This window comes from Phyllobates terribilis, unplaced genomic scaffold, assembly GCF_046119375.1.
Source record: "Phyllobates terribilis strain yellow unplaced genomic scaffold, ASM4611937v1 Scaffold_13__5_contigs__length_258822181, whole genome shotgun sequence".
Taxonomy (NCBI): Eukaryota; Metazoa; Chordata; class Amphibia; order Anura; family Dendrobatidae; genus Phyllobates; species Phyllobates terribilis.
In genome coordinates this window covers 257,792,044-257,936,222 of record NW_027362773.1, presented here as the reverse complement: position 1 = coordinate 257,936,222, position 144,179 = coordinate 257,792,044, and positions in this window count along the sequence as shown.

The following is a 144,179-nucleotide window of genomic DNA, read 5'->3' as shown; positions in this document are numbered from 1 at the left end:
CTCAACGGGCGAATCGCTCTGGAACTGAAATTGGAACGCTCGCTGACATTTCCCCTATCTGAAAGTCTGATAAACGCCCGAAAAATGACAGTCCAAAAAAAAATAATTTTTCAACTTTTTTCAATTTTACCCCCGTGGAATATATATTCTACCCACACACATTTGGAACTCTCCTGGGGTACCCTCACACATATTATTCCCTCATTTAGTGGAAATTTTCACAAAAAAGTGAAATTTTCAAAAATTCAGAAAATTGACTGAAAACGACTAAATATCTAGGACACAACGGGCGAATCGCTCTGGAACTGAAATCGGAATGCTCACTGACATTTCCCCTATCTGAAAGTCTGATAAACGCCCGAAAAATGACAGACCAAAAAAAAAAAATTTTTCAACTTTTTTCAATTTTACCCCCGTGGGATATATATTCTACCCACACACATTTTCAACTCTCCCGGTGTACCCTCACACATAATATTCCCTCATTTAGTGGATATTTTCACAAAAAAGTGAAATTTTCAAAAATTCTGAAAATTGACTGAAAACGACTAAATATCCAGGACTCATCGGGCAAATCGCTCTGGAACTGAAATCGGTACGCTCACTGACATTTCCCCTATCTGAAAGTCTGATAAACGCCGGAAAAATGACTAAGTCCAAAAAAAAAATGTTTTCAACTTTTTTCAATTTTACCCCTGTGGGATATATATTCTACGCACACACATTTGGAACTCTCCTGGGGTACCCTCACACATATTATTCCCTCATTTAGTGGATATTTTCACAAAAAAGTGAAATTTTCAAAAATTCAGAAAATTGACTGAAAACGACTAAATATCAAGGACTCAACGGGCGAATCGCTCTGGAACTGAAATCGGAACGCTCACTGACATTTCCCCTATCTGAAAGTCTGATAAACGTCGGAAAAATGACAGTCCAAAAAAAAAAAATTTTTCAACTTTTTTTAATTTTACCCCCGTGGGATATATATTCTACCCACACACATTTGGAACTCTCCTGGGGTACCCTCACACATATTATTCCCTCATTTAGTGGATATTTTCACAAAAAAGTGAAATTTTCAAAAATTCTGAAAATTGTCTGAAAACGACTAAATATCCAGGACTCATCGGGCAAATCGCTCTGGAACTGAAATCGGAACGCTCACTGACATTTCCCCTATCTGAAAGTCTGATAAACCTCGGAAAAATGACAGTCCAAAAAAAAAAAAATTTTCAACTTTTTTTAATTTTACCCCCGTGTGATATATATTCTACCCACACACATTTGGAACTCTCCTGGGGTACCCTCACACATATTATTCCCTCATTTAGTGGATATTTTCACAAAAAAGTGAAATTTTCAAAAATTCAGAAAATTGTTAAAAACGACTAACTATCAAGGACTCAACGGGCGAATCGCTCTGGAACTGAAATTGGAACGCTCACTGACATTTCCCCTATCTGAAAGTCTGATAAACGCCCGAAAAATGACTAAGTCCAAAAAAAAATAAGTTTTCAACTTTTTTCAATTGTACCCCCGTGGAATATATATTCTACCCACACACATTTGGAACTCTCCTGGGGTACCCTCACACATATTATTCCCTCATTTAGTGGAAATTTTCACAAAAAAGTGAAATTTTCAAAAATTCTGAAAATTGACTGAAAACGACTAAATATCAAGGACTCAACGGGCGAATAACTCTGGAACTGAAATTGGAACGCTCACTGACATTTCCCCTATCTGAAAGTCTGATAAACGCCCGAAAAATGACTAAGTCCAAAAAAAAATAAGTTTTCAACTTTTTTCAATTTTACCCCCGTGGGATATATATTCTACCCACACACATTTGGAACTCTCCTGGGGTACCCTCACACATATTATTCCCTCATTTAGTGGATATTTTCACAAAAAAGTAAAATTTTCAAAAATTCAGAAAATTGACTGAAAACGACTAAATATCTAGGACACAACGGGCGAATCGCTCTGGAACTGAAATCGGAACGCTCACTGACATTTCCCCTATCTGAAAGTCTGATAAACGCCCGAAAAATGACAGACCAAAAAAAAAAAATTTTTCAACTTTTTTCAATTTTACCCCCGTGGGATATATATTCTACCCACACACATTTTCAACTCTCCCGGTGTACCCTCACACATAATATTCCCTCATTTAGTGGATATTTTCACAAAAAAGTGAAATTTTCAAAAATTCTGAAAATTGACTGAAAACGACTAAATATCCAGGACTCATCGGGCAAATCGCTCTGGAACTGAAATCGGTACGCTCACTGACATTTCCCCTATCTGAAAGTCTGATAAACGCCGGAAAAATGACTAAGTCCAAAAAAAAAATGTTTTCAACTTTTTTCAATTTTACCCCTGTGGGATATATATTCTACGCACACACATTTGGAACTCTCCTGGGGTACCCTCACACATATTATTCCCTCATTTAGTGGATATTTTCACAAAAAAGTGAAATTTTCAAAAATTCAGAAAATTGACTGAAAACGACTAAATATCAAGGACTCAACGGGCGAATCGCTCTGGAACTGAAATCGGAACGCTCACTGACATTTCCCCTATCTGAAAGTCTGATAAACGCCCGAAAAATGACTAAGTCCAAAAAAAAATAAGTTTTCAACTTTTTTCAATTTTACCCCCGTGGGATATATATTCTACCCACACACATTTGGAACTCTACTGGGGTACCCTCACACATATTATTCCCTCATTTAGTGGATATTTTCACAAAAAAGTAAAATTTTCAAAAATTCAGAAAATTGACTGAAAACGACTAAATATCTAGGACACAACGGGCGAATCGCTCTGGAACTGAAATCGGAACGCTCACTGACATTTCCCCTATCTGAAAGTCTGATAAACGCCCGAAAAATGACAGACCAAAAAAAAAAAATTTTTCAACTTTTTTCAATTTTACCCCCGTGGGATATATATTCTACCCACACACATTTTCAACTCTCCCGGTGTACCCTCACACATAATATTCCCTCATTTAGTGGATATTTTCACAAAAAAGTGAAATTTTCAAAAATTCTGAAAATTGACTGAAAACGACTAAATATCCAGGACTCATCGGGCAAATCGCTCTGGAACTGAAATCGGTACGCTCACTGACATTTCCCCTATCTGAAAGTCTGATAAACGCCGGAAAAATGACTAAGTCCAAAAAAAAAATGTTTTCAACTTTTTTCAATTTTACCCCTGTGGGATATATATTCTACGCACACACATTTGGAACTCTCCTGGGGTACCCTCACACATATTATTCCCTCATTTAGTGGATATTTTCACAAAAAAGTGAAATTTTCAAAAATTCAGAAAATTGACTGAAAACGACTAAATATCAAGGACTCAACGGGCGAATCGCTCTGGAACTGAAATCGGAACGCTCACTGACATTTCCCCTATCTGAAAGTCTGATAAACGTCGGAAAAATGACAGTCCAAAAAAAAAAAATTTTTCAACTTTTTTTAATTTTACCCCCGTGGGATATATATTCTACCCACACACATTTGGAACTCTCCTGGGGTACCCTCACACATATTATTCCCTCATTTAGTGGATATTTTCACAAAAAAGTGAAATTTTCAAAAATTCTGAAAATTGTCTGAAAACGACTAAATATCCAGGACTCATCGGGCAAATCGCTCTGGAACTGAAATCGGAACGCTCACTGACATTTCCCCTATCTGAAAGTCTGATAAACGTCGGAAAAATGACTAAGTCCAAAAAAAAAAAAGTTTTCAACTTTTTTCAATTTTACCCCCGTGGGATATATATTCTACCCACACACATTTGGAACTCTCCTGGGGTACCCTCACACATATTATTCCCTCATTTAGTGGATATTTTCACAAAAAAGTGAAATTTTCAAAAATTCAGAAAATTGACTAAAAACGACTAACTATCAAGGACTCAACGGGCGAATCGCTCTGGAACTGAAATTGGAACGCTCACTGACATTTCCCCTATCTGAAAGTCTGATAAACGCCCGAAAAATGACTAAGTCCAAAAAAAAATAAGTTTTCAACTTTTTTCAATTGTACCCCCGTGGAATATGTATTCTACCCACACACATTTGGAACTCTCCTGGGGTACCCTCACACATATTATTCCCTCATTTAGTGGAAATTTTCACAAAAAAGTGAAATTTTCAAAAATTCTGAAAATTGACTGAAAACGACTAAATATCAAGGACTCAACGGGCGAATAACTCTGGAACTGAAATTGGAACGCTCACTGACATTTCCCCTATCTGAAAGTCTGATAAACGCCCGAAAAATGACAGTCCAAAAAAAAATAATTTTTCAACTTTTTTCAATTTTACCCCCGTGGAATATATATTCTACCCACACACATTTGGAACTCTCCTGGGGTACCCTCACACATATTATTCCCTCATTTAGTGGAAATTTTCACAAAAAAGTGAAATTTTCAAAAATTCAGAAAATTGACTGAAAACGACTAAATATCTAGGACACAACGGGCGAATCGCTCTGGAACTGAAATCGGAACGCTCACTGACATTTCCCCTATCTTAAAGTCTGATAAACCTTGGAAAAATGACAGTCCAAAAAAAAAAAATTTTTCAACTTTTTTTAATTTTACCCCCGTGGGATATATATTCTACCCACACACATTTGGAACTCTCCTGGGGTACCCTCACACATATTATTCCCTCATTTAGTGGATATTTTCACAAAAAAGTGAAATTTTCAAAAATTCAGAAAATTGTCTGAAAACGACTAAATATCCAGGACTCATCGGGCAAATCGCTCTGGAACTGAAATCGGAACGCTCACTGACATTTCCCCTATCTGAAAGTCTGATAAACGTCGGAAAAATGACAGTCCAAAAAAAAATAAGTTTTCAACTTTTTTCAATTTTACCCCCGTGGGATAGATATTCTACCCACACACATTTGGAACTCTCCTGGGGTACCCTCACACATATTATTCCCTCATTTTAGTGGATATTTTCACAAAAAAGTGAAATTTTCAAAAATTCAGAAAATTGGCTGAAAACGACTAAATATCAAGGACTCATCGGGCGAATCGCTCTGGAACTGAAATCGGAACGCTCACTGACATTTCCCCTATCTGAAAGTCTTATAAACGCAGGAAAAATGACTAAGCCCAAAAAAAAAAATTTTTTCAACTTTTTTCAATTTTACCCCTGTGGGATAGATATTCTACCCACACACATTTGGAACTCTCCTGGGGTACCCTCACACATATTATTCTCTCATTTAGTGGATATTTTCACAAAAAAGTTAATTTTTCAAAAATTCAGAAAATTGGCTGAAAACGACTAAATATCAAGGACTCATCGGGCGAATCGCTCTGGAACTGAAATCGTAACGCTCACTGACATTTTTCCTATCTGAAAGTCCGATAAACGCCGAAAAAATGACTAAGTCCAAAAAAAATTTTTTTTCAACTTTTTGCAATTTTACCCCTCTGGGATATATTTTCTATCCACACACATTTGGAACTCTCCTGGGGTACCCTCACACATATTATTCCCTCATTTAGTGGATATTTTCACAGAAAAGTGAAATTTTCAGAAAATTGGCTGAAAACGACTAAATATCAAGGACTCATCGGGCGAATCGCTCTGGAACTGAAATCGGAATGCTCACTGACATTTCCCCTATCTGAAAGTCCGATGAACGCCCGAAAAATGACTAAGTCCAAAAAACAATTTTTTCAACTTTTTGCAATTTTACCCCTGTGGGATATATTTTCTACTCACACACATTTGGAACTCTCCTAGAGTACCCTCACACATATTATTCCCTCATTTAGTGGATATTTTCACAAAAAAGTGACATTTTCAAAAATTCAGAAAATTGGCTGAAAACGACTATATATCAAGGACTCATCGGGAGAATCGCTCTGGAACTGAAATCGGAACGCTCACTGACATTTCCCCTATCTGAAAGTCTTATAAATGCCGGAATTATGACTAAGTCCAAAAAAAAAATTTTTTTCAACTTTTTTCAATTTTACCCCCGTAGGATAGATATTCTACCCACACACATTTGGAACTCTCCTGGGGTACCCTCACACATATTATTCCCTCATTTAGTAGATATTTTAATAAAAAAGTGAAATTTTCAAAAATTCAGAAAATTGGCTGAAAACGACTAAATATCAAGGACTCATCGGGCGAATCGCTCTGGAACTGAAATCGGAACGCTCACTGACATTTCCCCTATCTGAAAGTCTGATAAACGCCGGAAAAATGACTAAGTCCAAAAAAAAAATGTTTTCAACTTTTTTCAATTTTACCCCCGTGGGATAGATATTCTACCCACACACATTTGGAACTCTCCTGGGGTACCCTCACACATATTATTCCCTTATTTAGTGGATATTTTCACAAAAAAGTGACATTTTCAAAAATTCAGAAAATTGGCTGAAAACGACTATATATCAAGGACTCATCGGGAGAATCGCTCTGGAACTGAAATCGGAACGCTCACTGACATTTCCCCTATCTGAAAGTCTGATAAACGCCGGAAAAATGATTAAGTCCAAAAAAAATTTTTTTTCAACTTTTTGCAATTTTACCCCTCTGGGATATATTTTCTATCCACACACATTTGGAACTCTCCTGGGGTACCCTCACACATATTATTCCCTCATTTTGTGGATATTTTCACAGAAAAGTGAAATTTTCAGAAAATTGGCTGAAAACGACTAAATATCAAGGAGTCATCGGGCGAATCGCTCTGGGACTGAAATCGGAATGCTCACTGACATTTCCCCTATCTGAAAGTCCGATAAACGCCCGAAAAATGACTAAGTCCAAAAAACAATTTTTTCAACTTTTTGCAATTTTACCCCCGTGGGATATATTTTCTACTCACACACATTTGGAACTGTCCTAGGGTACCCTCACACATATTGTTTCCTCATTTAGTGGATATTTTCACAAAAAAGTGACATTTTCAAAACTTCAGAAAATTGGCTGAAAACGACTAAATATCAAGGACTCATCGTTCGAAGCGCTCTGGTACTGAAATCGGAACACTCACTGACATTTTCCTTATCTGAAAGTCTGATGAACGCCGGAAAAATGACTAAGTCCAAGAAAAATAAATGTACAACTTTTTTCAATTTTACCCCCCTGGGATATATATTGTACCCACACACATTTGGAACTCTCATGGGGTACCCTCACACATATTATTCCCTCATTTAGTAGATATTTTAATAAAAAAGTGAAATTTTCAAAAATTAAGAAAATTGGCTGAAAACGACTAAATATCAAGGACTCAAAGGGCGAAACGCTCTGGAACTGAAATCGGAACGCTCACTGACATTTCCCCTATCTGAAAGTGTTATAAATGCCGGAAAAATGACTAAGTCCAAAAAAAAAAATGTTTTCAACTTTTTTCAATTTTACCCCCGTGGGATAGATATTCTACCCACACACATTTGGAACTCTCCTGGGGAACCCTCACACATATTATTCCCTCATTTTAGTGGATATTTTCACAAAAAAGTGAAATTTTCAAAAATTCAGAAAATTGGCTGAAAACGACTAAATATCAAGGACTCATCGGGCGAATCGCTCTGGAACTGAAATCGGAATGCTCACTGACATTTCCCCTATCTGAAAGTCTTATAAACGCCGGAAAAATGACTAAGCCCAAAAAAAAAATTTTTTTCAACTTTTTTCAATTTTACCCCTGTGGGATAGATATTCTACCCACACACATTTGGAACTCTCCTGGGGTACCCTCACACATATTATTCTCTCATTTAGTGGATATTTTCACAGAAAAGTGAAATTTTCAGAAAATTGGCTGAAAACGACTAAATATCAAGGACTCATCGGGCGAATGGCTCTGGAACTGAAATCGGAACACTCACTGACATTTCCCCTATCTGAAAGTCTGATAAACGCCGAAAAAATGACTAAGTCCAAAAAAAAAAATGTTTAAACTTTTTTCAATTTTACCCCCGTGGGATATATATTCTACCCACACACATTTGGAACTCTCCTGGGGTACCTTCCAACATATTATTCCCTCATTTAGTGGATATTTTCACAAAAAAGTGAAAAATTCAGAAAATTGGCTGAAAACGACTAAATATCAAGGACTCATCGGGCGAATCGCTCTGGAACTGAAATCGGAATTCTCACTGACATTTCCCCTATCTGAAAGCCCGATAAATGCCCGAAAAATGACTAAGTCCAAAAAAAAAGATTTTTCAACTTTTTGTTATTTTACCCCCGTGGGATATATTTTCTACCCACACACATTTGGAACTCTCCTAGGGTACCCTCACACATATTGTTTCCTCATTTAGTGGATATTTTCACAAAAAAGTGAAATTTTCAAAAATTCAGAAAATTGGCTGTAAACGACTAAATATCAAGGACACAATGGGCGATTCGCTCTGGAACTGAAATCGGCATGCTCACTGACATTTCCCCTATCTGAAAGTCTGATAAACGCACGAAAAATGACTAAGTCCAAAAAAAAAAATGATTCAACTTTTTTCAATTTTACCCCCGTGGGATATATATTCTATCGACACACATTTTGAACTCTCCTAGGGTACCCTCACACATATTGTTTCCTCATTTAGTGGATATTTTCACAAAAAAGTGAAATTTTCAAAACTTCAGAAAATTGGCTGAAAACGACTAAATATCAAGGACTCATCGGGTGAATCGCTCTGGAACTGAAATCGGAATGCTCACTGACATTTCCCCTATCTGAAAGTCTGATAAACGCCCGAAATATGACTAAGTCCAAAAAAAATTTTTTTTTCTCCTTTTTTCAATTTTACCCCCGTGGGATATATATTCTACCCACACACATTTGGAACTCTCCTGGGGTACCCTCACACATATTATTCCCTCATTTAGTAGATATTTTCACAAAAAGTGAAATTTTCAAAAATTCAGAAAATTGGCTGAAAACGTCTAAATATCAAGGACTCATCGGGCGAATGGCTCTGGAACTGAAATCGGAACACTCACTGACATTTCCCCTATCTGAAAGTCTGATAAACGCCGAAAAAATGACTAAGTCCAAAAAAAAAAATGTTTAAACTTTTTTCAATTTTACCCCCGTGGGATATATATTCTACCCACACACATTTGGAACTCTCCTGGGGTACCTTCCAACATATTATTCCCTCATTTAGTGGATATTTTCACAAAAAAGTGAAAAATTCAGAAAATTGGCTGAAAACGACTAAATATCAAGGACTCATCGGGCGAATCGCTCTGGAACTGAAATCGGAATTCTCACTGACATTTCCCCTATCTGAAAGCCCGATAAATGCCCGAAAAATGACTAAGTCCAAAAAAAAAGATTTTTCAACTTTTTGTTATTTTACCCCCGTGGGATATATTTTCTACCCACACACATTTGGAACTCTCCTAGGGTACCCTCACACATATTGTTTCCTCATTTAGTGGATATTTTCACAAAAAAGTGAAATTTTCAAAAATTCAGAAAATTGGCTGTAAACGACTAAATATCAAGGACACAATGGGCGATTCGCTCTGGAACTGAAATCGGCATGCTCACTGACATTTCCCCTATCTGAAAGTCTGATAAACGCACGAAAAATGACTAAGTCCAAAAAAAAAAATGATTCAACTTTTTTCAATTTTACCCCCGTGGGATATATATTCTATCCACACACATTTTGAACTCTCCTAGGGTACCCTCACACATATTGTTTCCTCATTTAGTGGATATTTTCACAAAAAAGTGAAATTTTCAAAACTTCAGAAAATTGGCTGAAAACGACTAAATATCAAGGACTCATCGGGTGAATCGCTCTGGAACTGAAATCGGAATGCTCACTGACATTTCCCCTATCTGAAAGTCTGATAAACGCCCGAAATATGACTAAGTCCAAAAAAAATTTTTTTTTCTCCTTTTTTCAATTTTACCCCCGTGGGATATATATTCTACCCACACACATTTGGAACTCTCCTGGGGTACCCTCACACATATTATTCCCTCATTTAGTGGATATTTTCGCAAAAAGTGAAATTTTCAAAAATTCAAAAAATTGGCTGAAAACGACTAAATATCAAGGACTCATCGGGCGAATCACTCTGGAATTGAAATCGGAACGCTCACTGACATTTCCCCTATCTGAAAGTCTAATAAACGCAGGAAAAATGAATAAGTCCAAAAAAAATAATTTTTAAACTTTTTTCAATTTAACCACCGTGGGATAGATATTCTACCCACACACATTTGGAACTCTCCTGGGGTACCCTAACACATATTATTCCCTCATTTAGTGGATATTTTCACAAAAAAGTGAAATTTTCAAAAATTCAGAAAATTGGCAGAAAACGACTAAATATCAAGGACTCATTGGGCGAATCGCTCTGGAACTGAAATCGGAACGCTCACTGACATTTCCACTACCTGCAAGTCCGATAAACGCCCGAAAAATGACAGTCCAAAAAAAAATTTTTTAAACTTTTTGCAATTTTACCCCGTGGGATATATTTTCTACCCACACACATTTGGAACTCTCCTGGGGCACCCTCACACATATTATTCCCTCATTTAGTAGATATTTTCACAAAAAAGTGAAATTTTCAAAAATTCAGAAAATTGGCTGAAAATGACTAAATATCAAGGACAAAATGGGCGATTCGCTCTGGAACTGAAATCGGAACACTCACTGACATTTCCCCTATCTGAAAGTCTGATAAACGCCGGAAAAATGAATAAGTCCAAAAAAAATAATTTTTCAACTTTTTGCAATTTTACCCCCGTGGGATATATTTTCTACCAACACACATTTGGAACTCTCCTGGGGTACCCTCACACATATTGTTTCCTCATTTAGTGGATATTTTCACAAAAAAATGAAATTTTCAAAAATTCTGAAAATTGGCTGAAAACGACTAAATATCAAGGACTCATCGGGCGAATCACTCTGGAACTGAAATCGGAACGCTCATTGACATTTCCCCTATCTGAAAGTCTGATAAACGCCGGAAAATAACTAAGTCCAAAAAAAAAAAAATTTTCAACTTTTTTCAATTTTACCCCCGTGGGATATATTTTCTACCCACACACATTTGGAACTCTCCTAGGGTACCCTCACACATATCATTTCCTCATTTAGTGGATATTTTCACAAAAAAGTGAAATTTTCAAAACTTCAGAAAATTGGCTGAAAACGACTAAATATCAAGGACTCATCGGGTGAATCGCTCTGGAACTGAAATCGGAATGCTCACTGCCATTTCCCCTATCTGAAAGTCAGATAAACGCCCAAAAAATGACTTAAGTTCAAAAAAAATTTTTTTTTCTACTTTTTTCAATTTTACCACCGTGGGATAGATATTCAACCCACACACATTTGGAACTCTCCTAGGGTACCCTCACACATATTATTCCCTCATGTCGTGGATATTTTCACAAAAAAGTGAAATTTTCAAAACTTCAGAAAATTGGCTGAAAACGACTAAATATCAAGGACTCATCGGGCGAATCGCTCTGGAACTGAAATCGAAATGCTCACTTACATTTCCCCTATCTGAAAGTCTGATAAACGCCGGAAAAATTACTAAGCCCAAGAAAAATAATTTTACAACTTTTTTCAATTTTACCCCCTTGGAATATATATTCTACCCACACACATTTGGAACTCAACTGGGGTACCCTCACACATATTATTCCCTCATTTAGTAGATATTTTCACAAAAAAGTGAAATTTTTAAAAATTCAGAAAATTGGCTGAAAACGACTAAATATCAAGGACTCATCGGGCCAATGGCTCTGGAACTGAAATCGGAACACTCACTGACATTTCCCCTATCTGAAAGTCTGATAAACGCCGAAAAAATGACTAAGTCCAAAAAAAAAAATGTTTCAGCTTTTTTCAATTTTAGCCCCGTGGGATATATATTCTACCCACACACATTTGGAACTCTCCTGGGGTACCCTCACACATATTATTCCCTCATTTAGTGGATATTTTCACAAAAAAAGTGAAAAATTCTGAAAATTGGCTGAAAACGACTAAATATCAAAGACTCATCGGGCGAATCGCTCTGGAACTGAAATCGGAACGCTCACTGACATTTCCCCTATGTGAAAGTCCGATAAACGCCTGAAAAATGACAGTTCAAAAAAAAAAATTTTTCAACTTTTTGCAATTTTACCCCCGTGGGATATATTTTCTACCCACACACATTTGGACCTCTCCTTGGGTACCCTCACACATATTGTTCCCTCATTTAGTGGATATTTTCACAAAAAGTGAAATTTTCAAAAATTCAGAAAATTGCCAGAAAACGACTAAATATCAAAGATTCATCGGGCGAATCGCTCTGGAACTGAAATCGGAATGCTCACTGACATTTCCCCTATGTGAAAGTCCGATAAACTCCCGAAAAATGACTAAGTTCAAAAAAAAAAATTTTTCAACTTTTTTCAATTTTACCCCCGTGGGATATATATTCTTCCCACACACATTTAGAACTCCAGTGGGGTACCCTCACACATATTATTCCCTCATTTAGTAGATATTTTCACAAAAAAGTGAAATTTTCAAAAATTCAGAAAATTGGCTGAAAACGACTAAATAGCAAGGACTTATCGGGCGAATCGCTCTGTAACTGAAATCGGAACGCTCACTGACATTTTCCCTATCTGAAAGACTGATAAACGCCGTAAAAATGAATAAGTCCAAAAAAAATTATTTTTCAACTTTTTTCAATTTTACCCCCGTGGGATATATATTCTACCCACACACATTTGGAACTCTCCTGGGGTACACTCACACATATTGTTCGCTCATTTACTGGATAATTTCACAAAAAAGTGAAATTTTCAAAAATTCAGAAAATTGGCTGAAAACGACTAAATATCAAGGACTCATCAGGCGAATCACTCTGGAACTGAAATCGGAACTACTCACTGACATTTTCCCTATCTGAAAGACTGATAAATGCCGTAAAAATGAATAAGACCAAAAAAAAAAATTTTTCAACTTTTTTCAATTTTACCCCCGCGGGATATATTTTCTACCCACATACATTTGGAACTCTCCTACGGTACCCTCACACATATTGTTTCCTCATTTAGTGGATATTTTCATAAAAAAAGTGAAATTTTCAAAAATTCAGAAAATTGGCTGAAAACGACTAAATATCAAGGACTCATCAGGCGAATCGCTCTGGAACTGAAATCGGAACGCTCACTGACATTTCCCCTATCTGAAAGTCTGATAAACGCCGGAAAAATGACTAAGTCCAAAAAAAAATTTTTTTCAACTTTTTGCAATTTTACCCCTCTGGGATATATTTTCTATCCACACACATTTGGAACTCTCCTGGGGTACCCTCACACATATTATTCCCTCATTTAGTGGATATTTTCACAGAAAAGTGAAATTTTCAGAAAATTGGCTGAAAACGACTAAATATCAAGGACTCATCGGGCGAATCGCTCTGGAACTGAAATCGGAATGCTCACTGACATTTCCCCTATCTGAAAGTCTGATAAACGCCGGAAAAATTACTAAGTCCAAGAAAAATCATTTTATAACTTTTTTCAATTTTACCCCCGTGGGATATATATTCTACCCACACACATTTGGAACTCTCCTGGGGTACCCTCACACATATTATTCCCTCATTTAGTAGATATTTTCACAAAAAGTGAAATTTTCAAAAATTCAGAAAATTGGCTGAAAACGTCTAAATATCAAGGACTCATCGGGCGAATGGCTCTGGAACTGAAATCGGAACACTCACTGACATTTCCCCTATCTGAAAGTCTGATAAACGCCGAAAAAATGACTAAGTCCAAAAAAAAAAATGTTTAAACTTTTTTCAATTTTACCCCCGTGGGATATATATTCTACCCACACACATTTGGAACTCTCCTGGGGTACCTTCCAACATATTATTCCCTCATTTAGTGGATATTTTCACAAAAAAGTGAAAAATTCAGAAAATTGGCTGAAAACGACTAAATATCAAGGACTCATCGGGTGAATCGCTCTGGAACTGAAATCGGAATTCTCACTGACATTTCCCCTATCTGAAAGCCCGATAAATGCCCGAAAAATGACTAAGTCCAAAAAAAAAGATTTTTCAACTTTTTGTTATTTTACCCCCGTGGGATATATTTTCTACCCACACACATTTGGAACTCTCCTAGGGTACCCTCACACATATTGTTTCCTCATTTAGTGGATATTTTCACAAAAAAGTGAAATTTTCAAAACTTCAGAAAATTGGCTGAAAACGACTAAATATCAAGGACTCATCGGGTGAATCGCTCTGGAACTGAAATCGGAATGCTCACTGACATTTCCCCTATCTGAAAGTCTGATAAACGCGCGAAATATGACTAAGTCCAAAAAAAATTTTTTTTTCTCCTTTTTTCAATTTTACCACCGTGGTAGAGATATTCTACCCACACACATTTGGAACTCTCCTGGGGTACCCTCACACATATTATTCCCTCATTTAGTGGATATTTTCACAAAAAAGTGAAATTTTCAAAAATTCAGAAAATTGGCTGAAAACGACTAAATATCAAGGACTCATCGAGCGAATGACTCTGGAACTGAAATCGGAACGCTCATTGACATTTCCCCTATCTGAAAGTCTGATAAATGCCGGAAAAATGACTAATTCCAAAAAAAAAGTTTTTCAACTTTTTTCAATTTTACCCCCGTGGGATATATATTCTACCCACACACATTTGGAACTCTCCTGGGGTACCCTCACACATATTATTCCCTCATTTAGTGGATATTTTCGCAAAAAGTGAAATTTTCAAAAATTCAAAAAATTGGCTGAAAACGACTAAATATCAAGGACTCATCGGGCGAATCACTCTGGAATTGAAATCGGAACGCTCACTGACATTTCCCCTCTCTGAAAGTCTAATAAACGCAGGAAAAATGAATAAGTACGCCCAAAAAATTTTTAAACTTTTTTCAATTTTACCCCCGTGGGATATATCTTCAACCCACACACATTTGGAACTCTCCTGGGGTACCCTCACACATATTATTCCCTCATTTAGTGGATATTTTCACAAAAAAGTGAAATGTTCCAAAATTCAGAAAATTGACAGAAAACGATGAAATAACAAGGACTCGTTGGGCGAATCGCTCTGGAACTAAAATCGGAATGCTCACTGACATTTCCCCTCTCTGAAAGTCTGGTAAACACCGGAAAAATGACTAAGTCCAAAATAATTTTTTTTTCAACTTTTTTCAATTTTACCCCCGTAGGATATATATTCTACCCACACACATTTGGAACTCTCCTGGGGTACCCTCACTTATATTATTCCCTCATTTACAGGATATTTTCACAAAAAAGTGAAAATTTAAAAAATTCGGAAAATTGCTGAAAACGACTAAATATCAAGGACTCATCGGGCGAATCGCTCTGGAACTGAAACCGGAACGCTCACTGACATTTCCCCTTTCTGAAAGTCTGATAAACGCCGGAAAAATGACTAAGTCCCAAAAAAATAATTTTTCAACTTTTTTCAATTTTACACCCGTGGGATATATATTCTACCCACACACATTTGGATCACTCCTGGGGTACCCTCAAACATATTATTCCCTCATTTAGTGGATATTTTCACAAAAAAGTCACATTTTCAAAAATTCAGAAAATTGGCTGAAAACAACGAAATATCAAGGACTCAATGGGCGATTGGCTCTGGAACTGAAATCGGAACGCTCACTGAAATTTCCCCTCTCTGAAAGTCTGATAAACGCACGAAAAATTACTAAGTCCAAAAAAAAAAATTTTTCAACTTTTTTCAATTTTACCCCCGTGGGATATATATTTTACCCACACACATTTGGAACTCTACTGGGGTACCCTCACACATATTATTCCCTCATTTAGTGGATATTTTCACAAAAAAGTGAAATTTTAAAAAATTCAGAAAATTGGCTGAAAACATTTAAATATCAAGGACTCATTGGGCGAATCGCACTGGAACTGAAGTCGGAACGCTCACTGACATTTTCGCTCTCTGAAAGTCTGATAAATGCCGGAAAAATGACTAAGTCAAAAAAAATAAATTTTTAAACTTTTTTCAATTTTACCCACGTGGGATATATATTCTACCCACACACATTTGGAACTCTCCTGGGGTACCCTCACTTATATTATTCCCTCATTTAGTGGATATTTTCAGAAAAAAGTGACATTTTCCAAAAAATTCAGAAAATTGACAGAAAACGATGAAATAACAAGGACTCATTGGGCGAATCGCTCTGGAACTGAAATCGGAATGCTCACTGAAATTTCCTCTCTCTGAAAGTCTGATAAACGCCGGAAAAATGACTAAGTCCAAAAAAAAAAATTTTTCAACTTTTTTCAATTTTACCCCCGTGGGATATATATTCTACCCACACACATTTGGAACTTTCCTGGGGTACCCTCACTTATATTATTCTCTCATTTACTGGATATTTTCACAAAAAAAGTGAAATTTTCAAAATTTTAGAAAATTGGTTGAAAACAACTAAATATCAAGGACTCATTGGGCGAATCGCTCTGGAACTGAAATCGGAACACTCACTGACATTTTCCCTCTCTGAAAGTCTGATAAACGCCGGAAAAATGACTAAGTTCAAAAAAAAATTTTTTTCCACTTTTTTAAATTTTACCCCCGTGGGATATATATTCAACCCAAACACATTTGGAACTCTCCTGGGGTACCCTCACACATATTATTCCCTCATTTAGTGGATATTTTCACAAAAAAGTGAAATTTTAAAAAATTCAGAAAATTGGCTGAAAACGATGTAATATCAAGGACTCATTGGGCGAATCGCTCTGGAACTGAAATCGGAACGCTCACTGACATTTCCCCTCTCTGAAAGTCTGATAAACGCCGGAAAAATGACTAAGACCAAAAAAAAATTTTTTTCAACTTTTTTCAATTTTACCCCCGTGGGATATATATTTTACTCACACACATTTGGAACTCTCCTGTTGTACCGTCACTTATATTATTCCCTCATTTAGTGAATATTTTCACAAAAAAGTGAAATTTTCAAAAATTCAGAAAATTGGCTGAAAACGACGAAACATCAAGGACTCAACTGGGCGATTCGCTCTTGAACTGAAATCGGAACGCTCACTGAAATTTCCCCTCTCTGAAAGTCTGATAAATGCCGCAAAAATGACTAGTCCAAAAGAAAAATTTTTTCCACTTTTTTCAATTTTACCCCCGTGGGATATATATTCAACCCACACACATTTGGAACTCTCCTGGGGTACCCTCACACATATTATTCCCTTATTTAGTGGATATTTTTACAAAAAAAGTGAAATTTTCAAAAATTCAGAAAATTGGCTGAAAACAAATAAACATCAAGGACTCATGGAGCGAATCACTCTGAAACTGAAATTGGAACGCTCACTGACATTTCCCCTCTTTGAAAGTCTGATAAAAGGCAGAAAAATGACTAAGTCCAGAAAAAAAAAATTTTCAACTTTTTTCAATTTTACCCCCGTGGGATATATATTCTACCCACACACATTTGGAACTCTCCGGGGGAACCCTCACACATATTATTCTCTCATTTAGTGTATATTTTCACAAAAAAGTGAAATTTTCAAAAATTCAGAAAATTGGCTGAAAACTAATAAATATCAAGGACTCATGGGGCGAATCGCTCTGAAACTGAAATCGGAATGCTCACTGACATTTCCCCTCTCTGAAAGTCTGATAAATAGTGTTGAGCGGACATGCTCGACACTGCTCGGTACTCGCCCGAGCATCACGCTACTCGAGATGTTCGGCGAGCACCGAGCATTTCCGGGTTACTCGGACGGGAGCTCGAGTCTCCGCCCTGCATGTTTGGCGCTCTTTACAGAGCCAATGAACATGCAGGGATTGCCAGCCAGTCACTGTAATGCCGCAGCCATGTTGTTTGTGGGCATTACAGTGATTGGCTGGCCGCACAGCATCACCTCGAGTATTTAAAACCGGGCGCCGCCATCTTGGACACAGTCGCTCTGGATCAGACAGTGTAGGGATAACGCTGCTGATTTAGGGAGAGATTTATCCTGCAAAATAGTTAGTGTAGGGTCTGTAAAGGCTGCCAGATCAAACAAACAGTCCTTCTCAGGACTAATATCCATCCCAGGTATATCAGGCAGGCAGGCAGGCAGGCTGTATAGGAGACGCAGTGGTTATACCAGCAAACGCTGCATTACAGTCCTGTGTGCTGCTCCTGTTGCTGAAATTGCTGGACTTAGCTCCAGGTCCCGGGGGACAGGAAAAATCCTTTTTTTTTATCTAAATCCTCTTTTTTTTTTCCTCCTTCACAATGTACAAATACCCATCTTATTAACCTTTTGGTTCCCCACCCCCCCCAAAAAAAAAGTGTGCCTCTGATTTTTCAGACACAAATATATCTGTTGAATATAGTCTGGTGTAGGCCAGAGAAATAGAAGTGTGGTTTTGCAGTTCTATGGGCCATTTGTATCTAAAAAAAAACAGTTTGAGTGTGTCATTCACTGTTCAGCCGCAAATATATATATTTAAAAAAGTCTGGTATACACCAGTAAATTATTACTGTGGTTTTGATGTTCCACGGTAAAACATCTCTATTATCCTGTTTTTGGCATTTTTTGCTGTATAAAAATAATAATAGTGTCTCCCTGATTTTTCAGACACAAATATATCTGTTGAAAATAGTCTGGTGTAGGTCAGAGAGACAGAAGTGTGCTTTTACTGTTCCACGGTAAAAAATCTCTATTATCCTGCTTTTTTGCATTTTTTGCTGTAAAAAAAATAAATAATAGTGTCTCCCTGATTTTTCAGACACAAATATATCTGTTGAAAATAGTCTGGTGTAGGCCCGAGAAATACAAGTGTGGCTTTGCAGTGTCACGGTTCAAACCTCTGTATTATCCAATTTTGGGCCATTTGTATCTAAAAAAAACAGTTTGAGTGTGTCGCTCACTGTTCAGCCGCAAATATATATATATTCTAAAAAGTCTGGTATACACCAGTAAATTATAACTGTGGTTTAGATGTTCCACGGTAAAACATCTCTATTATCCTGCTTTTGCCATTTTTTGCCGTAAAAAATAAATAGTGTCTCCTGATTGTTCAGACACAAATATATCTGTTGAAAATAGTCTGGTGTAGGCCCGAGAAATGCAAGTGTGGCTTTGCAGTTTCACGGTTCAAACCTCTGTATTATCCACTTTTGGGCCATTTGTATCTAAAAAAAACAGTTTGAGTGTGTCGCTCACTGTTCAGCCGCAAATATATATATATTTTAAAAAGCCTGGTATACACCACTAAATTATAACCGTGGTTTTGCTGTTCCACAGTAAAAAATCTCTATTATCCTGCTTTTGGCATTTTTTGCCGTAAAAAATAAATAGTGTCTCCTGATTGTTCAGACACAAATATATCTGTTGAAAATAGTCTGGTGTAGGCCCGAGAAATACAAGTGTGGCTTTGAAGTTTCACGGTTCAAACCTCTGTATTATCCACTTTTGGGCCATTTGTATCTAAAAAAAACAGTTTGAGTGTGTCGCTCACTGTTCAGTCGCAAATATATATATATTCAAAAAAGTCTGGTATACACCAGTAAATTATAACTGTGGTTTTGCTGTTCCACGGTAAAACATCTCTATTATCCTGCTTTTGGCATTTTTTGCCGTAAAAAATAAATAGTGTCTCCTGATTGTTCACACACAAATATATCTGTTGAAAATAGTCTGGTGTAGACCCGAGAAATACAAGTGTGGCTTTGCAGTTTCATGGTTCAAACCTCTGTATTATCCACTTTTGGGCCATTTGTATCTAAAAAAAACAGTTTGAGTGTGTCGCTCACTGTTGAGCCGCAAATATATATATATATATATTCAAAAAGTCTGGTATACACCAGTAAATTATAACTGTGGTTTTGCTGTTCAACGGTAAAACATCTCTATTATCCTGCTTTTGGCATTTTTTGCCGTAAAAAATAAATAGTGTCTCCTGATTGTTCAGACACAAATATATCTGTTGAAAATAGTCTGGTGTAGGCCCGAGAAATACAAGTGTGGCTTTGCAGTTTCACAGTTCAAACCTCTGTATTATCCACTTTTGGGCCATTTGTATCTAAAAAAAACAGTTTGAGTGTGTCGCTCACTGTTCAGCCGCAAATATATATATATTTTAAAAAGCCTGGTATACACCAGTAAATTATAACAGTGGTTTTGCTGTTCCACAGTAAAAAATCTCTATTATCCTGCTTTTGGCATTTTTTGCCGTAAAAAATAAATAGTTTCTCCTGATTGTTCAGACACAAATATATCTGTTGAAAATAGTCTGGTGTAGGCCCGAGAAATACAAGTGTGGCTTTGCAGTTTCACGGTTCAAACCTCTGTATTATCCACTTTTGGGCCATTTGTATCTAAAAAAAACAGTTTGAGTGTGTCGCTCACTGTTCAGCCGCAAATATCTCTATTTTAAAAAGTGTGGTATACCCCAGTAAACAATAACTGTGGTTTTGCCATCCCACGGTAAAAAATCTCTATTATTCAGGTTTTGGTAGTTTTTTCCGTAAAGAAAAACAGTAGTGTCTCCTGACTGTTGTGACACAAAAATATATCTGTTGAAAATAGTCTTGTGTAGGCCCAACATCCCAGTGTGGTTTCGTAGTTCCACGGGTCAAATCGCTGTACTATCCAGTTTTGGGCCTTTGGTATCTAAAAAAAAGCAGTTTGAGTGTGTCGCTCACTGTTCTGCCGCAAATATCTCTATTTAAAAAAGTGTGGTATACCCCAGTAAACAATAACTGTGGTTTTCCTCTTCCACGGTTCTAATCTACTCTTTATTACCCTTTTTCCATTGATAGTGCAAGTGTAAGCTATTTTACTTCATTTACAATGGGCAAGGCGCGTGGCAAGGGACGTGGAAGTGGACGTTCTGGTGATGGTTCGTGCAGAGGACGGGGCCGTGGCCAAGGTGAAAATGTGCCACAACCAACAGCCACATCTTCTCGCTCCCACTTCTTGACCGAATTACTAGGGAAGCACAGAACAACACCAGTATTGAGAACTGATCAGTGTGAACAGGTTATTAATTGGATAACAGACAATACTTCCAGTTACCTGGGCACCACCACCTCCGGTCTGTCTTCCACATGGTCAACTCTTAGTAGCCGTGAGTCTCGACCGCATACTCCTCCTCACCCTGATGCTCCTTCCTCCCACCATGCCGAGTGTCGTCAGACAGCAAGTGATCCCACACTTGGACACTCTGAAGAGCTGTTCACTGGTCCATTTCCATATTTGGGCCCCTCGCCTGATACACTTGAAGTGGTGGAAGAGGAGATCCCATGTTGCGATGCCCAAATATTTGAACAGCCACGGCCACAGGAAGTCGACGTTGGCAATCTGTCACAAGAGGTGGACGATGACGAGACACAATTGCCAGGAAGTGAGGAGGAGGATCGTGGTGCGCAAGTGGAAGAGGAGGAGGTGGTGGATGATCTAGTAACTGACCCAACGTGTAAGGAGGACATGCAGAGTGAGGCCAGCAGCACACAGGGGGAGGGAGGCAGAGTACCACAACAGGCAGGAAGAAGCAGTGTGGTGGCCGCAGACAGAAGGCAGGCAACCGTTCCCCGTAACACCAACACGAGGGACGTTGCCAGTACAAGCGGTAGGTCTTCCAGAGTCTGGAATTTTTTTAAAGACTCTGCTGATAACCCCAAAAACGCCATATGTTCCACCTGCCATGCCAGCATCAGCAGGGGTGACAAAATTACCAGCCTGACCACCACCAGCATAATCAGGCAAATGGCAGCAAAGCACCCGACTTTGTGGGGCGAAACCCAGGGTCCACAACCAGTGTCAGCGGGTGTCACCACTGCTTCTTCCACTGTTGTGCATGCAATAGAACCCCCTGTTGTGTGTGCAAGGCAATCCCCTGTCCATACTGCATGTAAAAATGCCCCCTCCTCTCAGTCTTCACTTGTTATGGCAGTTTCTCAAGAAACAGCATCAACGTCCATGTCCACGTCCCACCGCAGCGTTCAATTGTCCATATCCCAGACCTTTGAACGAAAGCGGAAATTCTCAGCTAACGCCCCACAGGACACAGTCCTAAATTCGCACATTTCACGACTGCTTGCATTGGAAATGCTGCCTTTTAGGCTGGTGGAGACAGAATCCTTCCGCAATCTTATGGCGGTGGCCGTCCCTCGGTACTCGGTCCCCAGCCGACACTATGTTGCCCGGTGTGCCATCCCCGCACTACACAAGCACGTGTCCCAAAGCATCTGCCGTGCCCTCAAGAACGCAGTTACTGGGAGAGTCCACCTGACAACGGACACGTGGACAAGTGCTTGTGGCCAGGGACGGTACATCTCTCTGACGGCACACTGGGTAAACATAGTGGAAGCCGGGACCCAGTCGGACCTTGGGACGGAACACATCCTCCCCACACCGATTATTGCGGGCCCTATGTCAGTCAGAGTTGCCCCAACAGTGTACAGCTCCTGCGAATCCTCCTCCTCCTCCTCATGTTCAGCCTCCATCTCAGATATCACCACATCAGTTACAAGCTGGAAGCATTGCAGTACTGCCTCTGCCAAGCGGCAACAGGCTGTGCTGAAACTCATAAGCTTAGGTGATAAACCTCACACTGCTTGTGAGTTGTGGACAGCTGTGAAAGAGCAGGCAGATCTGTGGCTGAAACCGCTGAACCTACATCCCGGCATGGTCGTGTGTGACAATGGCCGTAACCTGGTGGCGGCTCTGAGGCGAGGTGAGATCACACACGTACCATGCCTGGCTCATGTGCTTAACCTCGTGGTTCAGCGGTTTCTTAAATCGTACCCCGAGTTGCCAGATCTGCTCGTGAAAGTACACCGCCTGTCAGCTCATTTTCGCAAGTCGGCTACAGCTTCCGCCGCCCTTGCTGTGTTGCAGCAGCGTTTGCAGCTTCCGGCACACCGACTGGTGTGTGATGTCCCCACACGTTGGAACTCTACCCTCCACATGTTGCAAAGGATTTGTGAGCAGAAGAGAGCAGTTGTGGAGTACCACCTGCAACAAGGGCGTCGATATTCAGGTCAGACTCCACACATAAGACCTCAGGAGTGGACCTGGATGTCTGACATATGTACCATCCTGACAAACTTTGAGGAGGCCACCAAGATGGTGAGTGGCGATGATGCCATCATTAGTGTCAGCATCCCACATGTCTGTCTTTTGCAACGCTCTCTGCAGAGAATTAAAGAGGAGGCATTGCAGCCAGAGTATGATGAGATGGATCAAGAAGCCGTAGCGGGCGATTACACACAGCCCAGCCTCATCTCATCCCAACGTGCATTGGGGGACAAGGAGGGAGAGGAGGAGGAGGAGGAGGAGGAAGAACAGTAGCTGCTATCATGCGTTGTAGACGGTAGTACCTGTACAAGTGTCATACCGTCGGTTCAGCGTGGGTGGCCTGAGGACAGGGGGGAGGAGGAAGAGGAGGAGGAGGAGGAGAGCATGGTCAGTCGTCATCTTGGTGAGGACACGGAAATCTTGCCCGTTACCAGTCTGGCACGCATGGCTGACTTTATGTTACGCTGCCTTAACCGTGACCCTCGCGTTGTCAAAATGTTGGGTGACAGTCATTACTGGTTGGTGACACTTGTAGACCTCCTCTACAAGGAGAACTTTCACTCTATCATTCCTGAGGTGGAGAGGTCTACAAAAATGGTGCAATACCAGGAGGCCCTTGCTGCAGAACTCTTAAAAAAATTCCCATCTGAACACGCTAGCGGCAGAGGTCACAGTTCGTTGCACAACCAAGGTGTACAGGCGAGAGAGATGCAACTCCAATCCAGCAGAGGCAGGGGAACACTGTCAACGTTCTGGGACAGTTTTCTGACACTCGCCCAGCTTACAGGCCCTGAGGCGCGGGGTACTCTCATAAGGAGTGGAAAGTTTCAAAAGATGGTGAGGGAGTACCTTGCCGATCGTACCAGCGTCCTCCGTGATTCCTCTGTGCCTTTTAATTATTGGGTATCCAAGTTGGACACTTGGAATGAACTCGCTCTGTACGCCTTGGAGGTCCTGGCCTGCCCTGCCGCTAGCGTGTTATCGGAGCGTGTTTTTAGTGCCGCTGGGGGAATTATAACTGATAAGCGCACTCGCCTGTCAACTGACAATGCTGACAAGCTGACCCTTATCAAAATGAACAAGGGCTGGATTGGGCCAGACTTCTCATCACCACCAAATGACAGCAGAGTAACATAAAGTCAAATCCACTGTGTTATTTCGGGAGGTGTATTCACATGCACCGCTTCACACCCACACATGGGTATACGCTTCCTCATTTTGGCTGTTTAATCTTCTTCTCCTTATCCTCAGCCTCCACCATCACTATACCACCAGGGTGCCAGCATTGCAAGTTCCTCCGTCCTAATTTTTGGCAGCTTTTGCTGGGAAAGCATAAGCAAATACCATGGGACACCCACTCCCCAATATTAGGACTTATGTTTGTAATATGCTGTACTGCATGGCTCTTGTAAGGGGCATTGCAAGTTGCTCCGCCCTAATTTTTGGCAGCTTTTGCTGGGAAAGCAAAAGCAAATACTATGGGAGACCCACTCCCCAATAATGGGACTTATGTTTGTAATATGCTGTACTGCATGTCTCTTGTAAGGGGCATTGCAAGTTGCTCCGTCCTAATTTTTGGCAGCTTTTGCTTGCAAGGCATAAGCAAATACTATGGGACACCCACTCCCCAATAATGGGACTTATGTTTGTAATATGCTGTACTGCATGGCTCTTGTAAGGGGCATTGCAAGTTCCTCCGTCCTAATTTTTGGCAGCTTTTGCTGGGAAAGCACAAGCAAATACTATGGGAGACCCACTCTCCAATAATGGGACTTATGTTTGTAATATGCTGCACTGCATGGCTCTTGTAAGGGGCATTGCAAATTGCTCCGTCCTAATTTTTGGCAGCTTTTGCTTGCAAGGCATAAGCAAATACTATGGGAGACCCACTCCCCAATAATGGGACTTATGTTTGTAATATGCTGTACTGCATGTGACGCGCCCCCTGGGCCATGTGTACATGTGTGTGGGATACCCGGTGCCGGGTCTCTGGGGTCTGTAGTCTCCGTGGCGGTGACCCGGTCCCGTGGCTCAGGCTGGTCAAACCAGTGGCAGTCTTTCTTAGGTTTTGAGGTTAATTGTCCGACTGCGCCACCCGTGGATTGCGGTCAGGGAGTACCACTGCTGCGAGGCAGACCGCTGAGGCTGGTGTTGTGTGCGCAGCATAGAATGGGATAACTCCCCTTGGGAGGAGTATAGCCACAGGGCAGTGAGTGTGGATGATGGGGGTGATGGTGCACGAGCGCAGCAGGAACGACTCAGAGTCTTTGCAGTGCAGTTCAGGGTCTTTACTGATGATTATAAGGTAGACCCTCCCGGGAGTACTGGCTAGCATAAGAGGCCTGGTCAGTCTGTGAGCAAGCAGGAGTTCCCCTGGCCAGGTGGAGTTGTAGGCCTCCCCGTCTGTCTGCACTCTTCCTGGCTACCTTGCTGTAAGCGGGTAGAAGTAGCCCACGTCCCTGAGTGTACCGTGTAGTGCTCACCCGTATGGCTGGTGACTTGGGGCCTTCTGTTAGCCTCCGCTCCACGACGGCGGTGCTGGTCCCTTGCTTGTGACTGAGCCTCCAGGCTTCTATGGCCAGAGGACCTGAAATCCCCTGCCGGCTGGTTTCTGCTGCTGGATATATAAGTCCTCATAGCTTCGGACTCCTGTGTCCGGTTCCTATTGTCTTCTGCCAGGGCGAGCTCTGCTCAGCTTCCAGCCCCTTGTCTTTAGCTCCCAGCTCCTACAGAGCTCCTTGCTGTTACTTTCCTTGCTCTCACTCTGACTCTGACTGTTCTCTGACTCACTCAACCCCGCCCCATATCCAGTTTATAAGGGCAGAATTCTCCCCTCGCAGGACTGGGGCAGGAGGATGTTGCATGTTTAAGGGATCCTGACCAGGAAACCTCCCACTTGCTCTCCGACGTAATATCTCTATTACTGTGTTGACCAGACCCCTGGGGTGCCACACATGGCTCTTGTAAGGGGCATTGCAATTCCTCATAATTTTTGGAAAGCCTTCCATTCACTGCTTAGGCCAACAGTGCACGGGAGACCCAGTTGCTATAAATCGAAAAAAAGGTTAAGTTAATGCCCTCTGACCTCCATGTCATTTCCAAGGGGCATTGGAGTGGCTCGAAATTTTTGTTAGGCATTGCACTCACTGTATGCCCTATAACTGTGTAGCCAAACCGCTCCTTTTGGTACAGAAACATATCCTACAAGACATATCTGGTTGACTGGCCTGATATTGATGTGAATGGTCCCTGTTCCTCCTGCTCTTTCTCCTTTGCCACCACCTCATCCATCATTTATCACCTGAAGCTTTGTTTTAACGGGAGTCATAGAACTGGGATAGTAGCAGGAAAACATCCAGCATTCCTCGGAGGAGGTAGGATATGCGCCAAAACGAGGACCACCTCAGGCCTAGCCGCTACTACAAACATGCGCTTGCATTCTAAGAAAACAAAGCAGATGCTAACTTCTATCATCATCATCCATTGCTCCTCACCTAGGCACTCTCAACTCCCCTGATGGAGAAGCCAGGGCCCACCGGAGGAGTCTGATTCTCTGGTGGGCTCGTCCAATGCTGCCCTAAAGTAGGCCAGGCTAAGAAAAGTGTGGGGGAAGGTGACAGGAGAAATCAGGGTGGCTGGGGACAGAGTATGGATACCTTGCTGCCAAAGCGGCCATGAGGTAGTCACCAGCTTCGGCCTCCTCCAAACTAAAAGACCCCATTTCAAGTGAAAGCTAGCAGTATGGTATTGCAGCCTGCGGGTGGGTGGGTGGTTGGCTGCATATTTTCACTTGCATTGCAAGGAATGGGGGAGGTACAATTGAACACTGTCCTGGGACAAGAACTTGCACGGGAATAGTTGCAAGTCTGCATCTTCTGATGCGGCAAGGATCACTTCTGATGGGCACACTTTTAGACAGTGACCTGGGGATCCGAGATGCTTCCAGGGGTCTTCCCATGCTGATCCCTTGTCTTTTCAGCACTGCATGCATGTGTCACACAGCACATGGCCAGATAAGGTTGTAAAATGTTAAAATGACATTTCCCGGTGAACGCATTTGTCACGGTTGAAAGCAATACAAAAGTGCAAAAACGCATGAAAAATGCTACTTGTGAACATAGCCCAAGGTGTGGAGGAGTATTTTTGTTTTTGGTTATTTATTTTACCTTATACACAAGTTTTTACCCTGGAAAGGAAATTCCTTAACATATTTCACAGGAAAACCGTTTCAGTTTCGTTTTTGAACGTTTCATTGTGAGCCCACAAAAGTGGCTTAATACCTCTGACCACGTTGTTGACAGCAGTGACCTGGGGGTCAGAAATGCTTCCAGGGGCGATCCCCATGCTGCCCCCATGTCTTTTGAGCACTGTCACTATCGTTTTGAGCACTTTTTAGGCTTTCTACAGACTGCCGGGGGTGCTACCGCAAAAATGCTCGGGTCTCTCATAGACTAACATTGGGCTCGTTGCTCGGGTCGAGCACCCGAGTATCACGGTAAGCTCGGCCAGAGCTTCGAGCACCCGAGCATTTCAGTGATCGCTCAACACTATCAGTCGTCATCTTGGTGAGGACACGGAAGTCTTGCCCGTTACCAGTCTGGCACCCATGGCTGACTTTGTGTTACGCTGCCTTAACCGTGACCCTTGCATTGTCAAAATGTTGGGTGACAGTCATTACTGGTTGATGACACTTTTAGACCCCCTCTACAAGGAGAACTTTCACTCTCTTATTCCTGAGTTGGAGAGGTCTACAAAAATGGGGCAGTACCAGAAGGCCCTTGCTGCATAACTATTAAAAAATTCCCATCTGAACACGGTAGCGGCAGAGGTCACAGTTCGCTGCCCAACTAAGGCATACAGGCGAGAGAGACGCAACTCCAATCCAGCAGAGGCAGGGGAACACTGTCAATGTTCTAGGACAGTTTTCTGAGACCTGCCCAGCTTACAGGCCCTGAGGCGCAGGGTACTCTCACAAGGAGTGGAAAGTTTCAAAAGATGGTGAGGGAGTACCAGCGTCCTCCGTGATTCCTCTGTGCCTTTTAATTATTGGGTATCCAAGCTGGACACTTGGAATGAACTCACTCTGTATTCCTTGGAGGTCCTGGCCTGCCCTGCCGCTAGCGTGTTATCAGAGCGTGTTTTTAGTGCCGCTGGGGGAATTATAACTGATAAGCCTGTCAACTGACAATGCTGACAAGCTGACCCTTATCAAAATGAACAAGGGCTGGATTGGGCCAGACTTCTCATCACCACCAAATGACAGCAGAGTAACATAAAGTCAAATCCACTGTGTTATTTCGGGAGGTGTATTCCCATGCATCGCTTCACACCCACACATGGGTATACGCTTCCTCATTTCGGCTGTTTTTTGCTCTTCTCCTTATCCTCAGCCTCCACGACCACAATACCACCAGGGTGACCATGGTCCATGTTGCCAGCATTGCAAGTTCCTCTGTCCTAATTTTTGGCAGCTTTTGCTTGGAAGGCATAGGCAAAGACTATGGGAGACCCACTCCCCAATAATGGGAATAATGTTTTTAATATGCTGTACTGCATGGCTCTTGTAAGGGGCATTAAAATCGTCTTGTTAAGCTACTGTGACCTCCACGTCTCTTCCAAGGGTCGTTAATATTGTCTTTTTATTCCACTGCGACCTCCACCACTCTTCCAAGGGGCATTAAAAGCGTCTTGTTAAGCTACTGTGACCTCCATGTTTCTTCCACAGGGCGGTGATATTGTCTTTTTATTCCACTGTAACCTCCACCACTCTTCCAAGGGGCATTGATATTGTCTTTTTATTCCACTGCGACCTCCACCACTCTTCCAAGGTGCTTTAAAACCGTCTTGTTAAGCTACTGCGACCTCCACATCTCTTCCAAGGGGCATTAAAACTGTCTTGTTAAACCACTCTGAACTCCACGTCTCTTCTAAGGGGCATTAAAACCGTCTTGTTAAACCACTCTGAACTCCAGAGCTCTTCCAAGGGGCATTGACATGTTGTTTTTAATTACCTCTAACCTCCACGACTCTTGCAACGGGCATTACATTTCCTCCTAATTTTTGTCAGCTTTTGCTTTTCAATGCATAGGCGAACACTAAGGGAGACCCACTCCCCAAATAATGGGTAGAAGGTTTTTAATACGCTGTAATCCACGTCTGTTTCAAGGGGCATTGCAGTGCCTAATAATTTTTGGAAAGCCTTCCATTCCCTGCTTAGGCCAACAGTGTACAGGAGACCCAGTTGCTATAAATGGAAAAAACGGTTTAGTTAAGGCACTCTGACCTACATGTCACTTCCAAGGGGCATTGGAGTGCCTCGAAATTTTTGGTAGGCATTGCATTCACTGTATGCCTTATAACTGTGTAGCTGAACCGCTCCTTTTGGTACAGAAACAAATCCTACAAGACATGTGTGGTTGGCTGGCCTGATATTGATGTGAATGGTCCCTGTTTCTCCTGCTCTTTCTCCTTTGCCACCATCTCATCCATCATTAATCACCTGAAGCTTTGTTTTAATGGGAGTCATGGAATTGGGATAGTAGCAGGAAAACATCCAGCAATCCTCGAAGGAGGTAGAATATGCGCCAAAACGCTGACCACCTCAGGCCTAGCTGCTACTACATACATGCGCTTGCATTCCAAGGAACAGAAAGCTAAGGAGGTGGATGGCCTCATGATCATGAATAATTTACTCGTTGTGTAGGAGGCCGACCACTGCTGCTGTCTACCTTCTGAACTTTGTGTTGAAGCCTGATTGACCCAGGACCTGCAATCCTCTATGTCTGGTGGACGTGTTGCATCCCAGTGTCCAACTGTGTCCCGGCTTCCACAATATTAACCCAGTGTGAAGGCGTCAGTGAGATGGACCATTCCTGGCCACATTCACTTGTCCACGTGTTTGTGGTTAGGCTGTCCTTCCCACTAAATGCACTGGGGAGGGCACAGGTAATGTTTTGGTATGAGCGCTTGTGTATAAGGCGCACCGGGACAAATAGGGGCGGCTGGGGACCGTTTATGGACACCCGGCCACCCCCACGTGGCTGGGGACTGTGTGTGGGCACCCGGCCGCGGGGCGGCTGGGGACTGAGTATGGACACAGGGCCGCCCCCTGGCGGCTGGGGACCAAGCGTGGACACCCGGCCGCCGGGCGGCTGGGGACTGAGTATGAATACCAGGCTACCGACGCAGCCATGACGTGGTGGCCAGATTCCACCTCCACATGCCTAAAAGGCCCAATTTCAAGTGCAAGCAAGCTAGCAGTATGGTATTGCAGCCTGGGGGTGGGTGGGTGGCAGGCTGCATACTTGCGCTTGTATTGCAAGTTATGGGGGAGGTACAATTGAACACTGCCCTGGGACAAGGACTTGCACGGGGATAATTGCAAGTCTGCATCTTCTGATGCGGCAAGGATCACTTCTGATGGGCACACTTTTAGGCAGTGACCTGGGTGTCAGAGATGCTTCCAGGGGTCTTCCCCATGCTGTTCCCATGTCTTTTTAGCACTGTATGCATGTGTCACACAGCACATGGCCAGATAAGGTTGTAAAATGTTAAAATGACATTGCCCGGTGAATGCATTTGTCACGGTTGAAAGCAATACAAACGTGCAAAAACGCATAAAAAATGCTACTTGTGAACATAGCCCAAGGTGTGGAGGAGTATTTTTGTTTTTGGTTATTTATTTTACCTTATACACAAGTCTTTACCCTGGAAAGGATGTTCCTTAACCCCTTTCCGACCTGGTCAGTAATAGTACGCACCAGGTCGGGAAGGCCGGATCAGTGGGGGCTACGGCGGTGAGCACGCACTGAAGCGAGCACATGTCAGCTGATTATTGGAATCGCAATCCACCCGTGGCTGTTAACATGTTAAATCTCTGACAGTGGCATTTAACTCGCGCTTCCGGGAGTCTTAAGCCCCGCAAATCAGTGACCCCGTCACGTGATCGCGGGTCACCAATGGGTGGGCATGACAACTCAGGGTCTGCAGCAGACGCCTGTGGTTGTAATGTCTCAATTGCTATGAGCGCCACCTAGTGGTCAGCGCTCATAGCAAGTGAGCATTTCTCCTGCATACAAGCGATCTGCTCATCGCTTGTATGCAGTAGAAGCAATCAGACAACTGCTGCTTCTAGTCTCCTCTGGAGACTATAGAAGCAAGCAGAAAGTGTAAAAAAAAAGTTTTTAAAAAAATAAAAAAAATAAAAAATATATAAAAGTTTAAGTCACCCCCCTTTCGCCCCATTCAAAATATAATATATATATATATAAAAAAAAAAAACACATACACATATTTGGTATCACCGAGTTCAGAATCGCCCGATCTATCAATATATAAGAAGAATTAATACGATTAGTAAACGGCGTAACGAGAAAAAAAATTTAAACGCCAGAATTAAGGTTTTTTTTGTCGCTACAACTTTGCAATAAAATGCAACAACGGGTGATCAAAACATCGGATCTACCCCAAAATAGTATCAATAAAAACGTCAGCCCGGCATGCAAAAAATAAGCCCTGACCTGGCCCCAGATCCCAAAAAATAGAGAAGCTAAGGGTCTCGGAAAATGGCGTAATTTTTTTGGTTTTTTTTTAGCAAGCTTTGGATTTTTTTTTCACCACTTAAATAAAAAAGAACCTATACATTTTTGGTGTCTATGAACTCGTAACGACCTGGAAAATAATGATGGCAGGTCAGTTTTAGCAATCTGTGAACGTGGTAAAAAAAGGACCCAAAAAACAACTGTGGAATTGCATTTTTTTTGCAGTTTCACTGCACTTGGAATTTTTTTCCCATTTTCCAGCACACGATATGGTAAAACCAGCGATTGTGTTTAAAAGTACAACTCGTCCCACAAAAAATAAGCCCTCACATGGCCATATTGAACGAAAATTAAAAAAGTTCTGGCTCTGGGAAGAAGGGGAGCAAACAAGGAAAACACAAAAACAGAAAGACCCATGGTCGTTAAGAGGTTAACATATTTCACAGGAAAGCACTTTCACTTTCGTTTTTGAACGTTTTATTGTGAGCCTGTAAAAGTGGCTTAATACCTCTGACCACGTTGTTGACAGCAGTGACCTGGGGGTCAGAAATGCTTCCAGGGGCGATCCCCATGCTGTCCCCATGTCATTTGAGCACTGTCACTATCGTTTTGGGCACTTTTTAGGCTTTCTACAGACTGCCGGGGGAGCCGCCGCAAAAATGTTCGGGTCTCCCATAGACTAACATTGGGCTCGTTGCTCGGGTCGAGGACCCGAGTATCACAGTGAGCTCGGCCCAAGCTTCGAGCACCCGAGCATTTTAGTGCTCGCTCAACACTACTGATAAACGCCAGAAAAATGACTAAGTCCAAAAAAAAAATTATTTAAACTTTTTTCAATTTTACCCCCATGGGATATATATTCTACCCACACACATTTGGAACTCTCCTGGGGTACCCTCACACATATTATTCCCTCATTTAGAGGACAGTTTCACAAAAAAGTGAAATTTTCAAAAATTCAGAAAACTGGCTGAAAACGACTAAATATCAAGGACTCATCGGGCTAACCGCTCCGGAACTGAAATCGGAACAATCACTGACATTTTCCATCTCTGAAAGTCTGATAAACGCCGGAAAAATGAGTAAGTCCAAAAAAAAAATTTTTTTCCACTTTTTTCAATTTTACCCCCCGTAGTATATATTTTCAACCCACACACATTTGGAACTCTCTTGGGGTACCCTCACACATATTATTCCCTCATTTAGTGGACATTTTCACAAAATTGAAATTTTCAAAAATTCAGAAAACTGGCTGAAAACGACTAAATATCAAGGACTCATTGGGCGATTCACTTTGAAACTGTAATGGAACGCTCACTGACATTTCCCCTCTCTGAAAGTCTGATAAACGCCGGAAAAATTAGTAAGTCCAAATGAAAAATATTTTAAACTTTTTTCAATTTTACCCCCATGGGATATATATTCTACCCACACACATTTGGAACTCTCCTGGGGTACCCTCACACATATTATTCCGTTATTTAGTGGATATTTTCACAAAAAAGTGAAATTTTCAAAAATTCAGAAAATTGGCTGAAAACTAATAAATATCAATGACTCATGGGCCGAATCGCTCTGAAACTGAAATCGGAATGCTCACTGACATTTTCCATCTCTGAAAGTCTGATAAACGGAAGAAAAATGAGTAAGTCCAAAAGAAAAATTTTTTTCCACTTTTTTCAATTTTACCCCCGTGGGATATATATTCTACCCACACACATTTGGAACTCTCCTGGGGTACACTCACACATATTATTCCCTCATTTAGAGGATATTTTCACAAAAAAGTGAAATTTTCAAAAATTCAGAAAATTGGCTGAAAACTAATATATAACAAGGACTCATCGGGAAAATCGCTCTGGAACTAAAATCGGAACGCTCACTGACATTTCCCCTCTCTGAAAGTCTGATAAACGCTGGAAAAAAGACTAAGTCCAAAAAAAAATTGGTTCAACTTTTTTCAATTTTTCCCCCGTGGGATATATATTCTACCCACACACATTTGGAACTCTCCTAGGGTACCCTCACACATATTAGTCCCTCATTTAGTGGATATTTTCCCAAAAAAGTGAAATTTTCAAAACTTCTGAAAATTGTCTGAAAACGACTAAATATCAAGGACTCTTCAGGCGAATCGCTCTGGAACTGAAATCGGAATGCTCACTGACATTTCCCCTATCTGAAAGTCTGATAAACGCCGGAAAAATGACTAAGTCAAAAAAAATGTTTTCAACTTTTTGCAATTTTACCCCCGTGGGATATAAATTCTACCCACACACATTTGGAACTCTCCTGGGGTACCCTCACACATATTATTCCCTCATTTAGTGGATATTTTCACAAAAAAGTGAAATTTTCAAAAATTCTGAAAATTGGCTGAAAACGACTAAATATCAAGGACTCATCGGTCGAATCACTCTGGAACTGAAATCGGAATGCTCACTGACATTTCCCCTATCTGAAAGTCTGATAAACGCCGGAAAAATGACGAAGTCCAAAAAAAAAAATGTTTTTAACTTTTTGCAATTTTACCCCCGTGGGATATTTTTTCTACCCACACACATTTGGAACTCTCCTATGGTACCCTCACACATATTATTCCCTCATTTAGTGGATATTTTCACAAAAAAGTGAAATTTTCAAAAGTTCAAAAAATAGGCTGAAAACGACTAAATATCAAGGACTCATCGGGAAAATCGCTCTGGAACTGAAAACAGAATGCTCACTGACATTTCCCCTATCTGAAAGTCTGATAAACGCCGGAAAAATGACTAAGTCCAAAAAAAAATTTTTTTTCAACTTTTTGCAATTTTACCCCCGTGGGATATATTTTCTACCCACACACATTTGGAACTCTCCTAGGGTACCCTCACACATATTATTTCCTCATTTAGTGGATATTTTCACAATAAAGTGAAATGTTCAAAACTTCAGAAAATTGGCTGAAAACGACTAAATATCAAGGACTCATCGGGCGAATCGCTCTGGAACTGAAATGGGAACGCTTACTGACATTTCCCCTATCTGAAAGTCTGAAAAACACCGCAAAAATGACGAAGTCCAAAAAAAAAAAATTTTCAACTTTTTGCAATTTTACCCCCGTGGGATACATATTCTACCCACACACATTTGGAACTCTCCTGGGGTACCCTCACACATATTATTCCCTCATTTAGTGGATAGTTTCCCAAAAAAGTGACATTTTCAAAACTTCAGAAAATTGGCTGAAAACGACTAAATATCAAGGACTCATCGGGCGAATCGCTCTGGAACTGAAATGGGAACGCTTACTGACATTTCCCCTATCTGAAAGTCTGATAAACGCCGGAAAAATGACTAAGTCCAAAAAAAAAATGTTTTCAACTTTTTGCAATTTTACCCCCGTGGGATACATATTCTACCCACACACATTTGGAACTCTCCTAGGGTACCCTCTCACATATTATTTCCTCATTTAGTGGATATTTTCACAAAAAAGTGAAATGTTCAAAACTTCAGAAAATTGGCTGAAAACGACTAAATATCACGGACTCTTCGGGCGAATCTCTCTGGAACTGAAATCGGAACGCTCACTGACATTTCCCCTATCTGAAAGTCTGAAAAACACCGCAAAAATGACGAAGTCCAAAAAAAAAAATTTTTCAGCTTTTTGCAATTTTACCCCCGTGGGATATATATTCTACCCACACACATTTGGAACTCTCCTGGGGTACCCTCACACATATTATTCCCTCAATTTGTGGATATTTTCACAAAAAAGTGAAATTTTCAAAAATTCTGAAAATTGGTTGAAAACGACTAAATATCAAGGACTCATCGTGCGAATCGCTATGGAACTGAAATCGGAATGCTCACTGACATTTCCCCTATCTGAAAGTCTGATAAACGCCGGAAAAATGACTAAGTCCAAAAAAAAAATTTTTTCAACTTTTTGCAATTTTACCCCCGTGGGATATATATTATACCCACACACATTTGGAATTCTCCTGGGGTACCCTCACACATATTATTCCCTTATTTAGTGGATATTTTCCCAAAAAAGTGAAATTTTCAAAACTTCAGAAAATTGGCTGAAAACGACTAAATATCAATGACTCTTTGGGCGAATCACTCTGGAACTGAAATCAGAACGCTCACTGACATTTCCCCTATCTGAAAGTCTGATAAACGCCGGAAAAATGACTAAGTCCAAAAAAAAAATTTTTTTCAACTTTTTGCAATTTTACCCCCGTGGGATATATTTTCTACCCACACACCTTTGGAACTCTCCTAGGGTACCCTCTCACATATTATTTCCTCAATTAGTGGATATTTTCACAAAAAAGTGAAATTTTCAAAGCTTCAGCAAATTGGCTGAAAACGACTAAATATCAAGGACTCATCGGGCGAATCGCTCTGGAACTGAAATCGGAAAGCTCACTGACATTTCCCCTATCTGAAAGTCTGATAAACGCCGGAAAAATGACTAAGTCCAAAAAAAATTTTTTTTCAACTTTTTGCAATTTTACCCCCGTGGGATATATTTTCTACCCACACACATTTGGAACTCTCCTGGGGTACCCTCACACATATTATTTCCTCAATTAGTGGATATTTTCACAAAAAAGTGAGATTTTCAAAAATTCAGAAAATTGTCTGAAAACTAAATATCAAGGACTCATCAGGAAAATCGTTCTGGAACTGAAATCGGATTGCTCACTGACATTTCCCCTATCTGAAAGTCTGATAAACGCCGCAAAAATGACTAAGTCCAAATAAAAAAATTTTTCAACTTTTTGCAATTTTACCCCCGTGGGATATATTTTCTACCCACTCACATTTTGAACTCTCCTAGGGTACCCTCACACATATTATTTCCTCATTTAGTGGATATTTTCACAATAAAGTGAAATGTTCAAAACTTCAGAAAATTGGCTGAAAACGACTAAATATCACGGACTCTTCGGGCGAATCTCTCTGGAACTGAAATCGGAACGCTCACTGACATTTCCCCTATCTGAAAGTCTGAAAAACACCGCAAAAATGACGAAGTCCAAAAAAAAAAATTTTTCAGCTTTTTGCAATTTTACCCCCGTGGGATATATATTCTACCCACACACATTTGGAACTCTCCTGGGGTACCCTCACACATATTATTCCCTCAATTAGTGGATATTTTCACAAAAAAGTGAAATTTTCAAAAATTCTGAAAATTGGCTGAAAACGACTAAATATCAAGGACTCATCGTGCGAATCGCTATGGAACTGAAATCGGAATGCTCACTGACATTTCCCCTATCTGAAAGTCTGATAAACGCCGGAAAAATGACTAAGTCCAAAAAAAATTTTTTTTCAACTTTTTGCAATTTTACCACCTTGGGATATATTTTATACCTACACACATTTGGAACTCTCCTAGGGTACCCTCACACATATTATTTCCTCATTTAGTGGATATTTTCACAAAAAAGTGACATTTTCAAAACTTCAGAAAATTGGCTGAAAACGACTAAATATCAAGGACTCATCGGGCGAATCGCTCTGGAACTGAAATCGGAACGCTCACTGACATTTCCCCTATCTGAAAGTCTGATAAACGCCGGAAAAATGACTAAGTCCAAAAAAAATTTTTTTTCAACTTTTTGCAATTTTACCCCCGTGGGATATATTTTCTACCCACACACATTTGGAACTCTCCTGGGGTACCCTCACACATATTATTTCCTCAATTAGTGGATATTTTCACAAAAAAGTGAAATTTTCAAAACTTCAGAAAATTGGCTGAAAACGACTAAATATCAAGGACTCATCGGGCGAATCGCTCTGGAACTGAAATGGGAACGCTTACTGACATTTCCCCTATCTGAAAGTCTGAAAAACACCGCAAAAATGACGAAGTCCAAAAAAAAAAATTTTTCAACTTTTTGCAATTTTACCCCCGTGGGATACATATTCTACCCACACACATTTGGAACTCTCCTGGGGTACCCTCACACATATTATTCCCTCATTTAGTGGATATTTTCCCAAAAAAGTGACATTTTCAAAACTTCAGAAAATTGGCTGAAAACGACTAAATATCAAGGACTCATCGGGCGAATCGCTATGGAACTGAAATCGGAAAGCTCACTGACATTTCCCCTATCTGAAAGTCTGATAAACGCCGGAAAAATGACTAAGTCCAAAAAAATTTTTTTTAAAACTTTTTGCAATTTTACCACCTTGGGATACATCTTCTACCCACAAACATTTGGAACTCTCCTAGGGTACCCTCACACATATTATTTCCTCATTTAGTGGATATTTTCACAAAAAAGTGACATTTTCAAAAATTCAGAAAATTGTCTGAAAACTAAATATCAAGGACTCATCAGGAAAATCGCTCTGGAACTGAAATCGGAACGCTCACTGACATTTCCCCTATCTGAAAGTCTGATAAACGCCGGAAAAATGACTAAGTCCAAAAAAAAAATGTTTTCAACTTTTTGCAATTTTACCCCCGTGGGATATATATTCTACCCACACACATTTGGAACTCTCCTAGGGTACCCTCTCACATATTATTTCCTCATTTAGTGGATATTTTCACAAAAAAGTGAAATGTTCAAAACTTCAGAAAATTGGCTGAAAACGACTAAATATCACGGACTCTTCGGGCGAATCTCTCTGGAACTGAAATCGGAACGCTCACTGACATTTCCCCTATCTGAAAGTCTGAAAAACACCGCAAAAATGACGAAATCCAAAAAAAAAAATTTTTCAGCTTTTTGCAATTTTACCCCCGTGGGATATATATTCTACCCACACACATTTGGAACTCTCCTGGGGTACCCTCACACATATTATTCCCTCAATTTGTGGATATTTTCACAAAAAAGTGAAATTTTCAAAAATTCTGAAAATTGGTTGAAAACGACTAAATATCAAGGACTCATCGTGCGAATCGCTATGGAACTGAAATCGAAATCCTCACTGACATTTCCCCTATCTGAAAGTCTGATAAACGCCGGAAAAATGACTAAGTCCAAAAAAAATTTTTTTTAAACTTTTTGCAATTTTACCACCTTGGGATATATTTTATACCCACACACATTTGGAACTCTCCTAGGGTACCCTCACACATATTATTTCCTCATTTAGTGGATATTTTCCCAAAAAAGTGACATTTTCAAAAATTCAGAAAATTGTCTGAAAACTAAATATCAAGGACTCATCAGGAAAATCGCTCTGGAACTGAAATCGGAACGCTCACTGACATTTCCCCTATCTGAAAGTCTGATAAACGCCGGAAAAATGACTAAGTCCAAAAAAAAATTTTTTTCAACTTTTTGCAATTTTACCCCCGTGGGATATATTTTCTACCCACACACATTTGGAACTCTCCTGGGGTACCCTCACACATATTATTCCCTCATTTAGTGGATATTTTCCCCAAAAAGTGACATTTTCAAAACTTCAGAAAATTGGCTGAAAACGACTGAAGATCAAGGACTCATCGGGCGAATCGCTCTGGAACTGAAATCGGAACGCTCACTGACATTTCCCCTATCTGAAAGTCTGATAAACGCCGCAAAAATGACTAAGTCCAAAAAAAAAAATTTTTCAACTTTTTGCAATTTTACCCCCGTGGGATATATTTTCTACCCACACACATTTTGAACTCTCCTAGGGTACCCTCACACATATTATTTCCTCATTTAGTGGATATTTTCACAATAAAGTGAAATGTTCAAAACTTCAGAAAATTGGCTGAAAACGACTAAATATCACGGACTCTTCGGGCGAATCTCTCTGGAACTGAAATCGGAACGCTCACTGACATTTCCCCTATCTGAAAGTCTGAAAAACACCGCAAAAATGACGAAGTCCAAAAAAAAAAATTTTTCAGCTTTTTGCAATTTTACCCCCGTGGGATATATATTCTACCCACACACTTTTGGAATTCTCCTGGGGTACCCTCACACATATTATTCCCTCAATTAGTGGATATTTTCACAATAAAGTGAAATGTTCAAAACTTCAGAAAATTGGCTGAAAACGACTAAATATCAAGGACTCATCGTGCGAATCTCTCTGGAACTGAAATCGGAATGCTCACTGACATTTCCCCTATCTGAAAGTCTGATAAACGCCGCAAAAATGACTAAGTCCAAAAAAAAAATTTTTTCAACTTTTTGCAATTTTACCCCCGTGGGATATATATTATACCCACACACATTTGGAATTCTCCTGGGGTAGCCTCACACATATTATTCCCTTATTTAGTGGATATTTTCCCAAAAAAGTGAAATTTTCAAAACTACAGAAAATTGGCTGAAAACGACTAAATATCAATGACTCTTCGGGCGAATCACTCTGGAACTGAAATCAGAACGCTCACTGACATTTCCCCTATCTGAAAGTCTGATGAACGCCGGAAAAATGACTAAGTCCAAAAAAAATTTTTTTTCAACTTTTTGCAATTTTACCCTCGTGGGATATATTTTCTACCGACACACATTTGGAACTCTCCTGGGGTACCCTCACACATATTATTTCCTCAATTAGTGGATATTTTCACAAAAAAGTGAAATTTTCAAAACTTCAGAAAATTGGCTGAAAACGACTAAATATCAAGGACTCATCGGGCGAATCGCTCTGGAACTGAAATGGGAACGCTTACTGACATTTCCCCTATCTGAAAGTCTGAAAAACACCGCAAAAATGACGAAGTCCAAAAAAAAAAATTTTTCAACTTTTTGCAATTTTACCCCCGTGGGATACATATTCTACCCACACACATTTGGAACTCTCCTGGGGTACCCTCACACATATTATTCCCTCATTTAGTGGATATTTTCCCAAAAAAGTGACATTTTCAAAACTTCAGAAAATTGGCTGAAAACGACTAAATATCAAGGACTCATCGGGCGAATCGCTATGGAACTGAAATCGGAAAGCTCACTGACATTTCCCCTATCTGAAAGTCTGATAAACGCCGGAAAAATGACTAAGTCCAAAAAAAATTTTTTTAAAACTTTTTGCAATTTTACCACCTTGGGATACATCTTCTACCCACAAACATTTGGAACTCTCCTAGGGTACCCTCACACATATTATTTCCTCATTTAGTGGATATTTTCACAAAAAAGTGACATTTTCAAAAATTCAGAAAATTGTCTGAAAACTAAATATCAAGGACTCATCAGGAAAATCGCTCTGGTACTGAAATCGGAACGCTCACTGACATTTCCCCTATCTGAAAGTCTGATAAACGCCGGAAAAATGACTAAGTCCAAAAAAAAAATGTTTTCAACTTTTTGCAATTTTACCCCCGTGGGATATATATTCTACCCAAACACATTTGGAACTCTCCTAGGGTACCCTCTCACATATTATTTCCTCATTTAGTGGATATTTTCACAAAAAAGTGAAATGTTCAAAACTTCAGAAAATTGGCTGAAAACGACTAAATATCACGGACTCATCGTGCGAATCGCTATGGAACTGAAATCGGAATGCTCACTGACATTTCCCCTATCTGAAAGTCTGATAAACGCCGGAAAAATGACTAAGTCCAAAAAAAATTTTTTTTCAACTTTTTGCAATTTTACCACCTTGGGATATATTTTATACCGACACACATTTGGAACTCTCTTAGGGTACCCTCACACATATTATTTCCTCATTTAGTGGATATTTTCACAAAAAAGTGACATTTTCAAAAATTCAGAAAATTGTCTGAAAACGACTAAATATCAAGGACTCATCGGGAAAATCATTCTGGAACTGAAATCGGATTGCTCACTGACATTTCCCCTATCTGAAAGTCTGATAAACGCCGGAAAAATGACTAAGTCCAAAAAAAAATCTTTTTCAACTTTTTGCAATTTTACCCCCGTGGGATATATTTTCTACCCACACACATTTGGAACTCTCCTAGGGTACCCTCACACATATTATTTCCTCATTTAGTGGATATTTTCACAAAAAAGTGACATTTTCAAAACTTCAGAAAATTGGCTGAAAACGACTAAATATCAAGGACTCATCGGGCGAAAGGCTCTGGAACTGAAATCGGAATGCTCACTGACATTTCCCCTATCTGAAAGTCTGATAAACGCCGGAAAAATGACAGTCCAAAAAAAATTTTTTTAAAACTTTTTGCAATTTTACCACCTTGGGATATATTTTATACCCACACACATTTGGAACTCTCCTAGGGTACCCTCACACATATTATTTCCTCATTTAGTGGATATTTTCACAGAAAAGTGACATTTTCAAAAATCCTGAAAATTGTCTGAAAACGACTAAATATCAAGGACTCATCGGGAAAATCATTCTGGAACTGAAATCGGAATGCTCACTGACATTTCCCCTATCTGAAAAAAATTTTTTAAAACTTTTTGCAATTTTACCACCTTGGGATATATTTTCTACCCACTCACATTTGGAACTCTCCTAGGGTACCATCACACATGTTATTTCCTCATTTAGTGGATATTTTCACAAAAAAGTGACATTTTCAAAACTTCAGAAAATTGTCTGAAAACGACTAAATATCAATGACTCATCGGGCGAATCGCTCTGAAACTGAAATCGGAACGCTCACTGACATTCCCTGTATCTGAAAGTCTGATAAACGCTGGAAAAATGACTAAGTCCAAAAAAAAAATTTTTTTCAACTTTTTGCAATTTTACCACCGTGGGATATATTTTCTACCCACACACATTTGGAACTCTCCTAGGGTACCCTCACACATATTATTTCCTCATTTAGTGGATATTTTCACAAAAAAGTGAAATGTTCAAAACTTCAGAAAATTGGCTGAAAACGACTAAATATCACGGACTCTTCGGGCGAATCTCTCTGGAACTGAAATCGGAACGCTCACTGACATTTCCCCTATCTGAAAGTCTGAAAAACACCGCAAAAATGACGAAGTCCAAAAAAAAAATTTTTCAGCTTTTTGCAATTTTACCCCCGTGGGATATATATTCTACCCACACACATTTGGAACTCTCCTGGGGTACCCTCACACATATTATTCCCTCAATTTGTGGATATTTTCACAAAAAAGTGAAATTTTCAAAAATTCTGAAAATTGGCTGAAAACGACTAAATAACAAGGACTCATCGTGCGAATCGCTATGGAACTGAAATCGGAATGCTCACTGACATTTCCCCTATCTGAAAGTCTGATAAACGCCGGAAAAATGACTAAGTCCGAAAAAAAATTTTTTCAACTTTTTGCAATTTTACCACCTTGGGATATATTTTATACCCACACACATTTGGAACTCTCTTAGGGTACCCTCACACATATTATTTCCTCATTTAGTGGATATTTTCACAAAAAAGTGACATTTTCAAAAATTCAGAAAATTGTCTGAAAACGACTAAATATCAAGGACTCATCGGGAAAATCATTCTGGAACTGAAATCGGATTGCTCACTGACATTTCCCCTATCTGAAAGTCTGATAAACGCCGGAAAAATGACTAAGTCCAAAAAAAAATGTTTTTCAACTTTTTGCAATTTTACCCCCGTGGGATATATTTTCTACCCACACACATTTGGAACTCTCCTAGGGTACCCTCACACATATTATTTCCTCATTTAGTGGATATTTTCACAAAAAAGTGACATTTTCAAAACTTCAGAAAATTGGCTGAAAACGACTAAATATCAAGGACTCATCGGGCGAAAGGCTCTGGAACTGAAATCGGAATGCTCACTGACATTTCCCCTATCTGAAAGTCTGATAAACACCGCAAAAATGACGAAGTCCCAAAAAAAATTTTTTTCAACTTTTTGCAATTTTACCCCCGTGGGATATATTTTCTACCCACACACATTTGGAACTCTCCTGGGGTACCCTCACACATATTATTCCCTCATTTAGTGGATATTTTCCCCAAAAAGTGACATTTTCAAAACTTCAGAAAATTGGCTGAAAACGACTAAATATCAAGGACTCATCGGGCGAATCGCTCTGGAACTGAAATCGGAATGCTCACTGACATTTCCCTCTATCTGAAAGTCTGATAAACGCCGGAAAAATGACAGTCCAAAAAAATTTTTTTTAAAACTTTTTGCAATTTTACCACCTTGGGATATATTTTATACCCACACACATTTGGAACTCTCCTAGGGTACCCTCACACATATTATTTCCTCATTTAGTGGATATTTTCACAGAAAAGTGACATTTTCAAAAATCCTGAAAATTGTCTGAAAACGACTAAATATCAAGGACTCATCGGGAAAATCATTCTGGAACTGAAATCGGAATGCTCACTGACATTTCCCCTATCTGAAAAAATTTTTTTAAAACTTTTTGCAATTTTACCACCTTGGGATATATTTTCTACCCACTCACATTTGGAACTCTCCTAGGGTACCCTCACACATGTTATTTCCTCATTTAGTGGATATTTTCACAAAAAAGTGACATTTTCAAAACTTCAGAAAATTGTCTGAAAGCGACTAAATATCAATGACTCATCGGGCGAATCGCTCTGAAACTGAAATCGGAACGCTCACTGACATTCCCTGTATCTGAAAGTCTGATAAACGCTGGAAAAATGACTAAGTCCAAAAAAAAAATTTTTTTCAACTTTTTGCAATTTTACCACCGTGGGATATATTTTCTACCCACACACATTTGGAACTCTCCTAGGGTACCCTCACACATATTATTTCCTCATTTAGTGGATATTTTCACAAAAAAGTGAAATGTTCAAAACTTCAGAAAATTGGCTGAAAACGACTAAATATCACGGACTCTTCGGGCGAATCTCTCTGGAACTGAAATCGGAACGCTCATTGACATTTCCCCTATTTGAAAGTCTGAAAAACAGCGCAAAAATGACGAAGTCCAAAAAAAAAAATTTTTCAACTTTTTGCAATTTTACCCCCGTGGGATATATATTCTACCCACACACATTTGGAATTCTCCTAGGGTACCCTCACACATATTATTTCCTCATTTAGTGGATATTTTCACAAAAAAGTGAAATTTTGAAAACTTCAGAAAATTGGCTGAAAACGACTAAATTTCAAGGACTCATCGGGCGAATCGCTCTGAAACTGAAATCGGAACGCTCACTGACATTTCCCTATCTGAAAGTCTGAGAAACGCCGGAAAAATGACTAAGTCCAAAAAAAAATTTTTTTTCAACTTTTTGCAATTTTACCCCCGTGGGATATATTTCTACCCACACACATTTGGAACTCTCCTAGGGTACCCTCACACATTTTATTTCCTCATTTAGTGGATATTTTCACAAAAAAGTGAAATTTTGAAAACTTCACAAAATTGGCTGAAAACGACTAAATATCAAGGACTCATCGGGCGAATCGCTCTGAAACTGAAATCGGAACGCTCACTGACATTTCCCCTATCTGAAAGTCTGATAAACGCCGGAAAAATGACTAAGTCTAAAAAAAATTTTTTTTCAACTTTTTGCAATTTTACTCTCGTGAGATATATTTTCTACCCACACACATTTGGAATTCTCCTAGGGTACCCTCACACATATTATTTCCTCATTTAGTGGATATTTTCACAAAAAAGTGACATTTTCAAAAATTCTGAAAATTGTCTGAAAACGACTAAATATCAAGGACTCATCGGGCAACTCGCTCTGAAACTGAAATCGGAACGCTCACTGACATTTCCCCTACCTGAAAGTCTGATAAACTCCGGAAAAATTACTAAGTCCAAAAAAAATTTTTTTTTTAACTTTTTGCAATTTTACCACCTTGGGATATATCTTCTACCCACACACATTTGGAACTCTCCTAGGGTACCCTCACACATATTATTTCCTCATTTAGTGGATATTTTCACAAAAAAGTGAAATGTTCAAAACTTCAGAAAATTGGCTGAAAACGACTAAATATCACGGACTCTTCGGGCGAATCTCTCTGGAACTGAAATCGGAACGCTCATTGACATTTCCCCTATTTGAAAGTCTGAAAAACAGCGCAAAAATGACGAAGTCCAAAAAAAAAAATTTTTCAACTTTTTGCAATTTTACCCCCGTGGGATATATATTCTACCCACACACATTTGGAATTCTCCTAGGGTACCCTCACACATTTTATTTCCTCATTTAGTGGATATTTTCACAAAAAAGTGACATTTTCAAAAATTCTGAAAATTGTCTGAAAACGACTAAATATCAAGGACTCATCGGGCAAATCGCTCTGGAACTGAAATCGGAAAGCTCACTGACATTTCCCCTATCTGAAAGTCTGATAAACGCCGGAAAAATGACTAAGTCCAAAAAAAAAAATTTTTCAACTTTTTGCAATTTTACCCCCGTGGGATATATATTCTACCCACACACATTTGGAACTCTCCTGGGGTACCCTCACATATATTATTTCCTCATTTAGTGGATATTTTCACAAAAAAGTGAAATTTTCAAAAGTTCAGAAAATTGGCCGAAAACGACTAAATATCAAGGACTCATCGGGAAAATCGTTCTGGAACTGAAATCGGAATGCTCACTGACATTTCCCCTATCTGAAAGTCTGATAAACGCAGGAAAAATGACTAAGTCGAAAAAAAAAAAGTTTTCAACTTTTTGCAATTTTACCCTCGTGTGATATATATTCTACCCACACACATTTGGAACTCTCCTAGGGTACCCTCACACATATTATTTCCTCATTTAGTGGATATTTTCACAAAAAAGTGACATTTTCAAAAATTCAGAAAATTGTCTGAAAATGACTAAATATCAAGGACTCATCAGGAAAATCGTTCTGGAACTGAAATCGGAATGCTCACTGACATTTCCCCTATCTGAAAGTCTGATAAACGCCGGAAAAATGACTAAGTCCAAAAAAAAATCTTTTTCAACTTTTTGCAATTTTACCCCCGTGGGATATATTTTCTACCCACACACATTTGGAACTCTCCTAGGGTACCCTCACACATATTATTTCCTCATTTAGTGGATATTTTCACAAAAAAGTGACATTTTCAAAACTTCAGAAAATTGGCTGAAAACGACTAAATATCAAGGACTCATCGGGCGAAAGGCTCTGGAACTGAAATCGGAATGCTCACTGACATTTCCCCTATCTGAAAGTCTGATAAACACCGCAAAAATGACGAAGTCCCAAAAAAAATTTTTTTCAACTTTTTGCAATTTTACCCCCGTGGGATATATTTTATACCCACACACATTTGGAACTCTCCTAGGGTACCCTCACACATATTATTTCCTCATTTAGTGGATATTTTCACAGAAAAGTGACATTTTCAAAAATCCTGAAAATTGTCTGAAAACGACTAAATATCAAGGACTCATCGGGCAACTCGCTCTGAAACTGAAATCGGAACGCTCACTGACATTTCCCCTACCTGAAAGTCTGATAAACTCCGGAAAAATTACTAAGTCCAAAAAAAATTTTTTTTTTAACTTTTTGCAATTTTACCACCTTGGGATATATCTTCTACCCACACACATTTGGAACTCTCCTAGGGTACCCTCACACATATTATTTCCTCATTTAGTGGATATTTTCACAAAAAAGTGAAATGTTCAAAACTTCAGAAAATTGGCTGAAAACGACTAAATATCACGGACTCTTCGGGCGAATCTCTCTGGAACTGAAATCGGAACGCTCATTGACATTTCCCCTATTTGAAAGTCTGAAAAACAGCGCAAAAATGACGAAGTCCAAAAAAAAAAATTTTTCAACTTTTTGCAATTTTACCCCCGTGGGATATATATTCTACCCACACACATTTGGAATTCTCCTAGGGTACCCTCACACATATTATTTCCTCATTTAGTGGATATTTTCACAAAAAAGTGAAATTTTGAAAACTTCAGAAAATTGGCTGAAAACGACTAAATTTCAAGGACTCATCGGGCGAATCGCTCTGAAACTGAAATCGGAACGCTCACTGACATTTCCCTATCTGAAAGTCTGAGAAACGCCGGAAAAATGACTAAGTCCAAAAAAAAATTTTTTTTCAACTTTTTGCAATTTTACCACCGTGAGATATATTTTCTACCACACACATTTGGAATTCTCCTAGGGTACCCTCACACATATTATTTCCTCATTTAGTGGATATTTTCACAAAAAAGTGAAATTTTCAAAACTTCAGAAAATTGGCTGAAAACAACTAAATATCAAGGACTCATCGTGCGAATCTCTCTGGAACTGAAATCGGAATGCTCACTGACATTTCCCCTATCTGAAAGTCTGAAAAACACCGCAAAAATGACGAAGTCCAAAAAAAAAAATTTTTCAGCTTTTTGCAATTTTACCCCCGTGGGATATATATTCTACCCACACACTTTTGGAATTCTCCTGGGGTACCCTCACACATATTATTCCCTCAATTAGTGGATATTTTCACAATAAAGTGAAATGTTCAAAACTTCAGAAAATTGGCTGAAAACGACTAAATATCAAGGACTCATCGTGCGAATCTCTCTGGAACTGAAATCGGAATGCTCACTGACATTTCCCCTATCTGAAAGTCTGATAAACGCCGCAAAAATGACTAAGTCCAAAAAAAAAATTTTTTCAACTTTTTGCAATTTTACCCCCGTGGGATATATATTATACCCACACACATTTGGAATTCTCCTGGGGTAGCCTTACACATATTATTCCCTTATTTAGTGGATATTTTCCCAAAAAAGTGAAATTTTCAAAACTACAGAAAATTGGCTGAAAACGACTAAATATCAATGACTCTTCGGGCGAATCACTCTGGAACTGAAATCAGAACGCTCACTGACATTTCCCCTATCTGAAAGTCTGATGAACGCCGGAAAAATGACTAAGTCCAAAAAAAATTTTTTTTCAACTTTTTGCAATTTTACCCTCGTGGGATATATTTTCTACCGACACACATTTGGAACTCTCCTGGGGTACCCTCACACATATTATTTCCTCAATTAGTGGATATTTTCACAAAAAAGTGAAATTTTCAAAACTTCAGAAAATTGGCTGAAAACGACTAAATATCAAGGACTCATCGGGCGAATCGCTCTGGAACTGAAATGGGAACGCTTACTGACATTTCCCCTATCTGAAAGTCTGAAAAACACCGCAAAAATGACGAAGTCCAAAAAAAAAAATTTTTCAACTTTTTGCAATTTTACCCCCGTGGGATACATATTCTACCCACACACATTTGGAACTCTCCTGGGGTACCCTCACACATATTATTCCCTCATTTAGTGGATATTTTCCCAAAAAAGTGACATTTTCAAAACTTCAGAAAATTGGCTGAAAACGACTAAATATCAAGGACTCATCGGGCGAATCGCTATGGAACTGAAATCGGAAAGCTCACTGACATTTCCCCTATCTGAAAGTCTGATAAACGCCGGAAAAATGACTAAGTCCAAAAAAAATTTTTTTAAAACTTTTTGCAATTTTACCACCTTGGGATACATCTTCTACCCACAAACATTTGGAACTCTCCTAGGGTACCCTCACACATATTATTTCCTCATTTAGTGGATATTTTCACAAAAAAGTGACATTTTCAAAAATTCAGAAAATTGTCTGAAAACTAAATATCAAGGACTCATCAGGAAAATCGCTCTGGTACTGAAATCGGAACGCTCACTGACATTTCCCCTATCTGAAAGTCTGATAAACGCCGGAAAAATGACTAAGTCCAAAAAAAAAATGTTTTCAACTTTTTGCAATTTTACCCCCGTGGGATATATATTCTACCCAAACACATTTGGAACTCTCCTAGGGTACCCTCACACATATTATTTCCTCATTTAGTGGATATTTTCACAAAAAAGTGACATTTTCAAAAATTCAGAAAATTGTCTGAAAACGACTAAATATCAAGGACTCATCGGGAAAATCATTCTGGAACTGAAATCGGATTGCTCACTGACATTTCCCCTATCTGAAAGTCTGATAAACGCCGGAAAAATGACTAAGTCCAAAAAAAAATCTTTTTCAACTTTTTGCAATTTTACCCCCGTGGGATATATTTTCTACCCACACACATTTGGAACTCTCCTAGGGTACCCTCACACATATTATTTCCTCATTTAGTGGATATTTTCACAAAAAAGTGACATTTTCAAAACTTCAGAAAATTGGCTGAAAACGACTAAATATCAAGGACTCATCGGGCGAAAGGCTCTGGAACTGAAATCGGAATGCTCACTGACATTTCCCCTATCTGAAAGTCTGATAAACACCGCAAAAATGACGAAGTCCCAAAAAAAAATTTTTTTCAACTTTTTGCAATTTTACCCCCGTGGGATATATTTTCTACCCACACACATTTGGAACTCTCCTGGGGTACCCTCACACATATTATTCCCTCATTTAGTGGATATTTTCCCCAAAAAGTGACATTTTCAAAACTTCAGAAAATTGGCTGAAAACGACTAAATATCAAGGACTCATCGGGCGAATCGCTCTGGAACTGAAATCGGAATGCTCACTGACATTTCCCTCTATCTGAAAGTCTGATAAACGCCGGAAAAATGACAGTCCAAAAAAAATTTTTTTAAAACTTTTTGCAATTTTACCACCTTGGGATATATTTTATACCCACACACATTTGGAACTCTCCTAGGGTACCCTCACACATATTATTTCCTCATTTAGTTGATATTTTCACAGAAAAGTGACATTTTCAAAAATCCTGAAAATTGTCTGAAAACGACTAAATATCAAGGACTCATCGGGAAAATCATTCTGGAACTGAAATCGCAATGCTCACTGACATTTCCCCTATCTGAAAAAAATTTTTTAAAACTTTTTGCAATTTTACCACCTTGGGATATATTTTCTACCCACTCACATTTGGAACTCTCCTAGGGTACCATCACACATGTTATTTCCTCATTTAGTGGATATTTTCACAAAAAAGTGACATTTTCAAAACTTCAGAAAATTGTCTGAAAACGACTAAATATCAATGACTCATCGGGCGAATCGCTCTGAAACTGAAATCGGAACGCTCACTGACATTCCCTGTATCTGAAAGTCTGATAAACGCTGGAAAAATGACTAAGTCCAAAAAAAAAATTTTTTTCAACTTTTTGCAATTTTACCACCGTGGGATATATTTTCTACCCACACACATTTGGAACTCTCCTAGGGTACCCTCACACATATTATTTCCTCATTTAGTGGATATTTTCACAAAAAAGTGAAATGTTCAAAACTTCAGAAAATTGGCTGAAAACGACTAAATATCACGGACTCTTCAGGCGAATCTCTCTGGAACTGAAATCGGAACGCTCACTGACATTTCCCCTATCTGAAAGTCTGAAAAACACCGCAAAAATGACGAAGTCCAAAAAAAAAATTTTTCAGCTTTTTGCAATTTTACCCCCGTGGGATATATATTCTACCCACACACATTTGGAACTCTCCTGGGGTACCCTCACACATATTATTCCCTCAATTTGTGGATATTTTCACAAAAAAGTGAAATGTTCAAAACTTCAGAAAATTGGCTGAAAACGACTAAATATCACGGACTCTTCGGGCGAATCTCTCTGGAACTGAAATCGGAACGCTCATTGACATTTCCCCTATTTGAAAGTCTGAAAAACAGCGCAAAAATGACGAAGTCCAAAAAAAAAAATTTTTCAACTTTTTGCAATTTTACCCCCGTGGGATATATATTCTACCCACACACATTTGGAATTCTCCTAGGGTACCCTCACACATATTATTTCCTCATTTAGTGGATATTTTCACAAAAAAGTGAAATTTTGAAAACTTCAGAAAATTGGCTGAAAACGACTAAATTTCAAGGACTCATCGGGCGAATCGCTCTGAAACTGAAATCGGAACGCTCACTGACATTTCCCTATCTGAAAGTCTGAGAAACGCCGGAAAAATGACTAAGTCCAAAAAAAAATTTTTTTTCAACTTTTTGCAATTTTACCCCCGTGGGATATATTTCTACCCACACACATTTGGAACTCTCCTAGGGTACCCTCACACATTTTATTTCCTCATTTAGTGGATATTTTCACAAAAAAGTGAAATTTTGAAAACTTCAGAAAATTGGCTGAAAACGACTAAATATCAAGGACTCATCGGGCGAATCGCTCTGAAACTGAAATCGGAACGCTCACTGACATTTCCCCTATCTGAAAGTCTGATAAACGCCGGAAAAATGACTAAGTCTAAAAAAAATTTTTTTTCAACTTTTTGCAATTTTACTCTCGTGAGATATATTTTCTACCCACACACATTTAGAATTCTCCTAGGGTACCCTCACACATATTATTTCCTCATTTAGTGGATATTTTCACAAAAAAGTGACATTTTCAAAAATTCTGAAAATTGTCTGAAAACGACTAAATATCAAGGACTCATCGGGCAACTCGCTCTGAAACTGAAATCGGAACGCTCACTGACATTTCCCCTACCTGAAAGTCTGATAAACTCCGGAAAAATTACTAAGTCCAAAAAAAATTTTTTTTTTAACTTTTTGCAATTTTACCACCTTGGGATATATCTTCTACCCACACACATTTGGAACTCTCCTAGGGTACCCTCACACATATTATTTCCTCATTTAGTGGATATTTTCACAAAAAAGTGAAATGTTCAAAACTTCAGAAAATTGGCTGAAAACGACTAAATATCACGGACTCTTCGGGCGAATCTCTCTGGAACTGAAATCGGAACGCTCATTGACATTTCCCCTATTTGAAAGTCTGAAAAACAGCGCAAAAATGACGAAGTCCAAAAAAAAAAATTTTTCAACTTTTTGCAATTTTACCCCCGTGGGATATATATTCTACCCACACACATTTGGAATTCTCCTAGGGTACCCTCACACATTTTATTTCCTCATTTAGTGGATATTTTCACAAAAAAGTGACATTTTCAAAAATTCTGAAAATTGTCTGAAAACGACTAAATATCAAGGACTCATCAGGCAAATCGCTCTGGAACTGAAATCGGAAAGCTCACTGACATTTCCCCTATCTGAAAGTCTGATAAACGCCGGAAAAATGACTAAGTCCAAAAAAAAAAATTTTTCAACTTTTTGCAATTTTACCCCCGTGGGATATATATTCTACCCACACACATTTGGAACTCTCCTGGGGTACCCTCACATATATTATTTCCTCATTTAGTGGATATTTTCACAAAAAAGTGAAATTTTCAAAAGTTCAGAAAATTGGCCGAAAACGACTAAATATCAAGGACTCATCGGGAAAATCGTTCTGGAACTGAAATCGGAATGCTCACTGACATTTCCCCTATCTGAAAGTCTGATAAATGCAGGAAAAATGACTAAGTCGAAAAAAAAAAAGTTTTCAACTTTTTGCAATTTTACCCTCGTGTGATATATATTCTACCCACACACATTTGGAACTCTCCTAGGGTACCCTCACACATATTATTTCCTCATTTAGTGGATATTTTCACAAAAAAGTGACATTTTCAAAAATTCAGAAAATTGTCTGAAAATGACTAAATATCAAGGACTCATCAGGAAAATCGTTCTGGAACTGAAATCGGAATGCTCACTGACATTTCCCCTATCTGAAAGTCTGATAAACGCCGGAAAAATGACTAAGTCCAAAAAAAAATCTTTTTCAACTTTTTGCAATTTTACCCCCGTGGGATATATTTTCTACCCACACACATTTGGAACTCTCCTAGGGTACCCTCACACATATTATTTCCTCATTTAGTGGATATTTTCACAAAAAAGTGACATTTTCAAAACTTCAGAAAATTGGCTGAAAACGACTAAATATCAAGGACTCATCGGGCGAATCGCTCTGGAACTGAAATCGGAATGCTCACTGACATTTCCCTCTATCTGAAAGTCTGATAAACGCCGGAAAAATGACAGTCCAAAAAAAATTTTTTTAAAACTTTTTGCAATTTTACCACCTTGGGATATATTTTATACCCACACACATTTGGAACTCTCCTAGGGTACCCTCACACATATTATTTCCTCATTTAGTGGATATTTTCACAGAAAAGTGACATTTTCAAAAATCCTGAAAATTGTCTGAAAACGACTAAATATCAAGGACTCATCGGGAAAATCATTCTGGAACTGAAATCGGAATGCTCACTGACATTTCCCCTATCTGAAAAATTTTTTTTAAAACTTTTTGCAATTTTACCACCTTGGGATATATTTTCTACCCACTCACATTTGGAACTCTCCTAGGTTACCCTCACACATGTTATTTCCTCATTTAGTGGATATTTTCACAAAAAAGTGACATTTTCAAAACTTCAGAAAATTGTCTGAAAACGACTAAATATCAATGACTCATCGGGCGAATCGCTCTGAAACTGAAATCGGAACGCTCACTGACATTCCCTGTATCTGAAAGTCTGATAAACGCTGGAAAAATGACTAAGTCCAAAAAAAAAATTTTTTTCAACTTTTTGCAATTTTACCACCGTGGGATATATTTTCTACCCACACACATTTGGAACTCTCCTAGGGTACCCTCACACATATTATTTCCTAATTTAGTGGATATTTTCACAAAAAAGTGAAATGTTCAAAACTTCAGAAAATTGGCTGAAAACGACTAAATATCACGGACTCTTCGGGCGAATCTCTCTGGAACTGAAATCGGAACGCTCATTGACATTTCCCCTATTTGAAAGTCTGAAAAACAGCGCAAAAATGACGAAGTCCAAAAAAAAAAATTTTTCAACTTTTTGCAATTTTACCCCCGTGGGATATATATTCTACCCACACACATTTGGAATTCTCCTAGGGTACCCTCACACATTTTATTTCCTCATTTAGTGGATATTTTCACAAAAAAGTGACATTTTCAAAAATTCTGAAAATTGTCTGAAAACGACTAAATATCAAGGACTCATCGGGCAAATCGCTCTGGAACTGAAATCGGAAAGCTCACTGACATTTCCCCTATCTGAAAGTCTGATAAACGCCGGAAAAATGACTAAGTCCAAAAAAAAAAATTTTTCAACTTTTTGCAATTTTACCCCCGTGGGATATATATTCTACCCACACACATTTGGAACTCTCCTGGGGTACCCTCACATATATTATTTCCTCATTTAGTGGATATTTTCACAAAAAAGTGAAATTTTCAAAAGTTCAGAAAATTGGCCGAAAACGACTAAATATCAAGGACTCATCGGGAAAATCGTTCTGGAACTGAAATCGGAATGCTCACTGACATTTCCCCTATCTGAAAGTCTGATAAACGCAGGAAAAATGACTAAGTCGAAAAAAAAAAAGTTTTCAACTTTTTGCAATTTTACCCTCGTGTGATATATATTCTACCCACACACATTTGGAACTCTCCTAGGGTACCCTCACACATATTATTTCCTCATTTAGTGGATATTTTCACAAAAAAGTGACATTTTCAAAAATTCAGAAAATTGTCTGAAAATGACTAAATATCAAGGACTCATCAGGAAAATCGTTCTGGAACTGAAATCGGAATGCTCACTGACATTTCCCCTATCTGAAAGTCTGATAAACGCCGGAAAAATGACTAAGTCCAAAAAAATTTTTTTTAAAACTTTTTGCAATTTTACCACCTTGGGATATATCTTCTACCCACACACATTTGGAACTCTCCTAGGGTACCCTCACACATATTATTTCCTCATTTAGTGGATATTTTCACAAAAAAGTGAAATGTTCAAAACTTCAGAAATTTGGCTGAAAACGACTAAATATCACGGACTCTTCGGGCGAATCTCTCTGGAACTGAAATCGGAACGCTCATTGACATTTCCCCTATCTGAAAGTCTGAAAAACACCGCAAAAATGACGAAGTCCAAAAAAAAAAATTTTTCAACTTTTTGCAATTTTACCCCCGTGGGATACATATTCTACCCACACACATTTGGAACTCTCTTGGGGTACCCTCACACATATTATTCCCTCATTTAGTGGATATTTTCCCAAAAAAGTGACATTTTCAAAACTTCAGAAAATTGGCTGAAAACGACTAAATATCAAGGACTCATCGGGCTAATCGCTATGGAACTGAAATCGGAATGCTCACTGACATTTCCCCTATCTGAAAGTCTGATAAACGCAGGAAAAATGACTAAGTCGAAAAAAAAAATGTTTTCAACTTTTTGCAATTTTACCCTCGTGGGATATATATTCTACCCACACACATTTGGAACTCTCCTAGGGTACCCTCACACATATTATTTCCTCATTTAGTGGATATTTTCACAAAAAAGTGACATTTTCAAAAATTCAAAAAATTGTCTGAAAATGACTAAATATCAAGGACTCATCAGGAAAATCGTTCTGGAACTGAAATCGGAATGCTCACTGACATTTCCCCTATCTGAAAGTCTGATAAACGCCGGAAAAATGACTAAGTCCAAAAAAAATTTTTTATCAACTTTTTGCAATTTTACCCCCGTGGGATATATTTTCTACCCACACACATTTGAAACTCTCCTAGGGTACCCTCTCACATATTATTTCCTCATTTAGTGGATATTTTCACAAAAAAGTAAAATTTTCAAAACTTCAGAAAATTGGCTGAAAACGACTAAATATCAAGGACTCATCGGGCGAATCGCTCTGGAACTGAAATCAGAAAGCTCACTGACATTTCCCCTATCTGAAAGTCTGATAAACGCCGGAAAAATGACTAAGTCCAAAAAAAAAAATTTTTCAACTTTTTGCAATTTTACCCCCGTGGGATATATTTTCTACCCACACACATTTGGAACTCTCCTGGGGTACCCTCACACATTATTTCCTCATTTAGTGGATATTTTCACAAAAAAGTGACATTTTCAAAACTTCAGAAAATTGGCTGAAAACGACTAAATATCAAGGACTCATCGGGCGAATCGCTCTGAAACTGAAATCGGTACGCTCACTGACATTTCCCCTATCTGAAAGTCTGATAAACGCCGGAAAAATGACTAAATGCAAAAAAAAAATTTTTTTTCAACTTTTTGCAATTTCCCCCGTGGGATAGATTTTCTACCCACACACATTTGGAACTCGCCTGGCGTACCCTCACACATATTATTCCCTCATTTAGTGGATATTTTCCCAAAAAAGTGAAATTTTCAAAACTTCAGAAAATTGGCTGAAAACAACTAAATATCAAGGACTCATCGGGCGAATCGCTCTGAAACTGATATCGGAACACTCAGTGACATTTCCCCTCTCTGAAAGTCTGATAAACGCCAGAAAAATGACTAAGTCCAAAAAAAAATTTTTTTTCAACTTTTTGCAATTTTACCCCCGTGGGATATATTTTCTACCCACACACATTTGGAACTCTCCTAGGGTGCCCTCACACATTTTATTTCCTCATTTAGTGGATATTTTCACAAAAAAGTGAAATTTTGAAAACTTCAGAAAATTGGCTGAAAACGACTAAATATCAAGGACTCATCGGGCGAATCGCTCTGAAACTGAAATCGGAACGCTCACTGACATTTCCCCTATCTGAAAGTCTGATAAACGCCGGAAAAATGACTAAGTCCAAAAAAAAATTTTTTTTCAACTTTTTGCAATTTTACCCCCGTGAGATATATTTTCTACCCACACACATTTGGAATTCTCCTAGGGTACCCTCACACATATTATTTCTTCATTTAGTGGATATTTTCACAAAAAAGTGACATTTTCAAAAATTCAGAAAATTGTCTGAAAACGACTAAATATCAAGGACTCATCGGGCAAATCGCTCTGGAACTGAAATCGGAATGCTCACTGACATTTCCCCTATCTGAAAGTCTGATAAACGCCGGAAAAATGACTAAGCCAAAAAAAAAATTCTTTTTCAACTTTTTGCAATTTTACCCCCGTGGGATATATTTTCTACTCACACACATTTGGAACTCTCCTAGGGTACCCTCACACATATTATTTCCTCATTTAGTGGATATTTTCACAAAAAAGTGACATTTTCAAAAATTCAGAAAATTGTCTGAAAACGACTAAATATCAAGGACTCATCGGACGAATCGCTCTGGAACTGAAATCGGAATGCTCACTGACATTTCCCCTATCTGAAAGTCTGATAAACACCGCAAAAATGACGAAGTCCAAAAAAAATTTTTTTTCAACTTTTTGTAATTTTACCCCCGTGGGATACATATTCTATCCACACACATTTGGAACTCTCCTGGGGTACCCTCACACATATTATTTCCTCAATTAGTGGATATTTTCACAAAAAGGTGAAATTTTCAAAAATTCTGAAAATTGGCTGAAAACGACTAAATATCAAGGACTCATCGGGCGAATCGCTTTGGAACTGAAACCGGAATGCTAACTGACATTTCCCCTATCTGAAAGTCTGATAAACGCCGGAAAAATGACAGTCCAAAAAAAATTTTTTTAAAACTTTTTGCAATTTTACCACCTTGGGATATATTTTATACCCACACACATTTGGAACTCTCCTAGGGTACCCTCACACATATTATTTCCTCATTTAGTGGATATTTTCACAGAAAAGTGACATTTTCAAAAATTCAGAAAATTGTCTGAAAACGACTAAATATCAAGGACTCATCGGGAAAATCGTTCTGGAACTGAAATCGGAATGCTCACTGACATTTCCCCTTTCTGAAAGTCTTATAAACGCCGGAAAAATAACTAAGTCCAAAAAAAAAATTTTTTAAACTTTTTGCAATTTTACCCCCGTGGGATATATTTCCTACCAACGCACATTTGGAACTCTCCTAGGGTACCCTCACACATATTATTCCCTCATTTAGTGGATATTTTCCCAAAAAAGTGAAATTTTCAAAACTTCAGAAAATTGGCTGAAAACGACTAAATATCAAGGACTCATCGGGCGAATCGCTCTGAAACTGAAATCGGAACGCTCACTGACATTTCCTCTATCTGAAAGTCTGATAAACGCTGGAAAAATGACTAAGTCCAAAAAAAAAATTTTTTTCAACTTTTTGCAATTTTACCCCCGTGGGATATATTTTCTACCCACACACATTTGGAACTCTCCTAGGGTGCCCTCACACATTTTATTTCCTCATTTAGTGGATATTTTCACAAAAAAGTGAAATTTTGAAAACTTCAGAAAATTGGCTGAAAACGACTAAATATCAAGGACTCATCGGGCGAATCGCTCTGAAACTGAAATCGGAACGCTCACTGACATTTCCCCTATCTGAAAGTCTGATAAACGCCGGAAAAATGACTAAGTCCAAAAAAAAATTTTTTTTCAACTTTTTGCAATTTTACCCCCGTGAGATTTATTTTCTACCCACACACATTTGGAATTCTCCTAGGGTACCCTCACACATATTATTTCTTCATTTAGTGGATATTTTCACAAAAAAGTGACATTTTCAAAAATTCAGAAAATTGTCTGAAAACAACTAAATATCAAGGACTCATCGGGCAAATCGCTCTGGAACTGAAATCGGAATTCTCACTGACATTTCCCCTATCTGAAAGTCTGATAAACGCCGGAAAAATGACTAAGCCCCCAAAAAAAATTTTTTTTTCAACTTTTTGCAATTTTACCCCCGTGGGATATATATTCCACCCACACACATTTGGAACTCTCCTAGGGTACCCTCACACATATTATTCCCTCATTTAGTGGATATTTTCCCAAAAAAGTGAAATTTTCAAATCTTCAGAAAATTGGCTGAAAACAACTAAATATCAAGGACTCATCAGGCGAATCGCTCTGAAACCGATATCGGAACGCTCACTGACATTTCCCCTCTCTGAAAGTCTGATAAACGCCGGAAAAATGACTAAGTCCAAAAAAAAATTTTTTTTCAACTTTTTGCAATTTTACCCCCGTGAGATATATTTTCTACCCACACACATTTGGAACTCTCCTAGGGTACCCTCACACATTATTTCCTCATTTAGTGGATATTTTCACAATAAAGTGACATTTTCAAAAATTCTGAAAATTGTCTGAAAACGACTAAATATCAAGGACTCATCGGGCAAATCGCTCTGGAACTGATATCGGAACGCTCACTGACATTTCCCCTCTCTGAAAGTCTGATAAACGCCTGAAAAATGACTAAGTCCCAAAAAAAATTTTTTTTCAACTTTTTGCAATTTTACCCCCGTGGGATATATTTTCTACCCACACACATTTGGTACTCTCCTAGGGTATCCTCACACATATTATTCCCTCATTTAGTGAATATTTTCCCAAAAAATGGAAATTTTCAAAACTTCAGAAAATTGGCTGAAAACAAATAAATATCAAGGACTCATCGGGCAAATCGCTCTGGAACTGAAATCGGAATGCTCACTGACATTTCCCCTATCTGAAAGTCTGATAAACGCTGGAAAAATTACTAAGTCCAAAAAAAAATTTTTTTTCAGCTTTTTGAAATTTTACCCCCGTGGGATATATTTTCTACCCACACACATTTGGAACTCTCCTAGGGTACCCTCACACATATTATTTCCTCATTTAGTGGATATTTTCACAAAAAAGTGAAATTTTGAAAACTTCAGAAAATTGTTTGAAAACGACTAAATATCAAGGACTCATCGGGCAAATCGCTCTGGAACTGAAATCGGAATGCTCACTGACATTTCCCCTATCTGAAAGCCTGATAAACGCCGGAAAAATTACTAAGTCCAAAAAAAAAATTTTTTTCAACTTTTTGCAATTTTACCCCCGTGGGATATATATTCCACCCACACACATTTGGAACTCTCCTTGGGTACCCTCACACATTATTTCCTCATTTAGTGGATATTTTCACAATAAAGTGACATTTTCAAAAATTCTGAAAATTGTCTGAAAACGACTAAATATCAAGGACTCATCGGGCAAATCGCTCTGGAACTGAAATCGGAATGCTCACTGACATTTCCCCTATCTGAAAGTCTGATAAACGCCGGAAAAATGACTAAGTCCAAAAAAAAAATTGTTTTCAACTTTTTGCAATTTTACCCCCGTGGTATATACTTTCCACCCACACACATTTGGAACTCTCCTAGGGTACCCTCACACATATTATTTCCTCATTTAGTGGATATTTTCACAAAAAAGTGAAATTTTGAAAACTTCAGAAAATTGGCTGAAAACGTCTAAATATCAAGGACTAGTGTTGAGCCACCCCCGTAGTGTTCGAGTTCGGTTCGGTTCGTCGAACACCCGTGTGTTCGCCGAACTGTTCGTCGAACTGTTCGTCGAACACCTTCGAACACCGTTAAAACCAATGGCAGGCAAACAAAAACACATAGAAACACATAGAAAACACCTTCAAAGGTGTCCAAAAGCTGACAAACTGCTCAGAAGACATAACTAACACATGGAAAAGTGACAAGTACATATAGTCATGCGAAAATAAAAGAGGTGGAGGAGTAAAAGGAGGGGGAGACACAGATATAGGCATGTCATGCCCTTCTAAAATCCAAAAAGTGAGAAGCCGACACGGCCAGTCCGCTCCTGCCCGTGCCACCTCCGTGTCGCCGGGTTTGTGCTAGAGCCGCGGTGAACCCTGACGGTCAGCCCCCCTCTCCCAATACTGGTGCCTGTCCGCTGGTGGGTCGAGCGAGCCCCCCTGTGGTGGAGGCAGCTCTAAGCTTTTTAATTTAAATTGTCTCTCTAATTTGAATGAATACACTTTAAATCCATTTACAAGGATCTATTGGAGGGCAAGTCTCATGCCAGCAGCCGCGTAATTCCAGCTCCAGTAGCGTCCACTAAAGCTGCTGCAGTTAAAAAGCTTTTATAAGGATCGAGCTCGGCTGTCCACCGCAAGGCATCCTACTGCCAGTCCCAGCCCCTATGCCTTGGGGTGCCTCCTGATGCTCTTCACTAAGTATCCCATGGTCCCGAATCATTTCCTTTGAAAAAATTAAGTGTCTAAACTACAGGTGGTGTAGCTTGCTTAACAGCCGGGATAATCCGCTGACTAGCAGACACTGCTACTAGGCACAAAGTATTTCCTGGGCTAGATGCAGTTAAAAATTTGTGATTAGATACTCTCGTTGGATGCTGAGAAAGCATTCCATAGAGTCTCCTGGCACGCCATATATGATTCTCTTAAAAAGCTTGGGGTAGGGGTCTAGGGGACCCTTTTATAGCCAAAATCACGGCCCTGTATCGCAATACGTCACCTAGGCTGAAGATAAATGGAACTGTAGCACCCTGAGGGCTCGGTTGCTACAGACGTATTGCACCTCACCCAGAGGTGTGATACCTCACTCTCAGGTAAGGATGGAGTGTGGATCAGGACCCGACACCTGCATGCATTACACCACATTGCCGTGGGGCAGGGCGACCAATATGCCCCTGAGATGGGCACGACAGTCCCTGGCTGGAGTGGGGGGAGGGAACACTGAGGAAGGGGAACCCTGTAGTGCAGGATCAGGGAGGAAGCAGTTCCTGGGTGCATTGAGAAGGGAGTATAAAAGGTGGGCACCATCTTAGTTCAGTGCAGAGAAGTCTGAGCAGAAGTGGCAGGGAGCAGGGGCTCTGCATGAGCTCTGCTCCGGAGGCGGGCCTAGTAACAGAGGCCCAGGCCTGGAAGAGGGAGAAGGAAGGAAGAGGAGCGGAGAAGGCTCCAGGAACGAGGAATGAAGGGATCCCAGGGGTGCGGACGGGCGAGTCGCCACCGCACGCCCGAATCCACCTGCGTGGAGGGGTCAGGCCAAAGGGGGAGACCGGTCCCCGAACTAGTGGAGGCAGGAAACGACCCTCAGCTAGAAACCGGAGGCTCTGACATTTTATGTGGCGCAGCCCCTCGCTACACCCGCTAGGAAGGCACCACATAGGGTCAGGGAAACTGGCGCCAAGTTTACCAAGAGGAGGCCCGAGGCAGCCGGACAGAAGTGTTGGTAAGAAAGGCCAGACAAAGGACACACAAAGGGGGTCCTGTGAAGTGCTCCAAAGTTATCTGGGAGTTGTCTGAGCCCCTCACCTGGTGAGCACAGTACGACGTGGGCAGCCGTTACCTGCAGACGTGGTCTGGATAATAAGAACTGTGAGTAAAGGCCCTGGACTGCATCACTGACTCCGTGTCGTTACTGCTGCTGCCCTGCACCATCACCCCCATCCTCCGCATACACTGCCCTGAGGCTATACTCCTCCCGTGGGGAGTTATGCTACGCTCTGCTGCACCCACAACACCAGCCTCAGCGGTCTGCCCTGTAGCGGCGGTTCACTCTGACCGCAATCCACGGGTGGCGTAGTCGGACATTTAAACATCAAAACCACATAAATAGTTCCGCCACTGGTTTGACCGCCCTGAGCCACGGAACCGGGTCGCCGCCACGAAGACTACAACCACCAGCATCCACCAAAAAGGGTCCGGCTCCGGGTGTCCCAAGGCCCAGGGGGTGCGTCAGAACATTTTCATCACCTTTCACAATCACCAATGGGACAAGGCAGGGATGTCCTCTGTCCCCTCTCTTATACATCCTAGTGACGGAGCACCTGCTCTCATCAATTCGCCATAACCCCAATATTAGGTGGATTGAGGTGGGAGGCACCGAGTACAAGTGCTCTCTATTTGCTGATGATGTCCTAGTATATATCACTCAATCACATATATCCATCCCTGCTGTTATGGATGAAAAAGATCACTTTGTTACATGGTCAAATTTTAAAATCAATGCAGCGAAGTCTGAGGCCCTCGATGTCTCCCTCCCCAAATCCATATAGGATTCCATCCAGTCCAACTTTCCCTCTGCCTGTCCCTCACAGGGTATCAAATACTTAGGAATTCCTATTCATAGAGACCTCTCCCATCTATGTTATCTTAATTTTGGGCCCTTTATTGAACAACTCCGTACAGACCACGGTTGGCAAGTTAGAACTGTAAGATTCACTACGTGAACCGCTGGTGTTTTGTGGAAAAGCACATGTACACTGCGTTCCAAATTATTATGCAAAAAGTGTTTAGGAGTGATAAGGGAAGAATTTGTTTGTTTGTCAGTTAAACTCATTGATGGTGATGTGTGTCAGGGCTCTTTATATCACTGTAAGCAATTGCAGACACCTGTGCTAATTAGTTTGGCAGGTGTGTCCAATGAAAGTCAAGACTACTTAAGAAGGCTCTCTCACATTATTAAGCAGCCTACATTTTCTGCCAAAATGGGAAAGAAAAAGGATGTGTCGGCTGCTGAGAAGCAACAAATTGTGGAGTGTTTAGGTCAAGGCATGACTACAATCAACATTGTGCGATGATCAGGATGAAGTGTCTTGGCAATCAAGAAGTATGTAGCTGATTCACAGTACACACGTGTGCGTGCTGATAAGGGCAAATTGAGGACTCTTTCCTACAGGCAATTACGTCAGGTTGAAAGAGCAGCGGCAAAAAAGCCTTGTCATAGCAGCAGACAAGTTTTTGAAGCTGCTTGTGCCTCCAACGTCCCCCGAACAACAAGATGCAGGGTCCTTCAGAGGTTTGCAGCTGTGCATACGCCATCCTGTCGACCTCCTCTATCCACTTCACACAAGCAGAAACGGCTCCAGTGGGCCAAACATTACATGAAGACTGATTTCAAAACAGTTTTGTTCACGGATGAGTGCCGTGCAGCGCTCGATGGTCCAGATGGATGGAGTGGAGGATGGCTGGTTGATGGACACCCCACGCAAACACGGCTACAGCGCCAACAAGGAGGAGGTGGAGTAATGTTTTGGGCTGGAATCATGGGGAGAGAGATTGTCGGCCCCTTTAGGATCCCTGAAGGTGCTAAAGATGAACTCCATAATGTATGTGGATTTTCTCAAACAGCACTTCCTGCCATGGTTCAAGAAGAAGAACCGTGTATTTCACAGCAAGATCATTTTTCTGCATGATAATGCACCATCTCATGCTGCACATAAAACATCTGCATCTCTGGCTGATATGGGCATAAAAGGGGACAAACTTATGGTGTGACCCCCATGCTCCCCTGACCTCTACCCCATTCATAACCTTTGGAGCATCATTAAAAGGAGTGTCTATGATGGCGGGAGGCAGTTCACATCTAAGCAACAGCTCTGGGAGGGTATTCTGTCCTCATGCAAAACAATTGAAGCAGAAACCATCCAAAACCTGACAAATTCAATGGACGAGAGAGTTCAGAAGCTCCTTTCGAACAAGGGGTCCTTTGTTAAAATGTAACATCACCTAGAATAAAGTTTTGAGTTGAAAACTGTTTGATTTCAGTTTCTAACAACCTGCTAATGCTTATAATTTCAAAAATGACCATTTTTTTGGTCTTTATTAAAATGAAAAGGTTGATCGAAAAGTTTGGGGGATCTAAGAGTGTGGCAACCCAGTAGTCATGATTACTTCGAATTCTGACAATATGAGGGTCATGCTGCAGGTAGTGCAGCAAGAAGGCACTTATGTGTCTTGCGCATCTCGGAGCCCCAAAATTATTTTCCGGGCTAGATGCAGCTAAAAATTATTTTTAATTTTAAATCTGGTGAAGCTTATTATAGATGGCCTAATAGGATCAGTGCTGCACACTGCTACAAAGCCCAAATTATTTTCCAGTCAAGATACAGATAAACATGATTAGTAATTTGAAAGCTTAAAACGGTTGGTAGGGTGATTTTAACCAATCATCAAGCTTTTACTCTCCCCAGGATGACACAGGGGTAGAAAAGTCGTTTCGGATCCATGATTTGTTCATCTTTATGAACGTGAGTCTGTCTACATTATCAGTGGAGAGCCGCGTGCGCTTATCTGTCAGCACACCACCAGCAGCGCTGAACACACGTTCAGACAGAACGCTGTCTGCGGGGCATGACAAGATCTCCAAGGCGTAAGTGGCTAGCTCCGGCCATTTATCCAGATTGGAAGCCCAAAAAGAGCAAGGGTCCAGTGACACAGTCGTGGCTTCAATGTTTACTTGGAGATACTCCTGTACCATCGTCTCTAGGCGTTGACTATGTGTCAGACTTCTTGTCTCCTGTGGCCTTGCAAAGGATGGGCTAAAAAAGTGGTGAAATGATTCCGCAAAATTGATGTTACCAGCAGATACTGTGGTTCTGTTACGGTTTGAGTGCTGAACACTTGACGGTCCCACGGTTGGCAAGTTGGAACTGTGAGATTCACTACGTGCACCACTGGTATTTTGTGGAAAAGTACATGTAAGATTCTGCAACAGTCTCTGCTGATACTCCTGCATGCGTGCATCCCTTTCTATGGCAGGAATAATTTCTGCAAATTTACTTTTGTACCAGGGATCTAACAGTGTGGCAACCCAGTAGTCAGGATTATTTCTAATTCTCACAATTCGAGGGTCATGTTGCAGGTAGTGCAGCAAGAAGGCACTCATGTGTGTTGCGCATCCAGGAGCACCAAGTCCCTGTTGTGTTGGTGGCGAGGTAACAATCATGCTTCCTTCCTCTGTCCTCTCCCCCCAACCTCGCACAACAGAAATGTGATCAAGGTCTCCCTCATCTGATGAGTCTTCCATCAGTTCGTCCTCCACTTCTTCCTGGGCTCCTGCACCTTCCTCACTAGTTTGGCTGCTACCATGCGCCCTGGTAAAACCATCTCCCCCACCCTCACATGCCTGCCGCCTTGGTGCTGCCGACCGTCTGGACCTTGCAGATGTTAGCCCTTCCGCATACAACTCCTCCTCCTCTACTTCCTCCACCTCCTCTTGTGCCACCACCTGACTCCGAATTCTGTTTAACATGTGCTCCAGCATGTAAATCACCGGAATAGTCATGCTGATAATGGCATCGTCAGCACTAAACATCTTCGTCGCCATTTCAAAACTGTGCAGAAGGGTGCATAGGTCCCTGATCTGAGACCACTCCTCCAGCGTGATTTGCCCCACCTCTGAATCTCGTTGGCCCAGGCTATACGTCAGAACGTATTGCACCAGGGCTTGTCGGTGCTGCCACAGTCGCTGCAACATGTGCAGAGTTGAATTCCACCGGGTAGGCACATCGCATTTTAGCCGGTGAAGTGGCAGGCCCAACGACTTCTGTAGAGATGTAAGTCGCTGAGCTGCGGGATGCGAACGGCGGAAGTGAGCACACAGCGACCGTGCCCTCTGCAGAAGGCCATCTAGTCTGGGATAGTGGGCTAAAAATTGCTGGACAACCAGGTTCAACACGTGAGCCATACAAGGCACGTGTGTGACATTGCCCCGGCGAAGGGCCGCACCCAGGTTTGCAGCATTGTCGCACACGGCCTTCCCTGGTTTCAGGTCCAGTGGAGACAACCATTCATGAAATTGGTTCTCCAGAGCTGACCACAACTCCTCAGCTGTGTGACTCACATTTCCCAGACATTTCAATGTAAAAACCGCCTGATGACGTTGAGCCCTACTGCCAGCATAGTAAGGAGGTGTGCAGTATCCCTTCTGCGCAGTTAGAAAGCTTGTGGCATGACCAGACAGGCTTTGGGTGCAGGTGGAAGACCGAGAGGAGGTTGAGGAGGCAGAAGCAGTGGAGGAACTTTGACATAAAGAGGATTGACGCACAACTCGTGGGGACGGCAAGACTTGGACAGCAGCCCCTTGTCCTGCTGTCACCATAGTTACCCAGTGCCCAGTCAGCGACATGTAACGCCCCTGTCCATGCCTACTCGTCCAAGTGTCTGTGGTGAAATGCACCCTGTCACACACAGAGTTTCTCAAAGAAGCGGTGATGTTGTGTGCGACATGCTGGTGGAGCGCAGGCACACCTTTCTTTGAGAAGTAGTGCCGACTGGGCATCTGGTACTGGGGCACTGCGACGGACATAAGGTCTCAAAAATCCTCTGTGTCCACCAGGCGGAAAGGCAGCATTTCTGTAGCCAAGAGGTTGCAGATGGTGAAATTCAACCTCTTAGCTTTCTCATGGCTAGAAGGAAATGGTCTTTTACTTGTCCACATCTGAGGGACCGAGGGCTGGCTATTGTGCTTAGACTGGGTTGATAAGGGTGTCCCCGGCAAACTGCCGGTCTGTGAGGAAGATGCAGGCGGACATGTTAGGTTGCCTTGATCCAAAGGTGGTGCTATCGATGTCGGACAGCGCTCAACACCAGCTGGTGTTCCCACCTCCAAAGAAAATGATGACCTGCCAATCACGCTGGCTGTTGCGGGTAAAGAGGTGGCAGGTCTGCGCCCCAAAACAGGTGTGACTGCTGTCCCCCCAGTCACAGAGAATGAAGAGGCCGCGGATGCACAAGATATGGCAGACGGTGGTTGGCCCGGCCGGCTAGGCCGCATTGTAGCACACTGAGCTTCCCACTGCAACTTATGCTTCATGTCCATGTGCGGTTCATGCATGAAGTACTCAAACTATGTATTTTTTGGCCTCTACTTAGCCTTTGCTGACAAATGTTACAGATAACACGAGTTGGGTCATCTTTATCGATCTGAAAAAATGCCCAGGCTATGCAAGGCTTAGCACCCATGCGACCTGAAGAGCCACCACGACTTGTGGTGAGAGGCAGAGTTGTGTTTGAGGATGCAGTTGTTGACGTGCTTCCAGTACTACGTCTCTGTCCAGGAAGGCGCATCCTGACCTCGTCGTCAGTAGCATCTTCCTCCACCTCCTCTGCTGACCTCATCTCTTGGCTGACTGTGGGTTGACAGTAAGTGGGATCTCCAACCTCATCATCATCACCCTGTGTGTTATCACACCCGTCGTCCTCAGAGCCAACCTGTTCCTGCCCTGACAAAAAACTAAAGTTGTCGCTCCAATCAGGTATTTGAGTCTTATCATCGTCTTCCTCATTGTCTCCACCAACAGGAGTTACAGTTTGGGAATGAGGGTCTACATTATGGTCAGAACCTTCTGCGTCTGGTCCTGGATCCGACTCATAAAGATTCTGGGCATCAGTGCAGATCATTTCCTCGTCTGGTTCACAGAAGCGCTGGAGTCGACCTCTGATTCCCAGGCTATAGTATGAGTAAACAGCTCTGCAGACTCAACCATCTGTTCTACCTCATACTCAGATGGGCAGCTGGAGATTTGGGAGCTGTGAGGAAGCAAGTGCGATTTGGGTGACACCTTTGAGGACTGGAGTATTTGTGATGTTGAAGTTGATGTGGAGGAGTGCCCACTTAAAGGAGCACTTGATATCCGTTGAAGCACCTTCTGTTTTTGTGCCTCATCTGGAATTTGTAGCGATTGGCGTGGCCGTAAGAAAGGGATCTTATCACATTGTCCGCTAAAAGAAGTAGACATTTTAGTTTGGCTGGAAGATGGTCTTTCTTCTGCAGATGTTACTGTTGCTTTAACACCTACCCCACGGACACAACCTTTTTTCCCCTTCCCAACACGCCTATTCCCCTTTCCACCAGCAGCAGGCCTTTTTCCACTCATTTTGGTGGTTAACTAATTCACAACTCTGGAGTTGTTTGCACAAAAAAACAATGGATGGTAACCGAGCAGAGCTGAGTGGCCAAACTGTGGTATTAGGCCAAAACTATTGGCTGGGTTAGATGCAGAAAAAATTATATTCAATTTGCAACCTGATGGAGGTCAGTATAGATGGACTAATACAACAAGTCCCACACACAGCTAGAAGCCCAATATTTTTTCAGAGGTAGATGCAGAAAAAAATATATTCAGTTTGCAACCTGATGGAGGTCAGTATAGATGGACTAACAGAGAAAGTCCCACACACTACTAGAAGGCCAAATATTTTTTCAGAGCTAGATGCAGAAAAAAATTATATTCAGTTTGCAACCTGATGGAGGTCTGTATAGATGGATTAATAGAACAAGACCCACACACAGCTAGAAGCCCAATATTTTTCAGAGGTAGATGCAGAAAAAAATATATTCAGTTTGCAACCTGATGGAGGTCAGTATAGATGGACTAATACAACAAGTCCCACACACAGCTAGAAGCCCAATATTTTTTCAGAGGTAGATGCAGAAAAAAATATATTCAGTTTGCAACCTGATGGAGGTCAGTATAGATGGACTAATACAACAAGTCCCACACACAGCTAGAAGCCCAAATATTTTTTCAGAGGTACTGTAGATGCAGATAAAAATTATTTTTAATTTGCAACCTGATGGAGGTCAGTATAGATGGACTAATAGAGAAAGTCCGACACACTACTAGAAGGCCAACTATTTTTTCAGAGCTAGATGCAGAAAAAAATTATATTCAGTTTGCAACCTGATGGAGGTCTGTATAGATGGATTAATAGAACAAGACCCACACACAGCTAGAAGCCCAATATTTTTTCAGAGGTAGATGCAGAAAAAAATATATTCAGTTTGCAACCTGATGGAGGTCAGTATAGATGGACTAATACAACAAGTCCCACACACAGCTAGAAGCCCAATATTTTTTCAGAGGTAGATGCAGAAAAAAATATATTCAGTTTGCAACCTGATGGAGGTCAGTATAGGTGGACTAATAGAACAAGTCCCACACACTGCTAGAAGGCCAAATATTTTTTCAGAGCTAGATGCAGAAAAAAATTATATTCAGTTTGCAACCTGATGGAGGTCAGTATAGATGGATTAATAGAACAAGACCCAGACACAGCTAGAAGCCCAATATTTTTTCAGAGGTAGATGCAGAAAAAAATTATATTCAGTTTGCAACCTGATGGAGGTCAGTATAGATGGATTAATAGAACAAGACCCACACACAGCTAGAAGCCCAATATTTTTTCAGAGCTAGATGCAGAAAAAAATTATATTCAGTTTGCAACCTGATGGAGGTCAGTATAGATGGATTAATAGAACAAGACCCACACACAGCTAGAAGCCCAATATTTTTTCAGAGCTAGATGCAGAAAAAAATTATATTCAGTTTGCAACCTGATGGAGGTCAGTATAGATGGATTAATAGAACACCGCCGAACGGCTCGAACACCGCCCAAAACAGCTCGAATTTGAGATTGGCGAACAGTTCGAGTAGAACAACGCTCATCTCTATCAAGGACTCATCGGGCGAATCGCTCTGAAACTGAAATCGGAACGCTCACTGACATTTCCCCTATCTGAAAGTCTGATAAACGCCGGAAAAATGACTAAGTCCAAAAAAATTTTTTTTTCAACTTTTTGTAATTTTACCCCGTGGGATATACTTTCCACCCACACACATTTGGAACTCTCCAGGGGTACCCTCACACATATTATTCCCTCATTTAGTAGATATTTTCGCAAAAAAGTGACATTTTCAAAAATTCAGAAAATTGTCTGAAAACGACTAAATATCAAGGACTCATTGGGCGAATCGCTCTGAAACTGATATCGGAACGCTCACTGACATTTCCCCTCTCTGAAAGTCTGATAAACGCCAGAAAAATGACTAAGTCCAAAAAAAAATTTTTTTTAAACTTTTTGCAATTTTACCCCCGTGGGATATATTTTCTACCCACACACATTTGGAACTATCCTAGGGTACCCTCACACATATTATTTCCTCATTTAGTGGATATTTTCACAAAAAAGTGACATTTTCAAAACTTCAGAAAATTGTCTGAAAACGACTAAATATCAAGGACTCATCGGGCAAATCGCTCTGGAACTGATATCGGAACGCTCACTGACATTTCCCCTATCTGAAAGTCTGATAAACGCCGGAAAAATGACTAAGTCCAAAAAAATAATTTTTTTTCAACTTTTTGCAATTTTACCCCCGTGGGATATACTTTCCACCCACACACATTTGGAACTCTCCTGGGGTACCCTCACACATATTATTCCCTCATTTAGTGGATATTTTCACAATAAAGTGACATTTTCAAAAATTCTGAAAATTGTCTGAAAACGACTAAATATCAAGGACTCATCGGGCAAATCGCTTTGGAACTGATATCGGAACGCTCACTGACATTTCCCCTCTCTGAAAGTCTGATAAACGCCGGAAAAATGACTAAGTCCAAAAAAAAATTTTTTTTCAACTTTTTGCAATTTTACACCCATGGGATATATTTTCTACCCACACACATTTGGAACTCTCCTAGGGTACCCTCACACATATTATTTCATCATTTAGTGGATATTTTCACAAAAAAGTGAAATTTTGAAAACTTCAGAAAATTGGCTGAAAACGACTAAATATCAAGGACTCATCGGGCGAATCGCTCTGAAACTGAAATCGGAACGCTCACTGACATTTCCCCTCTCTGAAAGTCTGATAAACGCCGGAAAAATGACTAAGTCCAAAAAAAAAATGTTTCAACTTTTTGCAATTTTACCCCCGTGGGACATATTCTACCCAAACACATTTGGAACTCTCCTGGGGTACCCTTACACATATTATTCCCAAATTTAGTGGATATTTTCACAAAAAAGTGACATTTTCAAAAATTCAGAAAATTGTCTGAAAACGACTAAATATCAAGAACTCATCGGGCGAATCGCTCTGGAACTGAAATCGGAACGCTCACTGACATTTCCCCTATCTGAAAGTCTGATAAACGCCGGAAAAATGACTACGTCCAAAAAAAATTTTTTTTCAACTTTTTGCAATTTTAACCCCTGGGATATATATTCTACCCACACACATTTCGATCTCTCTTGGGGTACCCTCACACGTATTATTCCCTCATTTAGTGGATATTTTCACAAAAAAGTGACATTTTCAAAAATTCAGAAAATTGTCTGAAAACTACTAAATATCAAGGAATCATCGGGAAATTGCTCTGGAACTGATATCGGAATGCTCACTGACATTTCCCCTATCTGAAAGTCTGATAAACGCCGGAAAAATGACTAAGTCCAAAAAAAAAATTTTTTCAACTTTTTGCAATTTTACCCCCGTGCAATATATATTCTACCCACACACATTTGGTACTCTCCTGGGGTACCTTCACACATATTATTCCCTCATTTAGTGGATATTTTCACAAAAAAGTGAAATTTTGAAAACTTCAGAAAATTGGCTGAAAACGACTAAATATCAAGGACTCATTAGGCGAATCGCTCTGAAACTGAAATCGGTACGCTCACTGACATTTCCCCTATCTGAAAGTCTGATAAACGCCGGAAAAATGACTAAGTCCAAAAAAAAAATTTTTTTAAACTTTTTGCAATTTTACCCCCGTGGGATATATTTTCTACCCACACACATTTGGAACTCTCCTGGGGTACCCTCACACATATTATTTCCTCATTTAGTGGATATTTTCACAAAAAGGTGAAATTTTGAAAACTTCAGAAAATTGGCTGAAAACGACTAAATATCAAGGACTCATCGGGCGAATCGCTCTGAAACAGAAATCAGAACGCTCACTGACATTTCCCCTATCTGAAAGTCTGATAAACGCCGGAAAAATGACTAAGTCCAAAAAAAAAATTTTTTTCAACTTTTTACAATTTTACCCCCGTGGGATATATTTTCCACCCACACACATTTGGAACTCTCCTGGGGTACCCTCACACATATTATTCCCTCATTTAGTGGATATTTTCCCAAAAAAGTGAAATTTTCAAAACTTCAGAAAATTGGCTGAAAACGACTAAATATCAAGGTCTCATCAGGCGAATCGCTCTGAAACTGAAATCGGAATGCTCACTGACATTTCCCCTATCTGAAAGTCTGATAAACGCCGGAAAAATGACAGTCCAAAAAAAAATTTTTTTTCATCTTTTTGCAATTTTACCCCCGTGGGATATATTTTCTACCCACACACATTTGGAACTCTCCTAGGGTACCCTCACACATATTATTTCCTCATTTAGTGGATATTTTCACAAAAAGGTGAAATTTTGAAAACTTCAGAAAATTGGCTGAAAACGACTAAATATCAAGGACTCATCGGGCGAATCGCTCTGAAACTGAAATCGGAACGCTCACTGACATTTCCCCTATCTGAAAGTCTGATAAACGCCGGAAAAATTACTAAGTCCAAAAAAAAAATTTTTTTCAACTTTTTGCAATTTTACCCCCGTGAGATATATGTTCTACCCACACACATTTGGAACTCTCCTAGGGTACCCTCACACATATTATTTCCTCATTTAGTGGATATTTTCACAAAAAAGTGACATTTTCAAAAATTCAGAAAATTGTCTGAAAACGACTAAATATCAAGGACTCATCGGGCAAATCGCTCTGGAACTGAAATCGAAATGCTCACTGACATTTCCCCTATCTGAAAGTCTGATAAACGCCGGAAAAATTTCTAAGTCGAAAAAAAAGTTTTTTTTCAACTTTTTGCAATTTTACCCCCGTGGGATATATATTCCACCCACACACATTTGGAACTCTCCTGGGGTACCCTCACACATATTATTCCCTCATTTAGTGGATATTTTCACAAAAAAGTGAAATTTTGAAAACTTCAGAAAATTGGCTGAAAACGACTAAATATCAAGGACTCATCGGGCGAATCGCTCTGAAACTGAAATCGGAACGCTCACTGACATTTCCCCTATCTGAAAGTCTGATAAACGCCGGAAAAATTAGTAAGTCCAAAAGAAAATTTTTTTTCAACTTTTTGCAATTTTACCCCCGTGGGATATATTTTCTACCCACACACATTTGGATCTCTCCTAGGGTACCCTCACAAATATTATTTCCTCATTTAGTGGATATTTTCACAAAAAAGTGAAATTTTGAAAACTTCAGAAAATTGGCTGAAAACGTCTAAATATCAAGGACTCATCGGGCGAATCGCTCTGAAACTGAAATCGGAACGCTCACTGACATTTCCCCTATCTGAAAGTCTGATAAACGCCGGAAAAATGACTAAGTCCAAAAAAAAATTTTTTTTCAACTTTTTGAAATTTTACCCACGTGGGATATATTTTCTACCCACACACATTTGGAACTCTCCTAGGGTACCCTCACACATATTATTTCCTCATTTAGTGGATATTTTCACAAAAAAGTGAAATTTTGAAAGCTTCAGAAAATTGGCTGAAAACGTCTAAATATCAAGGACTCATCGGGCGAATCGCTCTGAAACTGAAATCGGAACGCTCACTGACATTTCCCCTCTCTGAAAGTCTGATAAACGCCGGAAAAATGACTAAGTCCAAAAAAAAAAATGTTTCAACTTTTTGCAATTTTACCCCTGTGGGACATATTCTACCCAAACACATTTGGAACTCTCCTGGGGTACCCTCACACATATTATTCCCAAATTTAGTGGATATTTTCACAAAAAAGTGACATTTTCAAAAATTCAGAAAATTGTCTGAAAACGACTAAATATCATGAACTCATCGGGCGAATCGCTCTGGAACTGAAATCGGAACGCTCACTGACATTTCCCCTCTCTGAAAGTCTGATAAACGCCGGAAAAATGACTACGTCCAAAAAAAATTTTTTTTCAACTTTTTGCAATTTTAACCCCTGGGATATATATTCTACCAACACACATTTCGAACTCTCTTGGGGTACCCTCACACATATTATTCCCTCATTTAGTGGATATTTTCACAAAAAAGTGACATTTTCAAAAATTCAGAAAATTGTCTGAAAACTACTAAATATCAAGGAATCATCGGGAAATTGCTCTGGAACTGATATCGGAATGCTCACTGACATTTCCCCTATCTGAAAGTCTGATAAACGCCGGAAAAATGACTAAGTCCAAAAAAAATTTTTTTTCAACTTTTTGCAATTTTACCCCCGTGGGATATATTTTCTACCCACACCCATTTGGAACTCTCCTGGGGTACCCTCACACATATTATTCCCTCATTTAGTGGATATTTTCACAAAAAAGTGAAATTTTCAAAAATTCTGAAAATTGGCTGAAAACGACTAAATATCAAGGACACTTCGGGCGAATCGCTCTGGAACTCAAATCGGAATGCTCACTGACATTTCCCCTATCTGAAAGTCTGATAAACGCCGGAAAAATGACTAAGTCCAAAAAAAAATTTTTTTCAACTTTTTGCAATTTTACCCCCTTGCAATATATATTCTACCCACACACATTTGGTACTCTCCTGGGGTACCTTCACACATATTATTCCCTCATTTAGTGGATATTTTCACAAAAAAGTGAAATTTTGAAAACTTCAGAAAATTGGCTGAAAACGACTAAATATCAAGGACTCATTAGGAGAATCGCTCTGAAACTGAAATCGGAACGCTCACTGACATTTCCCCTATCTGAAAGTCTGATAAACGCCGTAACAATGACTTAAGTCCAAAAAAAAAATTTTTTTCAACTTTTTGCAATTTTACCCCCGTGAGATATATTTTCTACCCACACACATTTGGAACTCTCCTGGGGTACCCTCACACATATTATTTCCTCATTTAGTGGATATTTTCACAAAAAGGTGAAATTTTGAAAACTTCAGAAAATTGGCTGAAAACGACTAAACATCAAGGACTCATCGGGCGAATCGCTCTGGAACTGAAATCAGAATGCTCACTGACATTTCCCCTATCTGAAAGTCTGATAAACGCCGTAAAAATGACTAAGTCCAAAAAAAAAAATGTTTTCAACTTTTTACAATTTTACCCCCGTGGGATATATATTCCACCCACACACATTTGGAACTCTTCTGGGGTACCCTCACACATATTATTCCCTCATTTAGTGGATATTTTCCCAAAAAAGTGAAATTTTCAAAACTTCAGAAAATTGGCTGAAAACGACTAAATATCAAGGACTCATCAGGCGAATCGCTCTGAAACTGAAATCGGAACGCTCACTGACATTTCCCCTATCTGAAAGTCTGATAAACGCCGGAAAAATTACTAAGTCCAAAAAAAAAATTTTTTTCAACATTTTGCAATTTTATCCCCGTGGGATATATTTTCTACCCACACACATTTGGAACTCTACTAGGGTACTCTCACACATATTATTTCCTCATTTAGTGGATATTTTCACAAAAAAGTGAAATTTTGAAAACTTCACAAAATTGGCTGAAAACGACTAAATATCAAGGACTCATCGGGTGAATCGCTCTGGAACTGAAATCAGAATGCTCACTGACATTTCCCCTATCTGAAAGTCTGATAAACGCCGGAACAATGACTTAAGTCCAAAAAAAATTTTTTTTCAACTTTTTGCAATTTTACCCCCGTGGGATATATTTTCTACCCACACACATTTGGAACTCTCCTAGGGTACCCTCACACATATTATTTCCTCAATTAGTGGATATTTTCACAAAAAAGTGACATTTTCAAAAATTCAGAAAATTGTCTGAAAACGACTAAATATCAAGGACTCATTGGGCGAACCGCTCGGAAACTGAAATCGGAACGCTCACTGACATTTCCCCTATCTGAAAGTCTGATAAACGCTGGAAAAATGACTAAGTCCAAAAAAAAAATTTTTTTCAACATTTTGCAATTTTATCCCCGTGGGATATATTTTCTACCCACACACATTTGGAACTCTCCTAGGGTACCCTCACACATATTATTTCCTCATTTAGTGGATATTTTCACAAAAAAGTGACATTTTCAAAAATTCTGAAAATTGTCTGAAAACGACTAAATATCAAGGACTCATCGGGCGAATCGCTCTGGAACTGAAATCGGAATGCTCACTGACATTCCCGGTATCTGAAAGTCTGATAAACGCCAGAAAAATTACTAAGTCCAAAAAAAAATTTTTTTTCAACTTTTTGCAATTTTACCCCCGTGGGATATATATTCCAAACACACACATTTGGAACTCTCCTGGCGTACCCTCACACATATTATTCCCTCATTTAGTGGATATTTTCCCAAAAAAGTGAAATTTTCAAAACTTCAGAAAATTGGCTGAAAACGACTAAATATCAAGGACTCATCGGGCGAATCGCTCTGGAACTGAAATCGGAATGCTCACTGACATTTCCCCTATCTGAAAGTCTGATAAACGCCGGAACAATGACTTAAGTCCAAAAAAATTTTTTTTCAACTTTTTGCAATTTTACCCCCGTGGGATATATTTTCTACCGACACACATTTGGAACTCTCCTGGGGTACCCTCACACATATTATTTCCTCATTTAGTGGATATTTTCCCAAAAAAGTGACATTTTCAAAACTTTAGAAAATTGCTTGAAAACGACTAAATATCAAGGACTCATTGGGCGAATCGCTCTGGAACTGAAATCGGAACGCTCACTGACATTTCCCCTATCTGAAAGTCTGATAAACGCTGGAAAAATGACTAAGTCCAAAAAAAATATTTTTTTCAACTTTTTGCAATTTTACCCCCGTGGGATATATTTTCTACCCACACACATTTGGAACTCTCCTGGGGTACCCTCACACATATTATTTCCTCATTTAGTGGATATTTGCACAAAAAAGTGAAATTTTTAAAACTTCAGAAAATTGGCTGAAAACGGCTAAATATCAAGGACTCATCAGGCGAATCGCTCTGAAACTGAAATCGGAATGCTCACTGACATTTCCCCTATCTGAAAGTCTGATAAACGCCGGAAAAATGACTAAGTCCAAAGAAAAAATTTTTTTCAACTTTTTGCAATTTTACCCCCGTGAGATATATTTTCTACCCACACACATTTGGAACTCTCCTGGGGTACCCTCACACATATTATTTCCTCATTTAGTGGATATTTTCACAAAAAGGTGAAATTTTGAAAACTTCAGAAAATTGGCTGAAAACGACTAAATATCAAGGACTCATCGGGCGAATCGCTCTGGAACTGAAATCAGAATGCTCACTGACATTTCCGGTATCTGAAAGTCTGATAAACGCCGGAAAAATGACTAAATCCAAAAAAAAATTTTTTTTCATCTTTTTGCAATTTTACCCCCGTGGGATATATTTTCTACCCACACACATTTGGAACTCTCCTAGGGTACCCTCACACATATTATTTCCTCATTTAGTGGATATTTTCACAAAAACGTGACATTTTCAAAAATTCTGAAAATTGTCTGAAAACGACTAAATATCAAGGACTCATCGGGCGAATCGCTCTGGAACTGAAATCGGAATGCTCACTGACATTCCCGGTATCTGAAAGTCTGATAAACGCCAGAAAAATTACTAAGCCCAAAAAAAAATTTTTTTTCAACTTTTTGCAATTTTACCCCCGTGGGATATATATTCCAAACACACACATTTGGAACTCTCCTGGCGTACCCTCACACATATTATTCCCTCATTTAGTGGATATTTTCCCAAAAAAGTGAAATTTTCAAAACTTCAGAAAATTGGCTGAAAACGACTAAATATCAAGGACTCATCGGGTGAATCGCTCTGGAACTGAAATCGGAATGCTCACTGACATTTCCCCTATCTGAAAGTCTGATAAACGCCGGAACAATGACTTAAGTCCAAAAAAATTTTTTTTCAACTTTTTGCAATTTTACCCCCGTGGGATATATTTTCTACCCACACACATTTGGAACTCTCCTAGGGTACCCTCACACATATTATTTCCTCATTTAGTGGATATTTTCACAAAAAAGTGATATTTTCAAAAATACTGAAAATTGTCTGAAAACGACTAAATATCAAGGACTCATAGGGCGAATCGCTCTGGAACTGAAATCGGAATGCTCACTGACATTTCCCCTATCTGAAAGTCTGATAAACGCCGGAAATATGACTAAGTCCAAAAAAAAATTTTTTTTCAACTTTTTGCAATTTTACCCCCGTGGGATATATATTCCACCCACACACATTTGGAACTCTCCTGGGGTACCCTCACACATATTATTTCCTCATTTAGTGGATATTTTCACAAAAAAGTGAAATTTTTAAAACTTCAGAAAATTGGCTGAAAACGGCTAAATATCAAGGACTCATCAGGCGAATCGCTCTGAAACTGAAATCGGAATGCTCACTGATATTTTCCCTATCTGAAAGTCTGATAAACGCCGGAAAAATGACTAAATCCAAAAAAAAATTTTTTTTCATCTTTTTGCAATTTTACCCCCGTGGGATATATTTTCTACCCACACACATTTGGAACTCTCCTAGGGTACCCTCACACATATTATTTCCTCATTTAGTGGATATTTTCACAAAAAAGTGAAATTTTGAAAGCTTCAGAAAATTGGCTGAAAACGTCTAAATATCAAGGACTCATCGGGCGAATCGCTCTGAAACTGAAATCGGAACGCTCACTGACATTTCCCCTCTCTGAAAGTCTGATAAACGCCGGAAAAATTACTAAGTCCAAAAAAAAAAATGTTTCAACTTTTTGCAATTTTACCCCTGTGGGACATATTCTACCCAAACACATTTGGAACTCTCCTGGGGTACCCTCACACATATTATTCCCAAATTTAGTGGATATTTTCACAAAAAAGTGACATTTTCAAAAATTCAGAAAATTGTCTGAAAACGACTAAATATCATGAACTCATCGGGCGAATCGCTCTGGAACTGAAATCGGAACGCTCACTGACATTTCCCCTCTCTGAAAGTCTGATAAACGCCGGAAAAATGACTACGTCCAAAAAAAATTTTTTTTCAACTTTTTGCAATTTTAACCCCTGGGATATATATTCTACCCACACACATTTCGAACTCTCTTGGGGTACCCTCACACATATTATTCCCTCATTTAGTGGATATTTTCACAAAAAAGTGACATTTTCAAAAATTCAGAAAATTGTCTGAAAACGACTAAATATCAAGGACTCATCGGGCAAATCGCTCTGGAACTGAAATCGGAATGCTCACTGACATTTCCCCTATCTGAAAGTCTGATAAACGCCGGAAAAATGACAGTCCAAAAAAAAATTTTTTCAACTTTTTTCAATTTTACCCCCGTGGGATATATTTTCTACCCACACACATTTGGAACTCTCCTGGGGTACCCTCACACATATTATTTCCTCATTTAGTGGATATTTTCACAAAATTGAAATTTTGAAAACTTCAGAAAATTGGCTGAAAACGACTAAATATCAAGGACTCATAAGGCGAATCGCTCTGAAACTGAAATCGGAACGCTCACTGACATTTCCCCTATCTGAAAGTCTGATAAAGGCCGGAAAAATGACTAAGTCCAAAAAAAACATTTTTTCAACTTTTTGCAATTTTACCCCCGTGGGATATATTTTCTACCCACACACATTTGGAACTCTCCTAGGATACCCTCACACATATTATTCCCTCATTTAGTGGATATTTTCCCAAAAAAGTGACATTTTCAAAACTTCAGAAAATTGGCTGAAAACGACTAAATATCAAGGACTCATCGGGCAAATCGCTCTGGAACTGAAATCGGAATGCTCACTGACATTTCCCCTATCTGAAAGTCTGATAAACGCTGGAAAAATGACTAAGTCCAAAAAAAAAATTTTTCAACTTTTTGCAATTTTACCCCCGTGGGATATCTTTTCTACCCACACACATTTGGAACTCTCCAGGGGTACCCTCACACATATTATTTCCTCATTTAGTGGATATTTTCACAAAAAAGTGAAATTTTTAAAACTTCAGAAAATTGGCTGAAAACGGCTAAATATCAAGGACTCATCAGGCGAATCGCTCTGAAACTGAAATCGGAATGCTCACTGACATTTCCCCTATCTGAAAGTCTGATAAACGCCGGAAAAATGACTAAGTCCAAAGAAAAAATTTTTTTCAACTTTTTGCAATTTTACCCCCGTGAGATATATTTTCTACCCACACCCATTTGGAACTCTCCTGGGGTACCCTCACACATATTATTTCCTCATTTAGTGGATATTTTCACAAAAAGGTGAAATTTTGAAAACTTCAGAAAATTGGCTGAAAACGACTAAATATCAAGGACTCATCGGGCGAATCGCTCTGAAACTGAAATCGGAACGCTCACTGACATTTCCCCTATCTGAAAGTCTGATAAACGCCGGAAAAATGACAGTCCAAAAAAATATTTTTTTTCATCTTTTTGCAATTTTACCCCCGTGGGATATATTTTCTACCCACACACATTTGGAACTCTCCTAGGGTACCCTCACACATATTATTTCCTCATTTAGTGGATATTTTCACAAAAAAGTGAAATTTTGAAAACTTCAGAAAATTGGCTGAAAACGACTAAATATCAAGGACTCATCGGGCGAATCGCTCTGGAACTGAAATCAGAATGCTCACTGACATTTCCGGTATCTGAAAGTCTGATAAACGCCGGAAAAATGACTAAATCCAAAAAAAAATTTTTTTTCATCTTTTTGCAATTTTACCCCCGTGGGATATATTTTCTACCCACACACATTTGGAACTCTCCTAGGGTACCCTCACACATATTATTTCCTCAATTAGTGGATATTTTCACAGAAAAGTGACATTTTCAAAAATTCAGAAAATTGTCTGAAAACGACTAAATATCAAGGACTCATCGGGCAAATCGCTCTGGAACTGAAATTGGAATGCTCACTGACTTTTTCCCTATCTGAAAGTCTGATAAAAGCCGGAAAAATGACTAAGTCCAAAAAAAAAATTTTTTTCAACTTTTTGCAATTTTACCCCCGTGAGATATATTTTCTACCCACACACATTTGGAACTCTCCTGGGGTACCCTCACACATATTATTTCCTCATTTAGTGGATATTTTCACAAAAAGGTGAAATTTTGAAAACTTCAGAAAATTGGCTGAAAACGACTAAATATCAAGGACTCATCGGGCGAATCGCTCTGGAACTGAAATCGGAATGCTTACTGACATTTCCCCTATCTGAAAGTCTGATAAACGCCGGAACAATGACTTAAGTCCAAAAAAAAAATTTTTTCAACTTTTTGCAATTTTACCCCCGTGGGATATATTTTCTACCCACACACATTTGGAACTCTCCTGGGGTACCCTCACACATATTATTTCCTCATTTAGTGGATATTTTCACAAAAAAGTGACATTTTCAAAAATTCAGAAAATTGGCTGAAAACGACTAAATATCAAGGACTCATCGGGCGAATCGCTCGGAAACTGAAATCGGAACGCTCACTGACATTTCCCCTATCTGAAAGTCTGATAAACGCCGGAACAATGACTAAGTCCAAAAAAAATTTTTTTTCAACTTTTTGCAATTTTACCCCCTTGGGATATATTTTCTACCCACGCACATTTGGAACTCTCCTGGGGTAACCTCACACATATTATTCACTCATTTAGTGGATATTTTCCCAAAAAAGTGAAATTTTAAAAACTTCAGAAAATTGGCTGAAAACGACTAAATATCAAGGACTCAATGGGCGAATCGCTCTGGAACTGAAATCGGAATGCTCACTGACATTTCCCCTATCTGAAAGTCTGATAAACGCCGGAACAATGACTTAAGTCCAAAAAAAAATTTTTTTCAACTTTTTGCAATTTTACCCCCGTGGGATTTATTTTCTACCCACACACATTTGGAACTCTCCTAGGGTACCCTCACACATATTATTTCCTCATTTAGTGGATATTTTCACAAAAAAGTGACAATTTCAAAAATTCAGAAAATTGTCTGAAAACGACTAAATATCAAGGACTCATCGGGCGAATCGCTCTGGAACTGAAATCGGAACACTCACTGACATTTCCCCTATCTGAAAGTCTGATAAACGTCCAAAAAATGACAAAGTCCAGAAAAAATTTTTTTTCAAATTTTTGCAATTTTACCCCCGTGGGATATATTTTCTACCCACACACATTTGGAACTCTCCTAAGGTACCCTCACACATATTATTTCCTCATTTAGTGGATATTTTCACAAAATTGAAATTTTGAAAACTTCAGAAAATTGGCTGAAAACGACTAAATATCAAGGACTCATAAGGCGAATCGCTCTGAAACTGAAATCGGAACGCTCACTGACATTTCCCCTATCTGAAAGTCTGATAAAGGCCGGAAAAATGACTAAGTCCAAAAAAAACATTTTTTCAACTTTTTGCAATTTTACCCCCGTGGGATATATTTTCTACCCACACACATTTGGAACTCTCCTAGGATACCCTCACACATATTATTCCCTCATTTAGTGGATATTTTCCCAAAAAAGTGACATTTTCAAAACTTCAGAAAATTGGCTGAAAACGACTAAATATCAAGGACTCATCGGGCAAATCGCTCTGGAACTGAAATCGGAATGCTCACTGACATTTCCCCTATCTGAAAGTCTGATAAACGCTGGAAAAATGACTAAGTCCAAAAAAAAAATTTTTCAACTTTTTGCAATTTTACCCCCGTGGGATATCTTTTCTACCCACACACATTTGGAACTCTCCAGGGGTACCCTCACACATATTATTTCCTCATTTAGTGGATATTTTCACAAAAAAGTGAAATGTTCAAAACTTCAGAAAATTGGCTGAAAATGACTAAATATCAAGGATTCATCGGGCGAATCGCTCTGGAACTGAAATTGGAATGCTCAGTGACATTTCCCCTATCTGAAAGTCTGATAAACGCCCAAAAAATGACAAAGTCCAAAAAAAAAATTTTTCAACTTTTTGCAATTTTACCCCCGTGGGATATCTTTTCTACCCACACACATTTGGAACTCTCCAGGGGTACCCTCACACATATTATTTCCTCATTTAGTGGATATTTTCACAAAAAAGTGAAATTTTTAAAACTTCAGAAAATTGGCTGAAAACGGCTAAATATCAAGGACTCATCAGGCGAATCGCTCTGAAACTGAAATCGGAATGCTCACTGACATTTCCCCTATCTGAAAGTCTGATAAACGCCGGAAAAATGACTAAGTCCAAAGAAAAAATTTTTTTCAACTTTTTGCAATTTTACCCCCGTGAGATATATTTTCTACCCACACCCATTTGGAACTCTCCTGGGGTACCCTCACACATATTATTTCCTCATTTAGTGGATATTTTCACAAAAAGGTGAAATTTTGAAAACTTCAGAAAATTGGCTGAAAACGACTAAATATCAAGGACTCATCGGGCGAATCGCTCTGAAACTGAAATCGGAACGCTCACTGACATTTCCCCTATCTGAAAGTCTGATAAACGCCGGAAAAATGACAGTCCAAAAAAATATTTTTTTTCATCTTTTTGCAATTTTACCCCCGTGGGATATATTTTCTACCCACACACATTTGGAACTCTCCTAGGGTACCCTCACACATATTATTTCCTCATTTAGTGGATATTTTCACAAAAAAGTGAAATTTTGAAAACTTCAGAAAATTGGCTGAAAACGACTAAATATCAAGGACTCATCGGGCGAATCGCTCTGGAACTGAAATCAGAATGCTCACTGACATTTCCGGTATCTGAAAGTCTGATAAACGCCGGAAAAATGACTAAATCCAAAAAAAAATTTTTTTTCATCTTTTTGCAATTTTACCCCCGTGGGATATATTTTCTACCCACACACATTTGGAACTCTCCTAGGGTACCCTCACACATATTATTTCCTCAATTAGTGGATATTTTCACAGAAAAGTGACATTTTCAAAAATTCAGAAAATTGTCTGAAAACGACTAAATATCAAGGACTCATCGGGCAAATCGCTCTGGAACTGAAATTGGAATGCTCACTGACTTTTTCCCTATCTGAAAGTCTGATAAAAGCCGGAAAAATGACTAAGTCCAAAAAAAAAATTTTTTTCAACTTTTTGCAATTTTACCCCCGTGAGATATATTTTCTACCCACACACATTTGGAACTCTCCTGGGGTACCCTCACACATATTATTTCCTCATTTAGTGGATATTTTCACAAAAAGGTGAAATTTTGAAAACTTCAGAAAATTGGCTGAAAACGACTAAATATCAAGGACTCATCGGGCGAATCGCTCTGGAACTGAAATCGGAATGCTTACTGACATTTCCCCTATCTGAAAGTCTGATAAACGCCGGAACAATGACTTAAGTCCAAAAAAAAAATTTTTTCAACTTTTTGCAATTTTACCCCCGTGGGATATATTTTCTACCCACACACATTTGGAACTCTCCTGGGGTACCCTCACACATATTATTTCCTCATTTAGTGGATATTTTCACAAAAAAGTGACATTTTCAAAAATTCAGAAAATTGGCTGAAAACGACTAAATATCAAGGACTCATCGGGCGAATCGCTCGGAAACTGAAATCGGAACGCTCACTGACATTTCCCCTATCTGAAAGTCTGATAAACGCCGGAACAATGACTAAGTCCAAAAAAAATTTTTTTTCAACTTTTTGCAATTTTACCCCCTTGGGATATATTTTCTACCCACGCACATTTGGAACTCTCCTGGGGTAACCTCACACATATTATTCACTCATTTAGTGGATATTTTCCCAAAAAAGTGAAATTTTAAAAACTTCAGAAAATTGGCTGAAAACGACTAAATATCAAGGACTCAATGGGCGAATCGCTCTGGAACTGAAATCGGAATGCTCACTGACATTTCCCCTATCTGAAAGTCTGATAAACGCCGGAACAATGACTTAAGTCCAAAAAAAAATTTTTTTCAACTTTTTGCAATTTTACCCCCGTGGGATTTATTTTCTACCCACACACATTTGGAACTCTCCTAGGGTACCCTCACACATATTATTTCCTCATTTAGTGGATATTTTCACAAAAAAGTGACAATTTCAAAAATTCAGAAAATTGTCTGAAAACGACTAAATATCAAGGACTCATCGGGCGAATCGCTCTGGAACTGAAATCGGAACACTCACTGACATTTCCCCTATCTGAAAGTCTGATAAACGTCCAAAAAATGACAAAGTCCAGAAAAAATTTTTTTTCAAATTTTTGCAATTTTACCCCCGTGGGATATATTTTCTACCCACACACATTTGGAACTCTCCTAAGGTACCCTCACACATATTATTTCCTCATTTAGTGGATATTTTCACAAAATTGAAATTTTGAAAACTTCAGAAAATTGGCTGAAAACGACTAAATATCAAGGACTCATAAGGCGAATCGCTCTGAAACTGAAATCGGAACGCTCACTGACATTTCCCCTATCTGAAAGTCTGATAAAGGCCGGAAAAATGACTAAGTCCAAAAAAAACATTTTTTCAACTTTTTGCAATTTTACCCCCGTGGGATATATTTTCTACCCACACACATTTGGAACTCTCCTAGGATACCCTCACACATATTATTCCCTCATTTAGTGGATATTTTCCCAAAAAAGTGACATTTTCAAAACTTCAGAAAATTGGCTGAAAACGACTAAATATCAAGGACTCATCGGGCAAATCGCTCTGGAACTGAAATCGGAATGCTCACTGACATTTCCCCTATCTGAAAGTCTGATAAACGCTGGAAAAATGACTAAGTCCAAAAAAAAAATTTTTCAACTTTTTGCAATTTTACCCCCGTGGGATATCTTTTCTACCCACACACATTTGGAACTCTCCAGGGGTACCCTCACACATATTATTTCCTCATTTAGTGGATATTTTCACAAAAAAGTGAAATGTTCAAAACTTCAGAAAATTGGCTGAAAATGACTAAATATCAAGGATTCATCGGGCGAATCGCTCTGGAACTGAAATTGGAATGCTCAGTGACATTTCCCCTATCTGAAAGTCTGATAAACGCCCAAAAAATGACAAAGTCCAGAAAAAAATGTTTTTCAACTTTTTGCAATTTTACCCCCGTGGGATATATTTTCTACCCACACACATTTGGAACTCTCCTGGGGTACCCTCACACATATTATTTCCTCTTTTAGTGGATATTTTCACAAAAAAGTGAAATTTTGAAAACTTCAGAAAATTGGCTGAAAACGACTAAATATCAAGGACTCATCGGGCGAATCGCTCTGGAACTGAAATCGGAACGCTCACTGACATTTCCCCTATCTGAAAGTCTGATAAATGTCTGAAAAATGACTAAGTCCAAAATATAATAATTTTTGAACTTTTTTCAATTTTACTACAGTGGGAAATATATTCTACCCACACACATTTGGAACTCTCCTGGGGAACCCTCACACATATTATTCCCTCATTTAGTGGATATTTTCACAAAAAAGTGAAATTTTCAAAAATTCAGAAAATTGTCTGAAAACGACTAAATATCAAGGACTTATCGGGTCAAATCACTCTGGAACTGAAATCGGAACGCTCACTGACATTTCCCCTATCTGAAAGTCTGATAAACGCCCAAAAAATGACTAAGTCCAAAAAAAATAATTTTTCATCTTTTTGCAATTTTACCCCCATGGGATATATTTTCTACCCACACACATTTGGAACTCTACTAGGGTACCCTCACACATATTATTCCCTCATTTAGTGGTTATTTTCACAAAAAAGTGAAATTTTCAAAAATTCAGAAAATTTGCTGAAAACGACTAAATATCAAGGACTCTTCGGGCGAATCGCTCTGGAACTGAAATCGGAATGCTCTGTGACATTTCCCCTATCTGAAAGTCTGATAAACGCCGGAAAAATGACTAAGTCCAAAAAATAATAATTTTTGAACTTTTTTCAATTTTACCCCAGTGGGAAATATATTCTACCCGCACACATTTGGAACTTTCTTGGGGAACCCTCACACATATTATTCCCTCATTTAGTGGATATTTTCACAAAAAAGTGAAATTTTCAAAAATTCAGAAAATTGTCTGAAAACGACTAAATATCAAGGACTCATCGGGCAAATCGCTCTGGAACTGAAATCGGAACGCTCACTGACATTTCCCCTATCTGAAAGTCTGATAAACGGCCAAAAAATGACTAAGTCCAAAAAAAAAATTTTTTCAACTTTTTGCAATTTTACCCCCGTAGGATATATTTTCTACCCACACACATTTGGAACTCTCCTGGGGTACCCTCACACATATTATTCCCTCATTAAGGCTATGTGCCCACGATGCAGAAATGAAGCAGAAAATTTCTGCAGCATTTCTGCATCTCCCTGGCAGAAAAAAACGCATGCAGATTTTGCTTGCGTTTTTCCTGCAGAATACATGCGGATCCACATGCGGATTCACATGCGTTTCCGCATGCAGATTGACAAGCACTTTCCAGGCGATAGCATCACTTGGAAAGTGCTTGACAACTAGGTCACACTGTATAAATCCATGCAAACGGCATGGATTTATACAGTGTGAACTGTAAAAATTAAAACAAATAAAGCTATACTCACCCCCGAGACCCCGGCGTGGCTGCAGCGCTGCTTCCTGGCTGGTTCCCTGCTGCCGGCATATCGCGAGACAGAGCGGTGAAGGGCCTGCGGTCACATGACTGTGACGTCACCGAAGGTCCTTCAGCGCTGCTGGCATTCAGAGACAAGCCTTCAGAAAGTTGAGTATAAACTTTATTTGTTATTTTATTCTTTTTTTACAGGTAAAATGGTACCCAGGTGTGGATGAGAGTCTCCTCTCCTCCAGAACTGGGTACCATCAGCACATAAAGACGCATAGAAGCCGCTTGTAAAAATGTACAGTCGCGGTTTCTGTGCGTCTCAATGCAAGTCAACGGCGGGAGTTCCGCTGCACTTCCGCAAAATTAAATGACATGCTGCGGATTTTTGCACGCAGCATTAACGCTGCGGAAAAATCCGCAGCATGTGCATAGAACATGCGGAATCCCCTTGGGGACCATGGGGTGCGGATTACCTAGCGTTTCATAAGCGTTTCCGCTGCGGAAATTCCGCAGCACAAACGCTTGAAAAACGCTCCGTGGGCACACAGCCTCAGTGGATATTTTCACAAAAAAGTGAAATTTTCAAAAATTCAGAAAATTGTCTGAAAACGACTAAATATCATGGACTCATCGGGCAAATCGCTCTGGAACTGAAATCGGAACGCTCACTGACATTTCCCCTATCTGAAAGTCTGATAAAGGCCCGAGAAATGACTAAGTCCAAAAAAAAAAAAAATTTCAACTTTTTTAAATTTTACCCCCGTGAGATATATATTCTACCCACACACATTTGGAACTCTCCTGGGGTGCCCTCACACATATTATTCCCTCATTTAGTGGATATTTTCACAAAAAAGTGACATTTTCAAAAATTCAGAAAACTGGCTGAAAACGACTAAATATCAAGGGCTTATCGGGTCAATTCGCTCTGGAACTGAAATCGGAACACTCACTGACATTTCCCCTATCTGAAAGTCTGATAAGCGCCGGAAAAATGACAGTCCAAAAAAAAATAATTTTTCATCTTTTTTCAATTTTACCCACGTGGGATATATATTCTACCCACACACATTTGGAACTCTCCTGGGGTACCCTCACACATATTATTCCCTCATTAAGTGGATATTTTCACAAAAAAGTGACATTTTCAAAAATTCAGAAAATTGGCTGAAAACGACTAAATATCAAGGACTCATTTTTGGCGAATCGCTCTGGAACTGAAATCGGAACGCTCACTGACATTTCCCCTATCTGAAAGTCTGATAAACTCCGGAAAAATGACAGTCCAAAAAAAAATAATTTTTCATCTTTTTGCAATTTTACCCCCGTGGGATATATTTTCTACCCACACACATTTGGAACTCTAATAGGGTACCCTCACAAATATTATTCCCTCATTTAGTGGTTATTTTCACAAAAAAGAGAAATTTTCAAAAATTCAGAAAATTGGCTGAAAACAACTAAATATCAAGGACTCATTGGGCGAATCGCTCTGGAACTGAAATCGGAACGCTCTCTGACAATTCCCCTATCTGAAAGTCTGATAAACTCCGGAAAAATGACAGTCCAAAAAAAAATAATTTTTCATCTTTTTTCAATTATACCCACGTGGGATATATATTCTACCCACACACATTTGGAATTCTCCTGGGGTACCCTCACACATATTATTCCCTCATTTAGTGGATATTTTCACAAAAAAGTGAAATTTTCAAAAATTCAGAAAACTGGCTGAAAACGACTAAATATCAAGGACTCATTGGGCGAATCGCTCTGGAACTGAAATCGAAACTTTCACTGACATTTCCCCTATCTGAAAGTCTGATAAACGGCGGAAAAATGACAAAGTCGAAAAAAAAAAATTTTTCAACTTTTTTCAATTTTACCCCCGTGGGATATATATTCTACCCACACACATTTGGAACTCTAATGGGGTAAGGGGTACACTCACACATATTATTTCCTCATTTAGTGGATATTTTCAAAAAAGTGACATTTTCAAAAATTCAGAAAAATGGCTGAAAACGACTAAATATCAAGGACTCATTGGGCGAATCGCTCTGGAACTGAAATCGGAACGCTCACTGACATTTCCCCTATCTGAAAGTCTGATAAACGCCGGAAAAATGACAGTCCAAAAAAAAAAATTTTCTCAACTTTTTTCAATTTTACCCCCGTGGGATATTTATTCTACCCACACACATTTGGAACTCTCCTGGGGTACCCTCACACATATTATTCCCTCATTTAGTGGATATTTTCACAAAAAAGTGACATTTTCAAAAATTCAGAAAACTGGCTGAAAACGACTAAATATCAAGGACTCAAATGGCGAATCGCTCTGGAACTGAAATCGGAATGGTCACTGACATTTCCCCTATCTGAAAGTCTGATAAACGCCGGAAAAATGACTAAGTCCAAAAAAAAAAATTTTTCAACTTTTTGCAATTTTACCCCTGTGGGATATATATTCTACCCCCACACATTTGGAATTCTCCTGGGGTACTCTCACACATATTATTCCCTCATTTAGTGGATATTTTCACAAAAAAGTGAAATTTTCAAAAATTCAGAAAACTGGCTGAAAACGACTAAATATCACGGACTCATTGGGCGAATCGCTCTGGAACTGAAATCGGAACGCTCACTGACATTTCCCCTATCTGAAAGTCTGATAAACGCCGGAAAAATGACTGAGTGCAAAAAAAAAATTTTTCAACTTTTTTAAATTTTACCCCCGTGGGATATATATTTTACCCACACACATTTGGAATTCTCCTGGGGTACCCTCACACATATTATTCCCTCATTTAGTGGATATTTTCACAAAAAAGTGAAATTTTCAAAAATTCAGAAAACTGGCTGAAAACGACTAAATATCAAGGACTCATTGGGCGAATCGCTCTGGAACTGAAATCGGAACGCTCACTGACATTTCCCCTCTCTGAAAGTCTGATAAACGCCCGAAAAATGACTGAGTCCAAAAAAAAAATGTTTTCAACTTTTTTCAATTTTACCCCCGTGGGATATATATTCTACCCACACACATTTGGAACTCTCCTGGGGTACCCTCACACATATTATTTCCTCATTTAGTGGATATTTTCACAAGAAAGTGAAATTTTCAAAAATTCAGAAAACTGGCTGAAAACGACTAAATATCAAGGACTCATTGGGCGAATCGCTCTGGATCTGAAATCTGAACGCTCACTGACATTTCCCCTATCTGAAAGTCTGATAAACGCCCGAAAAATGACTAAGTCCAAAAAAAAAATGTTTTCAACTTTTTTCAATTTTACCCCCGTGGGATAGATATTCTACCCACACACATTTGGAACTCTCCTGGGGTACCCTCACACATATTATTCCCTCATTTAGTGGATATTTTCACAAAAAAGTGACATTTTCAAAAATTCAGAAAACTGGCTGAAAATGACTAAATATCAAGGACTCATTGGGCGAATCGCTCTGGAACTGAAATCGGAATGCTCACTGACATTTCCCCTATCTGAAAGTCTGATAAATGCCGGAAAAATGACTAAGTCCCAAAAAAAATTTTTTTCACCTTTTTTCTATTTTACCCCCGTGGGATATGTATTCCACCCACACACATGTGGAATTCTCATTGTGTAGCCTCACATATATTATTCCCTCATTTAGTGGATATTTTCACAAAAAAGTGAAATTTTCAAAAATTCAGAAAACTGGCTGAAAATGACTAAATATCAAGGACTCATTAGGTGAATCGCTCTGGAACTGAAATTGGAACGCTCACTGACATTTCCCCTATCTGAAAGTCTGATAAACGACGGAAAAATGACAGTCCAAAAAAAAATAATTTTTCATCTTTTTTCAATTTTACCCACGTGGGATATATATTCTACCCACACACATTTGGAACTCTCCTGGGGTACCCTCACACATATTATTCCCTCATTAAGTGGATATTTTCACAAAAAAGTGACATTTTCAAAACTTCAGAAAATTGGCTGAAAACGACTAAATATCAAGGACTCATCGGGCGAATCGCTCGAAAACTGAAATCGGAATGCTCACTGACATTTCCCCTATCTGAAAGTCTGATAAACGCCGGAACAATGACTTAAGTCCAAAAAAAAATTGTTTTCAACTTTTTGCAATTTTACCCCCGTGGGATATATTTTCTACCCACACACATTTGGAACTCTCCTGGGGTACCCTCACACATATTATTTCCTCATTTAGTGGATATTTTCACAAAAAAGTGAAATTTTCAAAACTTCAGAAAATTGGCTGAAAACGACTAAATATCAAGGACTCATCGGGCGAATCGCTCTGGAACTGAAATCAGAATGCTCACTGACATTTCCCCTATCTGAAAGTCTGATAAACGCCGGAACAATGACTTAAGTCCAAAAAAAAATTTTTTCAACTTTTTGCAATTTTACCCCCGTGGGATATATTTTCTACCCACGCACATTTGGAACTCTTCTAGGGTACCCTCACACATATTTTTTCCTCATTTAGTGGATATTTTCACAAAAAAGTGAAATTTTCAAAACTTCACAAAATTGGCTGAAAACTACTAAATATCAAGGACTCATTGGGCGAATCGCTCTGGAACTGAAATCGGAACGCTGACTGACAATTACCCTATCTGAAAGTCTGATAAACGCCGGAAAAATGACTACGTCCAAAAAAAAAAAAATTTTTAAACTTTTTGCAATTTTACCCCCGTGGGATATATTTTCTACCCACGCACATTTGGAACTCTCCTAGGGTACCCTCACACATATTATTTCCTCATTTAGTGGATATTTTCACAAAAAAAGTGAAATTTTGAAAACTTCAGAAAATTGGCTGAAAACGACTAAATATCAAAGACTCATAATGCGAATCGCTCTGAAACTGAAATCGGAATGCTGACTGACATTTCCCCTATCTGAAAATCTGATAAACGCCGGAAAAATGACTAAGTCCAAAAAAAATTTTTTTTCAACTTTTTGCAATTTTAGCCCCGTGGGATATATTTTATACCGACACACATTTGGAATTCTACTAGGGTACCCTCACACATATTATTCCCTCATTTAGTGGATATTCTCACAAAAAAGTGAAATTTTCATAAATTCTGAAAATTGGCTGAAAATGAGTAAATATCAAGGACTCATCGGGCAAATCGCTCGAAAACTGAAATCGGAATGCTCACTGACATTTCCCCTATCTGAAAGTCTGATAAACGCCGGAACAATGACTTAAGTCCAAAAAAAAATTGTTTTCAACTTTTTGCAATTTTACCCCCGTGGGATATAATTTCTACCCACACACATTTGGAACTCTCCTAGGGTACCCTCACACATATTATTTCCTCATTTAGTGGATATTTTCACAAAATTTGAAATTTTGAAAACATCAGAAAATTGGCTGAAAACGACTAAATATCAAGGACTCATCGGGCGAATCGCTCTGGAACTGAAATCAGAATGCTCACTGACATTTCCCCTATCTGAAAGTCTGATAAACGCCGGAACAATGACTTAAGTCCAAAAAAAATTTTTTTCAACTTTTTGCAATTTTACCCCCGTGGGATATATTTTCTACCCACGCACATTTGGAACTCTCCTAGGGTACCCTCACACATATTATTCCCTCATTTAGTGGATATTCTCACAAAAAAGTGAAATTTTCATAAATTCTGAAAATTGGCTGAAAATGAGTAAATATCAAGGACTCATCGGGCAAATCGCTCTGGAACTGAAATCAGAATGCTCACTGACATTTTCCCTATCTGAAAGTCTGATAAACGCCGGAAAAATGACTAAGTCCAAAAAAAAAAATTTTTCAACATTTTGCAATTTTACCCCCGTGGGATATATTTTCTACACACACACATTTGGAGCTCTCCTGGGGTACCCTCACACATATTATTTCCTCATTTAGTGGATATTTTCACAAAAAAGTGAAATTTTCAAAACTTCACAAAATTGGCTGAAAACGACAAAATATCAAGGACTCATTGGGCGAATCGCTCTGGAACTGAAATCGAAACGCTGACTGACATTTACCCTATCTGAAAGTCTGATAAATGCCAGAAAAATGACTAAGTCCAAAAAAAAAATTTTTTCAACTTTTTCAATTTTACCCCCGTGGGATATATTTTCTACCCACACACATTTGGAACTCTCCTAGGGTACCCTCACATATATTATTTCCTCATTTAGTGGATATTTTCACAAAAAAGTGAAATTTTCAAAACTTCACAAAATTGGCTGAAAACGACTAAATATCAAGGACTCATTGGGCGAATCGCTCTGGAACTGAAATCGGAATGCTCACTGACATTTTCCCTATCTGAAAGTCTGATAAACGCCGGAACAATGACTTAAGTCCAAAAAAAAATTTTTTTCAACTTTTTGCAATTTTACCCCGTGGGATATATTTTCTACCCACACACATTTGGAATTCTACAAGGGTACCCTCACACATATTATTCCCTCATTTAGTGGATATTTTCCCAAAAAAGTGAAATTTTCAAAACTTCAGAAAATTGGCTTGAAACGACTAATTATCAAGGACTCATCGGGCGGATCGCTCGGAAACTGAAATCGGAACGCTCACTGACATTTCCCCTATCTGAAAGTGTGATAAAAGCTGGAAAAATGACTAAGTCCAAAAAAAAAAATTTTTTTCAACTTTTTGCAATTTTACCCCCGTGGGATAAATTTTCTACCCACACACATTTGGAGCTCTCCTAGGGTACCCTCACACATATTATTTCCTCATTTAGTGGATATTTTCACAAAAAAGTGAAATTTTCAAAACTTCACAAAATTGGCTGAAAACGAATAAATATCAAGGACTCATTGGGCGAATCACTCTGGAACTGAAATCGGAATGCTGACTGACATTTACCCTATCTGAAAGTCTGATAAACGCCGGAAAAATGACTACGTCCAAAAAAGAATTTTTTATCAACTGTTTGCAATTTTACCCCCGTGGGATATATTTTCTACCCACACACATTTGGAACTCTCCTAGGGTACCCTCACACATATTATTTCCTCATTTAGTGGATATTTTCACAAAAAAGTGACAATTTCAAAAATTCAGAAAATTGTGTGAAAACGACTAAATATCAAGGACTCATCGGGCAAATCGCTCTGGAACTGAAATCGGAATGCTCACTGACATTTCCCCTATCTGAAAGTCTGATAAACGCCGGAAAAATGACTAAGTCCAAAAATAAATTTTTTTTCAACTTTTTGCAATTTTACCCCCGTTGGATATATATTCCACCCACACACATTTGGAACTCTCCTGGGGTACCCTCACACATATTATTCCCTCATTTAGTGGATATTTTCCCAAAAAAGTGAAATTTTCAAAACTTCAGAAAACTGGCTGAAAACGACTAAATATCAAGGACTCATTGGGCGAATCGCTCTGAAACTGAAATCGGAACGCTCACTGACATTTCCCCTATCTGAAAGTCTGATAAACGCTGGAAAAATGACTAAGTTCAAAAAATAAATTTTTTTTCAACTTTTTGCAATTTTACCCCCGTGGGATATATTTTCTACCCACACACATTTGGAATTCTACAAGGGTACCCTCACACATATTATTCCCTCATTTAGTGGATATTCTCACAAAAAAGTGAAATTTCCATAAATTCTGAAAATTGGCTGAAAATGACTAAATATCAAGGACTCATCGGGCAAATCGCTCTGGAACTGAAATCGGAACGCTGACTGACATTTACCCTATCTGAAAGTCTGATAAACGCTGGAAAAATGACTAAGTCCAAAAAAAAAAATTTTTCAACTTTTTGCAATTTTACCCCCGTGGGATATATTTTCTACAAACACACATTTGGAACTCTCCTGGGGTACCCTCACACATATTATTTCCTCATTTAGTGGATATTTTCACAAAAAAGTGACATTTTCAAAACTTCAGAAAATTGGCTGAAAACGACTAAATATCAAGGACTCATTTTGTGAATCGCTCTGAAACTGAAATCGGAACGCTCACTGACATTTCCCCTATCTGAAAGTCTGATAAATGCTGGAAAAATGACTAAGTCCAAAAAAAAATTTTTTTTCAACTTTTTGCAATTTTACCCCCGTGGGATATATTTTCTACCCACACACATTTGGAACTTTCCTAGGGTGCCCTCACACATATTATTTCCTCATTTAGTGGATATTTTCACAAAAAAGTGACATTTTCAAAAATTCAGAAAATTGTCTGAAAACGACTAAATATCAAGGACTCATCGGGCAAATCGCTCTGGAACTGAAATCGGAATGCTCACTGACATTTCCCCTATCTGAAAGTCTGATAAACGCCGGAAAAATGACTAAGTCCAAAAAAAAAAATTTTTCAACTTTTTGCAATTTTACCCCCGTGGGATATATTTTCACACACACACATTTGGAACTCTCCTGGGGTACCCTCACACATATTATTTCCTCATTTAGTGGATATTTTCACAAAAAAGTAAAATTTTCAAAACTTCACAAAATTGGCTGAAAACGACTAAATATCAAGGACTCATTGGGCAAATCGCTCTGGAATTGAAATCGGAACGCTGACTGACATTTACCCTATCTGAAAGTCTGATAAACGCTGGAAAAATGACTAAGTCCAAAAAAAAATTTTTTTTCAACTTTTTGCAATTTTACCCCCGTGGGATATATTTTCTACCCACACACATTTGGAACTTTCCTAGGGTGCCCTCACACATATTATTTCCTCATTTAGTGGATATTTTCACAAAAAAGTGACATTTTCAAAAATTCAGAAAATTATCTGAAAACGACTAAATATCACGGACTCATTGGGCGAATCCCTCTGAAACTGAAATCGGAACGCTCACTGACATTTCCCCGATCTGAAAGTCTGATAAACGCTGGAAAAATGACTAAGTCCAAAAAAAAAATTTTTTTTAAACTTTTTGCAATTTTACCCCGTGGGATATATTTTCTACACACACACATTTGGAACTCTCCTGGGGTACCCTCACACATATTATTTCCTCATTTAGTGGATATTTTCACAAAAAAGTGAAATTTTCAAAAGTTCACAAAATTGGCTGAAAACGAATAAATATCAAGGACTCATTGGGCGAATCACTCTGGAACTGAAATCGGAATGCTGACTGACATTTACCCTATCTGAAAGTCTGATAAACGCCGGAAAAATGACTACGTCCAAAAAAAAATTTTTTTTCAACTGTTTGCAATTTTACCCCCGTGGGATATATTTTCTACCCACACACATTTGGAACTCTCCTAGGGTACCCTCACACATATTATTTCCTCATTTAGTGGATATTCTCACAAAAAATTGAAATTTTCATAAATTCTGAAAATTGGCTGAAAATGACTAAATATCAAGGACTCATCGGGCAAATCGCTCTGGAACTGAAATCGGAACGCTGACTGACATTTACCCTATCTGAAAGTCTGATAAACGCTGGAAAAATGACTAAGTCCAAAAAAAAAATTTTTTCAACTTTTTGCAATTTTACCTCGGTGGGATATATTTTCTACACACACACATTTGGAACTATCCTGGGGTACCCTCACACATATTATTTCCTCATTTAGTGGATATTTTCACAAAAAAGTGACATTTTCAAAACTTCAGAAAATTGGCTGAAAACGACTAAATATCAAGGACTCATTTTGTGAATCGCTCTGAAACTGAAATCGGAACGCTCACTGACATTTCCCCTATCTGAAAGTCTGATAAATGCTGGAAAAATGACTAAGTCCAAAAAAAAATTTTTTTTCAACTTTTTGCAATTTTACCCCCGTGGGATATATTTTCTACCCACACACATTTGGAACTTTCCTAGGGTGCCCTCACACATATTATTTCCTCATTTAGTGGATATTTTCACAAAAAAGTGACATTTTCAAAAATTCAGAAAATTGTCTGAAAACGACTAAATATCAAGGACTCATCGGGCAAATCGCTCTGGAACTGAAATCGGAATGCTCACTGACATTTCCCCTATCTGAAAGTCTGATAAACGCCGGAAAAATGACTAAGTCCAAAAAAAAAAATTTTTCAACTTTTTGCAATTTTACTCCCGTGGGATATATTTTCACACACACACATTTGGAACTCTCCTGGGGTACCCTCACACATATTATTCCCTCATTTAGTGGATATTTTCCCAAAAAAGTGAAATTTTCAAAACTTCAGAAAACTGGCTGAAAACGACTAAATATCAAGGACTCATTGGGCGAATCGCTCTGAAACTGAAATCGGAATGCTCACTGACATTTCCCCTATCTGAAAGTCTGATAAACGCTGGAAAAATGACTAAGTCCAAAAAAAAATTTTTTTTCAACTTTTTGCAATTTTACCCCCGTGGGATATATTTTCTACCCACACACATTTGGAACTTTCCTAGGGTGCCCTCACACATATTATTTCCTCATTTAGTGGATATTTTCACAAAAAAGTGACATTTTCAAAAATTCAGAAAATTGTCTGAAAACGACTAAATATCAAGCACTCATTGGGCAAATCGCTCTGGAACTGAAATCGGAATGCTCACTGACATTTCCCCTATCTGAAAGTCTGATAAACGCCGGAAAAATTACTAAGTCCAAAAAAAAAATTTTTTTCAACTTATTGCAATTTTACCCCCGTGGGATATATTTTCTACCCACACACATTTGGAACTCTCCTAGGGTACCCTCACACATATTATTTCCTCATTTAGTGGATATTTTCACAAAAAAGTGAAATTTTGAAAACTTCAGAAAATTGGCTGAAAACGACTAAATATCACGGACTCATTGGGCGAATCGCTCTGGAACTGAAATTGGAATGCTTACTGACACTTACCCTATCTGAAAGTCTGATAAACGCCGGAAAAATGACTAAGTCCAAAAAAAAAAATTTTTCAACTTTTTGCAATTTTTCCCCCGTGGGATATATTTTCTACCCACACACATTTGGAACTCTCCTAGGGTACCCTCACACATATTATTTCCTCATTTAGTGGATATTTTCACAAAAAAGTGACATTTTCAAAAATTCAGAAAATTGTCTGAAAACGACTAAATATCAAGGACTCATCGGGCTAATCGCTCTGGAACTGAAATCAGAATGCTCACTGACATTTCCCCTATCTGAAAGTCTGATAAACGCCGGAAAAATGACTAAGTCCAAAAAAAAAAATTTTTCAACTTTTTGCAATTTTACCCCCCGTGGGATATATTTTCACACACACACATTTGGAACTCTCCTGGGGTACCCTCACACATATTATTTCCTCATTTAGTGGATATTTTCACAAAAAAGTAAAATTTTCAAAACTTCACAAAATTGGCTGAAAACGACTAAATATCAAGGACTCATTGGGCGAATCGCTCTGGAACTGAAATCGGAACGCTGACTGACATTTACCCTATCTGAAAGTCTGATAAACGCCGGAAAAATGACTAAGTCCAAAAAAAAAAATTTTTCAACTTTTTGCAATTTTACCCGCGTGGGATATATTTTCTACACACACACATTTGGAACTCTCCTGGGGTACCCTCACACATATTATTTCCTCATTTAGTGGATATTTTCACAAAAAAGTGACATTTTCAAAACTTCACAAAATTGGCTGAAAACGAATAAATATCAAGGACTCATTGGGCGAATCACTCTGGAACTGAAATCGGAATGCTGACTGACATTTCCCCTATCTGAAAGTCTGATAAACGCCGGAAAAAAGACTAAGGCCCAAAAAAAAATGTTTTCAACTTTTTGCAATTTTACCACAGTGGGATATATATTCTACCCACACACATTTGGAACTCTCCAGGGGTACCCTCACACATATTATTTCCTCATTTAGTGGATATTTTCAGAAAAAAGTGAAATTTTCGAAAATTCAGAAAATTGGCTGAAAACGACTAAATATCAAGGACTCAATGGGCGAATCGCTCTGGAACTGAAATCGTAACGCTCACTGACATTTCCCCTATCTGAAAGTCTGAGAAACGCCAGAAAAATGACTAAGTCCAGAAAAATTTTTTCACGTTTTTTCAATTTTACCCCCGTGGGATATATTTTCTACCCACACACATTTGGAACTCTCCTTGGGTACCCTCACACATATTATTTCCTCATTTAGTAGATATTTTCACAAAAAAAGTGAAATTTTCAAAACTTCAGAAAATTGGCTGAAAACGACTAAATATCAAGGACTCATCGGGCGAATCGCTCTAGAACTGAAATCGGAACACTCACTGACATTTCCCCTATCTGAAAGTCTGATAAACGCCGGAAAAAAGACTAAGGCCCCCCAAAAATTTTTTTTTCAACTTTTTGCAATTTTACCCCCATGGGATATATTTTCTACCCACACACATTTGGAACTCTCCTGGGGTACCCTCACACATATTATTTCCTCATTTAGTGGATATTTTCACAAAAAAGTGAAATTTTCAAAACTTCAGAAAATTGGCTGAAAAGACTAAATATCAAGGACTCATCGGTCGAATCGCTCTGGAACTGAAATCGGAATGCTCACTGACATTTCCCCTATCTGAAAGTCTGATAAACGCCGGAAAAATGACTAACTCGAAAAAAAAAAAATGTTTCAACTTTTTTCAATTTTACCCCCGTGGGATATATTTTCTACCCACACACATTTGGAACTCTCCTAGGGTACCCTCACACATATTATTCCCTCATTTAGTGGATATTTTCACAAAAAAGTGAAATTTTGAAAACTTCAGAAAATTGGCTGAAAACGACTAAATATCAAGGACTCATCGGGCGAATCGCTCTGGAACTGAAATCGGAACTCTCACTGACATTTCACCTATCTGAAAGTCTGATAAACGTCAGAAAAATGACTAAGTCCAAAAAAATAATTTTTTCAACTTTTTGCAATTTTACCCCCGTGGGATATATATTCTACCCACACACATTTGGAACTCTCCAGGGATACCCTCACACATATTATTTCCTCATTTAGTGGATATTTTCAGAAAAAAGTGAAATTTTCGAAAATTCAGAAAATTGGCTGAAAACGACTAAATATCAAGGACTCAATGGGCGAATCGCTCTGGAACTGAAATAGTAACGCTCACTGACATTTCCCCTATCTGAAAGTCTTAGAAACGCCGGAAAAATGACTAAGTAAAAATAAAATTTTTTTTTCAACTTTTTGCAATTTTACCCCCGTGGGATATATTTTCTACACACACACATTTGGAACTCTCCTAAGGTACCCTCACACATATTATTTCCTCATTTAGTGGATATTTTCACAAAAAAGTGAAATTTTGAAAACTTCACAAAATTGGCTGAAAACGACTAAATATCAAGGACTCATAAGGCGAATCACTCTGAAACTGAAATCGGAACACTCACTGACATTTCCCCTATCTGAAAGTCTGATAAAGGCCGGAAAAATGACTAAGTCCAAAAAAAAATTTTTTTTCAACTTTTTGCAATTTTACCCCCGTGGGATATATTTTCTACCCACACACATTTGGAACTCTCCTAGGGTACCCTCACACATATTATTCCCTCATTTAGTGGATATTTTCCCAAAAAAGTGACATTTTCAAAACTTCAGAAAATTGGCTGAAAACGACTAAATATCAAGGACTCATTGGGCAAATCACTCTGGAACTGAAATCGGAATGCTCACTGACATTTCCCCTATCTGAAAGTCTGATAAACGACGGAAAAATGACTAAGTCGAAAAAAAAAATTTTTTCAACTTTTTTAAATTTTACCCCCGTGGGATATATATTCTACCCACACACATTTGGAACTCTCCTGGGGTACCCTCACACATATTATTTCCTCATTTAGTGGATATTTTCACAAAAAAGTGAAATTTTCAAAAATTCACAAAATTGGCTGAAAACGACTAAATATCAAGGACTCATTGGGCGAATCGCTCTGGAACTGAAATCGGAACGCTGACTTACATTTACCCTATCTGAAAGTCTGATAAACGCCGGAAAAATGACTACGTCCAAAAAAAAAATTTTTTCAACTTTTTGCAATTTTACCCCCGCGGGATATATTTTCTACACACACACATTTGGAACTCTCCTGGGGTACCCTCACACATATTGTTCCCTCATTTAGTGGATATTTTCACAAAAAAGTGAGATTTTGAAAAATTCAGAAAACTGGCTGAAAACGACTAAATATCAAGGACTCATCGGGCGAATCGCTCTAGAACTGAAATCAGAACGCTCAATGACATTTCCCCTATCTGAAAATCTTATAAATGCCCGAAAAATGACAATCCAAAAAATAATAATTTTTCAACTGCTTTCAATTTTACCCCCGTGGGAAATATATTCTACCCACACACATTTGGAACTCTCCTGGGGAACCCTCACACATATTATTTCCTCATTTAGTGGATATTTTCACAAAAAAGTGAAATTTTCAAAACTTCAGAAAATTGGCTGAAAATGACTAAATATCAAGGACTCATCGGGCGAATCGCTCTGGAACTGAAATCGGAACGGTCACTGACATTTCCCCTATCTGAAAGTCTGATCAACGCCGGAAAAATGACTAAGTCCAAAAATAAATATTTTCAACTTTTTTCAATTTTACCCCCGTTCGATATATTTTCTACCCACACACATTTGGAACTCTCCTGGGGTACCCTCATACATATTATTCCCTCATTTAGTGGATATTTTCACAAAAATGTGACATATTCAAAAATTCAGAAAACTGTCTGAAAATGACGAAATATCAAGGACTCATTGGGTGAATTACTCTGGAACTGAAATCGGAACGCTCACTGACATTTCCCCTATCTGAAAGTCTGATAAATGCCCAAAAAATGACTAAGTCTAAAAAAAAAAAAATGTTTCAACTATTTTCAATTTTACCCCCGTGGGATATATATTCTACCCACACACATTTGGAACTCTAATAAGGTACCCTCACACATATTATTTCCTCATTTAGTGGATATTTTCACAAAAAAGTGAAACTTTCAAAAATTCAGAAAACTGGCTGAAAACGACTAAATATCAAGGATTCATTGGGCAAATCGCTCTGGAACTGAAATCAGAACTTTCACTGACATTTCCCCTATCTGAAAGTCTGATAAACGACGGAAAGATGACTAAGCCCAAAAAAAATAATTTTTTTCAACTTTTTTCAATTTTACCCCCGTGGGATATATATTCTACCCACACACATTTGGAACTCTCCTGATGTACCCTCACACATATTATTCCCTCATTTAGTGGATATTTTCACAAAAAAGTGACATTTTCAAAAATTCAGAAAATTGGCTGAAAACTTCTAAATATCAAGGACTCATCGGGCAAATCGCTCTGGAACTGAAATCGGAACGCTCACTTACATTTCCCCTATCTGAAAGTCTGATAAACGACGGAAAAATGACTAAGCCCAAAAAAAAAAAATTTTCTCAACTTTTTTCAATTTTACCCCCGTGGGATATATATTCTACCCACACACATTTGGAACTCTCCTGGGGTACCCTCACACATATTATTCCCTCATTTAGTGGATATTTAAACAAAAAAGTGAAATTTTCAAAAATTCAGAAAACTGGCTGAAAACGACTAAATATCAAGGACTCATCGGCAGAATCGCTCTGGAACTGAAATCGGAACGCTCACCGACATTTCCCCTATCTGAAAGTCTGATAAACGCCCGAAAAATGACTAAGTCCAAAAAAAAACTTTTTCAACTTTTTTCAATTTTACCCCCGTGCGATAGATATTCTACCCACACACATTTGGAAATCTCCTGGGGTACCCTCACACATATTATTCCCTCATTTAGTGGATATTTTAACAAAAAAGTGAAATTTTCTAAAATTCGGAAAACTGGCTGAAAACGACTAAATATCAAGGAATCATTGGGCGAATCGCTCTGGAACTGAAATCGGAATGCTCACTGACATTTCCCCTATCTGAAAGTCTGATAAACGCCGGAAAAATGACAGTCCAAAAAATCATAATTTTTCAACTTTTTTCAATTTTACCCCCGTGGGATATATATTCTACCCACACACATTTGGAACTCTCCTGGGGTACCCTCACACATATTATTCCCTCATTTAGTGGATATTTTCACAAAAAAGATAAATTTTCAAAAATTAAGAAAATTGGATGAAAACTTCTAAATATCAAGGACTCATCGGGCGAATCGCTCTGGAACTGATATCGGAACGCTCACTGACATTTCCCCTATCTGAAAGTCTGATAAACGACGGAAAGATGACTAAGCCCAAAAAAAATAATTTTTTTCAACTTTTTTCAATTTTACCCCCGTGGGATATATATTCTACCCACACACATTTGGAACTCTCCTGATGTACCCTCACACATATTATTCCCTCATTTAGTGGATATTTTCACAAAAAAGTGACATTTTCAAAACTTCAGAAAATTGGCTGAAAACAACTAAATATCAAGACTCATCGGGCGAATCGCTCTAGAACTGAAATCGGAACACTCACTGACATTTCCCCTATCTGAAAGTCTGATAAACGCCGGAAAAATGACTCAGACCAAAAAAAAATGTTTTCAACTTTTTGCAATTTTACCACCGTGGGATATATTTTCTACCCACACACATTTGGAACTCTCCTGGGGTACCCTCACACATATTCCCTCATTTAGTGGATATTTTCACAAAAAAGTGAAGTTTTCAAAAATTCTGAAAATTGGCTGAAAACGACTAAATATCATGGACTCATTGGGTGAATCGCTCTGGAACTGAAATCGGAATGCTCACTGACATTTCCCCTATCTGAAAGTCTGATAAACGCCGGAAAAATGACTAAGTCGAAAAAAAAAATTTTTTGCAACTTTTTTTCAATTTTAGCCCCGTGGGATATATATTCGACCCACACACATTTGGAACTCTCCTGGGGTACCCTTACACATATTATTCCCTCATTTAGTGGATATTTTCACAAAAAAGTGACATTTTCAAAAATTCAGAAAACTGGCTGAAAACGACTAAATATCAAGAACTCATTGGGCAAATCGCTCTGGAACTGAAATCAGAACTTTCAATGACATTTCCCCTATCTGAAAGTCTGATAAATGCCGGAAAAATGACTAAGTCCAAAAAAAAAATTTTTTCAACTTTTTTCAATTTTACCCCTGTGGGATATATATTCTACCCACACACATTTGGAATGCTCCTGGGGTACCATCACACATATTATTCCCTCATTTAGTGGATATTTTCACAAAAAAGTGACATTTTCAAAAATTCAGAAAACTGGCTGAAAACGACTAAATATCAAGGACTCATCAGGCGAATCGCTCTGGAACTGAAATCGGAACGCTCACTGACATTTCCCCTATCTGAAAGTCTGATAAACGCCCGAAAAATGACTAAGTCCAAAAAAAAACTTTTTCAACTTTTTTCAATTTTACCCCCGTGCGATAGATATTCTACCCACACACATTTGGAAATCTCCTGGGGTACCCTCACACATATTATTCCCTCATTTAGTGGATATTTTAACAAAAAAGTGAAATTTTCTAAAATTCGGAAAACTGGCTGAAAACGACTAAATATCAAGGACTCATTGGGCGAATCGCTCTGGAACTGAAATCGGAATGCTCACTGACATTTCCCCTATCTGAAAGTCTGATAAACGCCGGAAAAATGACAGTCCAAAAAATCATAATTTTTCAACTTTTTTCAATTTTACCCCCGTGGGATATATATTCTACCCACACACATTTGGAACTCTCCTGGGGTACCCTCACACATATTATTCCCTCATTTAGTGGATATTTTCACAAAAAAGATAAATTTTCAAAAATTAAGAAAATTGGATGAAAACTTCTAAATATCAAGGACTCATCGGGCGAATCGCTCTGGAACTGATATCGGAACGCTCACTGACATTTCCCCTATCTGAAAGTCTGATAAACGACGGAAAGATGACTAAGCCCAAAAAAAATAATTTTTTTCAACTTTTTTCAATTTTACCCCCGTGGGATATATATTCTACCCACACACATTTGGAACTCTCCTGATGTACCCTCACACATATTATTCCCTCATTTAGTGGATATTTTCACAAAAAAGTGACATTTTCAAAACTTCAGAAAATTGGCTGAAAACAACTAAATATCAAGACTCATCGGGCGAATCGCTCTAGAACTGAAATCGGAACACTCACTGACATTTCCCCTATCTGAAAGTCTGATAAACGCCGGAAAAATGACTCAGGCCAAAAAAAAATGTTTTCAACTTTTTGCAATTTTACCACCGTGGGATATATTTTCTACCCACACACATTTGGAACTCTCCTGGGGTACCCTCACACATATTCCCTCATTTAGTGGATATTTTCACAAAAAAGTGAAGTTTTCAAAAATTCTGAAAATTGGCTGAAAACGACTAAATATCATGGACTCATTGGGTGAATCGCTCTGGAACTGAAATCGGAATGCTCACTGACATTTCCCCTATCTGAAAGTCTGATAAACGCCGGAAAAATGACTAAGTCGAAAAAAAAAATTTTTTGCAACTTTTTTTCAATTTTAGCCCCGTGGGATATATATTCGACCCAGACACATTTGGAACTCTCCTGGGGTACCCTTACACATATTATTCCCTCATTTAGTGGATATTTTCACAAAAAAGTGACATTTTCAAAAATTCAGAAAACTGGCTGAAAACGACTAAATATCAAGAACTCATTGGGCAAATCGCTCTGGAACTGAAATCAGAACTTTCAATGACATTTCCCCTATCTGAAAGTCTGATAAATGCCGGAAAAATGACTAAGTCCAAAAAAAAAATTTTTTCAACTTTTTTCAATTTTACCCCTGTGGGATATATATTCTACCCACACACATTTGGAATGCTCCTGGGGTACCATCACACATATTATTCCCTCATTTAGTGGATATTTTCACAAAAAAGTGACATTTTCAAAAATTCAGAAAACTGGCTGAAAACGACTAAATATCAAGGACTCATCAGGCGAATCGCTCTGGAACTGAAATCGGAACGCTCACTGACATTTCCCCTATCTGAAAGTCTGATAAACGCCGGAAAAATGACAGTATAAAAAATAGTAATTTTTCAACTTTTTTCAATTTTACCCCCGTGGGACATATATTCTACCCACACACATTTGGTACTCTCCTGGGGTACCCTCACACATATTATTCCCTCATTTAGTGGATATTTTCACAAAAAAGTGAAATTTTCAAAAATTCAGAAAACTGGCTGAAAACGACTAAATATCAAGGACTCATTGGGCGAATCGCTCTGGAACTGAAATCGGAATGCTCACTGACATCTCCCCTATCTGAAAGTCTGATAAACCACAGAAAAATGACTAAGCCCAAAAAAAAAAAATTTTTTCAACTTTTTTCAATTTTACCCCCGTGGGATATATATTCTACCCACACACATTTGGAACTCTCCTGGGGTACCCTCACACATATTATTCCCTCATTTAGTGGATATTTTCACAAAAAAGTGAAATTTTCAAAAATTCAGAAAAATGGCTGAAAACGACTAAATATCAAGGACTCATCGGGAGAATCGCTCTGGAACTGAAATCGGAACGCTCACTGACATTTCCCCTATCTGAAAGTCTGATAAACGCCCGAAAAATGACTAAGTCCAAAAAAAAACTTTTTCAACTTTTTTCAATTTTACCCCCGTGCGATAGATATTCTACCCATACACATTTGGAAATCTCCTGGGGTACCCTCACACATATTATTCCCTCATTTAGTGGATATTTTAACAAAAAAGTGAAATTTTCTAAAATTCGGAAAACTGGCTGAAAACGACTAAATATCAAGGACTCATTGGGCGAATCGCTCTGGAACTGAAATCGGAATGCTCACTGACATTTCCCCTATCTGAAAGTCTGATAAACGCCGGAAAAATGACAGTCCAAAAAATCATAATTTTTCAACTTTTTTCAATTTTACCCCCGTGGGATATATATTCTACCCACACACATTTGGAACTCTCCTGGGGTACCCTCACACATATTATTCCCTCATTTAGTGGATATTTTCACAAAAAAGATAAATTTTCAAAAATTAAGAAAATTGGATGAAAACTTCTAAATATCAAGGACTCATCGGGCGAATCGCTCTGGAACTGATATCGGAACGCTCACTGACATTTCCCCTATCTGAAAGTCTGATAAACGACGGAAAGATGACTAAGCCCAAAAAAAATAATTTTTTTCAACTTTTTTCAATTTTACCCCCGTGTGATATATATTCTACCCACACACATTTGGAACTCTCCTGATGTACCCTCACACATATTATTCCCTCATTTAGTGGATATTTTCACAAAAAAGTGACATTTTCAAAAATTCAGAAAATTGGCTGAAAACTTCTAAATATCAAGGACTCATCGGGCAAATCGCTCTGGAACTGAAATCGGAACGATCACTTACATTTCCCCTATCTGAAAGTCTGATAAACGACGGAAAAATGACTAAGCCAAAAAAAAAAAATTTTCTCAACTTTTTTCAATTTTACCCCCGTGGGATATATATTCTACCCACACACATTTGGAACTCTCCTGGGGTACCCTCACACATATTATTCCCTCATTTAGTGGATATTTTCACAAAAAAGTGAAATTTTCAAAAATTCAGAAAACTGGCTGAAAACGACTAAATATCAAGGACTCATCGGGAGAATCGCTCTGGAACTGAAATCGGAACGCTCACTGACATTTCCCCTATCTGAAAGTCTGATAAACGCCCGAAAAATGACTAAGTCCAAAAAAAAACTTTTTCAACTTTTTTCAATTTTACCCCCGTGCGATAGATATTCTACCCACACACATTTGGAAATCTCCTGGGGTACCCTCACACATATTATTCCCTCATTTAGTGGATATTTTAACAAAAAAGTGAAATTTTCTAAAATTCGGAAAACTGGCTGAAAACGACTAAATATCAAGGACTCATTGGGCGAATCGCTCTGGAACTGAAATCGGAATGCTCACTGACATTTCCCCTATCTGAAAGTCTGATAAACGCCGGAAAAATGACAGTCCAAAAAATCATAATTTTTCAACTTTTTTCAATTTTACCTCCGTGGGATATATATTCTACCCACACACATTTGGAACTCTCCTGGGGTACCCTCACACATATTATTCCCTCATTTAGTGGATATTTTCACAAAAAAGATAAATTTTCAAAAATTAAGAAAATTGGATGAAAACTTCTAAATATCAAGGACTCATCGGGCGAATCGCTCTGGAACTGATATCGGAACGCTCACTGACATTTCCCCTATCTGAAAGTCTGATAAACGACGGAAAGATGACTAAGCCCAAAAAAAATAATTTTTTTCAACTTTTTTCAATTTTACCCCCGTGGGATATATATTCTACCCACACACATTTGGAACTCTCCTGATGTACCCTCACACATATTATTCCCTCATTTAGTGGATATTTTCACAAAAAAGTGACATTTTCAAAAATTCAGAAAATTGGCTGAAAACTTCTAAATATCAAGGACTCATCGGGCGAATCGCTCTGGAGCTGAAATCGGAACGCGCACTGACATGTCCCCTAACTGAAAGTCTGTTAAACGCCGGAAAAATAACAGTCCAAAAAAAAATAATTTTTCAACTTTTTTCAATTTTACCCCCTTGGGATATATATTCTACCCACACACATTTGGAATGCTCCTGGGGTATCCTCACACATATTATTCCCTCATTTAGTGGATATTTTCACAAAAAAGTGAAATTTTCAAAAATTCTGAAAACTGGCTGAAAACGACTAAATATCAAGGGCTCATTGGGTGAATCGCTCTGGAACTGAAATCGGAACGCTCACTGACATTTCCCCTATCTGAAAGTCTGATAAACGCCGGAAAAATGACAGTCCAAAAAAAAAATGTTTTCAACTTTTTGCAATTTTACCCCCGTGGGATATATATTCTACCCACACACATATGGAATACTCCTGGGGTACCCTCACACATATTATTCCCTCATTTAGTGGATATTTTCACAAAAAAGATAAATTTTCAAAAATTCTGAAAACTGCCTGAAAACGACTAAATATCATGGACTCATTGGGTGAATCGCTCTGGAACTGAAATCGGAATGCTCACTGACATTTCCCCTATCTGAAAGTCTGATAAACGCCCGAAAAATGACTAAGTCCAAAAAAAAAATTTTTTCAACTTTTTTCAATTTTACCCCCGTGGGATATATATTCTACCCACACACATTTGGAACTCTCCTGGGGTACCCTCACACATATTATTCCCTCATTTAGTGGATATTTTCACAAAAAAGTGACATTTTCAAAAATTCTGAAATTGGCTGAAAACTTCTAAATATCAAGGACTCATTGGGCAAATCGCTCTGGAACTGAAATCGGAATGCTCACTGACATTTCCCCTATCTGAAAGTCTGTTAAACGCCCGAAAAATGACTAAGCCCAAAAAAAAATAAATTTTTCAACTTTTTTCAATTTTACCCCCGTGGGATATATATTCTACCCACACACATTTGGAACTCTCCTGGGGTACCCTCACACATATTATTCCCTCATTTAGTGGATATTTTCACAAAAAAGTGAAATTTTCAAAAATTCAGAAAACTGGTTGAAAACGACTAAATATCAAGGACTCATCGGGCGAATCGCTCTGGAACTGAAATCGGAACGCGCACTGACATTTCCGCTAACTGAAAGTCTGTTAAACGCCGGAAAAATGACAGTCCAAAAACAAATAATTTTTCAACTTTTTTCAATTTTACCCCCGTGGGATATGTATTCTACCCACACACATTTGGAACTCTCCTGGGGTACCCTCACACATATTATTCCCTCATTTAGTGGATATTTTCACAAAAAAGTGAAATTTTCAAAAATTCAGAAAACTGGCTGAAAATGACTAAATATCAATGACTCATTGGGCGAGTCACTCTGGAACTGAAATCTGAACGCTCACTGACATTTCCCCTATCAGAAAGTTTGATAAATGCCGGAAAAATGACTAAATCCAAAAAAATAAATTTTTCAACTTTTTTCAATTTTACCCCCGTGGGATATGTATTCTACCCACACACATTTGGAATGCTCCTGGGGTACCCTGACACATATTATTCCCTCATTTAGTGGATATTTTCACCAAAAAGTGAAATTTTCAAAAATTCAGAAAACTGGCTGAAAATGAGTAAATATCAAGGACTCATTGTTCGAATCGCTCTGGAACAGAAATCGGAACGCTCACTGACATTTCCCCTATCTCAAAGTCTGATAAACGCCCGAAAAATGACTAAGTCCAAAAAAAAATGTTTTCAACTTTTTTCAATTTTACCCCCGTGGGATATATATTCTACCCACACACATTTGGAACTCTCCTGGGGTACCCTCACACATATTATTCCCTCATTTAGTGGATATTTTCACAAAAAAGTGAAATTTTCTAAAATTCAGAAAATTGGCTGAAAACATCTAAATATCAAGGACTCATCGGGCGAATCGCTCTGGAACTGAAATCGGAACGCTCACTTACATTTCCCCTATCTCAAAGTCTGGTAAACGACGGAAAAATGACTAAGCCTAAAAAAAAAAAAATGTTTCAACTTTTTTCAATTTTACCCCCGTGGGATATATATTCTACCCACACACATTTGGAACTCTCCTGAGGTACCCTCACACATATTATTCCCTCATTTAGTGGATATTTTCACAAAAAAGTGAAATTTTCAAAAATTCTGAAAACTGGCTGAAAACGCCTAAATATCAAGGGCTCATTGGGTGAATCGCTCTGGAACTGAAATCGGAACGCTCACTGACATTTCCCCTATCTGAAAGTCTGATAAACACCCGAAAAATGCCTAAGTCCAAAAAAAAAATGTTTTCAACTTTTTTCAATTTTACCCCCGTGGGATATATATTCTACCCACACACATTTGGAATGCTCCTGGTTTATCCTCGCACATATTATTCCCTCATTTAGTGGATATTTTCACAAAAAAGTGAAACTTTCAAAAATTCAGAAAACTGGCTGAAAACGACTAAATATCAAGGACTCATCGGGCGAATCGCTCTGGAACTGAAATCGGAACGCGCACTGACATTTCCCCTAACTGAAAGTCTGTTAAACGCCGGAAAAATGACAGTCCAAAAAAAAATAATTTTTCAACTTTTTTCAATTTTACCCCCTTGGGATATATATTCTACCCACACACATTTGGAATGCTCCTGGGGTATCCTCACACATATTATTCCCTCATTTAGTGGATATTTTCACAAAAAAGTGAAATTTTCAAAAATTCTGAAAACTGGCTGAAAACGCCTAAATATCAAGGGCTCATTGGGTGAATCGCTCTGGAACTGAAATCGGAACGCTCACTGACATTTCCCCTATCTGAAAGTCTGATAAACACCCGAAAAATGCCTAAGTCCAAAAAAAAAATGTTTTCAACTTTTTTCAATTTTACCCCCGTGGTATATATATTCTACCCACACACATTTGGAACTCTCCTGGGGTACCCTCACACATATTATTCCCTCATTTAGTGGATATTTTCACAAAAAAGTGACATTTTCAAAAATTCAGAAAACTGGCTGAAAACGACTAAATATCAAGGACTCATTAGGCGAATCGCTCTGGAACTGAAATCGGAACTTTCACTGACATTTCCCCTATCTGAAAGTCTGATAAACGACGGAAAAATGACTAAGCCCAAAAAAAAAAATTTTTTCAACTTTTTTCAATTTTACCCCCGTGGGATATATATTCTATCCACACACATTTGGAACTCTCCTAGGGTCCCCTCACACATATTATTCCCTCATTTAGTGGATATTTTCACAAAAAAGTGACATTTTCAAAAATTCAGAAAATTGGCTGAAAACTTCTAACTCTCAAGGACTCATCGGGCGAATCGCTCTGGAACTGAAATCGGAATGCTCACTGACATTTCCCCTATCTGAAAGTCTGATAAATGACGGAAAAATGACTAAGCCCAAAAAAACAAATTTTTTTCAACTTTTTTCAATTTTACAACCGTGGGATATATATTCTACCCACACACATTTGGAACTCTCCTGGGGTACCCTCACACATATTTTTCCCTCATTTAGTGGATATTTTCACAAAAAAAGTGACATTTTCAAAAATTCAGAAAACTGGCTGAAAACGACTAAATATCAAGGACTCATTGGGCGAATCGCTCTGGAACTGAAATCGGAATGCTCACTGACATTTCCCCTATCTGAAAGTCTGATAAACGCCGGAAAAATGACTAAGCCCAAAAAAAAAATGTTTCAACTTTTTTCAATTTTACCCCCTTGGGATATATATTCTACCCACACACATTTGGAATGCTCCTGGGGTATCCTCAAACATATTATTCCCTCATTTAGTGGATATTTTCACAAAAAAGTGAAATTTTCAAAAATTCAGAAAACTGGCTGAAAACGACTAAATATCAAGTGCTCATTGGGCGAATAGCTCTGGAACTGAAATCGGAACGCTCACTGACATTTCCCCTATCTGAAAGTCTGATAAACGCCCGAAAAATGACTAAGTCCAAAAAAAAATGTTTTCAACTTTTTTCAATTTTACCCCCGTCGGATATATATTCTACCCACACACATTTGAAACTCTCCTGGGGTACCCTCACACATATTATTCCCTCATTTAGTGGATATTTTCACAAAAAAGTGAAATTTTCAAAAATTCAGAAAACTGGCTGAAAACGACTAAATATCAAGGAATCATTGGGCGAATGGCTCTGGAACTGAAATCGGAACGCTCACTGACATTTCCCCTATCTGAAAGTCTGATAAAAGCCGGAAAAATGACTAAGTCCAAAAAAAAAATGTTTTCAACTTTTTGCAATTTTACCCTCGTGGGATATATATTCTACCCACACACATTTGGAACTCTAATGGGGTACGGGGTACACTCACACATATTATTTCCTCATTTAGTGGATATTTTCAAAAAAGTGAAATTTTAAAAAATTCAGAAAAATGGCTGAAAACGACTAAATATGAAGGACTCATAGGGCAAATCGCTCTAGCACAGAAATCGGAACTATCACTGACATTTCCCCTCTCTGAAAGTCTGATAAACGCCGGAAAAATGACTAAGTCCAAAAAAAAAATGTTTCATCTTTTTGCAATTTTACCCCGTGGGATATATTTTCTACCCACACTCATTTGGAACTCTCCTAGGGTACCCTCACACATATTATTCCCTCATTTAATGGATATTTTCACAAAAACGTGAAATTTTCAAAAATTCAGAAAATTGGCTTAAAAACTACCAAATATCAAGGACGAATCGCTCTGGAACTGAAATCGGAACGCTCACTGACATTTCCCCTATCTGAAAGTCTGATAAACGCCCGAAAAATGACTAAGTCCAAAAACATTTTTTTTCATATTTCTGCAATTTTACCCACGTGGGATATATTTTCTACCCACACTCATTTGGAACTCTCCTGGGGTACCCTCACACATATTATTCCCTCATTTAGTGGATATTTTCACAAAAAAGTGAAATTTTCAAAAATTCAGAAAACTGTCTGAAAACGACTAAATATCAAGGACTCATCAGGCAAATCGCTCTGGAACTGAAATCGGAACGCTCGCTGACATTTCCCCTATCTGAAAGTCTGATAAACGCCGGAAAAATGACTGAGTCCAAAAAAAAAATTTTTCAACTTTTTTCAATTTTACCCCCGTGGGATATATATTCTACCCACACACATTTGGAACTCTCCTCGGGTACCCTCACACATATTATTTCCTCATTTAGTGGATATTTTCACAAAAAAGTGACATTTTCAAAAATTCAGAAAACTGGCTGAAAACGACTAAACATCAAGGACTCATCAGTCAAATCGCTCTGGAACTGAAATCGGAACGCTCACTGACATTTCCCCTATTTGAAAGTCTGATAAACGCCGGAAAATGACTAAGTCTAAAAAAAAATTTTTTTCACCTTTTTTCAATTTTACCCCCGTGGGATATAAATTCTACCCACACACATGTGGAATTCTCATGGGGTAGCCCCACATATATTATTCCCTCATTTAGTGGATATTTTCACAAAAAGTGAAATTTTCAAAAATTCAGAAAACTGGCTGAAAATGACTAAATATCAAGGACTCATTGGGCGAATCGCTCTGGAACTGAAATCGGAACGCTCACTGACATTTCCCCTATCTGAAAATCTGATAAATGCCGGAAAAATGACTAAGTCCAAAAAAAAAAATTTTTCAACTTTTTTCAATTTTACCCCCGTGGGATATATATTCTACCCACACACATTTGGAATTCTCCTGGGGTACCCTCACACATATTATTCCCTCATTTAGTGGATATTTTCACAAAAAAGTGAAATTTTCAAAAATTCAGAAAACTGGCTGAAAACGACTAAATATCAAGGACTCATTGGGCGAATGGCTCTGGAACTGAAATCGGAACGCTCACTGACATTTCCCCTATCTGAAAGTCTGATAAAAGCCGGAAAAATGACTAAGTCCAAAAAAAAAATGTTTTCAACTTTTTGCAATTTTACCCTCGTGGGATATATATTCTACCCACACACATTTGGAACTCTAATGGGGTACGGGGTACACTCACACATATTATTTCCTCATTTAGTGGATATTTTCAAAAAAGTGAAATTTTAAAAAATTCAGAAAAATGGCTGAAAACGACTAAATATGAAGGACTCATAGGGCAAATTGCTCTAGCACAGAAATCGGAATGCTCACTGACATTTCCCCTATCTGAAAGTCTGATAAACGCCGGAAAAATGACTAAGTCCAAAAAAAAAAATTTTTCAACTTTTTTCAATTTTACCCCCGTGGGATATATATTCTACCCACACACATTTGGAATTCTCCTGGGGTACCCTCACACATATTATTCCCTCATTTAGTGGATATTTTCACAAAAAAGTGAAATTTTCAAAAATTCAGAAAACTGTCTGAAAACGACTAAATATCAAGGACTCATCAGGCGAATCGCTCTGGAACTGAAATCGGAACGCTCACTGACATTTCCCCTATCTGAAAGTCTGATAAAAGCCGGAAAAATGACTAAGTCCAAAAAAAAAATGTTTTCAACTTTTTGCAATTTTACCCTCGTGGGATATATATTCTACCCACACACATTTGGAACTCTAATGGGGTACGGGGTACACTCACACATATTATTTCCTCATTTAGTGGATATTTTCAAAAAAGTGAAATTTTAAAAAATTCAGAAAAATGGCTAAAAACGACTAAATATGAAGGACTCATAGGGCAAATCGCTCTAGCACAGAAATCGGAACTATCACTGACATTTCCCCTCTCTGAAAGTCTGATAAACGCCGGAAAAATGACTAAGTCAAAAAAAAAAATGTTTCATCTTTTTGCAATTTTACCCCCGTGGGATATATTTTCTACCCACACTCATTTGGAACTCTCCTAGGGTACCCTCACACATATTATTCCCTCATTTAATGGATATTTTCACAAAAACGTGAAATTTTCAAAAATTCAGAAAATTGGCTTAAAAACGACCAAGTATCAAGGACGAATCGCTCTGGAACTGAAATCGGAACGCTCACTGACATTTTCCCTATCAGAAAGTCTGATAAACGCCCGAAAAATGACTAAGTCCAAAAACATTTTTTTTCATATTTATGCAATTTTACCCACGTGGGATATATTTTCTACCCACACTCATTTGGAACTCTCCTGGGGTACCCTCACACATATTATTCCCTCATTTAGTGGATATTTTCACAAAAAAGTGAAATTTTCAAAAATTCAGAAAACTGTCTGAAAACTACTAAATATCAAGGACTCATCAGGCGAATCGCTCTGGAACTGAAATCGGAACGCTCACTGGCATTTCCCCTATCTGAAAGTCTGATAAGCGCCGGAAAAATGACTGAGTCCAAAAAAAAAAATTTTTCAACTTTTTTCAATTTTACCCCCGTGGGATATATATTCTACCCACACACATTTGGAACTCTCCTGGGGTACCCTCACACATATTATTCCCTCATTTAATGGATATTTTCACAAAAAAGTGACATTTTCAAAAATTCAGAAAACTGGCTGAAAACGACTAAACATCAAGGACTCATTGGGCGAATGGCTCTGGAACTGAAATCGGAACGCTCACTGACATTTCCCCTATCTGAAAGTCTGATAAACGCCCGAAAAATGACAGTCCAAAAAATAATAATTTTTCAACTTTTTTCAATTTTACCCCCGTGGGATATATATTCTACCCACACACATTTGGAACTCTCCTGGGGTACCCTCACACATATTATTCCCTCATTTAGTGGATATTTTCACAAAAAAAGTGACATTTTCAAAAATTCAGAAAACTGGCTGAAAACGACTAAATATCAAGGACTCATTGGGCGAATCGCTCTGGAACTGAAATCGGAATGCTCACTGACATTTCCCCTATCTGAAAGTCTGATAAACGCCGGAAAAATGACTAAGCCCAAAAAAAAAATGTTTCAACTTTTTTCAATTTTACCCCCTTGGGATATATATTCTACCCACACACATTTGGAATTCTCCTGGGGTACCCTCACACATATTATTCCCTCATTTAGTGGATATTTTCACAAAAAAGTGAAATTTTCAAAAATTCAGAAAAATGGCTGAAAACGACTAAATATGAAGGACTCATAGGGCAAATCGCTCTAGCACAGAAATCGGAACGCTCACTGACATTTCCCCTATCTGAAAGTCTGATAAACGCCGGAAAAATGACTAAGTCCAAAAAAAAAAATTTTTCAACTTTTTTCAATTTTACCCCCGTGGGATATATATTCTACCCACACACATTTGGAACTCTCCTGGGGTACCCTCACACATATTAATCCCTCATTTAGTGGATATTTTCACAAAAAAGTGAAATTTTCAAAAATTCAGAAAACTAGCTGAAAACGACTAAATATCAAGGACTCATTGGGCGAATGGCTCTGGAACTGAAATCGGAACGCTCACTGACATTTCCCCTATCTGAAAGTCTGATAAAAGCCGGTAAAATGACTAAATCCAAAAAAAAAATGTTTTCAACTTTTTGCAATTTTACCCTCGTGGGATATATATTCTACCCGCACACATTTGGAACTCTAATGGGGTACGGGGTACACTCACACATATTATTTCCTCATTTAGTGGATATTTTCAAAAAAGTGAAATTTTAAAAAATTCAGAAAAATGGCTGAAAACGACTAAATATGAAGGACTCATAGGGCAAATCGCTCTAGCACAGAAATCGGAACTATCACTGACATTTCCCCTCTCTGAAAGTCTGATAAACGCCGGAAAAATGACTAAGTCCAAAAAAAAATGTTTAATCTTTTTGCAATTTTACCCCCGTGGGATATATTTTCTACCCACACTCATTTGGAACTCTCCTAGGGTACCCTCACACATATTATTCCCTCATTTAATGGATATTTTCACAAAAACGTGAAATTTTCAAAAATTCAGAAAATTGGCTTCAAAACGACCAAATATCAAGGACGAATCGCTCTGGAACTGAAATCGGAACGCTCACTGACATTTCCCCTATCTGAAAGTCTGATAAACGCCCGAAAAATGACTAAGTCCAAAAACATTTTTTTTCATATTTCTGCAATTTTACCCACGTGGGATATATTTTCTACCCACACTCATTTGGAACTCTCCTGGGGTACCCTCACACATATTATTCCCTCATTTAGTGGATATTTTCACAAAAAAGTGAAATTTTCAAAAATTCAGAAAACTGTCTGAAAACGACTAAATATCAAGGACTCATCAGGCGAATCGCTCTGGAACTGAAATCGGAACGCTCACTGACATTTCCCCTATCTGAAAGTCTGATAAACGCCGGAAAAATGACGGAGTCCAAAAAAAAAAATGTTTCAACTTTTTTCAATTTTACCCCCGTGGGATATATATTCTACCCACACACATTTGGAACTCTCCTGGGGTACCCTCACACATATTATTCCCTCATTTAGTGGATATTTTCACAAAAAAGTGACATTTTCAAAAATTCAGAAAACTGGCTGAAAACGACTAAACATCAAGGACTCATCAGTCGAATCGCTCTGGAACTGAAATCGGAACGCTCACTGACATTTCCCCTATCTCAAAGTCTGATAAACGCCGGAAAAATGACTAAGTCTAAAAAAAAATTTTTTTCACCTTTTTTCAATTTTACCCCCGTGGGATATAAATTCTACCCACACACATGTGGAATTCTCATGGGGTAGCCCCACATATATTATTCCCTCATTTAGTGGATATTTTCACAAAAAAGTGAAATTTTCAAAAATTCAGAAAACTGGCTGAAAACGACTAAATATCAAGGACTCATTGGGCGAATCGCTCTGGAACTGAAATCGGAACGCTCACTGACATTTCCCCTATCTGAAAGTCTGATAAACGCCGGAAAAATGACTAAGTCCAAAAAAAAAAATTTTTCAACTTTTTTCAATTTTACCCCCGTGGGATATATATTCTACCCACACACATTTGGAATTCTCCTGGGGTACCCTCACACATATTATTCCCTCATTTAGTGGATATTTTCACAAAAAAGTAAAATTTTCAAAAATTCAGAAAACTGGCTGAAAACGACTAAATATCAAGGACTCATCAGTCGAATCGCTCTGGAACTGAAATCGGAACGCTCACTGACATTTCCCCTATCTGAAAGTCTGATAAACGCCGGAAAAATGACTGAGTCTAAAAAAAAATTTTTTTCACCTTTTTTCAATTTTACCCCCATGGGATATATATTCTACCCACACTCATGTGGAATTCTCATGGGGTAGCCTCACATATATTATTCCCTCATTTTGTGGATATTTTCACAAAAAAGTGAAATTTTCAAAAATTCAGAAAACTGGCTGAAAACGACTAAATATCAAGGACTCATCAGGCGAATCGCTCTGGAACTGAAATCGGAACGCTCACTGACATTTCCCCTATCTGAAAGTCTGATAAACGCCGGAAAAATGACTAAGTCCAAAAAAAAAATGTTTACAACTTTTTTCAATTTTACCCCCGTGGGATATATATTCTACCCACACACATTTGGAACTGTCCTGGGGTACCCTCACACATATTATTCCCTCATTTAGTGGATATTTTCACAAAAAAGTGAAATTTTCAAAAATTCAGAAAACTGGCTGAAAACGACTAAATATCAAGGACTCATTGGTAGTGTTGAGCCACCCCCGTAGTGTTCGAGTTCGGTTCGGTTCGTCGAACACCAGTGTGTTCGCCGAACTGTTCGTCGAACTGTTCGTCGAACACCTTCGAACACCGTTAAAACCAATGGCAGGCACACAAAAACACATAGAAACACATAGAAAACACCTTCAAAAGCTGACAAACTGCTCAGAAGACATAACTAACACATGGAAAAGTGACAAGTACATATAGTCATGCGAAAATAAAAGAGGTGGAGGAGTAAAAGGAGGGGGAGACACAGATATAGGCATGTTATGCCCTTCTAAAATCCAAAAAGTGAGAAGCCGACACGGCCAGTCCGCTCCTGCCCGTGCCACCTCCGTGTCGCCGGGTTTGTGCCAGAGCCGCGGTGAACCCTGACGGCCAGCCCCCCTCTCCCAATACTGGTGCCTGTCCGCTGGTGGGTCGAGCGAGCCCCCCTGTGGTGGAGGCAGCTCTAAGCTTTTTAATTTAAATTGTCTCTCTAATTTGAATGAATACACTTTAAATCCATTTACAAGGATCTATTGGAGGGCAAGTCTCATGCCAGCAGCCGCGTAATTCCAGCTCCAGTAGCGTCCACTAAAGCTGCTGCAGTTAAAAAGCTTTTATAAGGATCGAGCTCGGCTGTCCACCGCAAGGCATCCTACTGCCAGTCCCAGCCCCTATGCCTTGGGGTGCCTCCTGATGCTCTTCACTAAGTATCCCATGGTCCCGAATCATTTCCTTTGAAAAAATTAAGTGTCTAAACTACAGGTGGTGTAGCTTGCTTAACAGCCGGGATAATCCGCTGACTAGCAGACACTGCTACTAGGCACAAAGTATTTCCTGGGCTAGATGCAGTTAAAAATTTGTAATTAGATACTCTCGTTGGATGCTGAGAAAGCATTCCATAGAGTCTCCTGGCACGCCATATATGATTCTCTTAAAAAGCTTGGGGTAGGGGTCTAGGGGACCCTTTTATAGCCAAAATCACGGCCCTGTATCGCAATACGTCACCTAGGCTGAAGATAAATGGAACTGTAGCACCCTGAGGGCTCGGTTGCTACAGACGTATTGCACCTCACCCAGAGGTGTGATATCTCACTCTCAGGTAAGGATGGAGTGTGGATCAGGACCCGACACCTGCATGCATTACACCACATTGCCGTGGGGCAGGGCGACCAATATGCCCCTGAGATGGGTACGACAGTCCCTGTCCCTGGCTGGAGTGGGGGGAGGGAACACTGAGGAAGGGGAACCCTGTAGTGCAGGAGCAGGGAGGAAGCAGTTCCTGGGTGCATTGAGAAGGGAGTATAAAAGGTGGGCACCATCTTAGTTCAGTGCAGAGAAGTCTGAGCAGAAGTGGCAGGGAGCAGGGGCTCTGCATGAGCTCTGCTCCGGAGGCGGGCCTAGTAACAGAGGCCCAGGCCTGGAAGAGGGAGAAGGAAGGAAGAGGAGCGGAGAAGGCTCCAGGAACGAGGAATGAAGGGATCCCAGGGGTGCGGACGGGCGAGTCGCCACCACACGCCCGAATCCACCTGCGTGGAGGGGTCAGGCCAAAGGGGGAGACCGGTCCCCGAACTAGTGGAGGCAGGAAACGACCCTCAGCTAGAAACCGGAGGCTCTGACATTTTATGTGGCGCAGCCCCTCGCTACACCCGCTAGGAAGGCACCACATAGGGTCAGGGAAACTGGCGCCAAGTTTACCAAGAGGAGGCCCGAGGCAGCCGGACAGAAGTGTTGGTAAGAAAGGCCAGACAAAGGACACACAAAGGGGGTCCTGTGAAGTGCTCCAAAGTTATCTGGGAGTTGTCTGAGCCCCTCACCTGGTGAGCACAGTACGACGTGGGCAGCAGTTACCTGCAGACGTGGTCTGGATAATAAGAACTGTGAGTAAAGGCCCTGGACTGCATCACTGACTCCGTGTCGTTACTGCTGCTGCCCTGCACCATCACCCCCATCCTCCGCATACACTGCCCTGAGGCTATACTCCTCCCGTGGGGAGTTATGCTACACTCTGCTGCACCCACAACACCAGCCTCAGCGGTCTGCCCTGTAGCAGCGGTTCACTCTGACCGCAATCCACGGGTGGCGTAGTCGGACATTTAAACATCAAAACCACATAAATAGTTCCGCCACTGGTTTGACCGCCCTGAGCCACGGAACCGGGTCGCCGCCACGAAGACTACAACCACCAGCATCCACCAAAAAAGGTCCGGCTCCGGGTGTCCCAAGGCCCAGGGGGTGCGTCAGAACATTTTCATCACCTTTCACAATCACCAATGGGACAAGGCAGGGATGTCCTCTGTCCCCTCTCTTATACATCCTAGTGACGGAGCACCTGCTCTCATCAATTCGCCATAACCCCAATATTAGGTGGATTGAGGTGGGAGGCACCGAGTACAAGTGCTCTCTATTTGCTGATGATGTCCTAGTATATATCACTCAATCACATATATCCATCACTGCTGTTATGGCTGAAATAGATCACTTTGTTACATGGTAAAATTTTAAAATCAATGCAGCGAAGTCTGAGGCCCTCGATGTCTCCCTCCCCAAATCCATATAGGATTCCATCCAGTCCAACTTTCCCTTTGCCTGGCCCTCACAGGGTATCAAATACTTAGGAATTCCTATTCATAGAGACCTCTCCCATCTATGTTATCTTAATTTTGGGCCCTTTATTGAACAACTCCATACAGACCACGGTTGGCAAGTTAGAACTGTAAGATTCACTACGTGAACTGCTGGTGTTTTGTGGAAAAGCACATGTACACTGTGTTCCAAATTATTATGCAAAAAGTGTTTAGGAGTGATAAGGGAAGAATTTGTTTGTTTGTCAGTTAAACTCATTGATGATGATGTGTGTCAGGGCTCTTTATATCACTGTAAGCAATTGCAGACACCTGTGCTAATTAGTTTGGCAGGTGTGTCCAATGAAAGGCAAGACTACTTAAGAAGGCTCTCTCACATCATTAAGCAGCCTACATTTTCTGCCAAAATGGGAAAGAAAAAGGATGTGTCGGCTGCTGAGAAGCAACAAATTGTGGAGTGTTTAGGTCAAGGCATGACTACAATCAACATTGTGCGATGATCAGGATGAAGTGTCTTGGCAATCAGGAAGTATGTAGCTGATTCACAGTACACACGTGTGCGTGCTGATAAGGGCAAATTGAGGACTCTTTCCTACAGGCAATTACATCAGGTTGAAAGAGCAGCGGCAAAATAGCCTTGTCATAGCAGCAGACAAGTTTTTGAAACTGCTTGTGCCTCCAACGTCCCCCGAACAACAAGATGCAGGGTCCTTCAGAGGTTTGCAGCTGTGCATACTCCATCCTGTCGACCTCCTCTATCCACTTCACACAAGCAGAAACGGCTCCAGTGGGCCAAACATTACATGAAGACTGATTTCAAAACAGTTTTGTTCATGGATGAGTGCCATGCAGCGCTCGATGGTCCAGATGGATGGAGTGGAGGATGGCTGGTTGATGGACACCCCACGCAAACACGGCTACAGCGCCAACAAGGAGGAGGTGGAGTAATGTTTTGGGCTGGAATCATGGGGAGAGAGATTGTCGGCCCCTTTAGGATCCCTGAAGGCGCTAAAGATGAACTCCATAATGTATGTGGATTTTCTCAAACAGCACTTCCTGCCATGGTTCAAGAAGAAGAACCGTGTATTTCACAGCAAGATCATTTTTCTGCATGATAATGCACCATCTCATGCTGCACATAAAACATCTGCATCTCTGGCTGATATGGTCATAAAAGGGGACAAACTTATGGTGTGACCCCCATGCTCCCCTGACCTCTACCCCATTCAGAACCTTTGGAGCATCATTAAAAGGAGTGTCTATGATGGCGGGAGGCAGTTCACATCTAAGCAACAGCTCTGGGAGGGTATTCTGTCCTCATGCAAAACAATTGAAGCAGAAACCATCCAAAACCTGACAAATTCAATGGACGAGAGAGTTCAGAAGCTCCTTTCGAACAAGGGGTCCTATGTGAAAATGTAACATCACCTAGAATAAAGTTTTGAGTTGAAAACTGTTTGATTTCAGTTTCTAACAACCTGCTAATGCTTATAATTTCAAAAATGACCATTTTTTTGGTCTTTATTAAAATGAAAAGGTTGATCGAAAAGTTTGGGGGATCTAAGAGTGTGGCAACCCAGTAGTCATTATTACTTCGAATTCTGACAATATGAGGGTCATGCTGCAGGTAGTGCAGCAAGAAGGCACTTATGTGTCTTGCGCATCTCGGAGCCCCAAAATTATTTTCCGGGCTAGATGCAGCTAAAAATTATTTTTAATTTTAAATCTGGTGAAGCTTTAGTATAGATGGCCTAATAGGATCAGTGCTGCACACTGCTACAAAGCCCAAATTATTTTCCAGTCAAGATACAGATAAACATGATTAGTAATTTGAAAGCTTAAAACGGTTGGTAGGGTGATTTTAACCAATCAAAAAGCTTTTACTCTCCCCAGGATGACACAGGGGTAGAAAAGTCGTTTCGGATCCATGATTTGTTCATCTTTATGAACGTGAGTCTGTCTACATTATCAGTGGAGAGCCGCGTGCGCTTATCTGTCAGCACACCACCAGCAGCGCTGAACACACGTTCAGACAGAACGCTGGCTGCGGGGCATGACAAGATCTCCAAGGCGTAAGTGGCTAGCTCCGGCCATTTATCCAGATTGGAAGCCCAAAAAGAGCAAGGGTCCAGTGACACAGTCGTGGCTTCAATGTTTACTTGGAGATACTCCTGTACCATCGTCTCTAGGCGTTGACTATGTGTCAGACTTCTTGTCTCCTGAGGCCTTGCAAAGGATGGGCTAAAAAAGTGGTGAAATGATTCCGCAAAATTGATGTTACCAGCAGATAATGTGGTTCTGTTACGGTTTGAGTGCTGAACACTTGACGGTCCCACGGTTGGCAAGTTGGAACTGTGAAATTCACTACGTGCACCACTGGTATTTTGTGGAAAAGCACATGTAAGATTCTGCAACAGTCTCTGCTGATACTCCTGCATGCGTGCATCCCTTTCTATGGCAGGAATAATTTCTGCAAATTTACTTTTGTACCGGGGATCTAACAGTGTGGCAACCCAGTAGTCAGGATTATTTCTAATTCTCACAATTCGAGGGTTATGTTGCAGGTAGTGCAGCAAGAAGGCACTCATGTGTGTTGCGCATCCAGGAGCACCAAGTCCCTGTTGTGTTGGTGGCGAGGTAACAATCATGCTTCCTTCCTCTGTCCTCTCGCCCCAACCTCGCACAACAGAAATGTGATCAAGGTCTCCCTCATCTGATGAGTCTTCCATCAGTTCGTCCTCCACTTCTTCCTGGGCTCCTGCACCTTCCTCACTAGTTTGGCTGCTACCATGCGCCCTGGTAAAACCATCTCCCCCACCCTCACATGCCTGCCGCCTTGGTGCTGCCGACCGTCTGGACCTTGCAGATGTTAGCCCTTCCGCATACAACTCCTCCTCCTCTACTTCCTCCACCTCCTCTTGTGCCACCACCTGACTCCGAATTCTGTTTAACATGTGCTCCAGCAAGTAAATCACCGGAATAGTCATGCTGATAATGGCATCGTCAGCACTAAACATCTTCGTCGCCATTTCAAAACTGTGCAGAAGGGTGCATAGGTCCCTGATCTGAGACCACTCCTCCAGCGTGATTTGCCCCACCTCTGAATCTCGTTGGCCCAGGCTATACGTCAGAACGTATTGCACCAGGGCTTGTCGGTGCTGCCACAGTCGCTGCAACATGTGCAGAGTTGAATTCCACCGGGTAGGCACATCGCATTTTAGCCGGTGAAGTGGCAGGCCCAACGACTTCTGTAGAGATGTAAGTCGCTGAGCTGCGGGATGCGAATGGCGGAAGTGAGCACACAGCGACCGTGCCCTCTGCAGAAGGCCATCTAGTCTGGGATAGTGGGCTAAAAATTGCTGGACAACCAGGTTCAACACGTGAGCCATACAAGGCACGTGTGTGACATTGCCCCGGCGAAGGGCCACACCCAGGTTTGCAGCATTGTCGCACACGGCCTTCCCTGGTTTCAGGTCCAGTGGAGACAACCATTCATGAAATTGGTTCTCCAGAGCTGACCACAACTCCTCAGCTGTGTGACTCACATTTCCCAGACATTTCAATGTAAAAACCGCCTGATGACGTTGAGCCCTACTGCCAGCATAGTAAGGAGGTGTGCAGGATTCCTTCTGCGCAGTTAGAAAGCTTATGGCATGACCAGACAGGCTTTGGGTGCAGGTGGAAGACCGAGAGGAGGTTGAGGAGGCAGAAGCAGTGGAGGAACTTTGACATAAAGAGGATTGACGCACAACTCGTGGGGACGGCAAGACTTGGACAGCAGCCCCTTGTCCTGCTGTCACCATAGTTACCCAGTGCCCAGTCAGCGACATGTAACGCCCCTGTCCATGCCTACTCGTCCAAGTGTCTGTGGTGAAATGCACCCTGTCACACACAGAGTTTCTCAAAGAAGCGGTGATGTTAACCGAGCAGAGCTGAGTGGCCAAACTGTGGTATTAGGCCAAAACTATTGGCTGGGTTAGATGCAGAAAAAAATTATATTCAATTTGCAACCTGATGGAGGTCAGTATAGATGGACTAATACAACAAGTCCCACACACAGCTAGAAGCCCAATATTTTTTCAGAGGTAGATGCAGAAAAAAATATATTCAGTTTGCAACCTGATGGAGGTCAGTATAGGTGGACTAATAGAACAAGTCCCACACACTGCTAGAAGGCCAAATATTTTTTCAGAGCTAGATGCAGAAAAAAATTATATTCAGTTTGCAACCTGATGGAGGTCAGTATAGATGGATTAATAGAACAAGACCCACACACAGCTAGAAGCCCAATATTTTTTCAGAGGTAGATGAAGAAAAAATTATATTCAGTTTGCAACCTGATGGAGGTCAGTATAGATGGATTAATAGAACAAGACCCACACACAGCTAGAAGCCCAATATTTTTTCAGAGCTAGATGCAGAAAAAAATTATATTCAGTTTGCAACCTGATGGAGGTCAGTATAGATGGATTAATAGAACAAGACCCACACACAGCTAGAAGCCCAATATTTTTTCAGAGGTAGATGCAGAAAAAAATATATTCAGTTTGCAACCTGATGGAGGTCAGTATAGATGGACTAATACAACAAGTCCCACACACAGCTAGAAGCCCAATATTTTTTCAGAGGTAGATGCAGAAAAAAATATATTCAGTTTGCAACCTGATGGAGGTCAGTATAGATGGATTAATAGAACAAGACCCACACACAGCTAGAAGCCCAATATTTTTTCAGAGCTAGATGCAGAAAAAAATTAGATTCAGTTTGCAACCTGATGGAGGTCAGTATAGACGGACTAATAGAATGATGCTATGCCCAAAAGATTTTACTTCACTAGGTGCAGTAAAAAAATTGGTATTCTATACACAGGTGGTATATCTTGCAACACAGATAGGCTACTCCACTGACTAACACACTCTGCAATAGGCCAAAAAGGATTAGCTTTGCTAGATTCAGCCAAATGCTGTGAAAAAAACTTGCACAGCACTGGCACAGACCTGCCTGGCAAAAACTGATAGGAACTGATGTAACCTAGTCCTGAAAAGGACTCCAATTACAATTAGTCTTTACTCCCACAACCTATCTATTTAAGAGCACAGACCTGCCTGATAAAAGTCGTAGGAAATGCTGTAACCTAGTCCTTAAAAGGACTGCAATCACAACTATTCCCTACTCCCAAGCTATCTGTATATTTGTGCGAAAATTGGCTTGAAATTAACAAGGTATAGCGCACACAGCAACAGCGGTGCCGTCTAACACGCAGCTGCAGCAGTGAGAAAATGGTGGCGACGGGGAAAATGGCTTGGTCTTATAGGGCAAGGACATGTGACATACACTGCCAATGACAGATGCCCTTGCTTGTGTGAAAAAAAGCACTTCGCTCCGTGTGTGCGCTGCTGATAGGCTGACAGATTGCACCTCCCCACTGTAAATGCGGGAAAGAGAAAAAAAAATGGAGATCTTCATTGTTCCTGCAGAGATCCATCCCCTGCCCCTCCCCCCACCCCGCTGTACACTCAAACTGCGTATTAACATTAATTTTCATCATTACTGAGAAAAAATCCAGTTATGATTTTGGTGCACGAACAGTTATCGAACATAACCTCGAACAGCCGAATTTTTCTCAAATTGTTCGTGTTCGCTGAACGGCTCGAACACCGCCCAAAACAGCTCGAATTTGAGATTGGCGAACAGTTCGAGTAGAACAACGCTCATCTCTACTCATTGGGCGAATCGCTCTGGAACTGAAATCGAAACTTTCACTGACATTTCCCCTATCTGAAAATCTGATAAACGCCGGAAAAATGACTAAGTCCAAAAAAAAAAATTGTTCAATTTTTTTCAATTTTACCCCCGTGGGATATATATTCTACCCACACACATTTGGAATGCTACTGGGGTACCCTCACACATATTACTCCCTCATTTAGTGGATATTTTCACAAAAAAGTGATATTTTCAAAAATTCAGAACACTGGCTGAAAACGACTATATATCAAGGACTCATTGGGCGAATCGCTCTGGAACTGAAATCGGAACGCTCACTGACATTTCCCCTATCTGAAAGTCTGATAAACGCCGGAAAAATGACTAAGTCCAAAAAAAAATTTTTTTCAACTTTTTGCAATTTTACCCCCGTGGGATATATATTCTACCCACACACATATGGAATTCTCCTGGGGTACCCTCTGTTATGTTCTGCTACCAGAGCTAAGGAAAGAGAGGAGATCTGTCCCTACGATAGAACTCAGCTTGATCCCTACGATGTAACAGGGAACCTGATCCTGCGATCAGACCTGCTAAAGTCCTCAGCTATTCTGTACGGAGACCTATAGATGTGGGGAAGGAATCCCTACAAGTACTAGGGACTGGGAGCAAAATGGACACCTCCTAACAGAAATAGTAGCAGACAGACGAACAAACAAAATATAAAGAACACAGAGGTCCGAAGACCAAGCAAACTAACAGAGTTAGATACAGAGCACAGGCTAGCTAAAGAGTAGTAATACAATGAAGTCCAGCAAAGCCAGAAGGGCGGAGCAGGACTATAGGCCAACAAGGTCATGTGACCAGCAATAGAAAAAACCTAAGAGCAAGGTTCTAACAGTACCCCCCCTTCTAAGAGGATCCTCCGGATCCCCTAGGACCAGGCTTATCAGGAAATCTCCTGTGAAACGCTCTGATAAGTCTGGACGCGGAAACATCATCCGACCTCACCCATGAGTTATCCTCGGGTTCGAAACCTTTCCAGGCCACGAGATACTGCAAACTACCTCTATACCGTCTATAATTAAGGATGCGAGAAATTTCATATTCCCCGTCCTCCACCACCGGAGGAACAGAGGCAGAGGCGTCACAGTCCGACACAACAGCTTTTTTTAACAGAGAGACATGAAACACCGGATTAATTCTCTAGGAGGTAGGAACCTCCAACCTAACAGCAGATTGGTTGACAACCTGAAGCACCTTAAAGGGCCCTACAAACTTGGGACCCAATTTCTTAGAAGGAATCCTCAACCGCAGATTCCTAGAGGACAACCAAACCATGTCACCAACAGCGAACAAAACCTCCTGTCGTTTCCTATCAAAGTAGTCTTTAGATTTTCTGTTAGCCTCCTGAAGATTACCACGCACATCCGTCCAAACTCTCTCCAAATTGCCGGAAAAATTCTCCTCCTCAGGCACGGCAGATACCAACTTGGAGAACGACCCAAACGACGGATGTCTCCCAGAACAACAAAAAAAAGGCGAACAACCAGCAGAAGAAGATGTATGATTGTTCAGAGCAAATTCAGCAAGTGGCAGAAACTCAGACCACCCCTCTTGATTGTCTGCCACAAAACAACGCAAGAACTGCTCAACATCCTGGTTATTCCTTTCTGTCTGGCCATTAGATTCCGGATGATATCCGGATGAGAACGACAAATGAACTCCCAACCTGTCACAAAAGACGCGCCAAAAACGAGCCACGAACTGAGGTCCCCTATCAGAAACAATGTCAGTAGGAACGCCAAGAAGTCTGACAATTTCCTTGACAAAGGCCTTAGCGAGAGTCTTAGCGCAGGGCAGTTTGACGAAGGGAACCAAGTGACACATCTTGCTAAAACGGTCCACGACCACCCAGATGACAGTAAAACCCTCAGAGGGGGGAAGGTCAGTTATAAAGTCCATAGCCAAATGTGTCCAAGGAGCACTGGGAACCTCCAGAGGGCAAAGTAACCCCGCAGCAGGAGTATGTGAGGACTTAGATCTAGCACATATAGTACATTGACGCACCCACTTAATGACTTCCTTCTGCCATCCAGGCCACCAAAAACTGCGACCCACCAGTCTCTTGGTCTCAGAGATTCCGGGATGACCTGACAACCGAGATTCGTGACACTCAACAAACAAATCTCTCCTAAAGGTCCCAGGCACAAACAACCTCCCATGGGGAGTGTTAGATGGGGCATTCTCCTGTGCTTTAAGAATCTCATCTTCCAAAACGGAGTCCAAAGCAGCTATCACAACACCTTCTTGTAAAATGTTCTCCTCTTTCTCAGCACCGACTATGGGAGAAAAACTGCGAGACAAGGCATCCGCCTTAACATTCTTAGTACCTGGGATGTAAGTAACGGAAAAATTAAACCGCGAGAAAAACAGTGCCCACCTAGCCTGACGGGCATTCAGGCGCTTGGCAGAATCAAGATATATCAAATTTTTATGATCCGTAAAAACCTGAACGGGAAATTCAGCACCTTCCAAGAGGTGGCGCCAGTGTTCGAATGCGAGTTTAATAGCCAATAATTCCCGATTACCAATATCGTAATTCAGTTCAGTCTCCGAAAATTTTTTTGAAAAAAAGGCACAGGGATGTACTCCATCCCCGTTATCCTGAGACAATACTGCGCCAACCCCCACAGAGGAAGCATCAACCTCAACCAAAAACGGCTTAGTCACATCAGGCTGCATAAGGATGGGAGCAGAGGTGAACCTCTCCTTGAGATACACAAAAGCTTCAATGGCCTCAGCAGTCCACTGAACCGCATCAGCACCTTTCCTGGTGAGATCGGTCAGAGGTTTGACAATAATAGAAAAATTTTTAATGAATTTTCTATAATAATTGGCGAAACCCAAAAACCTCTTTATCGATTTCAAACCAATAGGCCTAGGCCATTCCTGCACAGCTTGAACTTTCACCGGGTCCATCTCAAAACCTTCGCTGGAGATAATGTAGCCCAAAAAACTAATTCTCTGTATAGCGAACTCACATTTCTCCAGCTTAGCAAAAAGCGAATTGTCAATTAATAACTGTAATACTTCACGTACGCTCAGCCAATGAGATTCCAGATCCGGCGAATAAATCAAAATGTCATCCAAATACACAACCACATTTTTGTCGATCAAAGGTCTAAGGATGTCATTAATAAGATTCTGAAAAAATGCTGGAGCATTGGTGAGACCAAAAGGCATAACCAAATTCTCAAAATGACCCACAGGAGTGTTAAAAGCAGTCTTCCATTCGTCACCCTCCTTCATGCGCAACAGATTGTATGCCCCCCGAAGGTCAATTTTAGAGAACCACTTGGCCCCCACTAACTGGTTAAACAGATCAGGAATCAATGGCAGTGGGTAAGGATTGCGTACAGTAATTTTGTTAATCTCACGAAAATCCAGACAAGGACGTAAACCGCCGTCCTTTTTTTTTACAAAAAAAAATCCAACCGCCACAGGAGACTTAGAGGGCCTAATGTGACCGGCGGCCAAACTTGTCTGTATGTATTCCTCCAAAGCCTTTCTCTCAGGAATAGTAAGGTTAAATAAATGAATTTTAGGAAGAGTCGCTCCAGGGACAAATTCAATAGTACAATCATAGTCTCTATGGGGAGGCAAAACCTGCGATTCCTTCTCAGAAAAAACTCTCCAAAAATCCTGAATAGGAACAGGCAATTCCCCCCTATCCACAGCTGCAATACGCCCGTTACAACACTTGTCATAACATTTATGGCTCCAGGATTTAATTTCATTGGTAGACCAATCCAGTACAGGATTGTGCAATTTTAACCAGGGCAATCCCAACACCACCGGAGAAGGCAAGTTATTCAAAACTACCAAATCCAATTTCTCATGGTGAACACCATTAATAGTGAGAGGAAATTCACAGACCTTGAGAGTAACATTCTTCAAAGGGGAGCCATCCACAGAAACCACAGCAATGGGGGATGACAAAGGTTCGGGTTTTAAATTGAGTTTTTCCAAGAATCCCCCATCAATTACATTCAGAGTAGACCCACAATCGACAAACACCCGAAATTCCATTAATTTTTCCTGAGCAATAGTGGAAGCAGCTAAAAATACACCCTTGGAATTTAAACAGGCAATACGGGCATGACTGACCATTTTTTTTTCTTTCTTCATACGAAGCACACAGCTTTTAATGAAATGACCAGAATTTCCGCAATAGAAACACAAACCTTCAGAAAATCTGCGGTCTTTTTCTTGAGAGCGAGGTGCCTTCGCTCCAATCTCCATCGGCTCTCCACTGTTAGTGCACACATTCTCATGACTAGAAACTGACATAGCAGAGGATTTGCTCTCATTAACCCTTGCACGCAGTCTCCTATCCACCCGTATAGCTAATTGCATAGCCTGTTGCAAATCTTCAGGTGTGGGATAAGCAATTAGCAGGTCTTTAACCCTTTCACTAAGCCCAGCAAGAAACAGACTCTTCAGAGCAGAATCGTTCCACCCTATTTGAGTAGACCACCGACGGAAATGAGTACAATATTTTTCCACATTACCTGATCCCTGTCTCAAACGTCTCAACTCAGTCTCAGCAGATGAGACACAGTCAGGATCATCATATAATAGCCCCAAAGCAGAAAAAAAACTATCCACTGATCTAAAGCATGTATCACTAGGTTGCAAAGAAAAGGCCCACTCCTGAGGCTCTTTGCGCAAAAGTGACATTATGAACCCTATGCGCTGGGATTCATCCCCAGAGGACCTGGGTCTCAAACGAAAAAACAATAAACAAGCATTTTTAAATGAAAAAAAATCTTGGTGTTCACCAAAAATAAATCAGGCAAACGTACCTTAGGCTCCAAGAAATGTGCTCCAGGACAGTTACTCACGTGCTGATGGAGCTCGGCCACCTCCAGAGAGAGTCCCTGCAGGCGTTGAGCCAAATCCTGAACCGACACCATGATGGAACAGAAAAATCTTTCCTTAGAGAATTTGCAGGCTGGACTTACTGTTATGTTCTGCTACCAGAGCTAAGGAAAGAGAGGAGATCTGTCCCTACGATAGAACTCAGCTTGATCCCTACGATGTAACAGGGAACCTGATCCTGCGATCAGACCTGCTAAAGTCCTCAGCTATTCTGTACGGAGACCTATAGATGTGGGGAAGGAATCCCTACAAGTACTAGGGACTGGGAGCAAAATGGACACCTCCTAACAGAAATAGTAGCAGACAGACGAACAAACAAAATATAAAGAACACAGAGGTCCGAAGACCAAGCAAACTAACAGAGTTAGATACAGAGCACAGGCTAGCTAAAGAGTAGTAATACAATGAAGTCCAGCAAAGCCAGAAGGGCGGAGCAGGACTAAATAGGCCAACAAGGTCATGTGACCAGCAATAGAAAAAACCTAAGAGCAAGGTTCTAACACCCTCACACATATTATTCCCTCATTTAGTGGATATTTTCACAAAAAAAGTGACATTTTCAAAAATTCAGAAAACTGGCTGAAAACGACTAAATATCAAGGACTCATTGGGCGAATCACTCTGGAACTGAAATCGAAACTTTCACTGACATTTCCCCTATCTGAAAGTCTGATAAACGCCGGAAAAATGACTAAGTCCAAAAAAAAAATTTTTCAACTTTTTTCAATTTTACCCCGTGGGATATATATTCTACCCACACACATTTGGAACTCTCCTGGGGTACACTAACACATATTATTCCCTCATTTAGTGGATATTTTCAGAAAAAAGTGAAATTTTCAAAAATTCAGAAAACTGGCTGAAAACGACTAAATATCAAGGACTCATTGGGCGAATCGCTCTGGAACTGAAATCGGAACGCTCACTGACATTTCCCCTATCTGAAAGTCTGATAAACGCCGGAAAAATGACTAAGTCCAAAAAAAATTTTTTTTCAACTTTTTTCAATTTTACCCCCATGGGATAGATATTCTACCCACACACATTTGGAACTCTCCTGGGGTACCCTCACACATATTATTCCCTCATTAAGTGGATATTTTCACAAAAAAGTGACATTTTCAAAGATTCAGAAAACTGGCTGAAAATGACTAAATATCAAGGACTCATTGGGCGAATCGCTCTGGAACTGAAGTCAGTACTTTCACTGACATTTCCCCTATCTGAAAGTCTGATAAACGCCGGAAAAATGACTAAGTCCAAAAAAAAATAATTTTTCAACTTTTTTCAATTTTACCCCGTGGGATATATATTCTACCCACACACATTTGGAACTCTCCTGGGGTACCCTAACACATATTATTCCCTCATTTAGTGGATATTTTCAGAAAAAAGTGAAATTTTCAAAAATTCAGAAAACTGGCTGAAAACGACTAAATATCAAGGACTCATTGGGCGAATCGCTCTGGAACTGAAATCGGAACGCTCACTGACATTTCCCCTATCTGAAAGTCTGATAAACGCCGGAAAAATGACTAAGTCCAAAAAAAATTTTTTTTCAACTTTTTTCAATTTTACCCCCATGGGATAGATATTCTACCCACACACATTTGGAACTCTCCTGGGGTACCCTCACACATATTATTCCCTCATTTAGTGGATATTTTCACAAAAAAGTGACATTTTCAAAAATTCAGAAAACTGGCTGAAAACGACTAAATATCAAGGACTCATTGGGTGAATCGCTCTGGAACTGAAATCAGAACGCTCACTGACATTTCCCCTATCTGAAAGTCTGATAAACGCCGGACAAATGACTAAGTCCAAAAAAAAATAATTTTTCAACTTTTTTCAATTTTACTCCGTGGGATATATATTCTACCCACACACATTTGGAACTCTCCTGGGGTACCCTCACACATATTATTTCCTCATTTAGTGGATATTTTCACAAAAAAGTGAAATTTTCAAAAATTCAGAAAACTGGCTGAAAACGACTAAATATCCAGGACTCATTGGGCTAATCGCTCTGGAACTGAAATCGGAACGCTCACTGACATTTCCCCTATCTGAAAGTCTGATAAACGCCGGAAAAATTACAGTATAAAAAAAAAAATGTTTTCAACTTTTTGCAATTTTACCCCCGTGGGATATATATTCTACCCACACACATATGGAATTCTCCTGGGGTACCCTCACACATATTATTCCCTCATTTAGTGGATATTTTCACAAAAAAGTGACATCTTCAAAAATTCAGAAAACTGGCTGAAAACGACTAAATATTAAGGACTCATTGGGTGAATCGCTCTGGAACTGAAATCAGAACTTTCACTGACATTTCCCCTATCTGAAAGTCTGATAAACGCCGGAAAAATGACTAAGTCAAAAAAAATTTTTTTTTCAACTTTTTGCAATTTTACCCCCGTGGGATATATATTCTACCCACACACATATGGAATTCTCCTGGGGTACCCTCACACATATTACTCCCTCATTTAGTGGATATTTTCACAAAAAAGTGAAATTTTCAAAAATTCAGAAAACTGGCTGAAAACGACTAAATATCAAGGCCTCATTGGGTGATTCACTCTGGAACTGAAAACGGAACGCTCATTGACATTTCCAATATCTGAAAGTCTGATAAACGCCCGAAAAATGACTAAGTCCAAAAAAAAATTTTTTTCAACTTTTTTCAATTTTACCCCCATGGGATAGATATTCTACCCACACACATTTGGAACTCTCCTGGGTTACCCTCACACATATTATTCCCTCATTTAGTGGATATTTTCACAAAAAAGTGACATCTTCAAAAATTCAGAAAACTGGCTGAAAACTACTAAATATCAAGGACTCATTGGGTGAATCGCTCTGGAACTGAAATCAGAACGCTCACTGACATTTCCCCTATCTGAAAGTCTGATAAACGCCGGAAAAATGACTAAGTCCCAAAAAAAATAATTTTTCAACTTTTTTCAATTTTACCCCGTGGGATATATATTCTACCCACACACATTTGGAACTCTCCTGGGGTACCCTCACACATATTATTTCCTCATTTAGTGGATATTTTCACAAAAAAGTGAAATTTTCAAAAATTCAGAAAACTGGCTGAAAACCACTAAATATCAAGGACTCATTGGGCTAATCGCTCTGGAACTGAAATCGGAACGCTCACTGACATTTCCCCTATCTGAAAGTCTGATAAACGCCGGAAAAATGACTAAGTCCAAAAAAAAATTTTTTGCAACTTTTTGCAATTTTACCCCCGTGGGATATATATTCTACCCACACACATATGGAATTCTCCTGGGGTACCCTCACACATATTATTCCCTCATTTAGTGGATATTTTCACAAAAAAGTGACATCTTCAAAAATTCAGAAAACTGGCTGAAAACGACTAAATATCAAGGACTCATCAGGCGAATCGCTCTGGAACTGAAATCGGAAAGCTCACTGACATTTCCCTTTTCTGAAAGTCTGATAAACGCCGGAAAAATGACTAAGTCCAAAAAAAACTTTTTCAACTTTTTTCAATTTTACCCCCTTGGGATATATATTCTACCCACACACATTTGGAATGCTCCTGGGGTACCCTCACACATATTATTCCCTCATTTAGTGGATATTTTCACAAAAAAGTGAAATTTTCAAAAATTCAGAAAACTGTCTGAAAACGACTAAATATCAAGGGCTCATTGGGCGAATCGCTCTGGAACTGAAATCGGAATGCTCACTGACATTTCCCTTATCTGAAAGTCTGATAAACGCCGGAAAAATGACAGTCCAAAAGAAAAATGTTTTCACCTTTTTTCAATTTTACCCCCTTGGGATATATATTCTACCCACACACATTTGGAATGCTCCTGGGGTACCCTCACACATATTATTCCCTCATTTAGTGGATATTTTCACAAAAAAGTGAAATTTTCAAAAATTCATAAAACTAGCTGAAAACGACTAAATATCAAGGGCTCATTGGGCGAATCGCTCTGGAACTGAAATCGGAACGCTCACTGACATTTCCCCTATCTGAAAGTCTGATAAACGCCGGAAAAATGACAGTCCAAAAAAAAAATATTTTTAACTTTTTTCAATTTTACCCCCGTGGGATATATATTCTACCCACACACATTTAGAACTCTCCTGGGGTACCCTCACACATATTGTTCCCTCATTTAGTGGATATTTTCACAAAAAAGTGAAATTTTCAAAAATTCAGAAAACTGGCTGAAAACGACTAAATATCAAGGACTCATTGGGCGAATCGCTCTGGAACTGAAATCGGAACGCTCACTGACATTTCCCCTATCTGAAAGTCTGATAAACGCCAGAAAAATGACTAAGTCCAAAAAAAAATAATTTTTCAACTTTTTTCAATTTTACCCCGTGGGATATATATTCTACCCACACACATTTGGAACTCTCCTGGGGTACCCTCACACATATTATTTCCTCATTTAGTGGATATTTTCACAAAAAAGTGAAATTTTCAAAAATTCAGAAAACTGGCTGAAAACGACTAAATATCCAGGACTCATTGGGCTAATCGCTCTGGAACTGAAATCGGAACGCTCACTGACATTTCCCCTATCTGAAAGTCTGATAAACGCCGGAAAAATTACAGTATAAAAAAAAAAATGTTTTCAACTTTTTGCAATTTTACCCCCGTGGGATATATATTCTACCCACACACATATGGAATTCTCCTGGGGTACCCTCACACATATTATTCCCTCATTTAGTGGATATTTTCACAAAAAAGTGACATCTTCAAAAATTCAGAAAACTGGCTGAAAACGACTAAATATTAAGGACTCATTGGGTGAATCGCTCTGGAACTGAAATCAGAACTTTCACTGACATTTCCCCTATCTGAAAGTCTGATAAACGCCGGAAAAATAACTAAGTCAAAAAAAATTTTTTTTTCAACTTTTTGCAATTTTACCCCCGTGGGATATATATTCTACCCACACACATATGGAATTCTCCTGGGGTACCCTCACACATATTACTCCCTCATTTAGTGGATATTTTCACAAAAAAGTGAAATTTTCAAAAATTCAGAAAACTGGCTGAAAACGACTAAATATCAAGGCCTCATTGGTTGAATCACTCTGGAACTGAAAACGGAACGCTCATTGACATTTCCAATATCTGAAAGTCTGATAAACGCCCGAAAAATGACTAAGTCCAAAAAAAAATTTTTTTCAACTTTTTTCAATTTTACCTCCATGGGATAGATATTCTACCCACACACATTTGGAACTCTCCTGGGTTACCCTCACACATATTATTCCCTCATTTAGTGGATATTTTCACAAAAAAGTGACATTTTCAAAAATTCAGAAAACTGGCTGAAAACGACTAAATATCAAGGACTCATTGGGCGAATCACTCTGGAACTGAAATCGTAACTTTCACTGACATTTCCCCTATCTGAAAGTCTGATAAACGCCGGAAAAATGACTAAGTCCAAAAAAAAAATTTTTCAACTTTTTTCAATTTTACCCCCGTGGGATATATATTCTACCCACACACATTTGGAACTCTCCTGGGGTACCCTCACACATATTATTTCCTCATTTAGTGGATATTTTCACAAAAAAGTGAAATTTTCAAAAATTCAGAAAACTGGCTGAAAACCACTAAATATCAAGGACTCATTGGGCTAATCGCTCTGGAACTGAAATCGGAACGCTCACTGACATTTCCCCTATCTGAAAGTCTGATAAACGCCGGAAAAATGACTAAGTCCAAAAAAAAATTTTTTGCAACTTTTTGCAATTTTACCCCCGTGGGATATATATTCTACCCACACACATATGGAATTCTCCTGGGGTACCCTCACACATATTATTCCCTCATTTAGTGGATATTTTCTCAAAAAAGTGACATCTTCAAAAATTCAGAAAACTGGCTGAAAACGACTAAATATCAAGGACTCATTGGGTGAATCGCTCTGGAACTGAAATCAGAACGCTCACTGACATTTCCCCTATCTGAAAGTCTGATAAACGCCGGAAAAATGACTAAGTCCAAAAAAAACTTTTTCAACTTTTTTCAATTTTACCCCCTTGGGATATATATTCTACCCACACACATTTGGAATGCTCCTGGGGTACCCTCACACATATTATTCCCTCATTTAGTGGATATTTTCACAAAAAAGTGAAATTTTCAAAAATTCAGAAAACTGTCTGAAAACGACTAAATATCAAGGGCTCATTGGGCGAATCGCTCTGGAACTGAAATCGGAATGCTCACTGACATTTCCCTTATCTGAAAGTCTGATAAACGCCGGAAAAATGACAGTCCAAAAAAAAAATGTTTTCACCTTTTTTCAATTTTACCCCCTTGGGATATATATTCTACCCACACACATTTGGAATGCTCCTGGGGTACCCTCACACATATTATTCCCTCATTTAGTGGATATTTTCAGAAAAAAGTGAAATTTTCAAAAATTTAGAAAACTGGCTGAAAACTACTAAATATCAAGGACTCATTGGGCGAATCGCTCTGGAACTGAAATCGGAACGCTCACTGACATTTCCCCTATCTGAAAGTCTGATAAACGCCGGAAAAATGACAGTCCAAAAAAAAAATATTTTCAACTTTTTTCAATTTTACCCCCGTGGGATATATATTCTACCCACACACATTTGGAACTCTCCTGGGGTACCCTCACAAATATTGTTCCCTCATTTAGTGGATATTTTCACCAAAAAGCGAAATTTTCAAAAATTCAGAAAACTGGCTGAAAACGACTAAATATCAAGGACTCATTGGGCGAATCGCTCTGGAACTGAAATCGGAACGCTCACTGACATTTCCCCTATCTGAAAGTCTGATAAACGCCAGAAAAATGACTAAGTCCAAAAAAAAATAATTTTTCAACTTTTTTCAATTTTACCCCGTGGGATATATATTCTACCCACACACATTTGGAACTCTCCTGGGGTACCCTAACACATATTATTCCCTCATTTAGTGGATATTTTCAGAAAAATTGACATTTTCAAAGATTCAGAAAACTGGCTGAAAATGACTAAATATCAAGGACTCATTGGGCGAATCGCTCTGGAACTGAAGTCAGTACTTTCACTGACATTTCCCCTATCTGAAAGTCTGATAAACGCCGGAAAAATGACTAAGTCCAAAAAAAAATAATTTTTCAACTTTTTTCAATTTTACCCCGTGGGATATATATTCTACCCACACACATTTGGAACTCTCCTGGGGTACCCTAACACATATTATTCCCTCATTTAGTGGATATTTTCAGAAAAAAGTGAAATTTTCAAAAATTTAGAAAACTGGCTGAAAACTACTAAATATCAAGGACTCATTGGGCGAATCGCTCTGGAACTGAAATCGGAACGCTCACTGACATTTCCCCTATCTGAAAGTCTGATAAACGCCGGAAAAATGACTAAGTCCAAAAAAAATTTTTTTTCAACTTTTTTCAATTTTACCCCCATGGGATAGATATTCTACCCACACACATTTGGAACTCTCCTGGGGTACCCTCACACATATTATTCCCTCATTAAGTGGATATTTTCACAAAAAAGTGACATTTTCAAAGATTCAGAAAACTGGCTGAAAATGACTAAATATCAAGGACTCATTGGGCGAATCGCTCTGGAACTGAAGTCAGTACTTTCACTGACATTTCCCCTATCTGAAAGTCTGATAAACGCCGGAAAAATGACAGTCCAAAAAAAAAATGTTTTCACCTTTTTTCAATTTTACCCCCTTGGGATATATATTCTACCCACACACATTTGGAATGTTCCTGGGGTACCCTCACACATATTATTCCCTCATTTAGTGGATATTTTCACAAAAAAGTGAAATTTTCAAAAATTCATAAAACTAGCTGAAAACGACTAAATATCAAGGGCTCATTGGGCGAATCGCTCTGGAACTGAAATCGGAACGCTCACTGACATTTCCCCTATCTGAAAGTCTGATAAACGCCGGAAAAATGACAGTCCAAAAAAAAAATATTTTCAACTTTTTTCAATTTTACCCCCGTGGGATATATATTCTACCCACACACATTTGGAACTCTCCTGGGGTACCCTCACACATATTGTTCCCTCATTTAGTGGATATTTTCACCAAAAAGTGAAATTTTCAAAAATTCAGAAAACTGGCTGAAAACGACTAAATATCAAGGACTCATTGGGCGAATCGCTCTGGAACTGAAATCGGAACGCTCACTGACATTTCCCCTATCTGAAAGTCTGATAAACGCCGGAAAAATGACAGTCCAAAAAAAAAATATTTTCAACTTTTTTCAATTTTACCCCCGTGGGATATATATTCTACCCACACACATTTGGAATGTTCCTGGGGTACCCTCACACATATTATTCCCTCATTTAGTGGATATTTTCACAAAAAAGTGAAATTTTCAAAAATTCAGAAAACTGGCTGAAAACGACTAAATATCAAGGACTCAATGGGCGAATCGCTCTGGAACTGAAATCGGAACGCTCACTGACATTTCCCCTATCTGAAAGTCTGATAAACGCCAGAAAAATGACTAAGTCCAAAAAAAAATAATTTTTCAACTTTTTTCAATTTTACCCCGTGGGATATATATTCTACCCACACACATTTGGAACTCTCCTGGGGTACACTAACACATATTATTCCCTCATTTAGTGGATATTTTCAGAAAAAAGTGACATTTTCAAAGATTCAGAAAACTGGCTGAAAATGACTAAATATCAAGGACTCATTGGGCGAATCGCTCTGGAACTGAAGTCAGTACTTTCACTGACATTTCCCCTATCTGAAAGTCTGATAAACGCCGGAAAAATGACTAAGTCCAAAAAAAATTTTTTTTCAACTTTTTTCAATTTTACCCCCATGGGATAGATATTCTACCCACACACATTTGGAACTCTCCTGGGGTACCCTCACACATATTATTCCCTCATTTAGTGGATATTTTCACAAAAAAGTGACATTTTCAAAAATTCAGAAAACTGTCTGAAAACGACTAAATATCAAGGACTCATTGGGTGAATCGCTCTGGAACTGAAATCAGAACGCTCACTGACATTTCCCCTATCTGAAAGTCTGATAAACGCCGGAAAAATGACTAAGTCCAAAAAAAAATAATTTTTCAACTTTTTTCAATTTTACTCCGTGGGATATATATTCTACCCACACACATTTGGAACTCTCCTGGGGTACCCTCACACATATTATTCCCTCATTTAGTGGATATTTTCAGAAAAAAGTGAAATTTTCAAAAATTTAGAAAACTGGCTGAAAACGACTAAATATCAAGGACTCATTGGGCGAATCGCTCTGGAACTGAAATCGGAACGCTCACTGACATTTCCCCTATCTGAAAGTCTGATAAACGCCGGAAAAATGACTAAGTCCAAAAAAAATTTTTTTTCAACTTTTTTCAATTTTACCCCCATGGGATAGATATTCTACCCACACACATTTGGAACTCTCCTGGGGTACCCTCACACATATTATTCCCTCATTTAGTGGATATTTTCACAAAAAAGTGACATTTTCAAAAATTCAGAAAACTGGCTGAAAACGACTAAATATCAAGGACTCATTGGGTGAATCGCTCTGGAACTGAAATCAGAACGCTCACTGACATTTCCCCTATCTGAAAGTCTGATAAACGCCGGAAAAATGACTAAGTCCAAAAAAAAATAATTTTTCAACTTTTTTCAATTTTACTCCGTGGGATATATATTCTACCCACACACATTTGGAACTCTCCTGGGGTACCCTCACACATATTATTTCCTCATTTAGTGGATATTTTCACAAAAAAGTGAAATTTTCAAAAATTCAGAAAACTGGCTGAAAACGACTAAATATCCAGGACTCATTGGGCTAATCGCTCTGGAACTGAAATCGGAACGCTCACTGACATTTCCCCTATCTGAAAGTCTGATAAACGCCGGAAAAATGACTAAGTCCAAAAAAAAAAATTTTCAACTTTTTTCAATTTTACCCCCGTGGGATATATATTCTACCCACACACATATGGAATTCTCCTGGGGTACCCTCACATATTATTCCCTCATTTAGTGGATATTTTCTCAAAAAAGTGACATCTTCAAAAATTCAGAAAACTGGCTGAAAACGACTAAATATCAAGGACTCATTGGGTGAATCGCTCTGGAACTGAAATCAGAACGCTCACTGACATTTCCCCTATCTGAAAGTCTGATAAACGCC